Source organism: Scardinius erythrophthalmus (genome assembly GCF_964197995.2).
Source record: "Scardinius erythrophthalmus genome assembly, chromosome: 13".
NCBI classification, from domain to species: domain Eukaryota; kingdom Metazoa; phylum Chordata; class Actinopteri; order Cypriniformes; family Leuciscidae; genus Scardinius; species Scardinius erythrophthalmus.
The window spans coordinates 20256569-20400747 of NC_138233.1; the positions used below are offsets into that span (position 1 = coordinate 20256569).

Sequence of the window (144179 nt, forward strand, 5' to 3'; positions counted from 1 at the left end):
TTTTTTTTCTTAGCGTGGAGAACATTTTAATAATCAAAAGAACATTTTTATATCGTATTTTTATCAAGAACCTTTTGTGCAACGGAAAGGTTCCATCGATGTTAAAGGTTCTTCACGGAACCATCGATGCAAATAAAGAACGTTTCCTTTTAAGAGTGTATGTTGAGCTTCAGTTGCTTAAATGGCACTCTCACAAATGTATGACATAAAAGACACTTAATATTATATGGCTTATTTAGGCTGGCAATCGAGAACAACAACTCGAGTCCAATCCGAACATATAAACAGAAGAAAATTAAAATGTCTTCAGTGTGGAACCCGGCAATTAAACATATGCATACATAACATGTTGAGGCTGCGGCCTCCTGCTGGGAGCAGGCACGACAAAGCCTCTCTAAAAGGAATACCTCTGGGATCGCTAATGATTAATTAGCTTGTGTCATTAAGTGAAGCAAATGTCACCCAAACTTCCTAGGGAAGCTGTCACACCACGTGCGCTCGCTAAAACTCCCCAAGGGGCTGCGAGCAGACGCGCCTCTGCAGTGAGCAAACCCTGACATCCAGTGGCCACATGTAGAACTGCAGCGTAAATAACTTGACTCGTTGTCGATCAAATACCATGATGTTTAATTAATATGACGTTTAGGAGGTCACCAAAAGATTTTTTTTGATTCTCTCTTCGTATTCTGCTAAAGTTTAGAATTTTGTCAGTCAATGCATTAAGTATTGCTTTTAAGGCCTAATTGTAGAGTATCATTGGATCAATGTCTGAAAACTACATGAGGAGCTTAGGTACCAGTTAGGAAGCTACATATATCAACAGTGAAGCAAACAGATAGTTATCCGCTCTTACCCACAGGTTTATCCAGCATACATCCAATCAGGCCGATCGAGGCCTAGGGCCTAAACGGATCCAAACTCCATTAGTGCTTCCTGTAGAATGGTCACTATTCACCGCTTCCTGCTTTCTGTCATGTAGGGCTCTCGTTCTTGCTCTCACACCATTTTTTCCTCCTTCTCTGCTCATTCTCTGACCTGTCTGTGGATCTGAATGGTGACTAGCGCTGCCTGTCTGACTCATTAGAAGAGGTCCAGCCAACTGTGCAAGAGAGGCTTTCTCTTTTCAATCAGTTCCTGAGGGGATGGCGGAAGTAGACAGGAGGAGGAGAGGCAACAAAAAAAAAAAACACTGGTGATAAACACATTACCAGCAGGCACGAGACTCCCCTGCAACGTTCTTAACGCTCACACACCCTTACTCGTACAATGGCACACCTGTCAGAGCATTTCCACTCAGTAAGCACGAGCAAAGCGCCCGGGCCCTCCCTCTGGTGCGCTCTACGTGGTGCTGCGTGTCTTCAAGAAGACTCTATTCAGTCGCCTTGCTTTCTCGGCTACAACCGTGAGATAATGGCGTAATTTCACCTCAATGTGCACACACATGCGTTCTTACTGGCCTCTGAGGCGGTCCCTCCTTTCTCTCACTCTCAAACAGACACTATCACTATTGTCCAAAATAGTGTGCAGTGTTTTCTTTGAGGCCAGGGTGGTCGCGCACACCCTCCAGGAGGTAGAGATGCACACAGCGAATGGGGCTTTGATGGACTTCTGAGTGCTGGCACAAAGCTCTCCATATAGTCTTTATGTGTAACAGGGTGAAGGGTGACCTGCACTAATCCTGCTGATCAACCCTTTGGTGCTCTTCTTCTGGTGCTCTCAACTACAACATCATTATCACCGGTCTTTTTTTTTAAAGTGTATTTATGTAAATAGCTAAATAAATATGTGGTGGATTGATTGGTTTTGATGTTATGTAGCCAGAAATGTCATTATTCCTTTAAATTTGTTCTTCTTTTTCATGTTTTATAACTGCCGAGTCAGTGTAAATCTTCTGTAATGCCGCTCGGTCTCCGTCTGCAGTCTTTGTGCTTGATCTGTCGTATGTTTGGGGCCCAGACAGACAGCAGGTCAGACACCTCCTGCTAGATCGGCCATGTGATGTGTATGTTTCAGGGCTGCCTGTCAGATAGAGAGATTTAATTAAAGTCTACTTTGTTCCTTTATGCCATCTTTCCTTACAACACCACTCCTCTGAAATTAATTAGACCGGTGGTATTTGCTATCCTCAATGGCGGAATCACCTTCCTCTGAAAGGAGGCTTACATCTAAGAAGACACTTTATTTTTACACACTTGAGGTTTGTTGTTTTTTGTGGTCATTACCCTATTCAGTCTTGGCTTTCATGCAGCTGTGGCCTTGGCTAAAAAATAAAGGCCTTTGTACTGGCTTTGTGAATACAAGCAATGGGTCCATGGCAGGTAGCCCTCATAGTAAGTTAATCTCCTGAAAGAGCCCCATACAAGTAGTTTTAATGTCTTCCTTTGGCCCACTGAGGACTGTCATCAATCGAGCACTTCGTTCCTTTGTGCCAGTGGTCCAGTTGCATGAATGGGAAGCACCAGACTGTGACAATGGCTGCCAAGAGTGGCAAAGTAATCACCTTCCAGGGAAAACAGAAGTAATCACGTCTAAACTGTTTGAGCATCCATACAAACAGCATTTTGTGATCTGGGAATGTCAATGGGAGCTTTTATAAAGTGCTAGTGCTTGTAGGGCTTCTGTTTGTTTAGATGTGAGCACCAGAATCATTCTGTCACTGCTCTCTCTGTGCTGGAGAAGTGGTCAGAAAGTGGCCATCACATTTAGTTTAGGAAGGTGGTAAATGCAGAGTTGTATTATAGCATCACACAACTTGAACTTAATCAGTTATGATCACTCTGGATATTAATCTCTGTGATAAAGGTTCTTAATTCTTGACTTCAGATTTGACAAAGTTCTGCATCCTTAGTGAAATTACCATAGTTACTAAACAGATAGGATTCCAAGTTAGGATGTTTCTGATCACCAGAGCCTTATCTAGTAGGCCTACAATGTAGTATAATAAAAAGTAATCTATTATTGTTCACAATGTGGATTCCTACACAAACATTCAGTGTAATAAAATCCTCTTTGCCTTATTCAGAAAATAATCTCTCTGAGAATAGCAAGGTGAAAATGAGAGATGGGATTTAAATTTATTTTATTAGCATATTCAATTTCACATATAAGGACTTTGTACCTCAAAGATGTGTAATCATAGAAATATCGATGATCCAATCTAGACGATGTAAATAGTTTATATTTTAACATGAATTGGCTAAATAAGAAGGATCAGGCTAGTATAATGATGACGTCATAACAGACCATCTACTGAAGTTAACTTCGTTTGCAATTCCACTCTTCATACACTAGATGGTAGTAAACACCATCAGCACATTAATAGCTATCTTGATGTAAACATTACCAGAGCAGTCTACCCTACCCGATCAGTAGCCTACCTCTGGCATTGGAAAACACTAATAATAGCAAATAAAGATTAATAAGTTGTATGTATTAAGTATCATCGTGGACAGTAAATGTAAAATAATTATACGTGTGGCCCTTTAAAACAATGTGTAAAACACATTATCTATCTATCTATCTGTGATATTTGCAATCTGTCTGTTTGTTTGGGCTGCCTGACTAAGTGCAACATAACATTGGCTCAATAAATGGTGTGAGTTTGAATGAAATAGAAGATGAACACATGTTTGATACTTGATATGTTTGATCACTGAAAACAGTCATTAATTTTGCCGCTTAGATTGCACATCTAGGCCTAGTATGTAGTATTCATCCATCTTTAGAACAGTATAAATCTAGAATCCACTGGTATACACTATAACATTTAAGACCCTGAAAGTCCAAATTTATCCATAAATTAAGAAGTATCCTATATCAATGCATATTATATTCTATACTGTACTGTACAGGGGATTTCAAACCTGTCCTGGATTACACCCAGCACTGCATATTTTGCATGGCTGTGTTCGAAAATGGCATATGCCTACTATCACACTACTCTTACTATTTTTGCAGTATCCAGTATGTATACTGTGCATGCAAAGTTCCATATGCATGGAATGACCAGATGACCTTATATATTCCAGCATCTGCTAAATACAACTCAAGAACACTAAAAACACAACTCAACGCGCTCCACGTCATGTTTCATCTTCGTTTAGAGTGTGGCATGAGTGAACTGGAGGCGGACACTGAACTGAAACAGAATTGAACATATATACAGGTGATAAAGATGGTGATTGATGAATGCACAGCTGAACATAATTAGTGTCCGTGACAACAAATGAGTGACAAAACATAAAAAGTCCAAACTAACGTGATTGTGACAGACGTATCTGCTTTATCTAAACATCAAATTATAATTTCAAAGCTGGCTGGACAAAATGATCATGCACGTGATATTTTTAGTCATATAAAATATATTCTCTTGACAAATAAAACCATAGCATTTCAATGACTTTTTTCCCCTGACAAAATATAGTATGTTTACCTAATATGTAGAGCATAATCTACCATACATCTTAAGAGAATTATTTGTGATATCTGGGTACACCCACCTAAAGTTATTTTAATTTAAGGATTGTATTCATTTAAAGTTAAAAGATGTACTGTACTTACAGGCTGCAAATCCACAAATGCTTGTTTTGCCTGGTAAGAAGGCTGAACCATCTTGCTACCCATTTTGTATGGCAATGGAGGAAGGATATCTGGCAGGTTTTTAATGCTCCAAGAATCTCCAAGAGTGTCTTTAAATTAAACAGAATGAACAATATTAATCTCCAAACAAGAAGGGAAAAAAGCAGGTAGCAGTCTTTCATTTGGCTTCTTAGTGTTGTAACAATGGATTGATATTTGTAATGTAACAATTTGATTGATTTCTGTGTTACAAGAGTGGTGTTTGCATCATTACAGACAGGCTGTGAGTCTATGAATTAGCGAAGCATGGTGATTTTTAACTCTTTTTGTTATGCTAGTAGTTGGTGAAAAATTTGTTGGGTAATCTGAGTAGTGTGAATCAATGATTTATTGAATGATGTGTAAGTTGTTAAAGGTGCTCTAAGTAACTTTTTTACCTTAACTGAACAGCTTCGGAGTCATTGGAATGGTTATATTACTTATTTCGGGTTGAATGGTGGTCGAATGGTGGTCGTTTCGCACCCCCCTGGTGCCCGTGAGCGGAAAATTCGCACTTGCAACTTTAAGCCGACGGGCCGCCGGCCGCCGCGTCAGGAAGTCTCGCGTGATATCAGGTCTCGCGATGAAAACAATTGCTTTACGGCCAAAATAAATCTGCTAAAATGCTGTCATTATTGCGCTCCCTCACGCTGTTTGAACCCGAATGAAGAAGACGTTTTAAAGAATGTCCCATCTGCTTTGATGTCGTTGATCTACTAGACTCTGGTATCTGAGAATCGCCAACGAGTTTTTACAACAGTGTTGTCAAATATCTATTCCGAAGCTGTGGGGGGAGCTCTAGAGAGAAACCTGCGAGCAAAAAGCTAGAATACAGCGAAGAAATGCCGAAACTACTGAGCCTAGTGGTGGCGATACTGCAAATTTCGGTATCGATCCGATACCAAGTAAATACAGGGCCAGTATCGCCGATATCGATACCGATACCAATACTTTTTCATTTTAAAAGCATGTACTTGAACTTGTATGCACTTTCCTGTGCTAGAGCAGTGTGACATGATTTATGAGGTGAATGCATCATTAATATGCTAAATCTGAATACGTTTTCATGACTACTAAATATTTTGTGATTTGTGCTCTCAACTCGCCTGTAATTAATCAGTGACTTTTACAAAACTACCCTAATTATAGTACTAGCCTACTAGTATACTAGCCTACTGTTCAAAAGTTTGGGGTCTGTAAGATTTTTAATTCTTTTCTGCATTTATTTGATCAAAAATACAGTAAAAACTGGAATATTACAATTTAACATAGGTTTTCTATGTCATAGTAAACTGTAATTTATTCATGTGATCAAAGCTGATTTTTTCGGCATCATTACTCCAGTCATGATGATATTTCATTTTAATATGCTTGCTACTCAGGAAACATTTCTTATTATTATCAATGTTGAAAACAGTTTCATATTTTTGTGGAAACCATGATACATTTTATGCAGAATTATTTGATGAACAAAGTTGAAAGAACAGCATATGAAGTAGATTTTTTTTTTAACAGTGTAAAACCCTTGACTGTCATTTTTGATCAATTTAATGCATCGATCCTTGTTGAATAAAAATATTAATTTCACTAAAAAAATCTTACTGACGTCAACATTTTGAACCGTTATGTACACTTTTGGTTTGTTTATTGCGAAATAACTCCCGATAGTTTCTCTGTCATCTAAGCAAGGCTTCGTTTCCCAAACGCACTGGTCCTGTGAGCTCAGCGAAGCACCAGCATCGAACGCTCTCTGTGATCGATTGGTTTCGTTTTGTATCCAGATGACTAGGAGAAAAGTTCTATCCTACACAATTATCCGCTAACATTCGCTTATTTTTCAACTTAGAAGCTTATTTTATGCACTGAATTGTGTGATAAATTAATAAAAAATGACTGGTAAAAAAACACACATTTGGATCGATATTTTTATGTGAGGATCGATCCTTTTCGATACCACGTCAGTATCGATATATCGATACTTCAGGATCGATCCGCCCACCTCTAACTGAGCCCCGCTTAATATCACATTCGTAATTGAGCCATTAGACTCTATATCAGCAGGCTGTGATTTGTGTGGCCTTATTTGATTATATCACACTCTATGAGTCTAATGTCAAATGAGTCTAATGTCAAATTTACAAAAGCACTTCTGAAAAGGCATTTATTGTAGGTGTCTTTACCTCATATGCTCAGAGGTGTGTAAATGCATTTACACATCAATCACAACTATTGATACTAGGGCTGAGGTGGGTCTTTACAGTATTCAGCATCCCAGATAGCTTGGAAGAACTCGATATCGCGACAGAAACTTTTAACTCTCTCTTTTCCAGCACTTTAGACACAGTTGTTACGTTGCGTTTAAAGAAGATTAAAGAAAATAGTCCAACACCGTGGTACAACAAGCACACTCAGGCCCTTAAGAGAGCAGCCAGAAAATGGAGCGAAACTGGAAGAAAACAAGAGGTATTTCGCATTTCATGGAAAGAGAGCACGATTGCATACAGAGAGGCCTTAAAAGCTGATAGATCTGCTTATTTGTCAACCCTATTACAAGAAAATAAACAAAACCCTAGGTATTTATTTGAAACAGTGGCTAAACTAACGAAAAATAAAGCTCATGGTCAGAAGTTTCCAAGCAGCACAGCAGTAATGACTTTATGAACTTCTACACTTATAAGATTGATAATATCAGGGAGAATATTATAACTATGCAACCGTCTACTACAGTATCGCATCAGTGCATTGTAGTCTCCCTAAGGAAAAATTTGATTCATTCATTGCTATAGGAGAGGAAGAATTTTTTAACTCGTTAAAGGGGGGGTGAAATGCTATTTCATGCATACTGAGTTTTTTACACTGGTAAAGAGTTGGATTCCCATGCTAAACATGGACAAAGTTTCAAAAACTAAGTTGTACGTTTGAAGGAGTATTTTTGTTCCAAAAATACTCCTTCCGGTTTGTCACAAGTTTCGGAAAGTTTTTGTTCGAGTATGGCTCTGTCTTACGTAAGATAGAGCGGAATTTCCTTATATGGGTCCTAAGGGCACTTCTCCGGTAAGATCGCGGGCGCGCGCGCACTCGTAAACCAGAGCAAGAGAGCAAAAGCAGTTCGCCATCAAAGCGCCCTGCTCGGCTTTTGGGAAGTCAATGTCACCAAAGAAGTGTGTTTTTGGTTGCCAGGGCAAGACAACCCTGCACAGATTCCCAAAGAACCCAGCGTTAAGGAACCCGTGGATGGAGTTTGTTTTCCTGAGCATAAACGGAGTTGTGTAAGACTGTTGTTCCCTGCATTTCGACGATGATTTTTTTATAAACAAAGCCCAGATCGACGGATTTGCAGATCGTCTAATGCTTAAGGATCGAGCAGTCACAATGATAAAGGTTCGCGGTCGTGCGTTGGAACGGTGAGTAAAACTGTTGAACAAATGTCTCTGTGTGTTGTTAGCTAGGCGGGTAAGCACAGCTAAGCTTCGCCCACACGGCACGCCCCCAGCCGCTTGTTTTTTTCCGGAAAGACTCGGTACAGTCTATCTTTAAATTAAAAATATAATAAAACAAAAGACTTTTTGGAGATATGAAGGATGCAATATTACTCTAGGTACTCAAGATTAACAGGAGATTGAGTGAAAATGAGCATTTCACCCCCCCTTTAAATCATCTAAATCGACAACATGTATGTTAGACCCTATACCGACTAAGCTATCAAAGAGATACGTCCAGAGGTCATAGATCCTCTTCTTAATAATATCATTAATTCATCTTTGTCATTAGGATACGTACCAAAAACCTTTAAGCTGGCAATGATTAAATCGCTTGTTAAAAAAAACGCAACTTGATCCTACTGAATTAGTCAATTACAGGCCGATCTCGAATCTACCTTTTCTGTCAAAAAGGCAGTATCCTTTTTAGAAGGGGGTTTAGGGGGTTGTTATTCCAACCCAAAATTTTTGTTGGGTATTTTTATTTAAAGGAATTAATTATTAAAGCGATTTAAGGGAATAAAGAAAAAAAAAGCTTAGTGTATTAGTGAAATAATTGTAACTGTTTGCAAATAATATTTTATTTTTAATTATGCATGCATTCTCTCTAAATGAATAAAAGAAATTATTATCAATTATCAATTCAAAAAGGCTAAATTTAGTAAGTAAATAAAAAAAGTTGAGTAATTCGCGTCACCGGATACTGTAGGTAGATGAACATTTCTATTGTAAAACAGTCAAAAATTAAATGTTTTCCACTTACATTTTGCCAGGCATTCGTTCTCTTCTTTAATCATTCTGACATTGAAGAGCTAGACCGCTGAACTTTTAGTCATCATCCTAACACCAAACAGAGCGGTGCGTAATGGAGCGCATCAGAACAGCATCAAGAATATCAAATACATTGCAGTGAATCTTTTATTTGCATCTTAAGTTTATAGGAAATAATAATGACAGGTTTGCGAAAGTGTAGAACTCGGCGAGCTCGCGCAAAACACATCTTCAGCACAGCGACTCATTTAAACGCCTCTGATTGGCCAATGCATTGAACAGACATGTCAGTGATTGGCTACAATGCTCAACGCTGTCGTACGCCGTGCGTGCGCTACGGTTTAGTCTCTGTCTCGCATGCGTGCTCGCTCTAGATTCCGGGAGATTTTAACTAATTTGCGCGATAAATAGTGGTCCATCCAGTAGTTAAGAGCCTGAATTGTTTATAGTAATTCTGAAATTTAGTGCACACGAGTGAAAAAAAAAAAATAGACCCCTTCAATGTTTGTAAACATCGAACGCCTAGGTTGGGTGCGCGCGCAGCATGGGGTCAGAAAAATGGTGCGGCTAATAGACCGGTATATTGTGTCAAGGGTATGCACTGTCTTTGCCATCACAGGAACGGGAACAGAACCATAATAAACTTGTTTTAGCTAATGGCGATTGTCTGCCTGATTAGAGTCCTGCACGGGTTCGGACGGGTGACCCGCAAATTTTGCTCAAACCTTGTGAAAAATATCCAACTGTGTCGGGTCGGACACGGGGGAAACACGGGTCTAAACAATCGGGTCTAAAACAATCACATGCAAACGTAAAAATATATTCATATTTTTAGGAACACGTCTACAAAAATATGCCTGTATTTCAAGTTGATAAAATAATTTAAAATCCACATCAGTTTATTTGCCCACGCGCCACGCCCTCCCAGGATCTTTCACTTTTCACAAATGCATCATAACCGCGCACGCGCGACCTGCCTGCAGTCGTCGAGATGGATGCTGAGGAGTTGAAGAGAAGAATAGCTAGTGGAGATTGTAAAGTTGTCGACAGTCATCAAAAATCAAGTCCAGTGTGTGGGAGAAATTTGGAGTTATCTGAAGAAAATATTGTGAACGGCTTATTTGCTGCATGCATTTTCGTGTTGGATAGCCGCAAATGTGGAACTTCATCGCCGAGGAAGCACGCAGATAACTGTGGTAACAAACCAAGCCGTTCTGTCGAACAGTACTTTTCAAATGTAACACTGTTAAGTATGTGTATTTTTTATATAATAAACGGGCAGACTGGGACAATGCTACGATGAAAGATGCTCGTGTTTGTAGTGTTATTGTGTTATTGACAGTTAACGTTATTGTGACAACAACGGTAGAGTTAAGCCCTGGTAAGTAAACAAATGTTTTCTGTAAACTGTAGACTGGTTTAATAGTTAGGTGAAGTTCGATATCTGGCATTAATTGTGACCTGTGTCATGCTACTAGCAGATAGCAGTATCTATCTGAACCATAGACTGTAAAAAAAAATAGATCTGAACAGATGTCGTCTATTATTTTTTTTTAAACGGATGAGATCCTGCAGGAATCCTGAAAAACTTGACTCCACAACTGGTGTGATTTTCACAGTCCACGACGCAACAATAAGGCATTTTTTCTTGACGAGAAATTCTCTGGTTAACACACAATTCAATGGGATGGAATGAACTTTCTGACCCCGACATGCGCACTGCGAACTTAGAATGTTCCTGTGACGTCGACCGTGAAGGGGTCTATACAGCACAGAAGAATGTCTAATTTAGCGTGAGATTTCTTTGTTAAAGGAGAACTCCGGTCAATTTTAACATTGAGCTAATTTTTTTGTACATTTGGAGTGCTGTCAATACAGAGAACAACGACAAAAATCGGTATTGCCTACACCGAGTTATTCTATTTTTAAAATTTGCACCCTTCAGTTGGTAACCATGGTGACGTTTTTTGTGGGCGGAGCTTAGGTGGAGGCAGCACGATCCCTCTGGCCGCTTCACCAACGTTAGTGTTAATTATATTTAATTTCATATAAAAGCAACAGAACTTAGGCTAAATTACATCCAGTTTATTAGCAACACTGTGCACTAGCGTGAATCCCGCAATATCCATCTTTGATCTCGCAGGTGTCAGATCCACTGCGAGAAGAGAGAACTGTCCGGCTTGCCTGCACTTTTTTCACTCCTCCTCTCACTGCAGCAGCTTACTCTCGCATACATTTCAGGCGAGGCAAGGTGCATCTCAAACAAGTCTATTCTATAGAGCTGGTAAGTCCCGCCCATCCGTAAAACCCCAAGTGGACCTCTAGGTTGAAAAATCGTCAATGCAAGTGAATGTGAGAAAATAATTATTTTCTGGTCCCGTTTGAATTGTGCCATGAATGTGAACATATGTTGTCTGTGAATTTTTTATATATTTTTTCATGTTACGAGTTTGACAGTATATTGTATGATTCTTTGGCTAGCAGTTGTGGAAAAGCCATAACGAGAAAAAGACTACATGTCGCCTATGTGACGTCACCCCATAACACATTTTCCCTCCACTTGTCAAATCACGGTGCTAATGCTGCTATAATCTATGGAGACAGATCGAGATGCCTGTGTGTTTTGTACCCAAATGTCACCATTCAAACCAAATGGGCTGTTCTTTCTTCAGATTCCCGTCTGAAAACAGCGAAGAGTTGAAGTCCACAAAGTGCTCTCACACAAAGTCTAAACGTATCAAACTTCTACCTGCTAAATTGTAGCATTCTTCACACGAAAAATTATATTAAAAATTTACAGACAACATTCATGGCAAAATTCAAACGGGACCAGAAAATAATTATTTTCTCACATTCACTTGCATTGACGATTTTTCAATCTAGAGGTCCAGTGGGGGTTTTACGGATGGGCGGGACTTACTAGCTCTTCTCAGTGACACAAGCTGTTGCAGCTCCGCCCTCTGTGCAAGGAGCAGCAGCTCATTTGCATTTAAAGGGACACACACAAAAACAGAGTGTTTTTGCTCACCCTCAAAAAGTGACAACTTTAACATGCTATATAAATATATCTGTGGGGTATTTTGTGCTAAAACTTCACACTCTACACTCTAATACACACTCTGGTGACATCAAATACTTATTTTACATCTTGTGAAAAGGGCATTATACCACCCCTTTAAAGGGATTAGTTTACCCAAAAATGTCTTCAAATATATCTTCCTTTATTGTGTTCTTTTAATATTGCTGTGTGAGCATGAAGCATACGGACACAACCGTTGGGTTTCAATTTTAATTTTAATTTAAAAATGTAAACCAACGGTTGGGTTTGTCCATATCTGACCCTAACATGGATTGAAACAACCCAGCATTTTTTAGAGTGTACGTAGCCCATACTTTGTAGTATACTACCATGTAGTGAACACTGCTATAGCTAGCAGGTTGATTGTAGTAGCCTACAACACCCACACACACTGTACTACTACATATAGCATATTTACGTGAGTTAAGTAATGTAGTGTGCACTATATGTTGCGTACTTTATTTTTATAGCCTACCCACTGGATGTGATAAGCACGGTTATTTAATGTGGAAGGTTTGTGCACCCAAGAGCACAACAGCCAGTGTTACAGTCCTAATGAGCAGAACCCTTGTATGATAATGACATGTAACCGCTGTGACACTGCTGTAAACATGCGCCACCGCATGTCCACAAGCAAAGCCTACAAACCTACGGCGGTTTATTAAAACGATATCTGCTCTGACACGACAAGCGAGCGGTTGATTGATTATTCTCCATCTCTGAATGAAGTCCTGCTCACACAGAGCCGAGGCGAGGCGAGAGGACTGCCATTGATGACACTGAGGAGACTAAAATGGGAGAACATCACTGGAGCGCTGTCATTGAAGAGAGAGACACAAAGGCGACTGACAACCAAAAGCCATTCAAAATGCTTTTCAGTGCTCGTTTTACGGCAGATGTTTTCTATTCATTGATTATATTTGCATAAGATTTGCACCGTAGAGAAACCAGCGCCACTTTTACCCCGCGGTTTACAATGGAATTATGACAGCGGTGAATTCCAGCTGTTTTTTATTGTTCGCATGGAAAAGTAGATGCAAATAATTTGGCCCGTGCTTACCAACAGCGACTCAAGACAAGGTAAGATACGATCCACACAGCCTTTAAGCCATGAAAGTGGATTAAAAATATGTTGTCTCTGTACACATTTTCTCTTGAAGTATTTCATTATACACTGCTTAGAATAATAATGTGCGTACTGTTTTGTACATACATGCAACTGTACTGTGTACAGTATGCATTGTGATATAGACAGTAGTATGTATCTTTGTGTATAGGTATATAAAAATGCATGCATAGCATACATTATAGCCTGTAGTGAGCACTGCTATGTAGATAGGATATCCAAGAGGGTCATAGGACTATGTGCTCTTTAAACTACAATATTTATACAAGTATATGTACAGTAGCCTACAGTATACATTTTGGAACCGTGTACTGAGATTATTATTGGGTATTATTTAATAAAGTTGTATAAGAGTGTTAGGGATATTAATACAGTAATTCTGGGCAATACAGTAAGCCAAAGTTGATTTGTTTGCATTATAACAATTTTGCATAAATATTACATATATAAATATGATAAATGTATGTAATATTTAATAGTAACCATATTAATAAGACTATATTTTAAATTAAAAATAACACGAAAATTAAAAATCAGTAGTTTTGAATGCTTACTAGTGTTTTTAAAGATTAACTTTCAGTCAACGACGTGTAGATGACAAAAAAGGTCATCTAAAAAAAATCGAGGAAACAAGCATGCACAATTAATTATCTATTATCACCTGATAGCCTACTAGTAAATTATTTAAATTTTTACGTTATTGTTTGATAACCGATATGGTAGTTAATATATCAGGATATCTGTAGCATGCATCCCCAAAAAGCACCTGCTTTATGTGTATGCAGGACACAATAGTTCATTCAGATGTCTGTTTTATTGTGACTCACATCTCATTACAGAAGTGTGAACATTCATCTAACAAGGATTAGGATGTGCTGAACATTTTTCCTTCTGTTACATCCTCTCTCAAGGCGTGAACATCGATTAAACAGTTATCAGACCATCAGGCTGGTGTTGGGGATATCTGAAAGACTTCTAATGCGTCATTTCCCATATTGTCTCTGTCAACATGTCCACCTTTCCACCTCTGGGCAGTAACTCCAGCACAGTGCCCTGGGACCCTGGCTCGCCCCTATCGCCGTCTCTGGTGAACAGCATGGTAAAGATGGTGCTCATATCGGCGATCGTGTGCACATCGCTTTTTGGAAATGTTGTGGTGCTGCTGGTATTCCAGCGAAAGCCACAGCTGCTCCACGTCGCCAACCGCTTCGTGCTTAACCTGCTCCTGGCTGACCTTCTGCAGACAGTGCTGGTCATGCCCTTCGCCATTGCCGCCACCGTGCCCGAGGTCTGGCCACTGGACGCCCGCCTGTGCCTGGCCCTTGTTGTGCTCATGCACCTGTTCGCATTCGCTGGCGTCAACACCATCATTGTGGTGTCCGTAGATCGCTACCTGGCCATCATCCACCCGCTGTCCTACCCCACCCGAATGACTCCTCACCTGGGTACCAACCTGATCGCTCTCACCTGGCTTCTCAGTGTGCTTCAGAGCACTCCGCCGCTGTATGGATGGGGAACCATCGAATTCGACCGCCGCCATAATGCCTGCACTGTTGTGTGGTCCTCTAGCTACTCGTATTCAGCCCTGGTGTCCGCACTTTCGTTCTGGCTGCCCGTGATCATCATGCTGTGCTGCTACTGGATGGTGTTCAGGGCGGCAAGGCGGCAGAATGCTCTCGTTCACCCCATCCAGTCCAACCCCCCTCCGGATTCCCAAGCGTCCTGTTCCAGCCCCCAAAGGCAGCAGCCTCCATCAGAAGGACCTTTTTCGGCCACTTATCCCATCAGAACCCGCCACAGACGCTTCCACTATCACTGTAAGGCAGCGCGAGTGGTGTTTGTCATCATGGCATCTTACGTGCTCAGCATGGGCCCATACAGCGTCCTGAGCACTATATCTATTTACTCCAGCGCAGCGGTGCCACCCTGGTTGGCCTCGATGGCGCTCATTCTCTTCTTCCTGCAGTGCTGCTTACACCCCTACATCTACGGCTACATGCACCGCAGCGTACGCAAGGAGTTCCTGGCGCTGCTCTGCGGGCCGCTGTGTGGGCAGGGCCGGGTCAGTCAGGGCTCCGCCGTGGACAGCTGCTTCACAGTGACGGACGGGCGTCTGGCGCACACCCACCTATCAAGCCAGACTGCCCGTGTGTACCCTCTCCGCACCTGGGAGGAAGGCACAACGTCTTCTTCCCCGACAGAGAGGAGGTCTAAAGACAGCCGAAAGGAGACCACCTCTATCAGTCTGAGCTCAGAGAAGGAGCTCACTGTGCACAGTAACACTAACAAGCAACCTGAGGAAACACCTTAAGGCAAATTCTCAGCATATTTCTATCAGTATTGAGAGGTATATACAGCTTTTGGTTTTGGTCAAATCAAATACTGTGCCTTTAAACACAAGCTCACTGAATAAATTGTAAACGTGTTAGCTACGCTATGGACCTACTTTGCGGTTACGGTTAATATATACAAAATATTATTAGAGGGGGAGGGATCGCCCGAAGCGCAACTGCGATATATGTCGGCGCTGCCCACGAGGCTATTGGCGCTGACCCACTGTTCTTTAAAAAAAAAAAAAAAAGTATATTCAGCAGTGGATGCATTAAATTGCTTTAAAATAAGGGTTTACACAAAAATATTAAGCAGCACAACTGTTTTAAACATTGATAATGTTTCTTGAGAAGCAAATCAGCAAATTAGAATGATTTCTGAAAGGTCATGTGACACTGAAGACTGGAATAATGGTGCTGAAAATTCAGATTTAACATCACAGGAGTAAATTACTCTTTAAATATAAAATATATTCAAATAGAAAAGAGTTATTTAAATTATAATATTTCACAATATTACTATTTTTACAGTATTTTTGCTCAAATAAATGCATAATTGATGAGCTTAAGAGACTTAAAAACAAAACAAAAGTCCAGCTTTTGAATGGTAGTGTATGTTTACACTATAATGGGAAAGTGGTTTAAAATCTACTTTAATCAGTTACAGAAAAATTATTCAATATGAAAGTTTTGAAATTTCAACACCTTTGTATGTAAAATATACATTTTTAGAGACATGGTATAAAGTGTTCCAGAAAATACAGAATATTGATTCTTTTATAGTGGTTTAAAATATTACTGGAATATTAGGGAGTAAAATGTTGGGAAAATACTTTTTGAGACAGTATAGTGTATAATATGTCTAACAAAATTAATGTTCTTTGTATACATAGATGTCAAATGTATTGCTACTTTACAATTTAAAGAAAAAGTATTCTATATGTTGTTTTGAAATGAATTTAGAATACATATGTAGAGAGATTTTTGTCTATTTTTATAAGCATACATATCAACTAAATCATTGTCACTGGAGCAAAGTTCTCTTAAATGTGAGAGTAATTACAAGCAAACTATATTATGAAATTGAAGAAACTCTTATTTATTTATTGTCCATGCATCAATAAGTGATTAATCTCGTCAACATTAGGGTATGGGTCAGTTATTCACTTTATTTCTGTTGGTATTTAAAAGATGTGTAGGGTTTCAGTATCAGTATTTTGAAGAGCATATATATATATATATATAGCATATATATATATGTGCACATTTTTAGGCCATTACATTGTTCCCACCATCCAACCATTTCTCATTACCGTAATGTAGAATAAAAATGTTAATTTAATTCAGTTTAAATTAAAATATTTATACATCATGGTAGTATTTGTTGAACTGCCTTCAATTTATGAAATGTTTTTATTTCCTTGTGATTTTTGGGTGAAATGTGACCTGAAGAGCAGCTAATGAGCTAAGGATCTCAGGGTATTTATGATGTACCTCTTGACCGGTGTGGAGAGTAAGCGCTCTTAAAGAGTGCCTCCCTAGATAAATTGTACATTGTCTCTGTGCAGTATAAGATGTTTTTATCCCCCGACACTACCAATTATATCATTTAACCACTGACATGATGTGGGATTAAATAAGATGGCTTTGCAACTGATAAAGCACTTTATGTTACTGACCACTGCAGGAAGGCACGGACATTAACCATTATTGAACACTTAGCGTGACCCTGTACGAAAATAGAACAGCTAGTGCTTCATTTCTGGCTGCTGTGTTTGGAAGTCAGCTCAATTTACCATAAATCAAACCTGCAGTTTCTTCTGCTACATCAAGTATTATTTTGAAACCAGTGAGTGCAAAAATACATATCACAGACAATATCCACCATATGTCAGTTTCCACTGATGTCTGCAGCACTTACAAAATTGTAGACAATCACTTTCAACAAATGTAACCACAGAGTCAGCTGAAGCAAGTCATCATTAATGTACTCCAACTGTAACAACAGACTGTTTTATATTTAAAAAAAAGTTGAGTAGACATTTTTGTAATGTACTTTGTGCTTTATTTTTCTTTTGTTATAACATGGTTAAGAATATTTATGTATACCTCATAAGACTTGATCAGTACATTCTGTGGGTTTTAAATTAAAGTTATTGAAAAAAAGATGTGTACGCCTGTAGTTTTTTTAAGTAATTACATTTAAATAATTTACAAAGTACAAAACCACTAAATAGCTCCCATTATTTAGATATTATTACTTGTATAAAAATGTCATCAAGCAAAATATGTGATTCTTAACCTTATCTCATTTCCTTCACTCCATAAAAAACAATTTGTCATCAAGATAAAACTATAAAAACACATGGAACAAAGTAGTTGTATTCTATTAACAACATAGTAACAATTATTACTTATATCCACCAATAGGTGACATTAGAGAGGTTACTGTGGTCTGGTTACTGTGGTTCAGTCACATTAGCGAAATTTGGAAGAGAAACTTTTTTGCCTTTACGCAAAACTCCCGATCGCACAGATTCCTATTGGAATGACTGGGTTTTGCCTGCGAAATTTCAGTGAGCAACAGTAAAATAGTCATTTTTGTGGGCAAACAAGGTCCATTATACATTATCATCAGTGTAGCGGTACATGAAGCACTGCTTACTCATAGGCTCAAACTAAGCAGTGAATTTGAGTGTTCAAAATGAAGAAACTTGAATCTGATGTGAAATTCAATATTGCTTGGTTTTCTATTAACATGACCGCATTAAGCCCACAGAATTTGACCATACAAAGGTAAATATGACCTCACCCTAATCTGTGTCCCATCTGGTCTTTCAAAACAAATTCTATACACAAAAAAATGATGATGAAATAAAGCAAAGCAAGTAAAACATTCAAAATAGAAGCATAAAAAGAACTTAATGCTTAAAGATATGGGCTTCTGCACTCAGCACAGTGGGTTTAGCTGGAATAAAGTCATAGGCAACGTGAGATAAATAAAGCACTGAAAAGGGGTCTTTGGAGTTCACATGCACACCTACTGCAGGTCATTGAATTACAAATTGAGCCACACACCAGCGGTTCAGGAAAGAAGAGTATCGTCTGATTCCTCCCTTCATTTAAATGTCTCTTCAAACTTTCACATGAAAGCTGATCTGTAAAAAGTTGATGTGTTCTCCAAAAGGTCCTTCCCTTAGTCAACTTTCAGCACACTGTAGATTTTATTTACGAACAAGTAGCAGGCGAAGAAGCCTATAGTACCTGGATGGAAGAAGAAATGTGTGAGAATTAACAAAAGAAATAGAGAACAGGACAACAAAAAGAGCTTTTCAGCACATGTACGTCATAAAATGTCCCAGACTAACTGATAGTGTACACATTATGAAACAGCACTTCTATTAAAACCACAATTGGAGTCATTTTACAAGAAAACCATCTATTAATAGTTGGGTTTCAATGCAGCAAATTATCTGACAGTCAAACTGAGCGGAGTGTGATAAAGCACAGGATTAAATCTAATCATCGCTGGGGCGGCAGTGACAGCCAATCAACAATAGGTCTGATTGAAATATTTAGCTCGGAATCTATATTTAGATGCATTTAGATACACACGATTCTCAGTCCTCCTCCTCATCCTCCACACGCTCTCACTCTATCTTCAGTTTGCTTTTGGGATCTAAAAAGTCCTGCTAGAAACAAACCATTTCGGGGAAGCGTTATTTTAAGATGTGGGACTGAGAACGTAATAGCGACTCAGTAAGCATCGTTTTACTCGTGTCTTGCATTTTCACCCCTCAAGTGCGCGTAGAAGTTGCCATAACAGCCATTGCCAGGGATCCTAAAGCATCTAGAAGAATCCATGGCAACAAATAGATTGTGGCTAATATCCACTCAGAAAACCAATGGCGGTGGTTTCCCATCATTCAAAGAAAAGCTGTGAGAATTGCTGCAATTACACTGGATAATCTGGAGTGTTTTTGTAAAGGTTCAGTGGCTTGAATACTCTTACTAATGACCTATGTGAAATGTCAAAGTACTGTCGCAGAGAAGCTTGGGGTATTTTTCAGAGTAAATCGCTTTTCTTCACGCTTGGTGAGGAAAACACATGCTACAAAGCTAGAACCTGCCATTTGGAGAGACTGAGTGGACATAAGTAAGCATATGTAGATGCTATCAACCCACAGGTGTTTATGGATGGCAGACAGCTGGCCATCGCTCGCCACCTCCGCCTCAGCATATCAATGAGGGGAAGCGACAGAGATTTGATTAAGGCCGGAGGGAGCGGCGCTACCTTTCAACAACAATGAAAGATGAGGAATATTTATACGTGTCCCAATTACCCTCTGCCTGAACACAGTATGACCCATCGGGCAGGAACAAAACAACTAGCACTGGTCACCTGCTAAACAAAAGGACCAGCAGGGAGACATACTGCAGCATCAAAACCACCAACATCATGACAATCTCTGAACATTTAAGATTGTAGGTAAAGTAAAAATTATCACACACAAAATGGAATGTCACACTGAGCACAAAAAGTATTGAATTTCAGGAACAGGATAGAAATCCTGAAGCAGATGAATGGTACTTTCCCCAATTCTGTGTGCTTAGTTTTGATGTAGTATCTTACAAGCTACTAAAAATGTTTGCTTTGCACCAATAAATAGTTGACTCATAACTATGTATAAACTATATTTACAGAAGCATCCAACCTGGAGTAACAGGTGGAATAAATATTTGGGGATATTTAATTTAATTAATCAATCAACAATACTATTGATCAGCATTACCAAACGTGGACGTTTTCCACTAGAAACAAACATTGATGTATTATTATAATTTAATACTGTGAAGCTGGTTTGATACAATCTGTATTGTGAAAAGCGCTATACACTGTAAATAAACTTGACTTGACTTGACTTAAAATGACAGACTGACTGAATTGCATCTATAAGCTCTTGTTTTGGCTGACAGACTAAAACCTTATATGATAATGTTGGCAATGGCAATTTGCATATTAAGAGAGAGAACATCATGTGAATAAATTTACTCAGTTCCCATCTTAGCTCTTCAACACCAACCTAAATGTGGCTACGCGGACGCGATAAACGCTATTTTACGCAATTTTATAAATTATTTTTTTTACTAATTAACTAAACTACCAGACAAGAAGTTTAAGGGTTGATTTGTAAAAAAGGACTACACACCTGCCCACATATATATTAAAATGTGCATACCTATGGACTGAACACGTGATGCACGACATCGGTGTTTGCGCAGAGGTTGCGTAGGTTTGCGCAGAGATAACTGATAATCGTTTGCACCTTGGAAGCTATTGCGGGAGTGCAATCTCGAGACACCAGGCACTGTTTTGTGCGGATGGGCGGCCAGAGCGCGTTGAGGGTTTTCTGTTAGAACGGTGTCGTGTTAGCGGCCCCTAAGTTAATAACTAATGATCTTCGCAACGGAAGTAAATCAATCAATCAAAACAAAAACTTTATCCTAGAGCTGTTGTAAAGCCAAAACAATCTCTGTTACTGTAATTTCCTATTATCGCTGTAAAGCTGCTTTGAAACAATTCATATTGTAAAAAGCGCTATATAAATTAAGATGACTTGACTAAATAGTGCGCCTCTGTGTCCATTGTTCCATGTTGTGCATGTCAAATAAAATCAATCATAACAAATGTCATTTCTTGTGCTTTTTTGAATCAGTATAATTTATTGATCCGAATTAATTACAAATACTGTTTCTGAATGTTATTTACATTAAAAAAAACACCTATTATGTTATTGAAGATTAAGTAGTTAAGTATTTCAATGGAATTTTTTTTTTTGTTATTTACGTGAAGCAAAAGTTAAGAATCAAGGATAAACTGAAATTTACAGCATTTAAAACTTCTTCTGCTCATATATTTGAAGGCTGCTGTTGGATCATTGGGAATAGACATCATTTTATGCGAATACACATTATTATATGGAGAGCTTATGACCTACTAGCTAAGTTCTACCTTAGGACCAAATGGTGCTAGTTAGTTACAAACTAGCTAGTAGTTACTAAGCCTCTAATGCAGTATGGACTTTGTGTTCCAATTTGAATAAGAACTTACGAAAAGCTGGTGCAACCCTACCCTGTAGAGTAAATATAGCTATAGCAATTTACTCTAAACTGGGTTAACCTGTTAAACTGATTAACCTGTCAAACTAGTTATTTGATGGAGGAGGAGAATTCAGTGAAAGCTTATTCAGTGTAGGATTGGTAAGACTGATTCACACTATTAAGTTAGCATAGACTGTAAAAAAAGATGGATTACGCATCTTCCTTGCACTATAGGAAAATTAAACCAAACAAAAAAAATAATGTTAACATCTTGCGCCGATCACATAATTTGGAGCCCAAGTCAGTAGTAATACTGAGGTGGAGCCGCACACCACATGCACAGCTGTTAATCATGATGTTACACTGTTTTTATAGCACTAAATAACTAACTAAAACCAAACTTATTGGAAAGACGAACACTTGAACATACATCAGCACGATAAGAACTACCTAAATGACAGAAACCATCTCTGGAAAAAATTATTTGAAGTGTAATTGGATTTTTTAGTTTGGCTCACATCCTTTTTCGATTCCATGAAGAGGGCGAGGTTTATGACCTATACTGCATCGAAAGGTTTTGTCTTCACTTTTCAGGACGCGTGCAGCACATTTGGTTGTGGGTCATTAGCTTGTGAGTCAAAAAACATGTGCAGTATGCTCGTTTTTGATTATAGCCAGTGAAGACAACACAACAGAAAGACTGTAAGCTAAAAGTCAGAAAAATATAATTTATTTTGCCATTTGCTGTAGATTCACTGAAAATCAGAAACACCAGTGATAAAATATAACTTTAACCTAAATAAAAAAAGTTATGACACAAATCAATGCTCTAACCAAGGGATTCCCAAACTGGTGTTCGTAAATTGATTTAATCATAAAAATATAAAATAAAAATCAATATTTTTATCTCTTCACTTTAGTAGGCCTTTATTAATCCCTTGGAGCCGTATGGCTTACTTTTATGATGGATAGATGTGCCAGGATATTTTCTCATGTAACTCTGATTGTGTTTGGCTGAAAGAAGAAAGTCATATACACCTTGAGGGTGAGTAAATTATGGGATAATTTTCATTTGGGTGAACTAACCCTTTAACTGCATGTCATGTGTTGCTAAATGATTAATAATTACTTTCAAATCTCAGGGGGTACTTCAAGTAAATATTATATATATCAAAAGAATTCGGCTTACAAGAAAGTTTGGAAATGTATATTAGGGGTGTAACGGTATGCAAAGGTGACAGGTTTTGAAGTTCGATATGTTTTCGGTACAGCAGAGGAAAACAAAACTTTTTCTTTCTTTTTCTTTCTTAAGCAGCCCTAAACCCTTACTGGACAAACTATGGCTCTGGTTTTTTTTTTTTTTTACTGTCAATACTGATGCAACACACTCTTTCTAATTCATTTTATGCTGTAAAGGGGGACAAAGATTTAAAGTGCTTTCACTTTTTGATGCAAAATATTTTAGCAAAAGTTATATGTTACTGTTACACCCATTGTATAGCAACTTATATTATTAAGGCTAAAGGAAACAGACCATCTCTCACATACCTGTGAAAATGAAGAAAATGAGCACCATGATCGAGGTGTAGCCAAAGTAGAGGATGGTGCTTGCCAACCCTATAATTTGAAGTTTTGAGTAGAAGTAATGCACTGCGTAGACAAACAGATACACTGCCGTGAAACCGCTGGTCAGGAATGATCGCCACCACCAATGATAATCCTGTCAAATAAAAAAAATAGGCTTTAAACAAAAAAGTAAAAATATACATGCATTTATTTATTTTTAAATAGCACTTCAGACGTAACGTTTAAAATGATGTTGTAGACTCTTATGAGACTGATTCATATCAGTGATGAATAAGAACCAGCCAAACATGAACCAAACAAACATTTAAAAGATGCCATGATCAGTGTTCAATCTCACCTCTGCACATAAATGGAAGTAGCAGAGCAGAACAGTGGCCTCAGAGCAGGTAATGAGTAGGATGATGAAGACCAGGAAGAGGAAGCCAAACATGTAATACATCTGATGAGACCTGCAGAGAAACATTTCAATTAGTTAATGTTAGGGACAAAACATAAGTTCTGGCATCAACTCATTTCAGCATGATATGATTTCAAACTATACCAAATGCTATTGAGGATGAAGAAGAGCTGGATGAAGATGCAGCCGAAGGGCAGGATGCCACCCATGATGATGCCTGGCACAGGTTTGGTGAAGAATGACTGCTGAGGAATTTGGCGTGGGATCTGGTTTGTTCTCACAGGAGGCTCGATGCCCTGTTAAAACAGGAAAATAAAAACACCCACAATCATGATATCGTGCATGACAGTGTGCCAGAAGAAAAGCTCACACAGATGGGAACTGCAATAGCAGCTGATTCAAATGTTTAGAAATACATAAATAGGCAAGCATAAGTATCAAAACCTGTGAGCCTATTATTAAATGTAATTTTTTTTGTATCCGCAAGTGTGGAATCAGCACCTGTCAGAATGCCAGGAATTAGAATTGTTCTCTGTTGAAAAGCCCTTACTCCTGTTTAACACGGGATCAGTTTGCAGTACGTATTTTATTACGTATTTCACATAAGATGTGTTTGCAGTGCACTACTGAGCCGTGGCTTTAAACACAATAAATATAAAAAAAACTTAATACTTAATTCATTATTTCTATATAGATTTATATATTAAGATATAAGAAGATATTAAGATATTAAGAAGTCTTACGAGTCATACAATGCTGTATGTTTTTCCCATCTCGATGATTAGATGTCATACATTGTGTAGCCTTCTTGTTCCAAGTGTAGTTCTCAGACAACCAGATATACTTTAAGTACCGTATTGTTACAAATATAAGACAACGTTTTTTCCTTGAAAATACATCTGAAAAAGTGGGGCCATTTCGGGGAAGTTGGCAGGGGGGGAGTGTTGGTGCGTAGCCGAGGGAAGAAATGAAGGGCTGCCCATAACCACAGCTAGCTGAAGGCACTGGATATCACCAAAGAGCTGAACATACACACACGCGAGGCCCGTTATTTCTTGTTTCGGCTACGAAGCCGAAATTTCTACGAAGTGGCCGCTTTGATGCAGCATAAGAATGATGCGGCGTAATGGGTTAGCATTACGCCACAGAACAAATATTGCCCAGCACTTGGCCTCCGACTTTAGTGAGAAACTGCTGTCTTTTCAGCGCTATGTGATCGGCCTAAAGAAAAAAACATTCATATCCCTTGGTTCAGATAGGAAATGTAGATCAAACACTTGTGTTTTTTGACATCCCAAAATCTGTCACTGTATATAAAAAAGGTGAAATATCAGTCATTGTGAAATCTACTGAAATGAGAACTACAGGCAATTTTTATGATACGCTATAGTGTTTATTTTTAAATGTGATTGTTGGTACATTTTACCAGTATTTACCATACTTTCAATCTAAAAATTAACATTAAAATATGGAAAATATGCAATTATAATTTTAATATATTAGGGTCGTCTTATATTCGGAACAATAATTCTAATACTTTAGATATAATTTTGACTGCATTAATTATTTTTGCAACTCCTGGTAAGTGCTTTTCTATGCTTTACCCCAAGCTTAAAGGAATTATATGCATATATGGTAAAAATTACAACATTTTCCTGTCAATCATTGTTCATTTTGACCATGAACAATGCACTATTATGCACTTTAATTCAGCAAAAATTGACTCGTGCAGAAACGTTTGTTGTACTGCTGTACCGCACTGTTCCTGCAACGCACTGTTGACGTGCCAGACTTGAAGTGTGAATGCTCTAACCTCTTAACATGGGCACTGAAAAAAAAATACGCATACGCACTGCAAGCGGGTCATGTGTGAAACAGGCATCAAGAACAATTGGTCTGTTCAAGAAGGCATACTCACTGGTTTTTTAAAGCCGAAGTATGCACCCACAAAAGTGAGAGGAACAGAGATGCCAAACCACAGCGCCAGGATTGCCACGAGTGTACCAAAGGGAACAGCAGCAGAGGAGCCCTCTACCCACAGGATCAGATTCATCAGGAAAAAGTCCACAAACACAATCCTGCAAAAACACAAGCCACGTCTTTGAAACTGTATACTGACATAAATCATATTATTTCTGTTCTCGGGAAATGAAGATGTAAATATTATTCATACCCAGGACACAAAAGGGCTGTGAGAAGGACATTGGTTTTCCATTTTTCACCACCGAAAGCTGATGATACAGAGGGAATTGATTGGAAAAGTAAGCAACCAAGATGAATATTTGGCATTTTTAATGTGGACTCACTAAACTTTCCCCTCACTTAAAATGCAGAAATGAATAGAACCATAAAACAATAGTACGTGTTGGAGCCATTTGTTGTAAAGTTTTTCTTGGCCACTGAGTGGCACTGTGACAGAGTATAATTGTAGCACAGGTGTAACAGGAAGAAGTGTGAGCGTTGGTTATTGAGAAGAACTGTGTCTACAAGGTATGCACTCTGTTTATACGCTTTCTAAAACTTGCTCAAATATCACCTCTTTAGATCTTCATAATGACTTCCAGAAGAAAATGAGATAAAACAAGATTTTCCACTGCAATATTTCCTTACTCTTATACAGTCTGGCAGACACATATCCAGCAGGTGTGCCAAGCAAAACCCACAACACCACCGAACAGGTCATGAGAGCCCCTCTGTTGGCTGGAGACAGGAAGCCCAGACAGGCCAAGACTAAAGGGAAAAACAGAATTGTCACTTTTTTTCATTTAATTCTATTAAAACTAATGTGAAATAACATGCTCCCAAAATGTGTAAAACCAATTGTTCAACAATGTCTATTGAGCATAAATAATCTAATTAAAAATGTGAGAAAACTGAGGAAAGTTCACAATGTTGGTATTTTCATGATGCACTAAAATATTCAACTGTTCTCACGGATCTAGAGAAGCAACCCTTAAAAGTTAATTTGTACAATACAAAAATCTGCAGTACTTTTAATTCTGTTCCAGATGCACTTACAAAGGGTGATGAAGGTCATGATGAAGATCTGAGTGCCCTGTCCGAGGAAGACAGACAGAAGCATGCCCATCTTGGGTGGCCTAAACACATCACCATGAACCTGCTTCCAGCCAGACTCCTCCTGGGCCTCCTCCTGCAGGAGATATGACATCTCAATATGATCTCACATGACTATCATCAGATAAACCATTTTGGCCAGAACACACTCATTTAAATTCTCAACACAACAGATGGTATATGTGACATATGTTTTATCAGTGTCATTATCTATTCACTGCAAAACAGCTTCCTTCAAATTTTTTTTTTTAACCTTGATTGGTGAGTATGGTATTGTACAATTACACTTACACTATGGTTTTACCATACAAAGTAAGTTCCCAGAAGCCAAACAATTACCCAATCATAATCACCAGTGACATAAGCAAACATAAGCTAATACGCTTACATAGGTAAAGTTTGCAGCTGGAGGGATCTTAACCCAGTCTGCCTGTGAATGTCACAACAGAGGATTCATTGACTGGATGTATTCTTTTGGTTATTAATATGAGAAAAATAATAAACACTAAAATTGTCAGTCAATATATGCTTGAAGATTAGGATCTATGACCCATGAAAATGTGACAATTATAACTCAAATAAAATACAATATATAACAGGAAGTTTGATGCGGGAGTGTCAGCTCTGTTGACACAAGAGACTAGTGACGTAACGGAGTCATTCATTTCTTCTGTTATCTAGAAAACAGTTGGAAGGAGAACAAAGTAAATTCAAGCTACCTGGTCCATCTGGTTGTACCGGGCAATATCCTTGTGCAATGTTCTAAGCATGATCATGGCCACCATACCAGACAGGAAGAGCACAATAACCAAAGAGTTCATGATGCTGAAAAAAATTAACATGAAAGCCATTAGTATGTATGGAAATATAGATATAAGAGCTTATTCTTGATATTATGTATTTTCAACCAGCTTGGCTTTCTGTGCTCACCTGAACCACTGGATGTTGCTGTGAGGCATGGAAACCAAAATGTAATCCCATCGAGAAGCCCACTTAATTTCATTATTTTGCTAAAAAAGAAGAAATAAGCTCTATCACACAGAGTTCTTCCCAACCATCTCCATATACTGTCTCCATAAACAAGCTTACCTTAAATTTAACTGAATAGGTGTAGGTCACTTTGATACTACTGCTGGAATCTACTGGAATGTCCATGGGAGCGCCTTCACATGTTGGTTTCTCATCATTAGCATGCTTGATGCTGTTCAACAGACAAATATATATGTAATGATCTAAACTTCTAATCCATGTGCATTTCAGAAAATTTTACTTGGTTTTCTCATTGATGTCACAGATGTTGCTATGCCTAACTTCAAAGCATTTTTTGCTGAAACTGGTCACATGGGCCCACAGAAAGTAGAGAAAGACCTTACATTAGGTTAAGGACGCTACCTAAAGTGAAGTTAGTTACAGAAAGTTAGTCGCTAAATCAGACCTCTTAGGTTCCAGCGTAGCCGCCACAAGTCGAGCACCCATCCCAGTCGTTTCATCTTCACTGTGGTAATATATGGTGATGTCCACATGGTTGAAAACATAATAAGTGTTCTTCCTGTTGAAATCAGCCTAAAGGAGTGGATCAAAATCACAAAGCATCAAAATGGCATCTCTATACTTCTCTTGCTAAATCTTTTAGTGACTTATAAAGTTATTTTGAAATTGTTGATATTTCTTTAACCAGCTTAATATTTCCTCTGTGTCAGTGTTCTATTTCTGGTAACGTATTCTAATGTTATAAAAGATTTAACTTAATTAACGTTTAGACTTAAAATTATACATATAGTATAGTTTTAATTAAATTCAGTGTTGGGGAAAGTTACTTTTAAAACTAATGCATTACAATATTGCATTACACCCTTAAAAAAGTAACTAATTGCATTACCGGTACTTAGTTACTTTGTATGGAAAGTAATGCATTACGTTACTTTTGCTTTACTTTTTTAACGTGGGCTGACCTTTGAGACTGTTTGTTTTTTAATAAACGCTATCTCACAAATCAAGTGGTGATAAACAGTCTCTCTCTCACATTGATAACACAGGCATCCTTTGGGTTTCCGTCTTGGTTTACTAGACATCCAATGGGAAATCCTGGGTTGCAGACTTTCTGATTGTCTTCCACCAAATAACACCATGTTACAGGCATGTTGTCAACAATCCTGTAAAACAAACAAAAAAAAGTTGAAGAATAAACCAAACCACTAATCTGTTATGTCATGTGCAACCATTAGGCCTATAAACTCAGTAAAGGATAAAATGCCAAACCCTACGATGACAGATATGTATTGTGTCTTTTCTAAAAGTTTGAGCATTGCATCTTGCTTATGCTAGTAACTGATAAAGCAAGATGACAACTTCCACAATGCTACCACACCTACTGTTGGCAAGGCATCCATGTAGACTTACCAGTGGTGCTGGTAATTCAGCTCCATTCCTCGCTTTAGAAAGTCCAACTTTAACTTGTCTTCTTCTGTACTTTCATACGATATGGTGCAGACTTTCTCACATGCCTTGTCAGCCTTAAATGAAAACTAAGAGAAACATTTCTAAAATCAATATCTGAAGGATCCATCCATTATCCATCCAGAGAAGCATACAATACTGGAGTTTCAAACAGGAATACACTGTCTAAATACCAACATAATTATATGACGATAATATACAAAAAAAGTCAAACAAAACACAAAGGGTGAAAAGTGTGCGCGTGTCAGTTACAGCCTCATCTAGTAAAACTTGACAAACAAGATGCCAGGTTTCCAAAAGCAGGGTGTATAATCTTTCAAATGTCAGTGCACTGAAGTCAGCATAAAATGTAAGTTGTGATAGTCTTTTATTCCCTGTTGTGTGAAAACGTGAAACAGCTTCTTGAACAAGAAAAAAAAAAAAAAAGAGTAGGGCAGGACTTGATTTTGTCCATCGGCAATTGATTGAATTGTTCTAGTTTGCTATTGCTATAATCACATGTGAGTGTCGAAAAACACTTCTTTAGAGAAGAGATGTCATTGCAAGTGGGAGGGGAAGTGATTTAAATGAAAGATTACAAAGGCAAATTAATTTTTTAAAAATGTGTGGGACAAATCATTTATAATAAAAACTGCAATATTCCACAAAAAAAAATAAGAAGTGTCCATTTTGATTTCATTGTGATATTAAAGACAACTTCAACGAATAAGGTAAATACAATTTTACAAATCTAAAATAAAAAAACAAAACAATATCTTGTAAGGTGATGTCTATACTATACCTTGTAAGGTGATGTCTCTATTCTTTCTCCAAACAACACCTGCCCAAGGTTCTCTGAGGGCCTTCTTTCATCCTTGTCTTTGCAAAAGTTAAACCTAAAGCAAAAAGTATGCCCTCACTGATCAGTGCTTGTAACGAAATGCATGTAGATATAATGAAGCTTATATTAAAGGTCAAGCATACTTACGCATCATATTCGTAAGGCAGGACTGATTCCACAGAGTCCAGTCTATTCACAAAGAGCTGTATCTCAGTCTGTGGGAATGACAGCAGGGGAGAGGGGTCAAGGGGACAGCTGACTATGCTGTCTAAACATTTGTTATGTGCCAACTGTCTGTACATAATCATACGATAACAAATATAGGACAATAAAAGCTCACCTGACATTCCCCCTCATCTCCATTCGAGTTTTTCTCGCAAAAACTGACTGGCGCTAAACCCGGAAGGTAGAATCCAACGCTTGAGCTGACTAGAGTTAAACTCAGCAAAAAAACAAAACTCGGATTTAAAGACTTCATCTTTCAAACCAGCGTCCTGCGAGGTTTCCGGTTTACTCTGCTGGAGAAAACCATAAAACTAACCGGCGATAATTCACACAGAAAATCACCAAGACAACGAGCTCGCAGCTACTACTGCTACTGACTCAAGAAAGATTTGTATTAGAGTGTCACTTCCTTACTGTGCACATAACTCCGCCCCCTCATGACTCCTCCTCCAATCCCTCTACACCATTGATCCATGAAACATCTGGATTAATGACAGCTGTTTTTTTAATTAATATATTTATACGATCAATATTTTGTAATTAATTGAATAGTTTTTAATTGTAATTTTATTAAATTATAAATATGTTATAATATATGTATCTACTTTATTCATTTATTCATGAATTTATTCATTTTGCTTTTAGTGTTTGGCTGGTCATATGATGTCGTGTCTGCCCGTGAGGCGACCCGCTTCATGTACACAACAGTTTTTGTTTAGCTTCAGATATTACTCTTACACCATTTTAAATATATATTTAAAACGCTATTTATTTCTTTGTGTAAAATTCATCAGTGAGAGCAACTTTAATCTATATGACTGGCTTTCGCTATGACCAGAGAATGTCTAATCCGTAGACGGGCTCTGCTATGACTAAAATAAGAACAGTTTGCAAGCATGACAATAGAGGGCGCGAGAGACTTTTAACCCGTTAAGTTCCTCCCTCTTACCGTAGAGTAAGTGGCTGCACTGTGGGCGGGTCGAAACCACACATTAGACACATATAAACCAGTAGACGCTTTTGTTTCTGCCTATTGATCCTGAGGTGAGTAAATGAATCGTTCAAATATAGTCGTAATGCTTATATTTATGGTTTATTGATAGATGGTAATTTTATCGTGCACGTTCAGTTAAATGAGCTTAGCCTGATAGGATAGGTCTATATATTTAGCAGATGTGATGGTAACTGAAAATGGCCTCATGTAGATGGCTGACGGCAAGATGTTTTTTTAAACGCACATTTTGAATCGCCATTTTGAACTTGGAAAAATTAGCGTTATTCTCTCATATATTTTAATCTATAATTAGATTATTAGTGAGTGTTTATTGTGACTATATGATATTCTTCATCAAACATGTGTTGCAAGTTAGCCATATGGCCTGAAGAGGTCTCAGCCTGCTGGAGCTGCCAGTTGCCTTGTAATTTTTAGCGTCCGCCATTTTGTGAAGCATGCTTTAAAAATGTGTATGTAAATGCCATGCAAAATGTTCGACCGAAACGTTTAGTATCTTCTAAAACTTTTTGATAACGGTTCGTAGTGTTTTGCACGTGATCCGAAGCAACTACTGTTAGCAAGGCAGGGCCTATCGGCTAATGGTTGCTGAGTTAACCATCTACGCCAGAGAGAATGATTAAATCAAACGCTATTCTATCGTCAAATAGCTGTTCCAAATCCATTAACCGGTAACGTTATAGCAACACGTAAGTTACTGACATTTTTTCCATTGTTTTCTGCTACTATGCATGTATTACTGTTTAAATAAAAAATAAATCAAATAAAAATTGCTCTCCCACTTGGTCAGGTTGGTCTCTTTGCTGGTTTTATTAGTTACTGATTAGTGAACTGATTAGTTACTAACTAACAAGGCACTTATTGGTTAGCCAGGGAGACCAGCTTATGCCGTTTTTAAGCTTTTTTTTTTTTTTTTTTTTTTATAAACGAGATGTACTGAACTGTTCTCTTGTAATGCAGAAATGTCTCTCCTTTTTAGTGGCAACAGTGGGAAATATGGCAGAGGCAGACCGACCAGGAAAGCTGTTCATTGGTGGCCTGAACACAGAAACTAGCGAGAAGGTCCTTGAAGCATATTTCAGCAAATTTGGCCGAATAGATGAAGGTAATAGTAGTTTTGTATGATCTAAATTACTTAATAGAAACGTAATTTTGCTATGCAAGTTTATTTATTGAAATTTGTATTAATTTGGGTTGCAGTCATGAGCTAAAAATGTTAAAGGGCTAGTTCACACAAAAATGAAAGTTGTCATACTCATCCTCATGTCATTCCAAAGCCATAACTTTCAGACACAATCTGTGGATTAAACCACTGGATTCATATGGGCTTCTTACAATCTCTTAATGAACACTTTGAGCTGTGAGAATGGGATTTTCATGGGTATGGAATGACATGAGTGTGCAATTGATGACAATTTTCATTTTTGTGTTAACTATGCCTTCAATTAAGCGTTTAGTGGCAAGTATGACCATATTTTTCTACCCCTTGTCCTTTGTAGTTCTGTTGATGAAGGATCGCGAAACAAACAAATCTAGAGGTTTCGCGTTTGTAACTTTTGAAAATCCTGGTGACGCTAAAGATGCTGCAAGGGAAATGAATGGAAAGGTGAGTAATGGTGTGAACGTCACATTTGTAAGCTGTGATGATGGTTTGTGGTAGTGATCATCTTGAACTGATGTAGTCCACAATTGTCCTCTAAGAAGTTCTGAGCTTACATAATAGATGTGCACATTTGCTTTTCAATGAGCTTGTATATTTAAAAGCAATAGTTTCCTAAACTTCTGTTACTTGTGTTTCCAAGCCCCTTGACGGAAAACCTATTAAAGTGGAACAGGCCACAAAACCTCAGTTTGAGTCTTCAGGACGCCGTGGTCCACCACCAGTTCATCCACGGAGTCGTGGCTCTGCCAGAGGTCCGCGAGGGTCCAGAGGAGCACCAAGTGGAATGCGGGGACCACCAAGCAGAGGTACCATTCAGAACATTACCTTTTTTTAAAAAAAAATTTTTTCGCAGTGATGACACTCTTTTGATGATCTATTTGAACTGATTGTCTTCTAAGAAGTTCTGAGCCTACACTTAAAACATACTTGCTGCCAAAAATATTACCATAACGTAGGGATTGTAGAACCCTTTTTTAAAGGCATGTCTTCAAGAGGGCCACCACCACTGAAGAGAGGCCCCCCAGTGCGGAACGGAGGACCCCCACCCAAGAGATCTGCACTATCTGGGCCAATGGGCAGACGTGAGTTTGCTCAACACAGTTTTGTGCTCTTTTTATCATTTGAACCATAGTCATTTATTTCTCAATGTATTTAACAGCGCCATTGTCCAGAGACAGGGACCCATATGGCCCCCCTCCTCGCAGAGATTCTCTAATGTCACGGCGGGATGATGGTCCTCCACCTCGTGATGACCACTACAGTAGTAAAGACAGGTGAGATGTAAAAGCATGAATAATTCAGGGCTGCTACAAGTTAGACTCTCTCCCTTTTTTTTTTCTTTTTTTTTGGGACTGGCAATTTATCAAGTCAGTTACAAGTATATTGGTCTAATTTGGATCTGAAAAAATAAGACTTATTATTCATAAGACTGAATATGCGTCTTCAGACAAATAAGACTGATTGCCCCTTGGCAAACTGTTAAGTCAGACTAGATGTGCATCCCAATATGTGGATTTGTGCACTATGCTGTGCTTTCATTGTAGTATAAATAGTGCAAGTAGTGTTCACTGTAAAAATTCTACAATGAAAAAGTGCACTTCAAATAGCTGGATAATGCTCTTAACCAAAAAAAAAATCTAAGTGTGGACACTTTGTGCACTCAACTCTCGCAGCTTTCCTTATGTAGCTGAGTGTGAGGGGCTGGTCTATGTTAAGTGACAGAATTAAAAATCATTTTCATTATTTAAAAGGATTTGAGGAAACTTTATAAAGAAAATTGGCCACTAAATTAAAATATTTATACAATAAAATTTGACTAGGAAAAACAGAGTAAAGTACAAAAAAATAAAATCTAATTCAAAATATTAACTACTACTATAACATTTGTGATGGTCTGTGTTGCCATATACAGTGACACTCAAGCTGTTCGTATTTTGCAGTTATTCCAGCCGTGACTACATGAGTTCAAGGGACAGTCGAGACTACGCTCCGGCACCACGTGATTACCCATACCGGGAGTATTCAAGCCATTCCAGTTCTAGAGATGACTATGGCTCAGGATCCAGAGGTTACAGGTGTGTTGACATCTATTGTCGGATGTATCTGATGGCAGTTTGAGAATCCAGCCTAATGTTTTGTTTCTTAGTGATCGCGATGGCTATGGTGGAGGACGAGAGCCCCGGGGTTACATGGAACGGCCCAGTACAGGCTCCTATAGAGACCCTTACGACGGTTACGGTAAGATTAAACCTTTAGTGTGGTGAAAAGGGTTAAGGGGCTTCACTCAAACCGCCTGTTTTGGGCCTGGAAAGGGCTGCCTCGTGTGATTGCCAAAAAGTGGAAACATCAAACGCGGCATCTTTTCATCGTGAGAGTTCCAACCAAAATCGCACCAACAAGGATTCTCTTGCAAGCTGTTTTTTGCCCCCCAAAAGTTTGAGTCGTTCCAGTAGCTCTGTCCGAACAACCAAGAGAGATGCAGTACTCAAACTACAATCTATCTGGAATTCAATCCAAACCAAGGAAAGTGCATTTACTCAACAATGACGTGTCAAAGGCCTCTGAGTGGTCAATTGTCTACACTTCAGTTGGGTAGTTCAGTTATCTAGGCTTAAGTAGTCCCTCCCAGAATCTGAGATCCAAATTTGTTCTAGCCCCATTTGGAAAGTTTCTAACATTTGAGCTAGACATGATGCAGATTTAGGGAAATGGGCACTTGACAACGCAGTATCATGCAAAAAATGTTTAAGTAAAATTTTGCCAATTACATGACCCATTGACCCTGCAGGTAACTCACGCAGCGCCCCACCCTCAAGGGGTCCCCCTCCATCCTACAGTGGGAGTGGCGGAAGCAGTCGTTACGACGACTATGGCAGCAGTTCCCGGGATGGATATGGCAGTCGTGACAGTTATCCCAGCAGTCGGAGTGACCCGTACTCCACTAATCGTGGTGACCGACCGGGTAGGCAGGAGCGGGGACCGCCCCCTCTTGAAAGAGGCTATCCTCGTGAATACAGCAGCTCGAGCCGTGGGGCACCTCGGGGTGCTGGCCGCGGCGGCGGTCGGGCAGATAGAGGAATGGCCCGGAGCCGATACTGAGAAAAGGGGGGAAGGGAGAAATGGTTTCTCGTTGAGACTTTCAAAAGACTTTAAGATTCAAAGGAGCGCCCTTTTAAACTCTGGACTTCAAGCTTCAGTTTAAAGCTGTACACAAACTTGTGGAGGTTTTTTTTGTCCTTTTTAAATGCAAAGTTTATTTTCCCTTGCCCACATCCCATTTAATGGTACCGTTGCAAATCTAAGTGTGTTCTTTTTGTATACTAGTGATTTGTTAAACCTGCAATGCCCTAGCATATGGCTTTCATTTACCAATAAAGTGTTTTTAATCAAAGATCTTGAGCAACACTATTCAAGAGAATGAGAAACTATGAAGTGTAAATATCTATTCACCTCTTCAGTTTTCCATGGTGAGCACCCCCAAATGCCACTTAATATAGATGCAATGCAGAATATTCATGTAGGCATGATTGTTCACATTGTTGAGGAATGGACAAATGTCACCTTTTTCCAAACTCTATGGGTGTAGTTTTCCTCAGTGCAAATGGATCCTTCATCACAAAGCCTAAACATTGACGTCTTGCATCGACCAATCCAAAGACAACCAAAATGCAAGAAACAATTCAGCACCACAGATAAAACCTGTCAACAGCTGGTAAGCAAAGCAAACCCTTTTGTTCTGGTATAAGTCAAGTCTCTGGTGTTATTTTGCAGCCTGAAGGTTAGTGTAATTTTAGTCAAACATCGTCTTGATTGCCCTGGCTTTTTCAAATGCAATCTGAAACGCTGTTTCCAACATTAACAAAACCTCGTCTCTGCCTTCAAAGGAGTCTGATCCCTCCCCCAACCACTGGATCGCTGAGTTTAGGAGGTCTTAGTCTCAGAAAAATCAGTCAATTCTGTTGCACTAAGGAGAATGTCTGGATTTTTTTTTTTTTTTTTTTTTTTTTTGCCCCTTTCAAATGAGAAATGGCCTTTTTTCTTTTTAAGGATATTAAGATGAATCTTCTCAATGGATCTGTCCCTACAGTCAAATATAAACCACATAGCTGCAAAACCTCTTGAAACTTCCCAGTGGAACGCTTTTGAAATTGTAAATTCACTTAGTGTTAACAAAGCCAGAACCGCTTGCAAGCATGCAGATTCTAACAAAGGAAACCACGTGGAGAAAGACAGCACCCTATCAACAAGCCTGGAAAACCTTTCAGATTGGGTCATTATTTTTAAGAATATTTGTCCCTTATGCTGAGCTACAACAGTTTGCTGATGGTAACTCTCTTGTTGCAGGGTGAATGGAGGAAAGGGAGTTTGATGGTAATGCATACATGATGAATAATCATTGCTGATCAGGACCTGTTGTCATTGTGGATGATCCATAAGCCTTTCTGAAGATGCAGGTATGTTAAAGACCTTAAACCCTACAAATTGATGTTTTACATCTTCGTACATTTAATTACTATTATTATTATTCATTTTATTTTATTTTCTCCACCTAGATCCAGAATATCCAGAAGTGTTCTTTGGAGGCTGCTGATCGTTGAGACTGACGTTTAGATGAGTCGTGGAGTACTACAGATGAATTGCATTAACCCCCCAATAAGCAATCATTTGAGTTGATTTTTTTTTTTTCCCAATAAACAATCTTTGAGTTGAAATGAATGTATTACTTGTCTGTTTCTTAATAAATTCTGACTATAATAGTGGTGTATTGGTATGTCAGTTCACCCATACTACATATAGGCCTACAGGCCAATTTAATCAAGAAACAAAACAAAAATAAGTTGAGCCAAATGGAAAATTCTTGTGACATTTTAAAGTAATAACAGTTCCCTTTGTGTCACTGAAATGTCAAAGAGCCTTTATGTTAGTTATATAGCAGACGTCCACTGGAGAACTAAGTGGCGAGGCTGAATGGTCGTTGTAACATACAGAAAAAGCAGAAGCGCGACGGATGTGGGTAGCATCTCAACACAAATAGTGAGAGCCGGCGCACCAAGGGTGCAGCAAAATCTGAAAGGCCCATTGAGCCTAAACTATGAACCCCGAGGAGCAGACTGTTACGTGGCTAATAACATTAGGCGTGCTTAATTCACCCAAAAAGAATATCGCTGATCCTGAGGAATTTCTGAAAACATCTCTCAGAGATGGGGTCGTCTTGTGTAAGCTTATGGAGCGACTGCTGCCTGGAGCCATCTTAAAGGTAATTTATAATATGCACATGTATGTTTCTTTGATCAAACAGTCGTAAACATTAGTTGATTGTATATAATTTAATGCAACCGCAGCAAATACAGCCATGCGGAACTGTCGGTGCACGATGCCTAATGCCAAGACGCTTAGTGTTACAAGTGACACTTTGAGATGCACTATATTTTTCATAGATACAATACGTTTTTTTGTTTGTTTTTTTAAATAAAAAAAGTACGCGATGAATGTTTATTTAACTGTAGGTTTATTCAGGGCGCACAATTTAAGCGAGATACAATCCGACTTCCTGTTACATGAGAAATTGTTCCGCATTATCGCATTCTCAAAAACGAAGTCCTTGTCAATCTTCACTTTTGTATAAAATGCCAAGGACATTTGTAAAGCAATTTTCTTCTTTGTAAAAGCCGTTTAACTGTGTCAGTAAGATCTCAGATTATTGAATGTCTTTCTGTAGCAGCTATTCCTCTGCTGCTAACAAGTACCAAATTCAACTCCCCCTTTTTACTCATTTCACACAGGATCGTTATTAATTAAATAGCCTACGGTATATATTTTGATTTCTGCTGAATAAAGTTCGTTAAAAATCGTTTTGGTTTAAACTATGAATTCGTGTTTCGATACAGGGACATTATAACGAATGTGCTGATCAATACAACTTGACAGATAAAAGTTTCTCTTTTTTTAATAAAGGGCCCATTATAGGTTTTGTTGGTTCGTGTCTTCATCCCTTCTTTTCTTTTTAGCATATCTATGTGCCATACCGCTTTACTGATTTTACACGACGCTGTCAAACAATATTTTCAGTTTGAATTTCCCAAAAATTCGTAAACGAATTGTTCTTTGGAGTCGGATCTTTTTAATGATTTGGTTAAGCCTGTTCGCGAAACGTGACTGAACGATTCGTTAAAAAAAAACTTTTCAGCTAAGCTTTCACGTAAATTAATTAGTGTAGTGTTCATCCAAATTATTTGAGCTGCCACCACATGAAACTGCAATACAAAATGTTATGGCCTTATTTGTAAATTTCGTGTAGCCCATAATGGTCAATGCGCAAAAGAATTGGATTTGGAGCCGGTTCTTTGAAACGAACTGTTTGAAAGAATCGATTCGATGAAATGAGTCGGATTTACCATCACTAGTAAGCGGTCCAAGTAGAATCTTGCTGAGCAAACATCGTCACTTCCTCCAAAATATATTTTCCTGGTGCGACAGGGCCCAATGAGATCTAGCAGATGTGTGTGTGTGTGTGTGTGTGTGTGTGTGTGTGTGTGTGTGTGTGTGTGTGTGTGTGTGTGTGTGTGTGTGTGTGTGTGTGTGTGTATACTATGGCGAAGCTCACGCAAAGAAATAGTAACAGTATACTGAACGCCAAATAAATTTAGCATGCGATACATGGCAGTAGTAGCTGGGTACAATGTGGCTCATAGGTTAGGCTGACATTCACTTCCAAAACGAAATCTTGTTGTTCTCTCTTTGCTTTGCAGTGTGGTCGAAGCAAAGTTGAGATTATTTACATCCTCATTCTTTCATTGGTTACAGTATTCAACTGAACCCAGATGCGAAGCGGCCTGCATTGCAAACATTCGGGAGTTTCTAAAAGGATGCCAGTCTCTAAAGGTTGAGGTAGGATACTTTTTCTCTACTTTATTGTGTTTTGTATCACCCGAATGCCTTTGAGAAACACAGCTGAGTGTTTATAAAATATGCGACCCCTGGGCTGAGGATCTACTCTTTTAGATCACAAATAAACAAAATCAGTTCTGGAATGTATGTGCATGAAAATACATTTCAGATTAAAGCTTTGCCTATAAGCATTGCTTTTATGAAGGAATGATTTACTTAACAGAGTCTTAATAGTTTATATTTAATAATTTATATTGTTATCTAGAGTACTTCTCTCTTCTGCCCATCTAATTAAGTTTAGCTCTCCCTGAGGACAGACAAATAAATAGCAGGGTTTTGTTTTGGTTTTGCACATGTGATCATAAAATATGCCAGTAAACAAGATTGCTCATGATACTAGCTCTTTTACATGTGCATTTCATTTATTATGGTTATTATGGTCTTGAGCTGCAGCAACATTACAGGCGTCTCTTAGGAAGATGGTCAGGAATTATACCCATCACAGTAAACAATGTCAATCTGCAATGTCTATTATTGACACAAACACATAGCCAGACTTTGATGCCACACCCTCTGCATTGATAGTGTTCCTGTACTAAAACTGTGACCATAATGGGGTTATTGACTGATAAACTTTACATATAAACGAGTAACTTGGCACAAATGAGTCATGTTCACCACATGTGCAATGTTAGTTATGACTTTGTTAAAGTACCCCTGCAGTCAATAATTTTATCCCTTAATCTTTGATAATCAAAATGGCATATTTAAACACTTTTTTCCCTGTGAAAATAATTTGTTCATGCCTTAAAATAGCTTGAATGTACTGTAAAAAAGATTGATAGCGCATCTCCTCTTCATTTAACTGTAGAAAAATATCCCAGTAACAGTCATTGCCGATTACTTCGTTCGGAGCCCGAGTCTGCGCAGTAGTGATCCTGTGGTAGAGCCACGGAATCCAGGTCCCGCCCACACTCGCAATCAGTGTGTCAATCATGATGTTACACCCTGTTTTTTCATTGCATCAAATAACTAACTAAAACCAAATGCTTATTGGGAAAACAAACACTTGAATATACGTCTATGTGATAAGAATGACAGAAATTATCTTTGGAAAAAAATAATTTGAGGTGTAATTGGATTTTTTAGTTTGGCTAACGTCCCATTCGATTACATGAGAGGGTGAGGTTTTTGACCTATACTGCAGCCAGCCACCAGGGGTGATTGAAAGGAAACCCCTCATGAATATGCAAATTAGTCTCCGCCTTCACTCTATCAAATCAGCTCAGACTACCTGATCCACTCGGTCAAATGTAGTAAATGCTACACAATGGCAAGTGGAAATATTTGTTTTCAGCCATATATGACCAAATAGGCCTATAACCGGAAACCGATTCAGAAGAAGAGGAGGAACGAATTATACAGGGTTGTCTACAAGTCGATGTATCAGTAATGCGGTTTATATATCGCATTTTGTAACGTTTTATGTAATGTCTCTGAACTATCCAAAGATTAGTGATAGACTGATGTTTTTTTTTTTTTTTTTTTCAGTAGTCGATACAGATGTGTGATTTGCCCTATTACAGATTAGTGCGAGCAAATAAGATACACGTATTTAAATGTAAACAAACACTTTTTTGCACGAAATTTACGTACAGAAAATGTGGGCTATGCACGGACAATGCTCTCTGCAAATTTTGGGACTGAACACTATTAACCGATGAACGAACAATGGGTCTCATTCATGAAACAGGAGCAGAACGAATTTTTGTGTAAATCGTGTGTAAAGTGGTTCTGACGTAAATTTTCGGATTCATTAAAATGTTCGTATTTTCCAAATGTTAGTTGGTACGAAAGAAATCTACACCTGCTCCATTTCAAGTAGTGCGTTTAACATCCGATCGTTTTGCTCATTAATAAGGCTGCATTTTTAATTTGTTAATGGGTTTATTTGACGGGGTTACATGATGTCGAACCATTTTCTTTTCACTTCTGGGACTTTTCGATTAACAGATGAAACTCTAGATGAAACTCCATTAACTGCATCTGTAATATGCTGCCAAGCTTCCTTTTTTTTAAGGACCTGTTACACTTGAAAATAAAAATGTGGCGTTTTGAATGAACTTCTGATAATAAAACTTCAATTGAGAAATTTCTCTTTTTCATTCGCTTTTTAGAAGACATGTTGAAATCCTTCGTTTGGTGTCATAATATGATGCCCAAATATAGTTGTCAGTCTGATTTAATGGGCGGGATTTATGGTAATTGAGAATGAGCGTGCACGCGCGTCCCATTTACGACTGATTGGAACACACACACACATTTCACTACCACATCTGACGTTTACGAAGTATGTGTGAATCAGGAGAAGAGTTTTCGGGTTTCGAGTTTTCAGTTTTCATCTCTTTACGCGCAAATCTTTCACATATTTACTCGTATATTTACGAATGTTTCATGAATGAGACCCAATATCTATCAAATTCTACTGAAGACAATTAACTCAACTCAACTCTATACTATAATGATGCTATGATCTTTGGCTAAACTAAGTCTCTCTCAGGAGCACAAATGATTGCTTCTCCCTTTGATAATTTGTGGTGATGTGAAGTTGGACAAGGAGGCAGGGTGAGAGTAGCTGGGAATGGGGCGTTTATACAGGTTAAAATGCAAGAAAAGAACAGTAGAAATATTTTAATCTGATTTAATGTGAGTACTTTCTGTCCCAGTTATGATGAGATAAAAAGAATGCGCATGTTTTTCTTATACTGTCTTGTCCTTTCCTCGAGAACTGCACACAAAAACAAAAACTCAATGCCAGTGTAGTCCGATTCATTATCAGATGATGAATCATTTGAACAACTTTTAATGATTCATTTAAATTTTCACTCAGGAACTAACCCTCCTCTAAGTCCCAAGTCACTTTTTACATGTGGTCTGATTTCTCAGATTTTTCATAGGTCTACAGTTACTCTGGAAATGAATGATCACACGGACCATTTATTTTTCGTTACTTATTAATCATGTTTTCATAAAAATGAATGCTGCCAAATTCTAAAAAGTTTGTTCAATGTATGTGTGTATATTTATTTATATATATATATATATATATATATATATATATATTAAATCAACAAACTTTTATTTTAGAATTGATTTGACAGCACTAAAAAAAATTATATTTTGATCATGTGATATATATCGTTATTGGTGAAAATGTGAAGAATATTGTGATATAAAATTGTTGCTTATATCGTCATATCTGTTTTGAAGAAAGCTCCAGTTTCATGCTCTTTTAAAGGCCCAATGTGCAGATAGTTGATGCAAGTCATGTGACTGGACAAACAAGCCAGGCGCATAACTTTCACTTCTGTTTCTAAAGGAGCTGAAAACGAGAAGTATCGTAGCACAAGATTAAGCTTGATACGATGCCATTTTAAACTACTGATGAGAGAGAAATGCAAACTACAAGTAACAAATGTTCTAAAGCAAAAGGTACTGTATAAAGTGCAATCTATAAACTGAACTGACTGCTGAAGTTGCTTAACTATTCATCTTGTTGCAGCCTCTATATCAAAACATTGCTCGGCAAATACAAAGACACGCACTTCTTGCATTGCTGTGTAAATGCTATTATGTTTTATTTAACATGTGAAACCGTACCCTTAACAAGAAAGGGGATAGCTGTCTGTACCCAGCGACCGACAGGGCCTGTAGACCAAACATCTAAAAATGTGGGTCACTACACCAACCATTGAGATTGGTGTAGTGATACATGGATATAGTTTGATGCATCGATCAAATGACTAATGATGTGTTGCAATGTGTAAAAAATTCCATATATATTTAAGATTTATTTTTAAGATTTTCTTTCATTTATTTATTTTTCTATATTATTAAAAAAATCAAACGTATTTTTAATTGTGAATGTCCCCAATGGTATACAGGATTTACAATTTTCTGAGAGTTCAACTAAATGTTCATGTTGTTATATTTCGATTGCGTTTGTTAGTTTATAAAAAAATGTAACTGGCATATACTATATCTTGAGGTATCTGACCTACTTCTGCTGCTTCTACTTCTGGCTCATTGGACAGTTTTTCCTTTCTTTGACGTGTGTCTTTCCCTTAGGGCTTTGATCCAGAGAGCTTATATACTGGGGAAAACTTCAACAAGGTTCTGTCAACACTCTCAGCAATAAACATCGCCACTCAAGGTAATTCATAATGTTATGGACATGCGTTCTTCATTAATATTTGGTGTCTCTTTTTGAGTACTGTCGGCATCAGCTTTGTCTTCTCATTGGTGAGTTTCTTCTTCCACCCCAAGTGATAGTCGTATTAACACTTCTGAGGGTTTTGCTAGGCCGAGCAGACAGACTAAAAGACGGCATTGTGTGCAAGCCTTGTGTTAAAGACATTTTTAGAAAATTAGCTCCTGCTGGTCACTTATAATCTATGAAGAATGTCTCTGTTTAAAAGCGGGATCGCAGGCACTCCATAATCACTCAGTGTTATGTTTCTGGTGGAAATGAGCCACATCTTTCCTGTTGCATGTTCCCATAGGACCTGTTGCAACAACTGTCTTCCTTCATCCCACTAGCATCAGCTGCTTTTGTTTGTTTTTAAAGTAGATATAATGCTTTGATTCTAAAGTGGTTCAGTTTAACATTTTAATTCCATTATCAGTTCAAGTTCATTTTTAGAAGCCTGCAAATGTGATAGATATCCCATCGCATGTCCATGCAAGTTTATCTTGGTGAAATGCACAGTAGGCCATTTAATTCAGTTGAAGAGTGCGGTAAACATGAGATACAAATCAAATTTTTCTCAGGATGAGGATGACTGACCTCTTGTATTTTCTCTGTGAACGTCAAGTCGTGATTTGTCTGGGGTCGTGCCCGCATTTGTGTCTTTCAGCTGCAGCTGCTCTCAACTACTGGAGGCAACAGACAGTTGGTTTTTGTAGGGCTTGTCCGGGCGGCTGACAGTATCTGCTTAAGCATGCGGAATTCATGAGACATGTAGTTATTCTCAGTTTTTGCTTCCTTGTCATGTTTCCCACTGTTCCCTGTGGCTGTTGAGAGTGTGTCCTCCTTATATATATATATATATATTAGGGCTGTCAAATTTAACGCGTTAACGCAAAATCATATTAACGGCACTAATTTTTTTAACGGACGATTAACGCAGCGCGTATTTTCTGTTTGACCCGTGGCCCAAAACCTAGTTGGAGAAATGCAGATACACAGTGTTGGCAACTTAGCCACATTGCAGACCCCTTTAGCGATTTTTTTCCCTTCAACAAAGCGCCCAAACCTTATTTAGTTTCTGAGAATATACCGGTACCGCCGGTACTGCTCTCCCAGCACGCGCGCGCGCCTCTCTCTCTCTCGCTCTCTCTCTCTCTCTCTCTCTCTCTCTCTCTCTCTCTCTCTCTCTCTCTCTCTCTCTGCGTCTCACGCGGAGGAGCAGCGCTTTAATTCAGTTAAACACAGATATTATGTTGCTTCTCTAATTTTACAAATATAGCCGAAATCAGAGCACGGATATTGTCTTTAGCTTATGTGTATTTGATTTCACCAGACGACGGCTCGATTATCAGAATTTTTGTGCAGATTAACGTCTTGGAAGGGAGAGCTGGTTATGTTTATTTGGTCGCGTTTCAGTCACCATTTCAAATTCATTCCGTTGTTTGACAACAGAAACAGTAAAATATACGTTTTATTGAGAATGTATTGAGAATTTAGCTTCATCAAAATGGGCACAGAGAGAGACAAACTACAATGTAATAATAAATGCTAAATGTACATTTAGCATTTTCAGAAGAGCTGCCCTGTCATGCAAAAATCTAAACATGTTTGTGTTAGTAAATTGCTCAGTGCAAAGAAAGAGAAGTAATGGGAACCTGGTATTTCTTTTTTCTTTCTACATGTGTCTAATAGACATGAACAAGTTCTTTGAAAAACATCTATGACCTTTGAAACATGTCTCGTCTTCATGCTATATTGACTATGGTTTCAATAATAAACATACATTTGCATAAAGCATCTATATTTATCAATGCCCACGTTGATTAGAGTATTACAAACTTGAAAAGTATTAATTTAAGGTATATTTAGAACAAATAAAAAATGTGCGATTAAATGCGATTAATCGCGAGTTAACTCATGACAACCATGCGATTAATCGCGATTAAAAATTTTAATCGATTGACAGCCCTAATATATATATATATATATATATATATATATATATATATATATATATATATATATATATATATGAAGAGTTCAGATGCAAAAGCCTCTAAGTGCCATCTGAAATTTTCTTCTAGAATGATCATTTTTAGCAAGCTTGCATATTTAAGTTCAGTAATTTCACTTAATTGGCAATGAAAATTACCTATTAATTGTCATTTAAGTGAAATTACTAAACTTAAATATACAAGCTTAATAAAAATGATCATTCTAGAAGAAAATTTCAGATGGCACTTAGAGGCTTTTGCATCTGAACTCATCATATAGATATATGGAGATTGATTGATTGATTGATTGATTTTTGTGGGTGTGCCCTGTAAGATTATTATTATTTTTTTGTCTCTTTTGCTCACTAAAGCTGCATTTATTTGATCAAAATACAGATGATTTTTTTTTTATGTAATTTATTTCTGTGATGGCAAAGCTGAATTTTCAACAGCCATGCCTTTAGTCTAGAAAAATCTAACAGACTACTTAAATGCTCCATCCACGTCAAATGCCATTAGTTATTGTGTTTGTGGCATGATCTACCCAGCGCACATTCATTTTTTTTTTATGGAGGGGGAAAAAATCAGGATATTCTTCCAAAATTAACTTTTTCTACTATTACACGAAAAGTCATTCATGTTTGGCTCAAATAAATTAAAAAAAAAAATTGAGCAAAAATCCCTTTATTACGCCTGTGTCAACGGCTTGTTTATTATTCATAAAAAACTTTTATTTATTAATAGAATATTAAAACGCAATCCTGTTTACACAGCTTTGCAAACTCTAGGCTTAAGAATGACACACTAATGGGGGCAGATCGATTTGTGTTAAAGATCTCTATGATGAAACAGCGAGGGTTTCACTCTGAAGTGTGCTCAAGGCATAGAGAAGACGTTCCCTGGCCTGGCTTTATCTGAATTCTCTGTTGTGTTTGCTGTGTAAAGCTTGGAGCAGGTTCACACACACTTTTTGTGCGCTGAGGGTGTTCGGAAAGAGCCTGCCGTGAAATCCAGCAGACATGCTGAGCTTTTATTGTGGAGATGGAGCGGGCGAGAACAGCGACGTGTGAGTCAGTGAAGAGCCCCAGAGGCCCCTGCAGCGCTGGAAATCTGTCAGGACCCAAAGTGCAGCAAACAGGGCACCTGACTGTTTGCTTCTGTCACTGCATACTGCATGCCTCATCATCCCTAATCTTCCTCTATTTATGAACAACATATTGCTCATAGCAAATGAATACATGCCAGTCATGCAAATTTGGCGTAAATATGCAATGTTTTTTTATGACTAAATAGTATACCATGTTTCAGGCCTTGCTTTGGGTATACTGGAACACACATTATGTCTGTCGGTTTTAATACTTGTCATCATACACATATGTGTCTGGCTGCTTACAGTAGTTGTATGTTGTGACCCATATGCTAGTGCATTGAGCTGTGGATTATTGGTGGTTTAACTTCACAGAGATGACAGAATTATGAATGGATGAGTGAGTGCTCTGATTGGGATGTTTAACGATGACAGAGTGACCTGGCCTTTGTTCTACATTTAGAGGGTCTGACTGGCCTTTTGACCTGTCCTGGATGTAATGGGGGGAAATGGTTTAAAAAAAAAAAAAAAACATTAATACACTTTCTTTTATATTTTTGTCAAATTATCCGAGCTGGAAAAGTTAGTTGCACTGAATTTTACAAAAAATTTGGTTAATGTAATTTTGGGCTGACCATATTGTTGTTTATAAGTTTAAACATACAAACATATTCTAGCTTTCAAAAGGTACAAAGGCTGCATTTATTTGACCAAAAATACAGGACAAACAGTACTATTTTTTTAAATATTATTACAATTTAAAATAACTCTCCATTACTCTAGTATTCAATGCTACACTATCCTTCAGAAATAATAATAATAAAATAAAATAAAAATGTATCATCATTATCACTGTTGAAATCAGTTGTGCTGCTTAATATTTTTGTGGAAACTGAAACATTTTTGTTCAGGATTATTTGATGAATAAAAAGTTCAAAAGAAAAGCATTTATTTGAAAAAGTCTGTTGTAACATTATAAATGTCTTTACTGACATTTTTGTTTAGTTTAATGCATCCTTGCTGGGTATTTTTTTTTTTTTTTCTTAAATAAAAACCTTAATGACCCCCAAACTTTTAACCATCAGTGTATGTTTATCTTAGCTGTGGTTAAACAAATTTGGACACCTTGTAATATGATGTCATACACCATAATTTGGGGTGACATTAAATCATATGGCTTCAAGTAGTTTGAATGTCACTTCATGAAAAATGAAAGACAGTAACATTTGCCAAAGCTACTTCATATTTTATGCATGTCATTCACTCATGTCCTAAGTGTTATAAGTGTAACATGCCATGCTGAACTGAAATGTAGAGTACACAGGGACAGAATCATTGAACTGTAGACTGTAAGCATGTCTCATCCTTGTTCAGGACTTTCTGTATATCCATATCAGTAGACCTATAATCCAGTGACCACCCACAGATGTACTGCTCTCTTTTCTTCAAGTGAGAAATGCTATCAGACACAGACTGGTGTTGTTCTAAATCTTATTCCCTGTATTTAAAAAAAATATTATTATTTTTTCTTCTTCTTTTTTCTCTCCATGTATCCAGATTGTACCCCTAATAGATCATGTCCACAGTCCAGTGTCTCTCCTACTAGCCTGTCAGCCCCTTCACAAGCTGTTCCCGCCTTGAAGTCCAGCAGGTCCTTACGGAGGCAGTCAAAAGCATTGGCAAGTATTTGAACAGTGCCGTAAATGCTGATTACAGTTGGTCTTTTATAACAACGAAAAGATCTTTTGTTTGGAATTTTAAAAAGCAATTACAAAAAATCAGTTAATGACAAGAACATAACATAGATGACAGATTAATCTTCAAATTCATACCTAGTTTATTAGAAGGCTTTTCAGATATCTGTAGAGAAACTAAAAAAATCTAGATTTGGGTGAGCTTATTATCACTTCTACTATATTGCAAAGAAACACATCAAATTATTAAGGAGCATATGCAAATAACTCCAATAAGATGACCAATTACAGCACACTCTGCATTATATTTAGGCAATCATTTTAATTAGTTCAGATTCACTGCTATATTATAAGAGTATTGTTATAATCTTATAACATGTGAAATAATAATTGAATAATGTAAATAATAAAAAATTTGCCACCCAATATTTATATAGTTTTATTTAGAGCTGTCAATTGCTTTAAAAAAAATAAGTGATTGCACAAATTTCTGTAATTAAAAATAATCACACCCAACATTGAAATTTGTAGTCATAAACTTATTTTCACAGTGTGTATCTTAATTATTCTGAAAACAATCTAAAGATTATTTAAAATAATTGTTTAATAGCAATTATATCCATTCAACATTACAGTATAATTGAAAGCCAGGCCTGAACTGTAAATAATTCTTTTTTTTTATATATATAATTTATTAACAATTACAGAATTACAGAACATTCACAATATTAATAACTTTTTATTTATGTGAGCGTAAAACAATATTCACATAATTCCATTATAATAAATGTGACATTTAGCTGTGCCTCTTAAACCAAGTTCATAGAGCAGCAGAATGCAGTTGCCCGTCCTGTATTTGAGTCCTTAATACGGTTATGTTCACACACAGTTCAGTTATTACCGGGAGTGACAATCGCATTCTATAACCAAACTCACACCTGTAAATGTTCAGGACTCAACCGCATTCTCGGAAAACTAGGGGTGCACTGAAATTTCTGCAGCTGAAAGAGAACATTCATACTGACTATTTTCAAGATGCTACTGTAAGTTGCTTTGTGAACGGGACATTTTGAGACTCACACCTGTGACAGTAGTTTTCAATCCCAAAAACTAAGTATGAACGCTCATAGTGTTTGGTGATGTTTTTGTCTCTGTCATATAGCTGCTGTGTTTCTTCAGATGAATTGGATTGAACCACTCAGTTGATTATTTTTAATGTGCCTCTGTGACCTTTTTGGGAACGTTTTAAGTTTTAGAGATCTCATAAACCGATCTCATGCTGACGACGCATAAAGACGCACCTGCCGTGAGAGGTATGGCATGACATGCAGCGGCAACGTCTTAATCTGTCACATCAGCACATGGCGTCGTCTGCACTATAAGCGAGCTGCACAGTTGACACAGGAAATACCACTTTGACAATCTCGAGGCAGTGTCGTATCATCACTAGAGTTCTATAATTTACATTATATTTACATTTTAAGTCTTGCCAGTGTTTAAACCACTCAGCACTTGCACTCTCTCTTAGGCTGCCTGACAAACAACATAAGGCTGCCTCACAAACAACTCGCAAGTTCCAAATTGCGCATTAATGGTCAAACACACAAATGTATGTACAGAATTACGCCATGACAAGTATGCACGATTCCCAGTCGATTTTGTCTTAAGTGAACAGTTGAGAAAATTGTGTAACAGTATATTGGATCAGTGACAGCAGCCTAATAATCCTGCTGTTGTCTATTATGTTAATCAAACAACAAAAGACTCAAAAAAGAAGTTTGGAAGTTTTGGGAAAGTCATGGTAATTTGTTTCAAAGTATGTATATAATAGAATATGTTTAAGTGATAATATTAGTACCGACTTAACGTTCATTCGATCCATCCGACTGCGGCATTTCCACCAGATTTCATTTTGCAGCGTTGAGCATTATCACCAATCGCACACGTTTCCGTTGAGTTTATGAGTGTGATGGCCAATCAGAGGCGTTCAGATTAGACATCGCTGAAACGAAGAGTTTTGTTCCAGTGCGCGCTCTCTCTGACTGAATTCTGACTTGAAACTCGTGAATTCTACCATCATAAACAACAAAGTGCAGATTCGATGTAAGAGATTCATGTCGCAGACTGTCTAGTCCGTTTACGTGATTTTAAGGGGAGTTTTGTGAGTGCTTAAACTCGCTCTAGACCCTATATGGACAGCCTCACGATAGCTCCTGACACTGCATATCTATAGCACGAGTTCATGCTTTTATTTGACGTGCTCTTTATACGCAAATGTAATATGTGCATCTGGTACGCAAAATTTACTCATTGGGTAGAATTGGCTGGGAATGTATATTTTGTAATATATGTACGTGTGTAAAATGTCATTTATGTGTATAAACAACACGCAAAGCTCAATCGGTCACATTCTCTGCTTAATTTTCGAATGCGTAAAAAGCATTAATATAATGCATAAATGGTTCTTAGGTTGTTTTATCTGTGTAGCCAGAATATGATGTGCAGTTTCGATTCCTTATTAAATTTTGTTAGAATTTCTTACCTCCACTCTACTGTTAGACCTACCTGAAAAAAAACTTAAAGCACAGTCTGTTTTGTTTGTATCTTAATTCTATTTTATTTATTTGTGCTACTTCTTTTAAATTGTTTATATGTTCTTATTTTATTACTGACTGTTTACTTGTCTTTTTTGTGAATTCAATTCAGAGTTTGAAATCAGGCTTGTGCTTTGTGTAAGCTATTGTGCAAGCTATTGTGCAACAATTGCCCCATTGCAAAAACAAAAATGCACTGCATGATCATACATTCAGGTTAGATAATTATATATTTTTTTGAAAAATGTCAACAACAAAAAAGGCCCCTCCCCCCCTCAAATAAGAAAATGCCCCCACAAGAGTCACATTCCCGCCATTTTCAAAAATGAAATTCAGGCCCTAAATTAATTTCTGTAAAGGAGCATCTTACTAATTATTCTACATGATAAGAAGGCTTCAAAAAGACCGGTATCTGTGATCATATCAGCGGTTACTGCTTCCTGTGATCGACGATCTGTGACGAACTGTTCCACTACATATCCTTCACATCACTGATGCATATCGTTGCATTTTTATATATTCGATATATCAATATAACGATATACTGTTATACCCCTATACATATGAGTATATACATAATTTGTTAACCATCAATAAAAAAAAATGTTATTAATGAATACTTGGTGCCCCAGTTGACTGCGTACTGAAATTTTTCAACTGTTGCTGTCCAGGATATGTCGGAGAATGGAGGCGGTGGGCAGCTGATGGTAAAGGCCCGCTTCAATTTCAAGCAGAACAATGAGGACGAGCTGTCCTTCAGCAAGGGCGAGCTGATCCATGTCACACGCCAGGAGGAAGGTGGATGGTGGGAGGGAAACCTTAATGGCAAAACCGGCTGGTTCCCTAGCAACTATGTCCGAGAGGTCAAGCCATGTGGTGAGTGGGCAATCCAAGATATTCTCTTACATCTAGCATTGTTAGAAATAATTTGTCCTAGCAAACATAATTGAATAAAACAGTGACATTCTTATTAAGTTTTCCCTCTATTTTTCCACAGAGAAACCAATATCTCCGAAATCGATAAAAGGATTTGACGTTCCTCAGCTGACAAAAAATTATTACAATGTGGTGAGTTCTTTTAAACGCATGAACAAATGCCAAATGTACATGTAGTAAATTAATTTTAAGTTCTTATTTGAGTGTTTTGTTTGTTTCTTAGGTGGTGCAAGACATCTTGGAGCATGAGAGAGAGTTTGTCAAAGAACTGCAGACGGTACTTGGCTGCTACCTGCGGCCTCTACAGGCCAGCGACAAGTAAGAGCAAAACACAGACGTCACCATGGCATCAGGGACCCTTTGATATCAAAGCCGATTGACATTTTGGGGAGCTGGGTCAGTCAATGAAAACCCATGTGCACAATGACGCTTCTGTCTGCTCTCTGCAGGCTCTCTAGTGCGGACTGCTCCAGTCTGAATGGGAATTTAGAGGACGTCCTCTCTTTCCAACTGGGACTGTGTCTTGCCTTAGAGGAGTGCTCCAAGTAAGAGCTGTTTTTCTGTGTTTATAGAGCATATTGATGACTCAAATGATTCTCTGCTTTCTATAGAAGTCATACTCTTGGATGATACAGCGCCATCTGGTGGTGACTTTATGTGTTGTATTTGTAACGTGTCAACATTTCAAATCCTAGGGTATTTGACATTAAATAAAAGTTAATGTATAACGTATGTAAGAAAGTAATTATCCGGGCTGATCTGTGTATTTTTGCTTTGTAGGATGCCAGAGGGCCAGCAGCGGATTGGTGGCTGTTTCCTGAACCTGATGTGTCAGATCAGAACACTGTACTTGTCCTACTGCTCCAGCCATCCCTCTGCAGTGTGTGTGCTGACTGATCACAGGTCAGTGTCTCATAGTTGTCATCAGTTTTTGTGTGTCAAAACATCAGATGTTAAAGGGGAAGTTTACCCAATGAAAATTCTGTTGGCATTTACTCACCCTCATGTCGTTCCAAACCCCATAAGAATTTCGTTAAGTTACTTCCTTGAAAGTCCATTACACCAAAACTTTAAAGCTTCAAAAAGTGCATAACATTGTAAAATTAATTCAAATGAAGTCTTATGAAGAAAGACAGATTTAAGAGGTCGTGACAAGGATTTATTGTTATCCTTGAGGTTCACTTATAATGTTAATAAAGTATTATATATTTGCAACAATTATTATTTATATTTATATAACCCTCATTCTGACCCGTAAACCATTTTTAAGGTGCAGCTCCTGTCAGTAAACGGCCACTGTTATGATCGGCTAATGTCATTGCATTGAAAAAAGTATCATTCTCTCACTCTTGCATTGTGTTTTGAAAACATTATACATTGGGGATGGGCTTTTTTGTTAATTTTTCGTTTCGAGTACTGATAGATATAAAAACATGTACTCTGGGGCGGGTTATGTCCTTCATGCTGATAATGAAAATATTTTAATGAAAACACTAAATGTTAATATTAACAAATAAAAATATTACAATCCAAAATATGTCTAAAAAATTACACTGGTAGATTATCAATGCATCAATGTTTTTGAAAAAGAAACATCTGAAAGGTATAGGACGGTCTCAAAAAACCCAATCATCATCAATAATGTCGGCATGCTGTTTGAGCTGATGCTGAAGAGTGAATGAACACCGTGTAAACTGAAGTGCTTTGCTAGTGGTTTAATAAACTCAACCAAATGTGTTCTTTATGAGATTAATCATATACTTACAACATAAAAGTCATATTACAACTTTTATCTGCACAAAATGACGCAAATGCGCACGTGAACTTGACCATTCTTGTCTGTCTGAATGTGTAACTCCCGCTGTGGATGCGCTCTTTCCTGTAACATCAACGGTGAAACACGGGCAACAAAAGCACAAAGAATTTACAATATTCTTTTACAATACTGTTCTCATTGTAATGCGCTGTATATGGAAGCTTGGCGCTGCAACTGTATGTTCATGATCAAAGTGATTCCAGGCATCACTGCATGCTTTTAAATCCTTAGTTTCACTGTATTTCACTAGTCTGGACTACATGCTATCCTAACACTAACCAATTAGACCCCACGTACCGCACTAAATGCCACAATAACCAATCAGAAATATATTTTTACGGCGTTAATATATAAGTTACGGCGATCATCGTTTTCTTGATCGATTGTCACTGTCAAGTCTGAGTACCCGGGTACTCGTGCACATCCCTATTATCCATTTAAAACAGCTATTTACAGTCAAAGCATTTTAAAATTGTTTACTTGCGCTTCGCGATGTTGCTGCTGTCAGATCCAATATTAATATTTAATAAAAGTTTATTTTCAAACTTTCCATTACACTGTGCCTTGTTTACAAAACTGCAGCCATTAAACAAAAACCATGCACTTGTTCCTGATACTGGGATCCTTCTGAAGGAAACATGCTGTTTCAATTGGATGCGTCAAAGCAAACGTTCCTTTGCTCTTGCATTTGTCCTGTTGATTTAAGTGCGTGGAGTGTCAGAAATTGAACAGGCATCTGAATACTGTATCCAGTGTAGACGTGTCAGCCATTATAATGGGTTCTATTTGCTTCTGGTGAAGACAGGTGTCAGACGTTAAAGGGATAGTTCACTTTGAAATAAAATTTTGGTATGCTTTAGCTTACCTCAAGGGCATCCAAGATGTAGGTGTCTTTGTTTCTGCAGTAGTTTCAATTTTGATATTTTTAGGTCAAACCGTTCTTGTCTGTCAGTCATATAATGCAGGTCCAAATTAAACAATTCCCCATCGTCGAAATTAAACAATTCCCCATCGTAAGTACACACTGATGGCCTAAGACACGAAACGAACGGTTTGTGTGAGAAAACGAACAGTATTTATATCGTTTTTACCTCTTGTACACAACCACATCCAAGTGATCTGAGGGCGCGCGCGCTTCCTGTGCGCGTTCTGGCTTAGTCTGCGCAAGCGGACTCATGAGTGACGTACACGGACGAGAGATCACTTCCGGCGCTTTCCAGTGCTTGCGCAGACTAAGCCAGAAGGTAAAAACTATATAAATACTGTTCGTTTTCTCACACAAACCGCTCGTTTCGTGTCTTCGGTCATCAATGTGTACTTACGATGGGGGATTGTTTTAATTTGGACTTCTCTGTGCATGCTTTTTGAGACAGTGACCATAGACCTGCATTATATGACTGACAGACAAGAACGGTTTGACCTAAAAATATCAAAATTGAAACTACTGCGGAAACAAAGACACCTACATCTTGGATGCCCTTGAGGTAAGCTAAAACATACCAAAATTTAATTTCAAAGTGAACTATCCCTTTAAGTGACTGAACACCAGGGGGCAGGGCCTATGGGGCCTAATATGTCTTATTCAAATGTATTTGCCCATGTGATGTCACAAATCCCACAATATCCAAATTGGTTTTCGGAGCTTGATTACATAATGCTTTTTTTTAGGAGGAGGAGAATATTTTTAAATATGACGTTTGCAGGATGTTTTAATGATACTGAATTTGATTTGTCATGACCCCTTTAATTAGGCTTTTATTCACGTATAAACATCAATAAATGCACATGCAGGGCACATCAAGTATGGTAATAGGATACTCAAACATGCTTGTTTGACACAAGTTCTAATGTGGTTTGTTCTTGTTATATTTTATGTTCTTTATGTATATGTATTTGTTGATCAACTATGGAGTCATTTCATTTCTAAAAATGCATGTCACAAAATGTGAAGTATTAATGTAAAGTCTGAATTGTAGTACAAAGAGCTGCAAAGAACAATAAATATATCATTATATTCTAAGCACATCTCCACATTATTCATTAGAGGAAACGCCCTCTGGGGGATTTCCATGATTAATGTGGCATTTATAGGTTTACTTCCCAAAAGTTGTAATACTATGATTATGATATTTTTGTTTGAGGCTAGTGGCACAGAAATTACACTTTGCCTTTATGTGTTAATGTACAGTACAATGTTTTCTGAAATATAAAGTTGAACCAGCAGGTGTCACTACAAGGCTTTGATTCTCCCTGTCACATTGTATGTTAATGTTATTGAGCTGAGTGACTAAACAAGCAAATCTCCCTCCTGCCTTTACCTATAACACTGCTGCCCTATTTCCATTTCTAGGTGTGTGTTTTTTATTGGTTTGTACTTGTAAACTTCACAGCTTTTCAGAAATGTCTGAGCCACATTTTACACACTTCCTGTATGATGAACTACAATAAGGTTTCTGTCAGTTTTCTCCTTCCACCTCTGAATGCTCCACGGCAGAAGGAGAGAGTGAAAAGGCATGCCTCATACACACAGGAAACAGCACTAACCCAACAGGATATCTATAGCTGTGGTTATGCTGATGGTGGCAGAAGACAGACTTTTGATTGTTCTCTCACTCGCATATCACTCTGCAGCATTGTTGCAGCATTTTCCATTGTTCAATCATGTACTCAAGGCATGCGTTCAGATGATTCATCTTAAGTCTAAATTTATTTTATCACAATTCTGCATCTAGTGATGATTTCTCTTCACACCCATTCTGTCACCTTCCCCAAAACATTTGCTATTGTTATGTTCATTTGACAATGCGTTGGTGACCTGATTGCAAATTGATTTAACCTCACTTTTTTCATTTATACAAGTGTTATTTTATAAAACAATACATTTTTAAAGGGTTAGTTCACCCAAAAATGAAAATTATGTCATTAATGACTCACCCTCATGTAGTTCCAAGCCCGTAAGACCTCTGTTTATCTTCGGAACACAGTTTAAGATATTTTAGATTTAGTCCAAGAGCTTTCTGTTCCTCCATTGAAAGTCAATGGACTGCATACTGTCCATGTCCAGAAAGGCAATACAGACATCATCAAAGTAGTCCATGTGACAACAGTGGCTCAATCTTAAGTTTATAAAGCGACGAGAATACTTTTTGTGCGCAAAAAGTAAACAAAAATAACGACTTTATTCCACTTTTCATTTCCTTCTCTCTAGGCCTCGAGTGAGTTCACGTAGTGTTTTTGCGCACAAAAAGTATTCTCGTCGCTTTATAAACTTAAGATTGAGCCACTGATGTCACATGGACTACTTTGATGATGTGTTTATTGCCTTTATGGGCATGGACAGTATGCCGTCCATTGACTTTCAATGGAGGAACAGAAAGCTCTCAGACTAAATCTAAAATATCTTAAACTAAAACTGTGTTCCGAAGATGAACGGCGGTCTTACGGGCTTTGAACGACATGAGGGTGAGTCATTAATGACATAATTTTCATTTTTGGGTGAACTAACCCTTTAAAGTTTTCAAATTGAATTTTGATTTAGAATTTTCAGCATTATTACTCCAGTCTCGAGTATCACATGGTCCTTTAGAAATCATTTTAAAATGCTGATTTGCTGCTAAAGAAACATTTATTGTTATCAATGTTGAAAATAGTTTTTTTTTGTAGAATTTTTTTAATGTTTTATGGGTATTTTTGCAGAAACTATGATACATCTTTTCAGGATTCTTTTAATTGGAAGTTTAAAAGTTAGAAATCTTGTATAAATGTCACTTTTTAACAATTTGATGCATCATTGCTAAGTAAAAGTATTAATTACTTTTTAAAAAATATCTTACTGACCCTAAATGTTTTAACTGTAGTGTATCTTTATATGTAATAAGCTGTGATGAGTTTTTAGCAATTCTTAAGTTAGTTGTTCAAATATAGGGGTAGACTGTTTTTGACTTTAAGATATGTCGATCATAATTGTCTAGACAAGTCAAATAAATCAGTTTCAAATAAAAACTGTTTTTCCATGAACAGTGAGGAGCTGGACAAGTTCATGGAGAGTCAGGGTGCCAGTGCTCCTGGTATTCTGACCCTGACCACCAGCCTGAGCAAACCCTTCATGAGGCTCGACAAGTATCCCACCCTCCTGCAGGAACTTGAGCGACATGTGGAGGTAACAGCAAGCTGCTAAGGTCATGGATATAGTGTTTTCATGTTTGTTATAGTATAATATAATAACAGATTCTCTCTTTTTTTCTTATAGGAAGCGCATCCAGATTACAGTGACATTCTCAAAGCAACTGTTGCTTTTAAAAATCTTGTGGTATGTCTCAGTTCTCTGTCAGATTTGCCATTTCATTTTGGTGCTTGTGTGGCAACTAAAGCAATTTTGACACTTCACTTCTCATGGTTTTGACCAATGTGAGATGTTTCCTGTCATGGTGCAAAACATTTGAGTCTTTTCTCTCCAATTCCCTCTTACCCTCATCTCTAAACCACACAGCAGGTTCACTGCACTTTACAGGTTGAATGAGATGTTGCTGTTACATGAAATGTAAAGGTTAAGGTTTATGAGAGTGTCTCTATAAGATAAAAAAGACTTGAGGAAAGATGAGTCATTACTTAGATAATGGCATTTCATGTCAGACGTCTCGGCATAGAAAAGTATAGTAGTAGGTGATTTCTTTACTCGTTGAGTTCTATGGAACGGTTTCATGTGTTTTTTCAGTTTCTTTTTGTGTTTTTTTCTGACAGGTAAGGGAGAGTCCCATGTTCATAGTTTAGGTCTCAGTTGTGGAGGTGTCATGTATATTTAGTCTTCCCCATTTACCTATGTTTTCTCAGTTACCTATATTGGTAATTGCTGATGAGATTTGCGTACATTATTGTAAGTCACTTTGATGATTAAGCATCAGTTAGGAACATGAATAGAATGGAATGGAATGTAACATAGAAGTGACCATTTAAGGTGATATATTTTCCTGTTCCAAGTTATTGTGTTATAAAACGTTCAGTTTTTTATATACCTATACATTTGACATTAAAAATCATTTGGCATTAAACTTACTTTAAAAACATTGTAACCCACTATTTATCAATGTTTATTAAGTTATTAGATGCTTATCAGAGACTATAAACGTCTGAAAAGTCAGCACTAAAAACATGCACAATATTTTATGCATACACCACCGTTCAAAACAATTAATCTTTGTATTCAGCAAGAATGCATTAAACACATTACATTTATAATGTTACAACTGTTTTCAACATTGATAATAGCAAATGTTTCTTGAGCACCAAATGCACCTGAAGGATTGTGTGGCTCTAAAGACTTTATTAAAATTCAAAACAGTTATTTTAAATTTTAATACTTTTTCACAATATTACTCTTTTTCTGTATCGCTGTATGTCGTAGATGCAAAAACAAACAAAAATATCTTACTGATCCCAAACTTTTGAACGATTGTGTGCGTGTGTGTATTCTGGATGTCAAACAATTACGTTATTGAGACATTTATCAGAGAATTATGAACAAAATGTTTTATAGTTTAGTGCTATTTAATCGCAGATGGTAACTCATTTTAGACTGGGTGTCTTAATGTTTGACTATTACACAATGCTTTTTTGAATCAGTTACATTTTCAGTATGTGTTTTCCCTGACATGCAACATATGAAATGTATCCCATTCATTCTTGTTTCACTGAATTGATCTGTTTGTGTTTTTCAGACTCAGTGTCAAGATCTGCGAAAAAGAAAGAACCTAGAGTTGCAGATCTTGTCAGAGCCGGTGCGGGGCTGGGAGGGGGACAGCATGAAGTCACTGGGTCAAGTGGTCTACATGTCACAGGTCCACATGCAGAGCAGTTCAAATGAGGTGAGGAAGAGGGTGAGAACTAGGAAATAACAGTGGGGTATATAAACCCGACCTGTTGCTTTCACAGCAGCGTGGTTATATCACTGTTTATTTTGTGCAAAATGCTTGTTATTGGTTGTGGTCATGTTTGCACAATTTCAAAATAAAGGATGATTTCTTGAAATCTTAAAAGCTATGAAATGGCTGGAGTGATTATTTTGTCAAGATTAATTGAAGTGCTGTGCAAAACAAGGTTAAACATCATGGCCTTTTAGACAAAATGGTCAGAGCCACACCCATTATTTGCTTCATGTGACTTGTTTTAGCTAATGAATGGAAAATATTTAAATGTCAACAGCTTAAATCCTCCTGCAAAGTTTTGCATCTGTGGTCATCTGCATGCATTGTCAACTTGAACCTCAGCCCCCTCTGATTCTGGTTAATGGAAACAGTGGTGTTTGAGGGGTCTGATAGAAGCCCCTAATAACATCAGAAAAGGGCTAAGCTGAAGGAAAAATAGTAGGATGTTGAAAGAATTTACTTACTAAAGTCATTAGAAATGATTTCCCTCCCATTCTTTTCATTGTATTCCCTTTCTCTTTCTCTCTTTTGCTTAGCTGAAATGTATCTTGGTTTGCTAGAAATAAGGTACGATATTTGTTGATCGTGGATAATCAATGTAGCAAAAAATAGAGCCGTTCACCAATCCAAAAGTGTGTGTAACATAGAGACATTTGATGTTTGTGTTTGTTTGCTGTAAAGGTGCCGTAATGCCATACACCTGCATCTGTGCCATGAACAATGTGATTGTTTTAAGTAGTGGTAATAATAAATGTAATTTTTGCAGAAGTTCTGAATGTAATATAATGTACATTTGTTTTTTTTCTAGGAAAAAGAAGAGAAATACTTCATGCTGTTTCCTAATGTGTTGGTCATGCTGTCTGCCAGCCCAAGAATGAGTGGTTTCATTTACCAGGTGAGTTTTTTTTTCTGTTGTGTTCATCCAGGTACATAATCAGCATCTGTTATTTATGAAAAAGTCAAGCGCAGTGCACTCATTTGTCTCACTCTCGTCTCATAGGGTCGTCTGCCACTGACAGGAACCACTGTAACCAAACACATAGAAGATGCAGACGCAGGCCATTATGCCTTTGAGATCACAGGTTTGTTTCAGTCCATGTAAACAGTTTTAGTGAGGTCTCTTTTTTTTAGAGGTCACAGAGCAATATACTCTCAGCTGTGTCATTATAGCTGCTTTTTTCATTGCCGCTTGTCTCTTGACCTGTTTTTATAACAAGGCAGCGATATAGTTTAATCTAACAAGTAATGAGCATGTGCAGGTGACTTCTTATAGGAATAGTTCACCTAAAAATAGTTCACCATTTGCTTTCCAAACATTACAACAAGGATGCATTAAATTAATCAAAAGTAAATGCATATGAGTCACAAGTTTTCAGTCATTTATTTGAGTCCTTAATATGGTTATGTTCTCACACAGTACGGTTATTTACGGTTGTGACAACTGCTTTCTATAACCAAGCTCGCAACGTTACATTTTCAGGACTCAAAACCACATTCTCGGAAAACTTGCGCTGTGTGAACGGAACCGGACTGGACTTGTTGTCTGTCAGTCGTACAGTGCGAGAGAGCCACTCTGTGCTACACAAACGTGCGTCGACCGTGTGTTGTGGGTTTTCATGTGTGGTTTTGGTAATTTCCAGTGCTGGAGATAAGGACTGAGTGTCATCTGAAGGTTTTAGATCCCGTCTGTTCTTGCGGCTCTATTGTACACTTGTCGTGTCAAAAGTGATAAGACTCCCAATGCATGTTTATACAGATAGACATTTCGAAACTCACTTCTGTACGTAAATGCTAATCCCAAAGTCTGACAGTGTGAGCGTAGCCATATAATGTTACAAATGATTTATATTTAAAATACGTAATGTTCTTTTTAACTTTGTTCATAAAAGAATCACAACACAACAGCACAACTGCTTTGAACATTGATGATTATAAATGTGGCTTGAGCAGCAAATCAGTATATTAGAATGATTTCTGAAGGATCATGTGACACTGAAGACTGGAATAATGAAGCTGAATATTTAGCTTTGCTTTACAGAAAAAAAATACATTTTTAAATATTTTAAGATAGTATACTAATGTTTTACTGTATTTTTGATTAAGTGAATTTAGCCAGCATAAGAGACTTCACTAAAAAAAAAACATTAACATTTTACAGAGCCCAGACTTTTGAACAGTAGTGTATATTTGTATTTTTTAATTGGAACTTTCCAAACAAATGCAAAGAAGCACGCGTTTAAACAGTTTATCTTGTTCTCATTGTATCTTCCCTTTGGCTGATGATTTTTTTTGTGTGTGTTTTTTAGGGGGGACAATAGATCGCACCATGGTGTTCTGTAGTAGTTCACAGGAGCAGCTGGAGTGGTTAGAACATCTTCATGCTTACACCAAGGAAGGAAGTCCAGTTGGAACGATGTTGAAGGTAATAAGAACCCATTGTCAATGTTTTCTCTTTTTTTTTTTTTTTTTTTTACATCACTCCCAATGATGCGTTCCTACAGGTGAATCGTTATTTTCTTGTGTTTTACAGAGTGTTGATGGTAAGCCTCCAACTATGTCTGGTACTTCTTCCCACCACTTGCACGGTTTCGGTACCCCTGTGGCTAACCGAGGCCCTCTCGAACCCCCCAAAGTCACCAAGCCCTGGTCCTTAAGCTGCCTGAGACCAGCGCCACCCCTCAAGCCCTCCGCTGCGCTAGGCTATAAAGAGGTACGCTGTCTGGAAAATAGTCATAAGAGATCTTGAGTGGGAGCGTAATTTACCTCTGTGCATTCTTGGTGGTCCTAACAGGAAACCGATGCATTCAAAACTACTATGACTGTAAGTTTGTCAGCCACCGTTATTCTCTTTACCTCAAGTTGCGGTGGAGGTGTTATCTCAGATTTAAGTGGAATGTTTAGCGGTCTTTGAGCTGGATATTAGCTAACACTGCCCAAAGCCCACTCGAACTTCTCTCTAATGTGCACTTCATCTCTATAAGATTGTGCAACGGGTGTTAGCGACTGATGAATGCATGTGAAATCTTCTGTTTCTTTGCAACAATTAATGTTCACCTCTCACTGATCTTTTTCCATCATATTCCTATCAGGCTGTTCTTTTATTCTCATACACATCTTCATTCTCTCTCTCCATTTTCTGCTTCTTTAGAGGATGTCTTATATCCTGAAGGTAAGAGTAGATGTGAATCTGTGTGTTTTTTGTGTGTGTACATGTGTGGTTGTGTCTGTGTGCTTGCCTAGCACTGGTGTTGCACGCTGTATCCATGCTTTTCTGTTTTTTTTTTTTTTCTCTTTCGTTCTGTGGCAAGCCACTCATTTCCGGTGTCTTTTTGCTTGCCTTGTATCTTCTCCTCCCTATGCAATGATCTTTGCTCAAGTTGCATTTATTTATCATGTATGATCTTTGCTATGTTGTATTTAATTATTAGTTGGAAGGAAGTTCAGATACAACGGCAAAATGTTGGCAGGCAGTAAACAATGTGTACTGAAACATATCCTGCCTTTCAACCTTCAAAGCTCATCTTCTTTAATCAATATACCCACAACCTCAAACAAACCTTTTCCTGCATGAATAAATGGCTTATGTTGAGATGTTTCATACGGTATATGGGAAAGTAGGGCTGTCAATTTTTAAAATCACATTTTAATGCATTAATTGCATGAAATGTAATTAATCAAATTAATGAAAAGACACTCACAGAGATTACATTATTATTGCAGACAAGTAAAATACTGAAATGCCTTTAGAAGTAAATATGTTGCTTGTTTTATTTCCATTCCATGCTATTCTTTTTTTTAATTGTTGGTCTATGTAAACATTCACTAGATATATATATATATATATATATATATATATATATATATATATATATATATATATATATATATATATATATATATATATATATATATATGTGTGTGTCTTTGGCCATTGCTCCTTCTGCTTCCTTGCCATTAAAGCCACATTTATAAGTTTCCATGTCAATTTAAAAACCAGTTGTTTCAAAAAGCAAGATTGGTTCTTCAGCAAACAACACTTTACTCATTTCAAGCTGCTTGCTCTCGACAAGTGTGGTAGCAGACTTGCAAAAACATGCTTTCTGTTTGGTGGTACTTGATGCTTCAGTTGAGTCAGAGTCCTCATCATGCAATGTACATGCGACTTATTTTAAGATATGCTTTCAGTTTAAACAGCTCAAACATGCATTTAGTCTGGGACTAGCTTAAGCCTTGTCTGTGAAAACAGGGAATCAATAAATAAAATGACTATATTAAATTACTTTTTTTACCATTTGACTATGGAGATGTTAGGAATGTGGCATGACTTACATTATGAGTATAATGTGAAGATCTTTCCCATTTTAGATTCTAACTAGATTTATTGTTAAAAATTAATTAATTGAAGATTATAGAAATTGGAAATTTGCCCATAGAAAATTTATGTTGATGGTAAGCTTAATTTAGATTTTTAAAAGAAACGGGATCTGCCATTTAGTTGTTCATAGAAATGGCAAAATGACTCATAATTCCTAGTTACGGTGAGGTTTAAGGGCACTGTTCTTGTCAACATAAGAAGGAATATTATTTTCCAATCATGCTGCATGATTTGGTTTTATGTCCCGGTATTCTGAGCAACAAGTACCGCATTGCATAATGGCAATTTGTTGGGTGTAGATGACTTTTCCTAAACCAGGCCTTGCTGCTAGTTGTCATTTAGTTACAAACTAAATATTTTTCTTAATATTTCATCTAGGTTAGGTTTAGCATCCTTCGAAAATCATTCGAGAGACCGAGCACTTCAGTCACCTTTTTCTACATCACAGGGCCGTAATGTATTGTTTATGTATTGTATACCAGTTCGCTAATATTTTCCACTTTCACTTCTGTTGGTATTGATTCATCAGTAATGAACATTACTGTAAACTGTGAACATGTGCATGCTTCTCTTCAGTTATTTCCACCATTTACTTTCACTTTGATGTATGAGTAAAGCATACAAACAGAAAACGCCATTCAGCGTGAAGCATGCCAAGTGTATACTGTGTATGTGCATATTTCTTAATAGAAAAGTCTTTGAGTCAATCAACTTTCAATCTAACTTTTACACTTCTGCTGTTTGACAGCTTCTTGCTAAAGCTGTGACTAAACTGAATGGTTATCAGTGACAAATTAAATTTAAAAAAAAAAACATTCATCAACACGTTCCTAAAATCATATTTATTAAAGCTGTCATCATAACACTGGCAGACAAAAAAAAGTTAGTCTTTAAATGAATTGTTCTTCAGACAATTTAATGAAGTTGGTTAAAATAACTTCATTTAGATGACTCACTCGAGGTGTTAGCATTTGAGAAATAGGTGGCGGCAGCCCAGTGACACTGCTGTAACAAAGTCATCAAATGACAGACTCAAATAATTAGATCACAAACAGACAAGGGTCGTTCTACTGCGAATTGTTTTTATTCATGAGTCCCTGATAATTTGCTCTTAAATTATTCTGAATGGCGTCATAACTTATGTAAGCTACCATTTATTGGTCTAATTTCTTAGCATCCTCGCTCTGGATTTGAAAACAAATTAAGCTCTGCTAGCTGCAGTTTTAGTGGTTTTATTCAGAGCTCAGCAGATGCTGTTACTTCATTAACACCAGACTGTTTCCTCAGGACACTAGTAAAAGCCCCAGACCAATCAAGAAGTTCCTCCCAAAGAGAAAAACGGAGAGAAAACCATCAGATGATGAGTTGCTGATTAGAAAAAGTAGGTATATTAAAATGATAAATAAAAATCATTTAGTTCCCTGTCTAATGTCACAAAAATGGTCCCCGTAGTGATAGAATTAAAGGTTTTGAAATCTCACAAGCAGCTTTGCCAACTTATCTTTTAGCATGTACAAACAAATAGAAATACATAATGTATTGGTGGTTTGTCCCTCTGAAATTGTTGTTTCCGTGACTGACAGGCACAGTAGCTCTAGAGGAGGATGCCCAGATCCTTAAAGTGATTGAGGCCTATTGCACCGGAGCCAGTCTCCACCAATCCACCACAGGTTAGACCTGCCTGTCATATGTACTGTATAATTAAGCTGTTGATGTTTTAATAATGCTAATATAGTTTAATTAAAAGCTTTGATTTATTCACACAGCTGTGCGTAAGGAGTGCATCCCCCAAGTCCTGCTTCCAGAAGAAGAGAAGATCATTGTTGAGGAGATCAAGAGCAATGGCCAGACGATCATAGAGGAGAAGTATGTTCAGTTGTCTGATAACAGAATTACTCAAAGGTGATCTTGTTCTCTAATTAGTATTAAGTCCATTTTAGAAAATACTTAGATTTTGTTTTTTATTTTTGTAGTGTCCTAGAAATAGTGCAGAATTGAGGGTTAAAGGTAGGGTTGGCAATTTTTGAAGAGGCTAGCAATAGCGAGCTAGCTTTGAAAGCATAAGATCCCACCCTCCCTTCAGAGCGTCTCTAAAGCCACACCTCAAAAACACATCCAAATTACGGTAGTTATGGCGTGAACGCAGCATAAGCTCATTGTTTAAGATCAGGAGGAACTGTAAAAGGTGGCTGCTGTTTCGGTGGCTTAACTCTGTAGTGTATAGCATGAAACGCGCGGATGATGTGTGATGTCAGTTCAATTTACACAGTTTGAAAATACATACATTGAGTGGCAGGTAGGACAACTTATTGCATTAGGACCGAATGCAATGATTGGACGAACAATTTATGGTCCTGTGCCTTCCATAGATGATATATGTACACATACCGTAATTTCCGGACTATTGAGCGCACCTGAATATAAGCCGCACCCACTGAATTTTAAAAAAAATATTATTTTGAACATAAATAAGCCGCACATGTCTATAAGCCGCAGGTGCCTGTCGGTACATTGAAACAAATGAACTTATCACAGGCTTTAACGAAACGTGGCTTGTAACGAACATAAATAGGCTTTAACGAAACACAGCTTGTAACAAAAATAAATAGGCTTTAATGAAACATGGCTTGTAACGAAAATAAATAGGCTTTAGCGTAATACAGTTTGTAACAAAAATAAATAGGCTTTAACGAAACACGGCTTGTAATGAAAATAATTAGGCTTTAACGAAAATTTAACGAAATAGCTTGTAACAAAAATAAATAGGCTTTAATGAAACACGGCTTGTAACGAAAATAAATAGGCTTTAACGAAAATTTAACGAAATACAGCTTGTAACGAAAATAAATAGGCTTTAACGAAAATTTTACGAAATATGGCTTAACGAAAATAAATACGCTTTAACGAAACACGGCTAAACAAAAAATAAAGAATTGGCGGTAAACAATGGCCTACCAAGAAAGTCATTGGTCACTATCTTCCTCCTCCTGTGCACTGAAACCACTGAAGTCTTCTCCTTCGGTGTCGGAGTTGAATAGCCTCAGAATTGCTTCATCCGATATTGGATCATTGTCGCTCTCGTCACTTTCATCCAGAGGCAAATTCCCCGCTGAGCTCATGCTACCCTCTTCAACATGCAGCAGTCCAGCCTTTCGAAACCCGTTGATGATTGTGGATTTTTTGACAATGCTCCACGCTGTCAGGACCCACTGGCAGACTTGACCATAAGTTGCTCTTCGCATGCGGCCCGTTTTAGTGAAGGATTTCTCCCCACTTGTCATCCAAGCCTCCCACTGAACACGGAGCGCCACCTTAAATGCACGATTTACACTGATGTCGAGTGGCTGCAAATACTTTGTCGTGCCCCCAGGAATCACAGCTGGAATTGAGTTTGTCCTCTTGATGGCTTCTTTCACCGAATCTGTTATGTGGGCCCTCATGCTGTCCAAAACGAGCAATGCCTTGTTCCTGTGAAAGAATCCTCCCGGTCGCTTGCCGTAACACTCCGAATGCCATTCATGCATTAGGCTTTCCGTCATCCATCCTTTCTTGTTGACTTTCACAACAATTCCTCTCGGGAATTTTTCTTTTGGCATCGTTGTGCGTTTAAAAATCACCATAGGTGGAAGCTTTTCTCCCGATGCTGTGCAGCTCAGAACACAGGTGAAGTGAGTTTTTTCATGCCCAGTTGTTTTCAGCGTGACGGATGATTCGCCTTTCCTGTTGACAGTCCGAGTGAGAGGCAGGTCAAATGTCAGAGGAACCTCATCCATATTTATGATGTCGTGCGGGCCAATGGAATGCTCCGCTATCTTGGCATCAGTGAATTTGTGGAAGTTTGAAACTTTTTCCTCATAGTCGGGAGGGAGCTGCTGACACAGACTCGTCCGTACCCTGATGGACAGGCCTTTACGTCTCATAAATCTGAGACACCACGATGGTCCACCTCTAAAATCCTCAAACTTCATTGCGGTGGCGATTGTTTTGGCTTTCAGTCGGATCTGCACAGTTGAAACACCTCGGCCGTCTGCTCTCTGTGTGTTGACCCAGTCTTCGAGCTCATTTTCTAGTTCGGGCCATCTGCTTTTCTTCCCTCTGAAAGCTTTAGTTGTCTTTTTGCACTGAGTCAATTCCTCACGCTGCTGTTTCCAACGTCTTATCATCGACTCATTAAGACCAAGCTCCCGTGCAGCAGCTCTATTTCCTTTTCCAACAGCCAGATCAATCGCCTTCAACTTGAAAGCTGCATCATATGCATTTCTTCGTGTCTTTGCCATGATGAGGGTGACAAAATGACTACCGTAATCAGAATGATGGGAAGTTTGAGCGCGCTCGATTTAATCTAAACAGTAAACAAAAAAGTTGTTTAACCCGTTCAGCAACTTCATTGGTCTAATGAAAGCTTCATGCCGCCAAAAAACTGAGCACGTCACAGAATGTGTTTTTTTTTTTTTTACTCAGTTTTTGCTGCATGAAGCTTGTGAAAGGGGGAAAAATCCATAAATTAGCCGCGTCGTTGTTTAAGCCGCGAGGTTCAAAGCGTGGGAAAAAAGTTGCGGCTTATAGTCCGGAAATTACGGTAAATACATTTAGACCACTTAACTTAGAGATTACTATCAGAATGTGAAGAGAATTTCAACCAGAATAACAAAAAGAAATTCTTGAACAAATCACCTACCTTGCCTTAAAAGAATAAACTTTTAACCCAATCTTTACTCAGGTCTTGACTTTTGATTCTTACTATAAATGTGCTTTATTTCCACTTTGAAATGTTTTGATTTCCTTGAAATATTTTAAAGAATATTTTTTAACGTATTGTTTTGCAGAAGTCTTGTTGATGCGGTTTATGCTTTGAAAGATGAAGTCCATGAATTAAAAAAGGTAAGATTTGCGGTTATTGTAGTCTTATTACAATAAGATTAAATATGCCGTAATATTCTGATGCTGTGTGTTTGTAAATGTAGGAGAATAAATGGATGAAGCAGTGTCTGGAAGAGGAACAGAAGTCCCGTAAGGAGCTGGAGCGTGTAGTCAAGAAGTTGGCCAAGCAAAAGAATGACTGTTCCTGGGAGGAAGGAGGTCACTAAAGAACACTCTGGACGCTCGCCTGTTTCCCCTTGCCATGCGCATGTATGTGTTTCTGTGTCTGTGTTTGTCCTCACAATTGTGTTTTTATGTGTTTTTCCATCACGTTACACACTGAACATTGCTTTTGGAAAGTCACCACGTTGGGGATTTTTAGCCATTTTTCATCAAAAGGACAAGATCCGATGAGAATATCGACTCTGTTTTTGTCGCCATATGGAAGAATATCACTGGGTGGTTTGCTTCACGCTCCTGTGAAGTGACTTCTGAGAACAAAACTGCAATTGTTCTAGAAAACCAAGTGGACTGCTTATTTAGGAAGTATTAGGTGATTGTTAAACTTCAGATAACTGTCGGATTCCAGTCCTCAACTGTTCCATTTTTTTGCCCTTTCGGTTCATTCAAGCACTCCAAAAAGAAACATCACAGAAAAGATGATGGAATCTCTTGTTTTTGAACTGAACAAATATCTGCCTCACTTTGACTGTTACTGGTCATGGACAAGAGAAATCCAATGACATTCAGCCCATTAAACAGCATTCCAACTCAAGCCGCTATTGCACAAGTGAATATATTCTGTTAATGGTGCTGGAGAAGATATTTGTGGTTGAACATTATAGTACTCCATCGTATCCACAAGTATTGCTCTTTTCAGTCCTATTTCTGCTTTTATAATGTGAAAATGGTTGTTGCTTGAGGTAGCTTCTAGGTTGCTTGAGGTAGTTCTTCAATGAACTAGATTGAAATTTGTGGTTTTACCTGATTGACATGAGATGCCCTACTTGCCATCTTGAAATGAGTTTGGTTTTTCCTTTTAGTTTGATGGTTTTGAACTAAATTCCTGTTATATGTCATTGAACTGTAGGTTTAGATTCAGTGTATTCCCATTCGAACGTGTTTCCCAGACAGTCACTCACATCAGCATGGGTGCACAGTGCTTCTGATAATCATCACTATCAGGGATATAGTTGTCAGAAATAGTCAAGTTTATAATACTATACTATTACAATACATCATATAATGTATGTATATCATATATACTTGCATACAGTATAAATATGTATATAATATAGATACTATGGCAAAAAGAACCATAGCAACTTTTTTAATGATGAAAATACAGTAGGAAATTTGGTTACACTTTACAATAAGGTTTAATTTGTTGACATGGACTAAGAATGAATAATATTTCTACAGCATTTAGTAATCTTAGTTAATGTTAATTTATATTTACTAATACATTAATAAAATCAAAAGTTGAATCGGTTATCATTAGTTAATGCACTGTGAATTGACATGAACAAACAATAAACGGTTGTATTTTTATTAAGGTTAAAAAAAGATTGGAAAATACTGTAACAAATGTATTGCGTATTATTTAATATCAGTGAATACAATAACTAATGAGACCTTATTGTAAAGTGTAACTAGAAATTTCAACCTCCTTTTTCAGAGGCTTAAAACTATTTCATAATATATCTTAAACCAAAAAAAAAAAGTATTTTTGTGGATTTGATACTATGGGCCCTTTTAGGACTTGAAAACCGAGTGTACTTAGAAACATATGGTACTTTAGGCACTGATATTTGTTCCTCGCTTATCATATCTTGGAGGCTCATATTTGAATGAGAAACAAATGTGGTTGGAACCCAGTTTTAATGGATTTTCCCCCCTAGCAAACCTCTCCATGTCAGCAAGTGCACTGGAGGTACAGTGCAATACATTTGTTACTCATTCTTACTCCGTCACGTGTGGCATTCATGGTACAGCTTTTTTTCCTCAACTTTTGCCAGATTAACTGTAACAAGTTGAACATCGAATGAATGAGTTACATGGCCACTTACACAAATGACCCTGTCTGGAGTGCTAAACCTTTCAATGAATCATTGCCGATCATAACCGTGACTAATGCTTTCTATCGCTTTGGATTGGAGGGACGATCTCCGTCTTAAGCAGTGGAGAAGTGCACACAAAATGCTGTAAAGATGAGCAAAACTTGGGTGGGGAGTTTTTTCTTTTTCTTTTTAAACCCACTAGCGGTCACCTCCGGAACTTTGCTGTGGCAGTTCAATGCAATATGCGACTGGTTACAATTGCTGTGCATTCATTCAAGAGCCAGTTTTTCTCTTGGAAGAAGTATTCTGTATAATATATTCTTCCAATTAGGCAATAAGATGTGCTCTAAGGTGCACAAATATAATTATGTTACTGTGGTACTGTGTAAATCTGTTTCATGTTTGTGTGCGTGTTTGTTTTCCAGCAATTAACCTTGCATGCCATGTGTTACACATAGCCTTAAATATTATTTTAAAGTGTTAACCCTGATTGTATTGTTGTTGTTGTTGTTGTTGTTGTTATGGAAACTCCTGAAGTTTTAAAATGTGTCTAAAGTTATGACATCTGCAGTGGTAACTGTGATATTCATGTGTGTATTATGTGGAACAGGTTGAAGTGGTCAGTAGGTTATGTAAATATGCATAGTACCATGTGGAAACTTGCTATTTGCTAGAGGTGGCTACTGATATCAATGAAAGGAACTTCACTTTGTCCTCGCAATGTCATGAATGTGTCAGAAAAAAAAAAAAAAAATGAATAGCACTTTCAGGAGATCATAAATGAGGGTTGAAGAATGTTGTCCACGTCAGTTTCCTCTATTAAAAGTGCCCATGTCTGCAGAACACAAGTTTTATTTTTTTGCGGAGCTGATCTATGCAATATAAGTGCTTATACATCTATATATACAGTATATAATTTTTTTTCTAGTGCTTGTGTTTTTAATGTTGTCATCATTTCAATAAGGAATTGTTTTAATAAAAATAACATCATGTTAATAAGCTATATATTTGATTTTTTGAAACATGAGGAAATTCTGCCTTGTGAAATGTGGACGACTATGTGTGTCGTATGCGTGATGTGGCTTTTTTGCTATAGGGACGGTAAATGTACAAGCTGGAGTGAGTGAAGTAGGCTGACAACTTCCTGTTAGCAGAGGCTTCCGCGTGGCTCTGAAATGAGCACACGTTTGTCACCTAAAACTCACTGTTTCCATGGAGGAGGGTGGAATGCTGTAAAATAGGCGCAGCAGTAGTCAGCCCATGGTTGTCAAATTGAAGGTAAAAACAGAACTAGTAGGCTTCAGTGCACTCCCTTTTCTTCAACCTCTTCCTACACATCAGTTTCCAAAATCTGAGAATAGAGCTTCTCTCAACCTGTAGACATAGATGCCTGCTATAGGAAACACTTGCACAGCTCATGACCTATTGGAAACATTGATGATAATATTCAAAATCTTAGCTGGGGTTACTGGGGGAATTGTGTGGTAGTGGACTTTGTGGCTTTCTTGTTATTCAGAATTACAACATACAATCGGAATGAAACCCATATATATAATGTATGTTCCAAATCCCTTCTTTCTTTCAGAAAATTGGTATAAAATGGTTGACTACAAATATTTTTTAGAATATGTAGTGTCAGCAGGAACAGATAAAAAAAAAAAAAATTGTTGCCTAAATTTAAAATAAATACTTTAGGTAAGAATTTAACATCAAGTATAATTTTGTCAAGCATATACCTAAATAAATATCTTTATTATTAGTTCAATAGTTTATAAAAATAAAGAGCAAATAGTAAAAATGAAACTGTATAAGCAATAAATATTTCATACAAAAACTGCCACTAGTGGTTTGAAAACATTCATGGTATTCTTATCGAATTATATTTGCAATGAACAATATAGCTGTAAGGAAACTCCAGGATTTTCCCATGTTCAGAAAGATTAATGTGATTTCCTTGTTTGTCCTGAATTTGGATTGTGGTTTGACGTCAATGAGAAGAGGTGCACCCTGGAGCTGAGATCTTTCAGATGCCACGTACATCACTGTATAATTATCCATTTAAATATAGTGCATTGATCCAGTCAATTCCCTTACTGTCTCGTATCATCCATCTTCCCCTTGACCGGTTCAGTTCCAGAGTGTTCTTTACCGTAATTTGAATAATCCAAAGCTGCAGGAGTCCCTGTTCACCAAGGATATGTTTGTTACTGTAACATAGAGCTTTTGGTCTTTCTGTAGTTGGAACACCCCCCCCAGGGAGGCTGTGCACATTGCTGTGCTGCTGTCGGTCAAGCTGCAAAAAGCCTTGAGTAGCTCCTTGTCTTCCTCCTTGTCGTCCTTTTTATTGGGTTCTGTGATCCATATGGCTTGCTTTAATGCACTTTTAGATTGTTTGGAGAAGGTGACTTGGGAATAGATGAAATAGATTCCAGGTTTTTGAATGATCAGCTTGTCCCTTTTGCTGCTGAGCTGTACCTCCTGTAACATTGAATGATCTAGATCCCAAAGAAGGTTTTTTGACCTCAACGACTCTGAACTCTTGTCTGTTGGTGTTAAAAGAAGTAAAATTCCATTATCATCACACATTCGCTTGTCTTAAACCCTTAGTTAATGTTTTGGTTTAATAGCAACTAAATGAGTCTTGAATATATTGTATAATAGACTGAAAAGGTAATGTGTGTTCTTATATTCACCTTTATGTTCGCTCAAAAGAACCATGTGTGCAGCCGGTCCATTCGGCCCATTCGGCCCTCCAGTTAATCTAGACACTGCAGAATAATTACACAACAACAGTAAGGTCTCAAGAATTACGTAAAAATAGCATATCAAAATTAGAATGACACACAATTTCTTGCTAAATATTAGAAGCAAACCTTTTTATGTAGTGGAAAATAATTTTGTTTTTTTGGTGCAGGCACCAACATACAGAAAACCATGCTAACCCAAATGGCAACAGAAAAAAAAATCAGTATTTAAAAATCCATTGTGCAGTATTTTATAGATACTGTTTATAATGCTGCTTACCTTTATTATTTCCTTGTGAAACCTTTGGGATGAAGAAAAAGTATATTATTGATACATACAAAGTAATGATACTTAATATTTTCATGTTATTACTTTTATGCTTAATGATTCACAATTATGTACATCTCGGATTATCGAAAGCATGACTTAAACATATGACATAAATGTATACCTTTTCTATGATCAGTTTTCTACATTCTTCCACTGAGTCTTCTCCCGATTTGTCTTTCACACAGTCATTTATCAGCTGGTTCATCATGGCTTCATTATTGAATTCATAATTACTCCCATTGGACTGCAGCTGATTAAGGAAAAAGACAAACCATTTGTTTCTCTTAATGCTTAAATAATTTTTGGTAAATATGAACAGCACCAAAAAAAACGTGTTATAAAGCACATTAAAACCACTGTGTGAATAAGACAATGATTTTCAGGGGGTTGAGAGAATGTTTTTTTAAGGAATTAGACGTCAGGTAAATAGTTACATTGTCTAAATTATCTGCTATCACCCGGATCATTATCAAATGTAATTTTGCACAGCACAAATTATAATATATGCCACAAGCAGTTAAAAAAACATCAATTATTGGTGATTAAAAGCAATATATCTTTACTTTTGTACTTGGAGTTTCTAATCAATTTGATTCTGTTGTTGTTTAATAATTGCTAATGCTTATATGTGGTTATAATCATGTGAATTGTTATTGAGTCACTCCTTTGACATATAACTCATACAATGAGATTGCATAATAGCTTCCTCTCGACACCGAAATGTTGGTTTTTGTTGCAATTGTTTCTTTGATGCACAGCATGCTGCCTTGCTCATCAAACCACACAACCCAGGAAATAGACCATCGAGAACAGGCCTTTTAGTCTTTTCAGTCTGCTTCTGTTTATTCTATTTAATATAGAGAAAATAATCAAGATTTCACCTCCGTGTTTCTCTCATGGTCGTAAATAATAATTAGCACATCATTACAGGCTTTATAATATATTTTTGTAAATCTGTTTAGTACCATTCTGACAATTTTCTTATCCATTTGTCTTGAGTGAATGAGCTAACATTTCAAAATGAATAAATTAGCTTAAAAGTAAATTAGCTTAAATCGCTAAGTTTAACTATATATATATATATATATAACCATTTTTTTTGAAATATTTATTGACAAAAAATATATATATATATTTATATATACATATATATATATATACATATACATAATATAATATATAACCATTTTTTTAGAAATATTTATTGACAAAAAAATATATATATATATTTATATATACATATACATATATATACATATACATTTATTTAAACCCATTTCTTTATAAATAATTAATGACACAAATCTGTTAGGCCAAAGACAGAATGTTGAATCTGCAGAGACAATGACCTTTGAGCAAAAAAATCTGTGGCCTCATGGAATCCATGTATAGATACATATATAATATCACTTGAACATGACCTTACATTCACAAAATTTAATTAGTTTATCCCTATCATTTTGCCTGGGAATAAATACAAGTCACAGAAAGAAGGGCACCTCTTACCATGTTGAGTTTCATGAACAGGTACAGGAAGCCTCCGAAGGTCAGCATCATTAACATCAGTAGCATCAATGACAAAATCTTGACCAAAGGTGTATTTCCCACTGGCAGGGGTTTGCTGTACCTTGCCCGTGGAGGCACAGGTGGGGGGTTGTAGCTGCTGTGAAAGGTGTTTATCATGATGAAGAGAGGACGAGTTGACGAGAAGAGACGTGTACTCCAGTGGCACCCATGCAGTTCTGAAGCGCTGCTCTGAATGCAATTGAGCTCATTTGAATGCGACTTCCTGATAGATGTCACCTTTTCAGATGGGCTGATGTTTGTACGCAATTTTGCGTAAATAAGCAAGACATGGATTCCATGAGGCCATAGATTTTTGTCTTTGCAGATTCAGCATTCTATCTTTGGCCTAACAGATTTTCTAAAGAAATGGTTTTAAAGAAATGTATATTAACTTAAGCCACACAATGTATGAATGCCATTGCAATATATACAAATATAAATCCTGTAGCTTCACCTTTCTGAACCAGGTTGCATTTACTTTTAACTGACTGATTTTAAACAACAGAGGTATTTTTAGTGCATGTATGGAGCCAGTTGTTCTTAAGTGCAGCAGAGTAACTACATAAAAAGGTTTGGCATTGATGGTTCCATGAAGAACCTGTAAAATCCATGGAATCTTTTCATTTGCACAAAAGGTTATTTATACTGGAGAAAGGTCCTTTTAGATTATTTAACAAATCTTTCTTTTAAGAACTGTTCACTGAAAGGTTCTTTGGGAAACTAAAAATGGTTTTTCTATGGTATCTCTGCAACAACAACAACAAAAAAGCTCTGCTCTTTTTGTGTAGGTGTATAGTGCAACACATTAACTATGAACATAAGCCACTAACATTTGAGAGTATCAAATACTTCTCGTCTTTAATGTCAACTGCAATGTTATTTTGGGGACCTAACCTTTTTGTTTGTCCAAACCACAGGAAATAAAGTCACATGTTGTATATATTCAAGACACAACCCCTATTTAAAACATGTCTGACCACAGTGAAGAACAGATGCAGAGTCTGCAAAGCTGTGAACACAAACACAGGAGAGCCATACTGAAACCTGTTATTTGTGAGCCTTCGTTTCGTTCATTGACAATCAAGGTCGATTAAATTCTAGTTTACCACATCTATAAAGTGTGTAAAATACATGAAAGACATGATCTTTGTTTTTGCCTTTAGAAGCGACCAACTTCTGACCTAATTTTAACCACTAAGTGGTGGTCTCTGCTGCATATTCTCGTTTCTGTTTACTTCTGTTTAAATTATAAAGTGCGTTGGCTGTAAATGAGAGAGCATTTATAGATACCGTATCTGTGAGAGTTTCAGTTAAGCATTTTCTTTTTCAATTGTTGGACCTTCAATGCCACAATGTTTCGTGCTTCTCATAAGCCATCCTTTACATCAAAACACAGCTTTTATCATTTAAATTTGTTGTGGTGTGTGTACAACAGAAAGTGCTGATTATTAAGTACTGTTTAACTGCAAAGCAAAAAAACAGGTTTCAAATGAACTGCAGCATCTAACCTCAGTTCCACTCCCACTGACTTTTCTTCAGTCCCTCTGCCAGGGCTCACATTTTCCAAAGTCATCAGTATAATTTTAAACGTGTGTTATAAATTAGGAAATGATCTTCACCCACAAAAGACAAGAATGGATACATTTGGGCCCAGTAATCAGATCTTTGACCTTTATTATCAGAAATATATACAATGTGTTTTCTGCATAGTGTGAATAGATGTGGGTGGAAGTGCATATATCATCCTTTCCACATTTCAGTGCTATGAATATTAAGTTCTCATGAGTAATGTGAGGTCAGATACTATGAATGATATAGGCACTAATCACTTATCACAAAGAAAAGCCACACAAGGCATTATAAAGCTTTTTTCTTTAAAAGCTAGATCTACTTTTAGATGTCCCTTAAAAATCAAGGCTGTATGATACAGTAAATTCAACTCTCTGAGAAATGAGTCGAATTTACAAGTATTGCAAGTAGTGCAACTATAATCATGATGCTGTTGTGTTTTTCACTTTATAGGTCTTGAAAAATGAAAAAATAATAATAATAATAATTTAGGAGCATTTACTATTTGATTTCTGTGAAACTATTTACTATCTAAACTTTTTCATTGAACTTGATTCTATCATGGAAAGTGGTTCCACACAATGGAAACAAGTTTATCTCTACTCAAATACTTTATGTGGAAACTGAGTAAACTCAACTAAACTTAGACATATCCAAATAACTTAATTGAAAATAACTTAATTGAATCAACTTTAGACACTATTCAATATATATATATATATATATATATATATAAACTTTTTTTAACAGCTCAATGATACTGTTTACATCCATAACATTCCACAATTCTTGCTTTTTTATTAAAGCAACTAGAATACATGTTAGCAGGTCTTCAAGCAATGTTGGGAGCTATTTTAAATACCAACATAATAAAATATTAAACATTAACAAGTCCCTCCATTTTCTCATCTTGCTAAAAAAAATGCATAAAATAACAACACTTTATTTCAACATTAACTCTCCCTATCCAGCCCTGTGTAAAGCATGATGGGAAGTAGAAATCCTGTCCCTAGTTTCTAATGCTATGTTTCTAATCATTTAACACAAATAAAATCATTCATGTAATCTCAACTCGAATGGATAAAGTAACCTGGATGAACAATTAATTTGTTAGATTAATCTGTTTTCTTTAAGTAAACTTAACTAAATTAATTTGATTGCAACATGAAATTCAAAATGAAAACATTAAGTTAAGGAGAACCAATTTAACATTAGCCAATCATGTTTGAACAATAAACCTGATACAATGGTGCTAAATCAAAATGAATTGTTTGAATAAAGTGAACAGCATAAACAAAAACAATTTTGGACAGTGTTGCATTGGTATTAATGCATGATACAGTGAACATTAGTGTAGCTACAGTGATATGCAAAAACACATCAAAAGCTCAAAAATCATTCCAGGGAGAAAGAATTCAACACATATATTGCAGACTCTATTCACTTCATCTTTTTCCAGGGATAGGAAGAATGACTCTGTGATGCGCATATATGACTCAGTGGGTGTTCTGTGTGTGTTGATGAAAAGGAGAGAGACTGTGGGCTTATGGAACTTACTATGCAAATGGCACATATTCTGATTGTCACACTTTCTAAAAAATGTGCATATAAGATGTAGGACCGAAGTCTCAAAATACCGCAACGTTCGTTATAACTGCTTTTTAACATGACATGACTCACAATTATATATATTTTATACAGTTTTATGAAACGTAACGAAAGTACATTACTTGATATGATAATGGAGATATCAGTGAAGCAGAGAAAATGTGCAGATACAACACATAGTCTTAAACATATTGTGCTACATACACAGGAACTATCAAGAGATTAAATAACATGCCACAAAGACCAATAATTTCTGTATTAAAGGAAAAAGCAGCACATGGATATCGAATGAACTTTCCACAGTTCTATGTACATAAGCATGAGAGTGTTCATGGGAACAGACTTTGGTATGACATGGGCAGTGGCTCCTACTGTTGGCAACAAGTGTCACTACACTACATACAGCACTGACACTTACACAAGCTGCTGTTGCACTGCACCGTTAGCAATGTGTTGTCTCCATTCAAAAGTTCCTTATGTAATCAGCATGTGTTTACAATCAGCGTATTTCAATGCATGGAGCTCATTACAAAGAACAAGCACTTGAAATAAATGTGATTCTGGTTTGGTCCTACATAGGGATTCTGATTCTGGTCCTATGAAACTAACCTCACAATCATCACACTGTCAGTTTTTCATCCCGGCACACTATAAACGCTGAGCTGTACAGAGCTTGAGAAGTCTGAGAGTGTCAGGGTGTGTAGTGAACCACTAAGGACAGAGTGTGCTGCTCTTTATTCTGGAGGCCCTTGATGTTGCCATGCAATGAGGGCCCATCACAGGGCCTGATAGCATGAGGATCTTCTTTGCTGCTGTGCTGAGGGTTCTGACCGTGAATAGATGGTTCTCCTTGACACTTCAGAAATGCTAAGAAACACCTGTAGAACTGAAAGGGAAATGAATGAGACAGAGTCATTAGTATGCCTTTCATTTCACTAATATGTACCTTTTGGGGGTAGATAAGGTACAAAGTTGTCCTTTTAAGTGTATACTGCCCCCATGACAAGCTGTTGTACCTCTAAAGCTGAAAGTAAAGTTTTGCTCTGGCTCACGGATAGTGTGTGCAACTGTGCAGTGCATGGAGTGGAGCACAGAATATTAAATATACACAGGCCTTAAAGGTTGAAATAAAAAAAATACACTAAAATAAAAAAATATTACTGCTGACACTTAAATTATGATTATTAATTATGTGATGCATTGTAATGCATTATTAAAGGGATAGTTCACCCAAAAAAGAAAATTCTGTCATAATTTACTCGCGCTCAAGTTGTTCCAAACCTGTATGAATTTCTTTCTTCTGCTGAACAAAAAGGAAGATATTTTGAAGAATGTCGGTAACCAAACAGTTGATGGACCCCATTGACTTCCATAGAATTTATTTTCTCCATGGATTGGAAGTCAATGGCGCCCATCAACTGTTTAGTTACCCCTTCTAAGTATCTTCTTTTCCATCTTCTTCCCAAAGATCATACTGTCCTTACTAATAGTGATATTAAAACACATTTTAAGGCTTAAGAAATGTGCATTATGCAATAAAGATGTACTCAAAATATAGTTTAATTATATTTATATCAGTAAGCCTCAAGTTATATGTCAGTAAATATGTTAATGGATTTGTAATACTTAGTATGAAATCCATGTATTTTAAATATTTTTTTTCACTAGGAAAATGAATCCATGTATGTTATTTGAGTTCAATTGAATTCAATTATTAAATTCCTTCTTCTTTGTCAAATCAAGGGGCATAAAAGCATAAGTGTGTCCACTGATATTTTTTGACACCCTACTAAAAATTCAGAAAGCCATCAGAGATGGTATCATTATTGGGAGATACGAGGGTCCGTGGTTCTACCGTTGTAAAAAGCGTAACGGCTAACTTGGATCATGTGTGCCTTGATAACCAATCACATTACAGCCTTGACGTCATTGAATTTCGTTCAGAGTTCTACGACAGTCGATCACTGTTTGTGGATACCATAAAAATTAATGAGAATTGCCGTAAATTGAATCATACCTGTCATGCAATTGTCCATGACTTCTCTTATAAACCCTTTTTTCGGTGTAAACTCTAAAAATAGATCAATCCAAAACTAATGTTTTGCCAAAACTAAGCCAATGTTCTGTCGATTCATTAAATGATAAGCTATTTCCTCACAAAAGTGGTTTATTCAGCAAAGTGAAGCCTCTCCTCCATTGACATCCATTAAAAAAAACAGCCTCTTGTCTCCTTCCCTGCACACCGCAGCGTCGGCCTGCACTTTTTTCGGCTAAGGTTGCAGGCTTACCTTCAATTGGCTTTGATGCAATCCCCCTGTGGACTCACCTGGTTGTTGAAAAGCACATAGATTACCGGGTTGACCACAGTGCTGCTCTTGGCCAGGACTGAGGGCACCACACTGGTTACCGGAGTGATCAGCCCCCTCCTGCCAAACGTAGCTAGCAGGGCTATCACCCCATAAGGCATCCAGCACAGCAGATAGCAGGATACCATGGTGACAACCATTAGAAGAATGTGGTTCTCTCTCCTCTGTGCGGTCAGCAGGTTGATTTTAGTTACCTGAGCCAAAAAAAGAAACACTTAAAGTTATAGAAGTTGCAATACTCTTTTCTTCCCTACTGTGACATATATCAGAGGAATATGTTCACGTATGTGTTCACGAATCAGAGGAAGACTGGCAGATGGCTCCTTCATGTGTAAAGTCAGTGTCGTGACTTCTGTCCTCTGGGGTCTGTTAGCCTTCCCTATCCCTTTCCCCTCATGAAGTAATCTCTCTGTATAAAGATCTCCAGCTGGTCGGGGCACAGAATAGAAACTTCCAATCAGCAGTGGTGGCAAATGAGAGCTGATCAGTGGAGCCGAGCTCCCTTCACCGGTTCATGTCGTCATTCACACCTTTTACATGCTCCATTTGTCCTAAACAAGATGATTGTGATTGTATTGACAGCTCCAGCTTGGCTAAATTGGCTCGAGCTTTTCTCACTTGTGTAATCCCATTGCTTTTGGAAGTGTCCTTCAGCAATTTTGTAGGATCAATATGACAATGACAAAAATATTAATTTGAAGCAACATAAACAAAACGTCTTTTTCACTGCAGTACAATTCTTTCCATTTCCATAATTTAATGACTCTTCTGTCTAGGCATCTTTGTTTCTGCAAGTTACATACAGGAGTCAAAAAATCTTAATTGTATCTGAATGCAGTTTCATTAGATTTTCCATTGAATAGTGTAAGAAAATCTTTTTCATACCGCGTGTCTGGAGTGACTATTTTAGGAATGCAATTACTGTCTCAGACATGTCCTCTGATTTTCAATGTGCTCTCTTCTTGTAATTTCCTCTTTTGAATCCCATCAGAATTCCATGTTTGTGTTTCTATAAAAAGCCCAAGGGCTGTAGTGACTGGCCCACTCATAGGTACAACGGATAAAGATCTCTATTTGTTAGATACACAGTGTGGTGTCTACCGAACAGAGCGAATCCTGGAGGAAATAATTTTTTTGTTACATAACAGCTCGTCACCAATAGTAACAGGCTCTGCGTTCTAAAAATACCTACGATGGTGATTGATTCATAGAATTGATTCAGCGTCTAGAGGCTCTCTTCCTTACTACCTGCTGGAAACGCTCATTACATATTCCTTCACACTGTGATGTGTTTATGAAATCCGCCATATGAGTCAGAAAAACCTAAAGACTGCTTCTCCCTCAACACAGTCTAACCTGATGCCCCAAAGTGCTTGTTCTTATTCTCTAGCTGGACAAAACAATATCAAATGAATAAATAAACAATCCAAGAGCAGGATCCTTCATCTTTTGCTTGTCTGTGTTGAAATGTTAATCGGACACTGACTATGACACATCACTGCGGATTTCTGAGTGCAACTGCTTTTTTTCTCAGAAGGGAAATTAACACGGTGAGACGGGCTTGCATAGACTAGTCGAGTAGTCGATAGATCGACTACTTCAACCACTAGTCGACGCTGTCGGAAACAATCGACTACTCGAGCGTCCATTAACCATAAATGAATTAAAAATGGCGAACGTCACCAACAGACACCACACGTCAGAAGTATTTCATCAAGGATGACAAAAATATTGTAATTGACCAACTCTGTAAGAGGCCGTTCACATATGCGTCTAAACACGTGTGGAAAGCGCGACCTGTCTAAGGGCCTGCTCACATATTGCGTCTTTTGCGCGCGCAAGTTCGTTATTTCAAATGTAGCCGCGCGGTATGCGCGCTCATAATGGAAGCGACGCGGTCTCGGTGCGACGCGCTCGTTTTTTCCAAGCGCGTCCGCGCCGCATCGAGATAAAAACATCTCAACTTTTCAGAATGCCGCAAGCGCACCGCAGGTCACGTGACAAGAATCAAGCTTAGCAACGACAGACGCCTCCGGAGCGCAACCACCCGTGCACTTTGGAAAAAAGAGAACTCGGCGCGCCTAGCGTTTTCGACGCGTTTTTATGCGCGATATGTGAGCGCGGCCTAAAAGCGCTTGCTCTCCCGTGGCGTCTGTCGTTGCTATGCAACCATGAACTGTGCTCTCTATGATGATGACAAAAATGTATCAGCAAAGGATTAATTGATTTCTAGGCTAGCCCTTGCATTAGCTTTACTTCTAGATATAGCCTATTTCTGGGGATGAGAAGGAAAAACCCGCCCTGAACAGCTACGATCAGCTGTTCGGCCGAGCTTTGATGATGTTATGGAAAGGCTGATTGTTTTTTGTCACATGACCTGCGGTGCGCTTGAGGCATTCTGAAAAGTTTAGATGTTTTCATCTTGCCGCGGCATCGGCGCGCCTAGAAAAACTAGCGCACGTTGCTTCCATTATGAGCGCGCTCGCCGCGCGCCCAACGAACTTGAGCGCGAAAAAGACGCGATATGTGAACGGCCCTTAGAAGCAGACGTCTGAAATGAAAGGCAAGAACGTCTATTTATTTGGCTTTAGACTGTTACATGAACATTTAAAAATGAAATGTCATAATTATAATGTTTTGAGAGTTATGTAATTGTTGCATTAGGCTATTAATTAATAAATGTTTATTGATAAGATCTAGCTATTTCATGTCTTCATTTACAGTAGCATGAACCACGAGTAGTCGAGTAACTCGAGTATTGTTTTGATAAGAAATGGACTAGCAGAAATCAGTAGTCGTGCAACCCCGAGGAGATTGTAGTGCATGCTAATTGTCACTAACTGGTGTTATACAAAAGCACTCTGACCTTTCATTGTTTGTATCACTCCGCTCATTCAGGCAGACTCAGTTTGTGGATTAGTGATGGGGATTTTACAGTGACTCTTTCTGCAGGTTCGATGCGCCAGTAGGTGGTGACAATTGAAGAGCCGTTCAATCAATCAATCATTCATTCATTCAATCAATCCGTCTCAAATCATTGATTTATTCAAGAAAAAGAAACAGGTTAAAAAGCAAGACTAGCATACTACTCTTTGGCAGCATCCAAGGATGAGAATGCGTTGGAAAATCATGGCAAAAGTAGTATGTTCAAATTCACATTCATCGTAAAACAGTTGGTGAAAAGTACCCGGATGACCTAATACTTCAATAACTCAATCAATCAACTTTTATTTATATTGTGCAACAGGATAACAGGACCTACTTTCAGCAAGATTTTGAAGTCTGCAACCGACATACACTTTACTAAATCATGAACTCAATCATCACTATTATTTTATTATAATGAAAGCCACAGTTTTATGTTTGTTTTCCAGTACTCAGTAGGTTAGATAATAACATATGTATAATACCATTACACCTATTCAGAGGAGAAAGCGTCAAATTGAGTTTCCTCATAAAGCATCTCTCACTCACCCCTTTGATAATGAACAGGATTTTGCCATAGCAGAAGATCATGAGCATCAGGGGTAAAAGCAGACAGAAGATGAACAGGCACACCACGTATGACATGCTGTTGGTTGAGCGCAGGTGCCACTGCACCGAGCATGTAGTCCCGGGTCCTTCAGGTCCATAGCTACTCCAGCCCAGGAATGGTGGGAGAGTCCATACCAGTGAATAGAGCCAGGATCCGGCCACACAAAGCCAGGCCCTGCGGAAGTCAGACACGTCTGCCTTGGTGGGGCGCAGCAGGGCGGCATAACGCTCGTATGACAGTATAGATAGAGACATCAGAGATACAATTCCTGTTTGAGATAAAGAAAGCCGAAATGGAAAAGAAATAGTGCTAACTTGTGCTGTTTTAAATGTTTTTATTTTATTGAAAACTTGCAGTCACACAAGGGAAAAATGACAAAGCAAGTTACTGTAAACATCAGGGACAGTCCCCAGAGAGAAATTTGAGGTTAAATGCAAATGCACAATTGTCATAGAGTTTATGCACTCAGTGATCTTGCATTCTGTTCCTGGGTCAGTCTAGCAATCAGCAACTCTTGTATAAAAGTAACATTTCAGACTACCAAAATAAACTGCAACTTTTGGGTAGTGTGTTAATGAAACTGCTGTTGTTGTAAACTAAAACTAGAAAAAAATGATTAAAAAAAATGTCATTAACTAATATAATCAATGCAGAGTAAACAAAAGTGGTTCAAAACTAATTGAAATAACATTAAAATAATAAAACAGACAACTTCACCCCAAAAAAACACAGCACTCCCTTCAATGCATACACGCAATGTAAGAGTGTATCTTTTATCATAGCAGAAGCGAAGCAAAATAACACTTTGCGAAAAATAAAGCAAAGATGACAAACAAACAAAAACATGTACAGAAACAAAAACAGAAAAAATGACCATACAGAACACAAAAGTGTACTTAAGCATGAGTTTGTTGTTAGTCCCAGCAGCACACACTCAAAACCATGTTCCTCACGTATGGATAGATTTGGGCAAGTTACTTCCAAAATGTAATTAATTTATTTATTAATTAATTATTATTTGAAATTAATTAGTTGCATTACAATATTACTGTCTCTGAATTGTAATGTGTTACACGTATGCATTACTTTTAAGTTCTTTCACCAAAATAACTCCAGAAGTATGACTAGGCATTCTAAAATGCTCAAATTTAGTTTATTGATGCTCATGTATATATCCAGGAGGGCGACTTATGACTTATAAATGATGGGAAGGCTCATTGTGCAATACAATAAGTAACAATCACTGTCAGAATCACAAAAGTAGACAAACAATCAAAGTCTGGTGAATTATGGTAGAGATACCAAACACAATAGAGCTAAAGCCCAATGCAAGATGTACAACCTCTTTTTCTTTTCCATTCTATTTTTTCTTTTAATTCAGGTTCACAGCACAAACCTGGACACAAATCTCTTCACTTCTCAGGGTTCGAGCAGCATAGCAGCCCGAGAGAAACTTAATTTCGGTTGCTTTGTCTTGCCTCGTCCGCCGCATTCTTTCACTTAGCCGACCCTGCAGCTCTCAGTTAGTGTTAGCGTGGCACTGGTGCATGTGTTTCTTCAAGTTACTCGTGCTATTTCTTGATATAGAGTGTTCCCTCTGTGTTGCACATAGATTTCACTTGACTTCACTGTTACATTCTTGTCCTTTTCTCTGACAAACTGAAAATAATGGAGTATGTCCATCTCACAAATGTAGAATCTGTCTCTGCAGTCTCAACCATTGAATTCCAGCAACAGGAAATAAACATATTTACCCGCAATTTTTTTTCTCTGGTGCTGGAAAGTCTCACGGTGTTGGTAAATTCCTTTCTTTTTCTTTACTAACACCACTGTGGAAAGCAGAACGAGGCAGAGAGCCATGAAAACGGGGCGAGATCATGACGATAATGAGTGTCACCTGCGTGCCGCACCGGTCTCGAGTTTCTCACGGAGGAGCTTCGAAAGCATAAAAGGGGGAGTGACGACAGTGAGGGATGAGAGAGGACCAGGCCTGGACTATTTTATGTTATGTTTTGTTCATGTGTGTGCAGCAGTTGTCCATGAGGGGCTGCCGTTTTTACATTCGTTTTGTTTTTGTTTTATTATTAAAGTTGTGAAACGTTCACCGGTTCCGCCTCCTTCTTCCCTGAATTACTAAGCTCTCTACAACCGCTTAATTACATTGTTGTAATGTGCATTACTGAGATTGTTACGAGTATAATATTAGCAAAATGTATATATGATACTCCCAATACTGGTATGGAGCAGAAACAGCCCAACCTCCTTCCTGTTTAGGTCTCTCCAGCGCTGGAAAGCTCTTCTAATTTTAACGCGGGTCCTAGAGCTGCTGACTTCAGCAACCCGGATGAGCCTGTGTTATCTGTATTCAGCGGTTGTTATCTGGGAATAACATAACGCTGGATGCTGCGATTGACCAATCAAAATCAAGTATTCCACAGAGCTGTGTAATAAATGTAGAATAATGTAATAAAATGTGGCAGCCACAGACTCAAGATTCTCATTAAGGCAATGATCGTGTTGAATAAGTCGAAGGTATAATGACATTATACCCTTATGTATTAACTCACTTGTGTCATCCTGTAAACAGTGAAGGTTGTTAAGTGACACGAGATTATGAAGCTAGAACAACCTGATTAATTATTTTAATTGTCCAGTTTTCAGAAATATTTGGTATAGCCACAGAGAGAAACTGAGCCTTAATGAATATGGTTAATGTCAACAAAGGAACACATTCATTAAAGATGAATGTGAAAATGATGCGAATTATGTATCAAATGTACTCAGACATTCTCCTTCAATGGGTTTGCAGGTCCACAGGTTCTGCACAAAAGTGCTCAGCACTCTTACCGTTCTACACATCACAGAAAGAGAGACAACACTCCCACTACAGTAATTATGGCCTTAAATGAGCTCTCCATTCAAATGTCAGATCACTGGGGGAAGACTGTGACTTCCGAGACAACTCCTGAATAAGATAAAATGACAGTGATTCTGGCTTGTTCCTATTTTGAGCATATGTGGAACATTTCTGACAGACAGAAAACAGCAACATGTCATTTAACATGAAAATATTATAATCAAGAATTATTGTTTATTTGTGGTTGTCATATTACAAATATCCAGTTGATTTGATTTAGGCTAGATTGACCTAACTGTATGAAAAATGATATGCTGTAAATTTAAATCATATGAACCCGCTTTTTTACATATACATCACAGGTCTATATTGTGAATGCTTATATTTATATAAATCAAATGAAAATTCATGTCCCAGTTACACTTACTGTTGTCACATCTTACTGGTTAAATATTAGGCTACATCTAAAAGAGAAACCAAATACAATTCTATTTTGTATTTTTACATTAACTAGCCTATGCAATTAATGTTCTATTCGTTAAAAACAAGTAGGCTATCTCATTCTCATCAAGTTAGTTTTTTTAACTTTTTTACATTTATTCTAAAATAATAACAAAAGGCACAATTTAAACAATATATTGTATTTGTGAACTGATGTGTTAAGCTGTTTTACCATTCATTTCACTAAACTGATTACTCTCTAAAAAAAATCCCTAAAGTCATCATGTGTTCAGTCCATTTCAACTTTGATTTTGACATGACATAAAATCGAAATCGATTTTATCGAAATTACGAAATCGTAATTTTTAATAACTTTCCTATAATTTTCTCTGTCATGTTTAAAAGCCAATAGGCCTAGGTTAATTCTTAAAATTTAAGATAATCTCTTGAAGACGCTATTAATATGATGTGTTAAAACGTATTCATCAGCAAACCTAGACACCATAGGCTATGCACGCGCAACAACACTACAAAGAAAGTTCGTCTGAGTGTTGTAAGTATCCGCACTGCACCACCGCAAACTCTGGGAACCTGTTACACACATATAACTTTCCTGTTGAATGAACTTTAGTAAAACTTACCAAAAAGCGAATTTGCGAAAGCGTACCATTTGCAGCCGGATTGTCCCAACAGCCATTTCCCATAAAGACTGGAAACGAAACTGAAGGGAGTCCCAAATAAACAAACCAGTATGTCACTCAGACTTATGTTGAGCAGAATGAGGTTTATAGGTGTCCGCAGTGAGCGAAACCTCGCAAAGATGAGCAGGACAAAGAGGTTGTTCAAGCATCCAAACGCCAGAATGATTCCGAGGCAGACGGCTGTCACCGTGTGGCCAGTCCGGCTCAGGCCAGGTGGGGTGTCGTCGTGGGGCTCTAGGGGTTCTCCTGAACTGACATTTTCACTTTGATTGAGCGCAGAAATGTCTTTGTTGCTAATGTTCAAACTCCAGATGTGGACGACCATAGCAGCCTCAATGCTCGGGTAAATGGTGTTGACACTATGACTTTCCTTACAGATGGATTCACTGTTCTCATCTCTCCCCTCACTGACGCACAGCCCACCATTAACACCCTATCTCTGCTTCTCTGGGGGGAGGGGGGCTCAAAAGAAAGTAAATTTATACATGCATGTGTGTGTATTTATATATACAAAATAATTATACACAGTACACACATATATTATATAAACAAACTTTCATTTTGGATGCGATTAATCATTGCACAGCCTGCCTGAGGAGGGAACCATAGCAACGCTGCTCACATGCTTCCATATACAGCCAGACAGTATAAATGTTTAACAGTAAACATTCCCACAACTTTCAAGTTTTGCTCATGTTAAATGTTTTATAAATAACATTTATAAAATTTTCCTATAACATTAATAATAGTTTATTTGATATGCGTTCTCATGAAGTTGAGAGAAACGTTCTTTGAACGTTGTTATGTTGTTATTTTTACATGATTAACATTCTTATAACGTTGAGAGAAAAGCGTTCTTGGAACATCCTTATGATGTTAGGCCTACTTAACGTTAACCTTCTTTACCGTCCTTCGGATAAGACGTAAAACCGAGGTCCTGGCTCTCTGTGGTCATTAAAAATCCCATGACACTTCTCGTAAAGAGTAGGGGTGTAACCCCGGTGTCCTGGCCACATTCCACCCATTGGCCCTTACCAATCATGGCCTCCTAATAATCCCCTTTTGAATTGGCTCTATCACTCTCTCTCCTCTCTCCACCTATAGCTGGTGTGTGGTGAGCGCACTGGCGCCGTTGTACTGTGGCTGCCGTTGCATCATCCAAGTGGATGCTGCACACTGGTGGTGGTTGAGGAGAGATCCCCTGATTTGATTGTAAACTGCTTTGGGTGTACAGTAGTACATATTAAAGCAATATATAAATGCCTCATTCAGGGCCGGTTCTAGACATTTGGAGGCCCTAGGCAAAATTCATGTTGGAGGCCCCCCACCCCCAATAAAAAACACTTGAAACAAATATGATTCCTAACCTTTTTATTTATACAACATTTAATTTTAAATTTAGTATATTTTTACTTACACAGTACATAAGTTTGGACAAATTACTATTTTTAATGTTTTTGAAAGAAGTCTCTTATGCTCATCAAGCCTGGATTTATTTGATCAAAAATACAGAAAAATAATATAGTGAAATATTATTACAATTTAAAATAATGGTTTTCTATTTTACTATACTTTAAAATATATTTCTGCGATTCAAAGCTGAATTTAGTGTCACGTGATCCTTTAGAAAACTTTATAATATTCTGATTTATTATCAAATGTTAGAAATGGTGCTTAATTTTTATTTTATAACATGTGATACTTTTTTCAGGATTTTTTGATTATTAAAAAGTTGTTTTAAAAAAGTTTTCACTATCACTTTTATATATTTAACACATCCTCGCTGAATATTCCTGTTTTTTTCTGTATTTTGATCAAATAAATGCAGGCTTGTAGAGCATAATAAGAAACTTCTTTCAAAAACATTAAAGATAGTAATGGGTCCAGACTTTTTACTGGTAGCTACTACATCAAAATTTATCTAAGGTAATCTCTTTTTTGTTTAATGAAGATGTTATTGTTCTTGTTGTTATTTTTAGCTGTTTTATTCAGTTTATTCACAGTTCCAGAATCCCACTTCAGTAGATGAACATGAACCTGCTTTTATAATTGTTTTAGCTGCGTTATGGGCAGTATTTTTCCCTCCCATTTAATCAATATCTGCAGATATTGTCATATTATTAATATCAGTAATATGGTATTATGTATTGCATTGCTACCTTAAATATGCTATACACAAATCAAGTGGAAGAGAAAGATACGATCGCTACTGAGCAGGAAAAAAATTCTAATCTAATATTCGTATAGGCTATGATGTCAGGGTATTATCTAATCATCAGCATCAGAATATAGAAGATAGACCCATAGATATGAGATCCTTTATTTGAAACATTTAAAAATGTTGCAGTGTGTTGGTTTTTTAACTTTGAATACAAACGTCTTGTCTTTTACTTTTGTAGCTTTTTACTAGTCAGCTCCCAACGCGATGTTATTCGTTGTACGCGCAAATTCAAAGCGTCGCGTCTGGGCACGTTAGACGCTCGCGCTCTTTTAAACTCGTAGACTAGACAAACAAAGCGGTGAATGATTTTTCCAGAAATACGCTGATCTACAGTAGCCCACACGTTTATATTTAAAATACATTGCAATCACTCCAAAATCGATGACCTGCATTTCGAGCTGTGCTTCTTTGCGTGCCTATTTAGGCTTTTGCTTCGCACTCGCTGCACCTGATGGATGCGTTCGTTGACCGCCTCTGACGTCCCCTCGGACTTAACTGGCTGGCGCCTCTATATATACAGTCATGGGCTGGCGTTAATGTGACGTAATGTAACAGTCTATGGTTAAGATAAACATCGTCACTATTTTTAGTTAATTAATACATTTTGAAATAAATTGTAGATAGGACATTTGTACATTTTTTTTTTTTTTTTTGTCCCTCTGTCTGGGCCCCATCCCGCCAATCGGGCCCTAGGCACGTGCCTAGTTTGCCTTTGCGTTAATCCGGCTCTGGCCTCATTCATTCATTCATTCTTGTAATATTACAAATAAACGTTCAAAAACTGTTATATTTTGAGTAAAAATAACAAAAATGTTGTAATAACAGTATTGTATAACCTTTTAATAAGAGAGAGAAGATCCACGAAAATTGGACATTTTAACGTTTTAGAAACATTACAAATCATTGTTCCCACAATTTTGTCAGCTTGTTATACGTTATTAATGCATTAGTCTTTTTTTTTTTAGATTTACACATCACAAATATACAAGCGTTGTATTGGTATTTTAGATCATTTATGTTAGTAACACTTTATTTTGATGGTCCACTTAGACATTCTACTAACTTTCCAACACGTCAACCGACTGTCTTAAAATCGGCTAACACTTTATTTTGATGGTTCCCCAACACTAACAGTCAAATACTCTAATGATAGTTAGGTGACATGTATTTGACAAGTTACTTGTAGTATTAGAATGTCTAAAGTGGACCATCAAAATAAAGTATTTGTATAAATATTTGTATTTATATGTATTAAACAAATCTCCTTCATTGTGTTAACTCAAATTTAACCAACATTAATATTTTACTGATTAATCCCATGCACCTGTCTAATTTAGTTCTCTGTGTAACTCCCTGTTCCTAGCGGATAGTTTACATGAAATTCCATCATTTGTGTTGATTGCTAACATACAAATGACAGATTCTCACTAAAAACACATTCATAAAACAGCAGTAGGCTACCTTATTAATGTCATATTTATTTCAGTTAGTTTCATTATCATGGACTTTTAGTTTGTTTTCATGTTTTTCATGTGTTCCTTTGTTCAGTTTTCCTGCTGCTCATTATTAGTTCATATGTGTCAGCTTCTATTAATCATCCTAATTTGTGTTTGCTATATAAGTTGGTCCCTCACATTAATTCTCTGTCCGATCACAGTTACCGTCCATCCGTCCGTTCCTTGGTTTTATTAAACGTTGTGTTGGAACTTGATTCTTTTGTCTTCCTGAACCCAGACGTGACAATTAAACAAGTGCTGTGAGAGACACTGCAGTTACAAGAAAGTTAATAAAACGGTCATATCAGCATTAACATAATGCCAGAATCCGGATACTTGTAGGTCAGTGTTATCAGCTCACAATAGTCAACCGAAGCTATTTAGTCTCTAATGTCAGAACATTGTTTTAGAAATGACAGATTATCGTGGAAATTGGCTAAGCAACACTGACAACATGGTAAGATAATAATAATATCATAGTGGCAGAAATGAAATATGTCCTATTTGAAATATGTCCTGTAGGTCCAACCCGGTATCACGACAAGACGTGAAATAATCACGTTGGTCCCCTTTGGAAAACGTGTAGATGTCACAGTTTAACGCCCTCAAACGTGAATCTTACACGTTTGCCATTGAAGATATCTGTACAATTTCCTTACCATTTTATAGATTATAAATGTAAGATCCCTTCTACTCCCACACCTAAACATACCCATTTTATGGACAATATTAAAATGATAAAACGTATGGACAGATATGTGTATGAAAATGGCATTTTTATGAACAATATGGCATTAAAAGATAGTTTGAGCCACGAATCCTACCCCTAAACCTAACCATAACCATTTATTAAAACTAACGTTACCTAGGCAACAATTATAAAGAAAAACAACAGACAGACGAGTATGATCACAATAATTTATTTATCGTTCCTAATAACCATAATATACTAACCTTACAACACAACATCGATTCACAAAATACATACATTTTATTAGCTTGATGTAATCCAAACCTTCAGAATCCATATATTATTTGCAAGAAAAAGATCCAAACTCAGCCCTTTATCCAGTAATCGTCATCTTGACCGTAAACGTCAAACCCCGCGCTTGTTATGAATTCAAATTCAAAAATTGCGCCCTCAAGGTTACTATGGTTACGGCAATATCAAACGCTCATTGGCTCTCGCCTCGCCTGCTTCGTCACAGATTGCGTCATGCACATTCACATTTGAAATGAAGCGCGGCCTTCCATATCAGAGCGAACCGAACTACCGAACCGAAGACGGATTAACATTTTCATGGATTTGAATTAATAACTTAAATTCTGCTCTGTTACCCTTATACAAAACCACTGCCAGAGAGGACTGCGACACATCGTCACGTGAACAACTTTTGGTACCGATTTTGACATTTTCTCAATAAATAAATTATTGTGATTATACTTGTCTGTCTGTTGTTTTTCTTTATAATTGTAGCCTACGTAACTTAGTTTTAAGAAATGGTTATGATTAGATTGGGGTAGGATTAGCAAACGTCCCGGGATAATGGTACGTGTAAGATTCACGTTTGATGGTACGTGTAAGATTCACGTTTGAGGGAACGTGTAAGATTCACGTTTGAGGGCGTTAAACTGTGACATCTACACGTTTTCCAAAGGGGACCAACGTGATTATTTCACGTCTTGTCGTGATACCGGGTTGGTAGGTCAGCACACTAATTGAGTTGTGCTGTGGATTCATGAGGTATCTCTGCAGACTATATTAGAATTACAGATTAAGTGCGAGAGAGGAGGCTTGACTGGAAAGAGTGTCAATGACAAAGGCAGACCGAAACGCCAGAGTCACCATGAAATACATCCAATTTGCCTTGTGCAGCACAATAATGTTTTTTTTTTTTTTTTACAAATGAGACCATTTCTCATTAAACTGGGAGTATGCAGATCAAACCCCATGAATTTTTTAGCTAAGACAAAATATGAGAACATTTGATAAAAATCTGGTAAGGGGCACAATCGGCCTGACTGTACATTAACCTGCTGATTAAACAGCGACAAATTGATAAACACTGCGGCACAAAATACTAATTTCAGTTGAAAATATTTTATAACTGTATCTGTATAATCTTAAACCTCTGTTAAAAAATATTTGATTGCAATGCAAACACAATCACCCAAGCAACAAAATGAACATTGCAACAATATTAAAGTAATATTAAAACCAGGTTACACTACAAACTATTCTGCTAGTAGACATTCTGCCAACTATAAGTAACTTTGCAACTACATGTCTAACATGCATTCATTTGCAACTTCATGTCAACTGACTCTCATTCGAGACGAGTATTATTAGACTGTTGGGTTCGGTTTAGTAGAATAAGTTGACATGTAGTAGGTCTAATTGCAAAGTTACTAGTAGAATGTCTGTTGGAGGACAATCAAAATAAAGTGCAGACAGTCAACTTATTTGACATGTAGCTGCAAAGTAGTTAATAGAATGTCTAAAGTGAACAACTGAAATAACGTGTAACCTAAAGCAGAATTCGTCTGATGTTTCACCATAATCGATAACTGAGGTGCAAGATGGCGGCAGTTGAGTTTTTATGAACGAGCAGCTGCGTCTGAAATCATGTATAGGGGAGAGGTTGAAACGCGGGACGGATGAAACACTGCGATTTTCTTGAAAACCACTCACGTCATGTACGTCAAATTTCGTCAGCACGTACAGCACGCAATGCCTACCATACCCGCGAAAACATTTCTTCTTTACGTCGTGTCGTTTTGGAGTTAAAGCCGCAAAGCTGTTTTTGAATGCGGTGAGTGAATTCTTTCGTGCGGTACTTTTTTTTTGACTGACAAGTTGGATTGTTTCATGTGCCATTGTAATGATAATACGGCAGGTGTATTAGTACTGCAACACACCCTTAAGTGGGCAATATCAGAGTTTTTTACTTTAAGAGCAAAAGAGGTTTAAATGACAGGATGCGCTGTCGGGACGGTTGAAACAGTGTTTCAACCGTCCCGCCCGCGCGTCCTGCCCGTTAAACCTGGTCATAGCCTATACTGTTCATAGATTCATATACTGTTTCTAGACTTGTGTTTCTTTTAATGCAAATTAATTTTCAATTACGCAACACATGCTATCTCTGTAATAATCATCAATTGTCAAATCTTCAATATTCAATAAATTTCATTTATCGTCGTCTGGTTGACCTCGTTTTCTTCATAATAACAGGCTATTCAACTAGCAAACACTCAATATGACTCAAGGAAGAAATGTAAGAAAATTAATTGTAAACTGATTTGTCTGTCTTCGTCAAAATAGCCCATTAGAAAGATTACAAAATGCGCATAGGCTTATCGCCTATTGTTTATTGGGCGACAGAACACAAATGGTTAATATGAACCTTTAAATGAAAATAAATTACAAAATATGTTTGTAACAATATGTACATAAGTTACTTGTCAGGTGTTGTTCACAAAAATAAGCATTAGATGAATAGTTGCCATTTAAACTGTCATGTTTCATCCGTCCCACCCCTGTGTTTTGAAACAAAGCACAACTCCCGTTCAAAGTCATATTTTACTTAAATCATTCTATATTTGTACCGAATAACACATGATACTAAGAGAACACATATGTGAGTTGTTAATAACAAAAAAATAAAAAATCTATCTGTAACCTTATCTTAGAAAACGACATTTATCTGAAAAGTGTTTCAACTGTCCCGGCTCTCCCCTACTCTCAGTGTAGGTAGGCTACTACTTTGATGAAGAACTTTAAAAAGTACGTCTAAACTTTAGTGGGCCTATATGTATGTGTGTAGGCCTACTAGCGTGAATAAATACTACATCCACGAATCGATGTTGCCACTGTCATGTGACCCATGGAGTCAGTTGCGGTGCTTCCCTTTCATTCACGACTCGTCATGTGGCCTTTTGTGGTAGATATAAAGTGTCCGTTGAATTTCACCTACCGTTTTATAAATATGTGAATTCTCACATATTTCACGTATTGCTTGTGCTGAAAATATAGAGAAGTATTCAGACGAGAAAGTTTGACCCAAATGCAACTGACAAATAAGAATAGTATTGTGTAGGCTAATTATAAAGCATAAATCAGTCACTTTAAAGTTTTCTGTCCAGTAGGAGTCCTTTACTCCCATATTGCAATGAAATGTGAAGTGATCAATCAATGATTGTGTGAATTGTGGGAATGTTTCTAGCCAGAGGTGAGTCTGAGCGCAGAGCTTTCGCCTTGGCTTTGGTCCATTTTTTTTTTTTTTTTTTTTTTTTTTGGAAAGGGACATGTGCCACCGGATGGATTACTGCTAAATATAGTACAAGGACATCAATCCTCAAGCAGGGGTGTGGAGGTGGCTGGTCCTCCATCTGCGTCCATGGCGGGGGAGTTGAGTTTGATAGCTACATCATACCGACTTCGCATCATACAAAACATACAATATAAGTAATGTATTTTTCCAGTGAGATGCAGTGCAATGTTGTTCTCATCCACTAGGGTGCAGTGACGGTGTTTTCAGTAGGCTATGCCTGTCATTTCAATGTCATAAAAACCAAGTCTGTCTGATGTAATTTACAAATAAAATGTATTTCAGTATCACTGACGAAATGTTGTAATGTGCCATTTATTTACTTTAAAGCCAATAAAATTCAAAACCAAAGTGGTTTCAACTGGTGGTTTGTGACATACAACTCTCTTTCTGGCAGCATCACAGCTAGCATAAAAACAATGATAGATGCTAATAATAAAATGTGAATAAATGTATAATTGTGCATGTGTTAAGATAGCAAAATAAATAGACTTTAAAAAATAATTTGAAAGGGAGAAAACTCTTATTTTTGCTGTTGACACCAAAGGCATCCAATCAAACTATAGTATTATCTGCTATTTAAACAGCCAAATTAGACAAATGCCAGCATAGACAAGTTGTGTAACATGCTCTCATCCTTGAAAACAAATATTGAAATAGGAATAAATATATTTTGTACAAATTGAAACATCTGCATTTTACTAAATTACTTTATACTCAAGCCATAAAACCTCTTTAGCTACTTTTAGTTGTGCATTTATACATTTGTGTACGTGATCAATGCATCATGATTGTAATCATTTTTCAAATCAAAGTTATTTACACCCAGAGCAGCCTATCAGACAAATTAAATGCAACAAAAACAACACATATTTGCTATGAAATCGATACAATTTTAAACATTTGCAACAAATGAACTCTTGACACTACAAATGCCAGTAAAAAAAAAATCAGTAAAAACAGATTACTCATTTTGTGTGTTTCCATATAGCCTGAGGCCAATCTCGTGTACAATCTTCTGTGCTGTGGTACACGAAGAGCTTGTTTCTGAACAGGTTGGATGTGCAGAACCCTCCAGGTGAAGCATTGCAAGGTGCATTAATCATGTGTTCAGTTAAACGAAAGAGCGATGAAAGACTTCTTTGTTCTTGCTTTTAAATCTCAAATCTTTTGAGTTAATACCAATAAAGATCTTTTTTCTCAATCACCTGAACACCTAAAAGGCAATCACAAGTGACTTAATTAAAATACTGAGGAATGAAAATGTATATTAGAATGACTACAATGTAAACTTTTAATGTAATGACCTTTAAATATTTATGTAGCCTATACACTACCATTGAATTTCTAGAGAGCAGTGTGTTGTTGTTGTTGTTGTTTTGAAAGAAATTAATACATTTATTCAGTAAGGAACCATTAAATTGGTCAAAAATGACAGTAAAGACACTGAAGTATCGGCTGCTGAAAATTCATTTTTAAAATACATTAAGATAGAATAGTTTAAACATTGTTAAAACATATAGGACAATATTGTTGTTTTAACTGTCTTTTGATCAAATAAATGCAGCTTTGGTAAGTGCTAAAGACATTTAAAAATACTTTGAAGGGTACTGTATGGTTACGTGGGTGTGATTAAAACAGGATGGTAAAAAATAAGGGCATTTACCAGAGTTTAGATTGATATCACAAGCCATCTGGTCGCCAAATCCAGGATACTTTGTCCATCCAGACATGAGTTCTTGTTTGGAGGAGGGTCCCATCACTGTGCTCATGTCAGGGCGATCGTTGTGGAGCAAGTTTAACAGAGAGTACCGTTGTTCGGCTACCATCAAACCATCAGAGGATACAGCCGAGGGGTACATCATGGGGGGCAGAGCGAGACTCATTCCCTGCCTAGAATCCCCTGACCACAGAACGGCGTTGTTTGCAGGGAGATTTGGTGACATAGGATGGTTTGATTGAGACTCGCTGCTTGTTCCTAGCCGGAGATGTTCTGGAGGAAACATGGGCTGAAACCTGCTTTGTGACTGTGCTTCCCATTGACTTGAACCAAGTTCATCTAAAAAAAGAATTTAATGTTTAAACTCATTCAACAAGTCAAATATTTCACATAAAGGAATTTTGAGAGGACTTGTTTACTTGTTTGAGCAGATCTGCGGTTTCTTTTCATTTTGGAGTGTTCTCCCTTTGGTTTAGTTGCTTTACTTAGAGCACGGGAGAAATGTTCATCCACCATGCTGTTGATGTCTCCTTGGAAGTAGGTGAGAAGGACACTACCGGACTCCTCCTTAACCTTAGCCACTGGGCTTCCTTGATCCTCCTCCATCACTGATCTGCAGAAATGGTGAGCAATGCATAATTTATCAATCTATGCAGCGCTGACATTACATCGCTCATGGTGTCATGTTTTCTCATTCTAATGTGAAATTGCAATAAAATCCCATCACTTTATGATGTTCTCTGGATAAGGATGGATATTTCAAAGCCCAACTGTATCTTAATGTTCATACATTTGCAAATTGTATTTTAGCTGAATTTATCAATTATTCAAGTGTTTATGTGTTTTAAGGTGCCAATAAGAGTCTGAGATAGAATAAATATTTATTTATTTTATATTTGTTTGACGGCTTATCTTCATGAGCACTGTTCTGCTTAACAACAAAATCTGACCATTACAGCAGTTTCCATAGAAATGCTTGTTTTTAAAAAGCATCAGAGCCACAAATTCAATGTTTTTGTTATGAGACCTAAAAGGTTAAAGTAGGTTGAATTGAACACGTCATACTTCGTCAATATCTATATGTCATATTTTATATGTTGTTTATTACATGATGATGTTTAAAATGTATAGAATAAAATAAATGTTTTTAAAAACTGTTTAAAAAATCTAATTTTGGTAACGGCTTCAACCCTCAAATATGTCAAATAAAACAGCTCTAATATATATATTATATATATATATATATATATAGTGTTTTTGAAAGAAGTGCTCACCAAGTCTACATTTATTTAATCAAAAACACAGTAAAAACAGTAATATAGCAAAATATTATTACAAATTAAAATAACTCTTTCAATTTGAATACATTTTCAAAAGTAATTTATTTCTGTGATGCAAAGTTGAATTTTCAGCATCATTACTCCAGTCTTCAGTGTCACATAATCCTAATTATTTTATTATTCTATTCACATAAATGTGTTTATAAATATATTATATTATTATACATATATTCCACAATATTACTGTTTTTACTGAATTTTTGATTTAATAAATGCAGCCTTGGTGAGCATAAGAGACTTCTTTCAAAAACATTAATAAATTGGGTAACACACAATAAGGTTCATCAGTTAACATTAGTTAACCATGTTACTAAGTTAACATGAACTAAGACTGAACAATACTTCCACAGCATTAATTAATCTTAGTTAATATTAATTTCAACATTTACTAATACATTATAAAAACCAAAGGTTGTATTTGTTAACATTAGTTAATGCACCGTCAACTAACATGAACAAACAGTGAACAGCTGGATTTTTAACTAACATTAACAAAGACTAATAAATACTGTAACAAATGTACTGCTCATTGTTAGTTCATGTTAGTTAACACATTAACTAATGTTAGCTAATGAACCTTATTGTAAATTGTTACCAAAAATTGTAATGTTTCCAAACTTTTGACAGGTAGCATAGCCTAGGCACACTTTACAATAAGCCTTCATATCCTGCTCTCTTATTATGTCACTACGTTCAATCACGGACAGCCCTTGAAAATCTCCAGATTTACAGTAGGCTATTAAGAAAGTTTTGTAAATTACGTTACGCTTATGTTACAGTTTTTGTAAAAAAAAAATGAAATACTACTGTCATGGAAATAGCCACCAGAGCTTTTACTCACCGTGCAAAAGTCGTGAAATATCGAGTTAATCAGACGCTGCAACACGAACAATTACATTGCTAGAGTAAAGGTGATATCCGTCGTTGCACGAGATTTAAACTGGCTGCAGCTGAATCAGTTCAATCGTTTCACTATGAGGAAAAGCTCGGCTAAGAGAAACTAGGCTACTTAGATGTGCACTTAAATGTGGGGCGTCAATCTGCGAACTTTAAACCAGTATGAGCAGAATGTGACTGAACAAGTCAGACCATTTAACTGTCACCTCCGGAAAAATGACACTGACAGAAATGATGTGTTTTTTTAGAACATGTTGTTTTACTTGGACATTGTGGATCAGATAATACTTTTCAAATAATCGTTTTATTGGTTACACTTTATTTGACAGTACGTGTAGCCTACTTACAGTGTGTAAACATGCCACATAGGTGGGGTAGGCCTATTGAAACGTGTGGTAGGCTGATCTAATCAAAAAAATATACAAAATAAACAAATATTTTCTCAATAAAATACAATTATTAACTTTTTCATATAAAATAATGTAATTTTTTAATAATTAAAAAGAAACTAATCTTTGAGTTTGACAACAAACACACCACAAAACACAGCTATACAACATAGTTCAAAACATAACAATAATTAATAATTTCTCAGTCTTTATTCACCCTATTTCTCATGGTTTCTCAATAGAATTCATAAAATTATAGAATAGAATAACGTAGTTCTAATCGTTGGGGCACATTGTAATGCAGTGTTATAACGTTCCTCATCTGCACAACTGGGATTTAAACCAAGCTAGTGTCTTCTTCTAGTTAGTGAACCATTAAAGAACTATCTCAATTGTTAAATAACAGATTGGGGATTAAAATAATATCAGATTTGTCTAATTTTAAATAAACACAAAAAATAGAGATGAAAAAATAACACAAGTAGAAATTTTACTTTTGCTATGTAAAAAAAAAAATCTGTGATATCTTCCAAAGATTTCAGAATTTTGGTGAATTTTTTTCTCTATATAGTATTGATATGGCAACTAATAAATACACCAATTTTTGTCATGTTTAATGTTTGGAAGTATTACAAGTGTGTTACAACTAGCCCCGCGTTAGGTTGTGCCCCGCTCTCCCCTACTTACCCAAGAAAGTGTAACATGGTAGCCTAACTACATGGGTTATAACCTTATTAGGTTAGGTTTAGGTTTAGGTTCAGGGTCTTATAACCCAGTTACTGAAATTGCTATGCGAAACAGGACTAAAGTGCCACCATTTTATTTCTCATTTCATTATTAATGTCATAATTTATCTTAACAAATATTGTGAATGCAACATAGTTTAGACATATAGTTATGTTTACCAAAACCCAGTTAGTACTGTGAACAAACATTATAAATTATTTCTTACTAAGACGTTTTAGAGTTGGCAGAAAAAAACTGCTAGTATTTTTCTTTTTTAATACTAGTCTGAAGTCAAAATTACTAGTAATTCTGGAAAAAAAAAAGTGCTGTCACTGTACAGATGGCTAATGTATAGATATTATTCCCTGGAATGACACCACTCAAAACAGTTTAAACACATGGCCTCATTAATTCATCTCTCTGGAAGAAATAAAAAAAATATTGAAACAAACCATTTAATTCTATCAATGAAATGATTACAATTAATTGTAAAAGTTTTTTTCATGAATTTCTGCTGGAAATTTCCAAAGTCGTCATTCAACATAAAAAAAGAGAGAAATGGAATACACAGAATTCATCTTCCCTTTCTTTACTGTTTTCTGTCCCGTGTCAGGAAGACACCATCATGACTGGCCCCCGAGTTTGAGGTATCAGAGATCTTCCTTTCACTGGTAGTCTCAGACTTCATGGATGGTGAGGAGACGTGTTGACCACCTTTCGCTTTGGCCTCCGGTATTACAGAACGACTCCAGTCTGGTTAAAATTCAAATAATATTATTCTTTTTCGTTTTTCGAAAAAGGAATTCGAATTGATAATGGTTGTGTTTGTAAATGGTGTATGGTTTCCTTTTTAAGTAGATTTTAATCACTACTTTATTATATTTGGATATTTGATATAGTTTTGTGTAATACAGAATAATTATACAATATAATTATAATTTAGAATAGCCTTCTCTTCGGTATAGTATAGCTTGATGTTAAGTATGAGTTTAACTATTGTTTATGTGAGCCAAACCTGAGTATTCAGTGTGTCTGAATCTTCCACAGCAGAGATGTATCCTCCACTGCTTCCTTACGTTGTCTTTCATCAGACAATAAAACAGGAAGATAAAGAAACCTGTAATACAGCAAAAAACAAAACACTTGTCCTTTGAATGTGAAGATTACAATCCAAAAACAACATATCATCTCTACAATAATGCATTCTTGCTTATCTGCCCAATGGTACTACTGCATCTGTGCACAGTCTCAGGCATACTTTGAATGCATCAGCTTTAACTTTCTCTCCATAGGCATAAGCAGCCCTTGCTGTTACCTTGAAGACTGTTAAGGAGGGAGAACAGGTACAGCAGGGGTGTTTTGGCTGGGCCCCAGGCGACGAAGGCCAGCATCCAGGTAAGTCCCAGCAGGAAGGTGAGGCTGGCCACCACTCGCAGGTCATGCAGGAACCCTTTTCTGTTGCTGGCAGGCTTATTGACCCGCATCTTATGGATCTGTACCAGCACCACGGCAAACACGCAGACATTACAGACCATGGTCAGGATCACAAACGACACCACCGTCACATAAAAGGTCACGTCATTCTTTAGCCAGCAGCTGAAAAGGATGAAGAGAGATAGTATGACCATAAAGTCCTCTTTGCACCAAGATGAAAATAAACATAACCAATGATAAGTAGAGCACACTAACGGATGATAACGTTATATTTAACAAGAGCACCATTCAGTTATGTTCTGTGAATATAATTGTGTGCTTTAGGAAGGCTGTCACACTGGCTTTCAATATTGTTATCGTTCGTTCATAAGCTGGACAAGCATCACAGTGAATGTGATTCCAACAACATTGTTCCTCCAACACAGTCTCATGACAATTCCTAACTATTTTAGGACTTAGCAAATTGGCGAATTTGTACAATCTCATTCATTAGTTTTTGTACAATCAGAAATGTTTCGATTTTTTCTTCTTGTGAGATCAGATTGCTTTATGGTTATTGTTCTTGGCACCAATATAAATGATTGCTTGTTTGGCACCTACAATGCAGTGGAGTCTTCTTGGAAAAGTGCTCTAGAGAGGTCAGCGCCATAAGAATTTATATCAATGGCAAGCACTAAACTTACAACCAGCAGAGGTAAACCTGAAAAAAAGCAGAAGCAGAAACAGTGTTTTTATTTGTTATATTCAATTGCTATATACTCCACAGTATAAGAGGAACAAATTCAAAACTGTCTGTCTTACCCCATCCAAGAGCACAGAATTTGAGCATGTAAGATGGCACATATGAATTAAAAACCTTGACCAAGGCCAGATACATGTTGATTGCACCCAGTCCCATCCAAGTAAAAGTGGCCAGGAAGAAGTAATGTAGAAGGGCAGCTACAGTAATGCAGAGGGCATTGCTGTTAAAAGAGGCAAACCAGGAGTTCACCAGGAACAACATGTTCAACCCTAGCAAGGCCATGGAGAGGTTAATAAGGATCTTTGAAGGGTAGTCTCGCCTCAGTTTCCTGTGGTAAGATAACACATGTAAGACATAGGATGCTGAACACATGATGCAAAAGAGTCTATGAACTCACTCAAAGGTCAAATAGGTCAACAGTGTGACTCCAAGAAAGATGGAGGATATGCCACTGCCCAGGTATGAGATGACAGTCATAATCCTTTCATCTTTCGGGTTTATTGGAGTTTTAGAGATATCCTGGAAGATAAAACGGTTCCAATAATCAAAATCTTTGCATGAATTATGCAAATGTTGTGCACATCTCCATCGTTTGTCATTCATAAATGAACACTGACCTTTAGTTACAAAATGTTTCTATACTGTTAATTATTATGCAACATAAATTGACCGTTTTAATTCACTGATCTTGTGCTGTTGCAAAGGCAAATTTATTTTCGCACAACCAAAAATATAATGTAAAACTTTGTGTACTTTAATTGACTGTCTATGCATTGGGCACACATAACTGAACTCACAAGAAGAACTCCAAAATGTGTGAGGTGATCACAGGAACAGGACGTATGAGTGGCATTAGACTTCACTGTTTCACATCCTGTATCGTTCCATCCACCTTTCTTATCTATGAGACATTCAAACAACCATTGAACTGTCATGGGGACATCGACCAAAATGAAGAGTTCTCTTACTGTAGATAGTCCTAAATGCTTAATGTAAAAAATGTGCATCACAAAGCTCACTGTTTTTGTTGAAGTCCCAGTAGACACACCTGACACTGTCCCAGTCCTATAGAGGAAAAAAAGACAGTGTGGTGAAATATTACTTTAATGATCAGACTATAAATCTGTGCTGTCAGGGGTTATCATATTGGATTAATTACAGCTGCCTTAGAAGCTATATTTATCAAGATATTTGTTGACAAAAGATATCACGCATTAGTGGTACTGGTAGCATATTATTTTAACTGTTTACTAAAGTGTGTTCAAACAGTTGCATAATTGGGTAATGATGTTGAACTGTTGATTTGTGGTTTGTTTTGGTGGTGGCTGGTTGATTGTATCCACGCAGACCTCTGTAGTTTGGAGATGGCGGAGAGTGACCATCACTGGGATGTCAAGGTCGCTCACTGTGGCATTGGTTACACTGGCAGACACCACATAAGAGTTCAGCGTCATGTTGATTGCAAGGTCCTAGATAAAAAAATTGCCATCAGAAGTACTCGTACCATATAAACAAATTATACGATTCTATAGTTATGCTGTTATTTACATTAAACTGACTTCAAGTGGTTTGTTCTTCGTCTGAAAGTGAGGAAAATACATAAAGAGTGTATGTTACCGTAAAGAAATCTTCTTTGGCATAAAACTGGAACTGAACACGAGGCCTGGCTTCATTGTTTGGGAAAAAGCTTTCAATTGCCGGAGGTAAGGAAATGAAAGCTACGGTTCCTGAGTTTGGATGCTCTGTAAAGTTATCATCATAAAATATCTACAAAAAGGATGGGAAGAAAACATTACTACAAGAACAAAAAGCCATCCAGGGTCACACTTTTTATAAATATCGATGGCTGAAAATACCTGCCTTCTTTTTACAGTTACATTGTTATGCCAGTTCTGTAGGTGGCATCGGTCATGATTCCTGTCTTGTGTTACCCTGTCTTAAGGACTTTTAAGTTGCAGTGTTTTCTTTCTCATTGTTTCTGTGTTCATTCCTGTGTCATGTGGCCTTGTTTGTAGTTTTGTAGTTTTCCCTGTTGATTAGTCTTCCCCAGGTGTCTTGTTAACTTGTTAAGCTTGTTTGCCCCTTTGTATTTAAACCTCTGTGTTCTTTGTCAGGTCTTGTCCTACATGGATGTATGTTTGGTGATGCTCATTCTGTTATCTTTTCCCTGTTATCTGTGGTTTTATGTTTATTTTGTTATTAAACTATTTTTGCATTTGGATCCAGCCCTCCCTTTGTTTTTTGAGTTCACCCTGCGTTACAGCAACAAGTGACTGTCTTTATGAATGAGTCATTGAATTATTCACTCAGCCGATTAGTTGAAAATGGTTTGTTTAGTAATAGGGGATATGAGTGGTTGATTCTGCTTTGATTTTGTGACTTTTTTCTTTAAGCAAAAATGGACAAAGTAAGTAATAGTGTAAAGTCTATTTAACATTAACTGCTTGTGCATTTAACTGTTGTGCATCGTGCTGTTGGTAGTCAGCTGATTTTTGAAAAATGGCACTCTTATTGTGCGTTTTATATTTAGTTCTTCCTAAACATTTCTAAAAATGCTGAAACTTTGTCCAGTAAACTCTAAAGACTCCAAAAATGTAAGTAACTACACATCATGTCCGCAGACCACAAGAAAGAGCTGTGATCAGCCCGCTTTGGGATGTTTTGTATCCATTGGGAACGGATGTTATAGAGTCTGATTGCTTGAAGCTTCTAAAGGTTGATAAACCATAAATCAATCAACCCAAAAACTTCCATAATGTATTTGTTTATACACTACAACAACATATTGACAGGGAGATTTAAAAGAGTTTAACTATTTTTTTTATTAACTCTAGTTGCAACAAAACAAGCTCTGTGAGTCAACTTTGGTAAAAAAAAAAAACTTCTGCTTTGATCATGTAGTCAGAGTTTGGTCACAATGACAGTTTTTTTGAGAAATGTATCTATTAATGGCTTATTTATAGTTGTCTCTGCATATTACATTGGGATACGAAAGTATTTTAGCACATTACAAATTTTGTTATTTTAATCCCAATGTAATTCAGCTTTAATACAACAATAGCGGCTGAATATATTTACATCTCACTAGATGTAAAAAGTCATTCAGTGGTCAGGCTTAATATCACACCTGACATGTAAATGGTGCTAAAATAACCACTTGAATCACACGATCCATTAACTCACACAAGGACACAGAAACCTTGTGGTCACAATAGTGTGAAAACACGTTTGCAAAGGTACTGTGATATTTTAATATCACACTTCTATTTTCGCTAAGAGACTAAAGTTTCCATAATGATCTTGGTCTCATGCAGTGTTAGATATACAATCTCTCTTTGTCTCTCACCTCAGGGGTGCTATCATTCTGTAAGGAGGACACCTCAAATGTGAGGCCATGGAACTGAGAGGTGTCAGGGTTGATCAGCTGCAGTGCTAATGAAGGTGCTGTCATGTTATGAGCATCTCCCGCGAACACTGTCCTGTCTCCCATAAGGTCTGTAATATACAGAACTCTACCACACACAAAGACAGAAAGCCACAATGGAGTGAAGACAGCAGGAAAATAAGATACTGGGACATATACATATACATACACACATATATATACAGTATATACATATATATATACATATATAATATATACATAGATATACATATACATACATATATATATATACATATATACATATATATATATATATACATATATACATATATATACAGTGCAATGCATAATACACCCATGCTAAAGTTGACTAAAAAGAGGAATAAAAAATCATATTTTGGAAATTGAACTTAATGCCTTAATTTAAAAAATTAGGAAAAATCCAACCTTTAAGGACACCAATTTTCTTTGTGAATGAATAATGTATCGTAAATAAATAAATGTTCTTCCTTAAAATACATGGTGCATAAGTGAGTACGTACACCCCTATGTTAAATTCCCATAGAGGCAGGCAGATTTTTATTTTTAAGTATTTTTTTTTATTTTTATTTTTAGGATACTATGCATCCTGATAAAGTTCCCTTGGCCTTTGGAATTAAAATAGCCCCACATCATCATATAGCCTTCACCATACCTAGAGATTGGCATGGTTTTATTTCAGTTAGCCTAAAAGCTAGTTTGATTTGCATTGAGAGATGATCTTATGGAAAGTACCCCATGCCAATCTCTAGGTATGGTGAAGGCTATGTGATGATGTGGGGCTATTTTAATTCCAAAGGCCAAGGGAACTTTATCAGGATGCATAGTATCCTAAAAATATATATAAAAAAATACTTAAAAATAAAAATCTGCCTGCCTCTATGGGAATTTAACATAGGGGTGTACTCACTTATGCACCATGTATTTTAAGGAAGAACATTTATTTATTTACAATACATTATTCATTCACAAAGAAAATTGGTGTCCTTAAAGGTTGGATTTTTCCTAATTTTTTAAATCAAGGCATTAAGTTCAATTTCCAAAATATGATTTTTTATTCCTCTTTTTAGTCAACTTTAGCATGGGTGTATTCACTTATGCATTGCACTGTATATAAACATATATATATACACATATATATATACATATATACATATATACATATACTGTATATACATATACATACATACATATACATACATATATATATATACATATATATATATATATATATATATATATATATATATATATATATATATATATATATATATATATATATATATATATATATATATATATATATATATATATATATATATATATATATATACATATCTACACCCCAATAACTATTGGGGTATTAAAACGTTTCACCCAGGCTTTATTTATCACCTAAAGGGGTATTCACACAAAAATAAATATTCTGTCATCATTTACTCATCCTCATGTTGTTTCAAAACCCAAATGAGTTCTTTCTGTGGAACCCAAAATGTGAAGTTTAGCAAAATGTTCATTCTTCTATACAATGAAAGTGGATGGTGACTATAGGCTGTCATGCTCCAAACAGAGAAAAAGGCATTATCGATTCAAAATAGTCCATACAACTCTTTCATTAAATATTCTGGTGTCTTCTAAAGCCATATTATAGCAACTTGGGCATTATATTTTAATTTTAAAATTTTGTATCCACAAATGAAAATGTAGGCCTATACAGGTTTGGAAACACATGAGGGTGTGTAAATAATGACAGATAATTTCAATTTTGAGCTAATTATCCCCAATCAAAACCAACTGTATCATAATACAAGCATGCACAAAATGCCTGCTTGAATACTTACTTGTTAGTGACTTGGGTGGGATTAGTTGTGATATAACAGATATCTGAAACAATGTTAGTAATGCTGCTGGACAGGTCTGTGGTCAAAATTCCAACCTCAGTGACCTTATACATCTTTTCAAGCATAATGTCCATCTGAGCATCATTCAGATCGGTTTGTTCCCTTAACAGATCCTCAATCATGTTCACAATGTCTGCTGAGTTTTCTGGGGACAGATGCCATTAAAGGTCGGTTTAAGTGTGCTTTTGTTTTCTCTGACAAAATAAAACCCAAATAAAAACCCATTTTGATAACTTACCAACTGTAACTGTGATATTTTTCAAATCATCAAAATCTACCGTCCTTAAACACTTGCTCATGTCTGGGGGATCCCAAACTGCTCTGTCAGTTGTCCCGTTTAATTTACTGAAAAAAATGGGAAGAGAGGTCATTCTCATTCAGCCGTTTAAAAATGCATTCTCCTGACTTTACCATGCAAATGAGGGAAATATTATGGTAAGGTTTTAGACCTGAAACGATTGAGTACAGCTTTTTTCTTGTACTCTTATAAACAGAAGTCAGAGACTTTTTCTAAAGCTCTGTAAAAACATAAATTGTATGTAATGGTGACTGAGTTATTGCTATCCTGGTCAGTTTAAGAGTTAATATTTGCATTGTCAGGAGTGAAGCTAATTATTAAATTAAAGGATATTGCTTTCCACAAGAAAAAGATAAGATATATTAATCAGTAAAGCCGCACAGGATTGTGTGTATAGGTTGTTTGCTAAATGACGCAAATATAAACACGTGGCAAATTAGTGTTATCTGAATATTTTTTCAGGGCCATTGAACTGTTTCTAGAAACAAAGCATTTCATTGTAAAGTATATGGAGATTTGATAATGGAAATTATAACTTCCCTGAAACAAACTCGAGATAAAAATTTTTAAATACATCAAATTTATGCTGATATATTAAGATAAGAAAAAATGCATTTCTGAAATAACTAAATCAACCTGTGTTGTTTACATCAGTATCAAACGCTGCAAAATGTGTAGTACTTACCAATACCTTGTAGCACTTTCATTCCCTCGCACACACCCCATGTCATATTGGCTTTGAGCATCTGTGCTGGGCCACACGTATATACCATACACTGTGCGCATGATCTCTTCTGGACAGAGACCAGGATCTGTAACAATAAACAGCTTGCACTGAGAAACAGCACATATATTTGAACTCCATTAGATATTTACAACAGTGTTTTGTATTATTTTTTTTCTTGTAATCAACATTTGTTGCTTGGTCACCAGCAAAAGGCCAAAATCAGACCTATATGATTGACTTTGACCTCTCCAGTTGGGACACTGATACTGATGGTAGCATTGGTGTATCCTTTTGTTAAGAGTTTAAAAATCAGCCTCTCTGTCGCCGTGACATTCACATTTGTCAATGTCTGAACCTGAAAAGTAGTGATGTACCTGACAAAGATTTCATTTGATTAATGATACAGCATCTATTTCATCTGCATTTGAATGTTCCATGTGTTTAGTGTTGGGACACTTACTTAGCTGCTCCTTTTAGCACAAGATTCAAAACTTTCATTTTGCATTTTCCCAGTGTTTCCTGAAGCTGAAGAGAAGTACATCAAATACAAAAGTCTGCTCTAAATGGACTTTTTATAATATGCGTCTTTACTTACCCATTTCTGTATAGTGTGTTTAGGGTTTGTGATACTGCCACTCATTGTTAGGTTGAGATAGACTCTATAAAAAATGTCTCCAAAATCTGGTGAAACATTAGTGAATCAATTCAATGATTACATAGAACAACATACACTGCAAAACATTTTCAACAGTTCGATCACATTTATATATATCCTTTATAATAAACATAAAAGAATGATAATTAATTAAATATATTTGCACCATTTTGTCAATGTTGTTGTGAAGAACAAAGAATGAAAAGTATAAGACACAGCAAATTTGCTCAGAAACCATCTAATCCAGAAAGCCAATAAAAGTGACCACTATGTTAAACATTTGAATAGGGGTTCTGTGAAAGTAATATCCACAATATGCAAAGCATACAAACAATAGGCTGTTCTGTTATTGTTTAACTCACCTCTGTACGAAGTTAATCTTAGAGTGCTTGAGCAGATATTGTCCATGGTCCATGTTTGTAATGATGTGCTAGTTACTGAAGAATATGAACAGAATATTTTACATGTGAGTTCTTGAAAGGGAATGTGATCCTTTTATACCTTTTGATAAAGTTAAGGTGCATTGTGCTTCTGCATTGATAAAAGCATTTACTTCAGTTGAGTTATGAAGCTCTGGATGGCACGAACCTGATGTTGTAATATTTGTACTGCCGGGACTCTTTGTGGTTTGAGACAAGACTGGCGCAGCAGTGGTCACAGCAGGATTTGGTAAGACAGCTGTAAAATTTGACAGAGTTTTGAACGACTGAATTTGATTGATCCCCTCCCCACTCATCACATAACTACATACCTACTGAGAGGATGTTTATAGAATCTGGATTTGTTATCAGGAAGACGTTTTCACTGTAGTTATAGGTGGTTATTAACAACGTCTGTATCTTAGACACTGTTTCACTCACATCAGCTCCAGGTATCACTCTCACAAACACCACACAATCAAACCTAAGACCACAATAGAGTCATGAGATGATTTGGCTTATACACAAAGCATAAACTTCCTATTTTCCTGAATTTTTGTGACACACATCTATTAAGCTATTGCAGGTATATGAGAATTTTTTTTACCATTGTGTCTTGGTTTGTAGCTTTCTACTACCCTGCAAAAAAGCATAACGTAATGTAACATTTATAACACATTTGAGCAAAACACATAACGTTATAACATTAGGATATAAAATATATATGTCCACTTAATAATCAGTTGTACCTGAATTTCCCCCTTATTTTGTCCAGTTAAACCAGCTCCTGATTGAGCGCTAAATTGGAGACAGATAAGAAATATATAGCACCTTTCTTAGACATAAAGTCTATGTAACTGTGCAGTTAAATGAATTGTAATAAAAATTAATTTGCCACTTGAAATAAAAATGACATGGACACCCTATAATATCATATGCTCACTTTAACAAATCTTTAAATTACATTAATCTTACTTTAACAAGTCTTGCAAGTAGAACAAATGTTTTATAATTAGTGAGTTAGTTCAGAGGTCTTCAACCTTTCTCCAAATCAAACACATCTGAACCAGCTAATCAAGCTCTTCTCTGGAAAATCACAAGCTGAAGCAGTTTGGATATAAACTTTGCAGGGCAGTGGGTCAGGCCTGTTGCACAAAGCTGGTTTAATTTTTTAGCCAGGTAAGTTCGCGTTTAGTTTGAGCAAACTGAGTTGAGTTTTCGGGATCAAGAAGGTGGATTGTTTCTGAGTGGGTTTTATACACGGCTAATCTGTTCTGGAGCAGGTTTTATTCTCGGTTTGAGATCCCAAACCAAAACTGGACCAATCAGCTGTGGAAAAATGACATATCTGATGCAATAAAGCCATATATCAAACTTTCGCTGCAGCAGCAGTGTTTCTTTATTGCGGCCTTGTAAATACATATTCATGATATCTTGCGCAGTCTAATAATAAAGTGTTTTTCTGGGTACTCTAAGCGCTTTACATAGAAGGGGGGATCTCCTCAACCACCACCAATGTGTAGCATCCACCTGGATGATGCGACGGCAGCCATATTGCGCCATAACGCCCACCACACACCAGCTTACTGTGGAGAGGAGACAGTGATGAAGTCAATCAGTATATGGGGAAGATTAGGAGGCCATGATGGACAGAGGCCAAGGGGCAAATTTGGCCAGGGTAAAAAATTTCAAAGGACAACCTGTGATTTTTAATGACCACAGAGATAGTCAGGACCTTGGTTTCATCCGAAGGAGAAGGTTGCTGCTCTTTTGTCCTTAGGACCAACACAGACCACAGGGTGAGCACCCCCTGCTGGCCTCACTAACACCTCTTCCAGCAGCAACCTGGTTTTCTCAAGAGGTCCCCCATCCAAGTACTAACCAGGCTCATCTCTGCTTAGCTTCAGTGGCCAACCAGTCTTGGGCTACAGGGTGATATGGTTGTAATCAGTCTAGTCAATCAAACTGAAGCTCTCTGTTTATACATGCTGTTTATCATGCTCTCCATGTCCCATATGATTGGCTGTTCGCTGCACGTCACACTTTCAGGTGCACGTGCTTCAGACAAACTTATGATCAAACCGTGAATTGACACAATGTTTATATCGAGCGTTGTGAGTCAGCTGAACCTGCATCTAAACCAGGTTGGATTTGTGTGGTTTTGTCAACTTTAAACCAACACTGAAACTCTGAGTTTGTTAAACCAGCTTTATGCAACAGGCCACAGGAGCAGGGTTGAAAACCTCTGATTTAGTTTAAAAAGTGAAACAATTACCTTAAGTTTGACAGGAACACAGAATGCACTGATATTTTCGGAGGGAAAATGTGCTTAAGCTGAAATAATAAAAAATATACAAACATCTTAATATAAACACAGCAAAAAATCTATGTAAAATTAAGTGAAATTGTCACGGTTCATGGGTTCACTGACTCATTCTCTCAGAAGTCTACCTTTCTCTTATCGGCATTCTTCAAAAACAAATTATTATATTTCACACTCGCTACTGAATCCTCCTTTGTGTTTGTGACAGAAATGAAAAGAGATCATTAAAGTAAAAGTTTAACCTCAAATTTACACGCATTGGAGATTAATATTTTGTAAATAAACTGGTAAATTATGGGGTTTTTTTTGTGCAAACAAAGACCTTGTGTTGCTTCATAAAATTGAGTTTTAACCACTGGAGTCATGTGGATTATTTTAATGATGTCTTTGCTAACTTTCTTGAAAGTGGTAGTTGCGTATGCTGTCAATGGAGGGACAGATTTCATTAAAAACATATTCATTTGTGTCCCGAAGATAAACGAATTTCTTACGGGGTTGGAACGACATGAGGGTGAGTATTAATGACAGAATTTTTTTTGGGGGGGTGGACTATCCCTCTACATCTAAATAGGTTTTACAGATCTTTATTGGAAAGAGTTTAAACAATGTTTTTCATGCTTTTTCAATGGACCATAAACAATTACTTTTTACTGAAAAACACCAGGAGAAAGATGCCCAGGGTCTGTTCATCAAATGAGCGTCATATACTGACGCTTTTGACATTTCATCGACATCGAACGCACATGGCACCTTTTAGCGTCAATATGAGACGCAGATAGATGGGCCAGAAGGCGCCTCCTAGCGGTCTAACCCTAACCCTGCACCAGACCTAAACCTGCCCATAACCGAACAAAGCTCTGTGCGTCTCATATTGAACATATTGGTGCCATGTGCGTTCATGTATACGAAATGTCAAAATCGTCAGTATATGACGCCCTAGGATGAGAATGCGTTGGAAATTCTTTCAGCTTATCAGTTTAGTTTAAATCATTTTGTTCATACAAATATTTACATATAATTAGAAATGTATGTGTGTGTGTAAATAAATTCAGTAGCCTATATAAATGCTATGCAAGTGAAAATGTGAATTATTATATATATTATAACATTATATATATGCAAAAATAATCTTACCCAGTGTAGAACAATCTCCTGGATTTTATTCTCAGTGTAGCCATTATTGGTGTTTTGCATAATAGATGTGTTCATTTGAATTTTATATTTTGACGATTCTGAAATGTTTTAAAGAGACAGTTCATTAGAGTGCAATTTCAGTAACGCATAACATCATATAACACAAGTTTTTCTTGCAATTTCTCTCACCACACTTCAAGCTGTCATCCTGTATTGGTAGGCACTTTAGATAGTCCCAGTCCTGCGTTCTCCAGGTCATAATGTTCCCATCTACACATTTGCATGCATCCAGCTGCATTGGACTCAACTGCACTCCCCACATTCGGAACAAGGACATCTCTCCAAGGAAGTTTTTCCCGGTCTCAAAATCAATTTCACCTCCAACAAAACTGTGTGACACCCCCAAAGTCAGGGTACCATTTGCGGCAAGGAACCTGGGTGACGTTTCATTCAAATGATTTTTAAATATGGCTTCATTAACGATCATCTGGAAAAGCCTAGTGTGACTCGACCATGTCAGACAAACTGTGTGCCACTTGTCTTTGGGAAGGTCATATGCAACTATCCATTCTTCCCCAAAAAGGTAGGCTTTTAAATTTCCCCCATCTCCAGCCAAGCCAAGCTCCACGTGCTGTTGCCCTGGACCTTTGTAGTCAAAAGCAGTCCATTCAGAAGTAATAATCGTTTTCATGAGGTTGACACAAACACTCAGTTCCTCTAAAGGTGGGATGATAACATTATTATTCAGCTGCCAAACACAGCAGGATCGGGCTGTAAAGTCTATCTTGTTCCCCCATAGGCTCGAGCCTAAAAGATACAATACAGATTAAGTATCTATATCAGTTATAAGTTCTCATAAGAGCTTGAGTAAACTATATCCTACGTTTGTACATTAACAATCAACAAATTATATCCTCTTTAGCAATATAAAAACTTCACAAAAGTAAATTTTTCATCAAGAGAAAAAAATATTTACAGGAAGATTTTTGATAATATGAAATGTCATACCTGAACACATGAGAGAGGAGCCCAAAATCCATATGTAAATAATCACAGGCTGGCATTTCTTAAATGTATGCATGATATCTGTATATCTGTGTACATGATAAGAAAGAGAGAAAAAATATTCATTTCTACAGTGTCCTCACTTAAAAAAAAAAGTAATAAAGTAATAAAACTCGATGTTTAAGAAACGTTAAAGAGTCAAATCATCCATAAAGAGCAAAACTTATCAAGTTATCTTCTTATATAACTTAAAAAGTACACATTTTACTTTTATAACTATCTTCTTTCAATCATGAGTTAGGTACTTACTGTGTTATGACATGTCTCCAGAATGGAAAAACACTTCACTATTACAAAACAAAGTATAAAAGTAAACCAACAAATTCAACCTATGAAACTATATGACTTAATGAGGGTATTTTGTCCTCTAAATATATCCAACGCAGACCTCTCCTCAGGAGACAAAATCCACGCCCAATCTCTTGTTGATAAGTTATTTATTAATCATAAAGGCAGTAATAAACATAAAAGGATCCGTACATGGGTCAATAATGAACAGTTTCCGGAACCAGTTAATCTTATGACGAACCAGTTAGTTTAACCCTTTCGTTTTATAAATCTGTGAATGTTACGCTTTTACATAACTGAGACCCATGCATGCTTATTTTGATTGTATATGTTTGCTTGTTTTGAGACTCTGTTTGCGATTATCACTCATGAATGTGGGAAAAGACACACCTCATTTATAGTTAAAGATTAATAGTGCAAGTTGTGTGATGAAATACTGACTCTTGCTAAATGGGAAGAATGTTTCTGATAGGGTCAGTGGTGGGCGTATAATGCATTTGTGCTGTAATGATGATTAATGTGATTGAAGCTGTGAGGGTTAATCACTGAAATATCCACAACATATTTTTTAACAATCGACTTATGCTGTATTTGGAAGTGAAATAATGATAATGTCATTAAGCGCATGACAGTGCATATAAGGAACTGTTCATGTTTTCATTACACAAACAGTTCTGCATATGTTTGTGTGGGCAGAATGTGTTTACCATCTTAACAGGAAGTTGTTTCAGATCTTAAGCAAACAGATTGGGTAATGTTCCTCCTCAGGTGTTCAGATCAGAATCAGTTCTTCCAGATAGCTCTAACCAAACAAATTTAATTAGATTTTATAGTGGCTGTCTATCTGCAACCCATTCTCTGAGCTCAATTACATTCACTCTAAAAAATGCTGGGTTGTTTCAACCCATGTTTAGGTCAAATGTTGATGAAACCAACCTGTTACGTTTTGGTTGAAGCAGAGGAGGAAGCAGGATCCAAGTGCATTAGTCTTTTATTAAATAAACTCAAAACTTCACATAGACAAACGCAAACTCAGGACTGAGACTCGGGAACAGAACAACCACCATGGTACTGACAAAGACTGAACTAAACACATGGCTTAAATACACAGACAGACAAATAAGATAACAAGGGGGCGTGGCTTATAAGAACCACCTGGGAGACAAATCAACATAACGGGGAACTGCTAAACATGGGACAAGACAGGGGAACACAGACATGAATCATGTCATAACCATTGGTTAAACATTTAATATTATTATTTTATTTTATTTTTAAACCCAATGGTTTGGTTAGTCTATATATTTGATCCAAACATGGGTTGAAACAACCAAACCCAGCATTTTTTTTAGCATTTCCTAGAGTGTATGAAACCACATGGAACATATTTTATAATTAATAGGCCAATCTTTTTTTTAAGAATTATTATCAAACAAAATGGTGATTATATTTGTATATTTTACCTTTGTATTACTTACTAAACAGTTTAGATAGTATTTTTTAACGTTCCTACTGATACCATTGGCAAAAGCAGTGGCTGATTTTATGTAATTACATTCTGTGCTATAGAACATCCGGGTCATTATTCTGAAATACCACATGAGGGCGTTTCTTAGAAGAAAAAATGTCAAACAAATAAATTAGACCTCGTTTCTAATCCAGAGCAATTAGCAAAATAGTTTTTTTTTTAGCAACTGCAAATGATTAATACAGTAGGCTATGTCAAAATATAATTCTTATATCCTAATAGCCTATAATAATATAATATCTAAAAAAGAGGGGGGAAAGTCAAGTTTAAGGTTTGGTTCAATTGGCTTTTTCCTTCCTTATTTTATGAAAATTCAATTCAATTCAATTCAATTCCAGACGCTGCAGAGTATAGGGACAACACTGTGAAACATTAAGAGGATTTTTTGAATATTGTTTCTGTACAAAATATATTTTATTATTTTCTTAAGTTCTGTATATATATATATATATATATATATACAGAACTTAAGAAAATACATATATACAGAACTTAAGAAAATACAGTTCAATATATATACTTATATATATATTGAACTGGACATGTAAAAAATAAATTAAATCTAGAAAAAAATGTAAGGACATTCTCTAATTATTTTCAAAGTGGAAATGCTGTTATTTTTAAACAGTAATGGCAGGTAAAGTTGTGGGACGAGTTTATTCCATGTTTCAAGAATCAGTGAAGAGAAATACAGAGCTATTTTGCAAAATTACAGAATTAGAAAGATAAGAAATCTAAATCACTGACTGCTCTAATTTCTTTAGTTCCAATGATTCAAACTGTGTGATGTTCCCAAAAAGAAGGAATGTTACTATTGTGTTTTCAATGAAAGCATTAATCATCTTCTGGTTTTACGTCTGTATGAGAGATCATTTTAACAGAAGGGGAAAGGAAGGTTTCAGCCTCCACCTCACCATTTCCTCTAAATTTCTCATTCAGGGTATTACTGCAAGAAGCTTGAAAGAATTTACCACAAGACTGTGAAAAATTACAGAGTGTTCCCTTGTATGAGGTTTCACGCATACTTTTAGGCCTACACCTCTTTCTTCCACATTTGAAACCAATATTATGACCAGGACAGTAACAAAGTACATTTACTTGAGTACTAGTACACTTTTTGAGTATCTGTATACTTTACTTGAGTATTATTTTGGAGACTTTTTTAACTTCACGACATTTGAAAGACAATACCATACTTTTTACTCCACTACATTTCTGTCAAGGTCCTTGAGTAGAGAATAACGTCAGTCAGGGGATGATTTTGGTTGGAAATGAAAGTCGGGTTGACGTCAGAACCGATTGGTGAATTGTTGTCATTGTTTCGGAGCACACTAGTAGATAACAGTAAAGCTATAACATTTTCCTAAAAGCCAAAAAACTTTTCATAGAGACTTTAAATAAGGCACTATTTGAGGGACCAGCCATGTCCAAAACCATTGTGGACTTTATTGAGCATTTATTCAATAGTAGCTGTTGTTATAAGACCCTGAGATTCTGTTATCTTTCTTGTCTCTCAAAGTGATGTATATGGGCTAATGCTTCATATAGTCTGTTCTCCATATCTGAACACATGACATTCCCTCACAGGCACACCCATTATCGGCTGCGTAAGTGTTAAATAACACAAGTGCTGGTGCATTATTTAATACGTGTAACTGATACAAAGCTCAGCCTTCTATTAAAAATGAATGAGAGGCATGCAAGCTATATGGCTAAAACGAAAGCCGAGGTGCTTGGAAAGGGAATATAGTGTTTTCTTAAAGGGAGGGGTTGACCACAGCTTTGCTGATCCTGCCAGTTTCTCATTCAACATACTGGCAAACGTATACAGTAGTGGGAAAAATATACAAAGCCTCTACACCAAACCCTTTGTTTAATGTGTTTGATTTGAAATGCTTGAAACAAATATTCATTAATTTCTCAAAATCTTTAATTAAACAATCATTTTACCTGAACACTGCTTATCTCAACAAATGTGGGAGTCGGACACCTAATGTTTCAAAACTTGTAGGGCCTGAACAATTATATTTTAACACATCAATTCAACACAAACATATTAAATACAGTCCTTATTAATCATAAGAACACAGTTCAATGTCATGCATAGGTTTTTACGGTTAGTCAACGTTTTGAAGTGGATCAAAACCTTTCATCAAAGGTATACATGAATTTTGAACAATACCCGTTCTTGTCTTAGGACAACTTTGATTAACTTTTTTCATCCACTTCAAATGTTGACTACTGGTGTCCCATGCAAGCGATTAACAAAAAAGTGGCCCAATTTGCCTGATATCACCCTAAATGCAAATTATTTACATTTTATAACAATATATCTAATAAAGGGGTGATGACAGTGGGTTTTTGGTATGGATTTTTATTATTATTATTATTACTTTTAATACCCACAATATAAACACTCAAAAATTATAATCATTTTGCAAACCCTGTAAAAAAAGTGGATGCCTTAAAATTTTAAGTACAATCAACTTGGATGTTTAAGTCATTACAACTTAAATTACATTAATCTGACTTAAAAAAAATTGTTGAATCTTGAATTTGAATTTGAGTTTTTTTGGGGGAAAATTGCTTAAATTATTTTGACGAGTTAACGCAATGTAAAAAGATGTTGTCATAACCTCATCATATAGGCCTATTTTTTTTTTTACATTATAGGACTTCCTACCTAAAATATAACGACAGTTATATATTTTCATGCGTAATATTTTTTAAATTGTGTGAGAAGTGTGATATTGTCAAGTCAAAGCAACGTATTAACATATATATGTGGAAAATGTTTAGTTTGCATTAAGATTGACTACTTTAGAACTTTTACTTACTATTAGAGTAATGTAACTTTGTCAGCCCTAAAATACATTTAAAATATTTTTTTTCTTTCACAAGTTTTCCACGGACTCCTTGGCTCCCTCTTGTGGTCACGGACACCAGTTTGAAAATGACCGACTCCGAGTCCGACCACTCATGCTGCGTCTTGCAGTGTGTGCGGTCTAACGCTAGATGTCGCTGTCACCGTCTGGAGCGCTTGGCGGGTTGAGCAGAGCGTCCTCGCGCGCCTCTAATGTGTCAGCGCCAAACAGCAGGAAAAAAAAAACTTCGGCAAAAATGGCGGAGGGTGCAACGTCTCTCAAAGGGTTGCGGGCTCAAATGGGTACGAATTTTTTTATTTACAAGCTCTTTTGACAAGTTCTCGTTGGTTAAATCAGTCCTATGACATATATGTAGTACTGTGGCTTTGTTTGGAGGTTGTTTGGACGACTGAGGACTTAAATCCATTACTTTCATTGAGGCGGTTTTGAGAGGGGAGAGTTAGCGGGCTCAGATGGACGGATAACGGCCAGCTAACTGCTAAACTTACTCCAGCACCAGGCAACAAGTTTGTGTTTGTTCACTAGTATGTTCTTGTGGAGTTTAATGTTTAGATAAGGATGCATTACGAAGTCCTACGCGTTTTTAACGCTGTGTTCGCCGGATCTGTTGGGAGGTTTGAGAAGTGATGTCTTGTTTGACAGGGATACATCATCACATCTTTGAATGGCGCTCTCATCTGTACGAACCTACCTAACCTTTGTGACAGATGTTTATTATTTTAAACTCAATGTAATTTTAGCATCACACAATATAGTCTCTAAACAAGGTGCTTTTAAATGTGTATAAACCCCCTGCAGTCTCCTAAGTTGACTTCTGTATGCGCTTCCTATCTGACTAGCAGAGAGAGACACTGAAATTGATGTCGAAATAGTTGACGTATAAACTCCAGAATCAATTGGAGAACTGCATGTTTGATAACGTTGACTATTTTGTATTGAGTTGAGCTATATAAGTGAAACCATCAATGTGTAGTTTATTATTGCATGTGGAATTGAACATGCAGGCAGCACCAAACTAGTGTTAACTGACCGTTGAATGTTTAGCAGTATCTGTCGCTTTATCTTAATATGTTGAGTGTGTGAGTTTCTGTCTTGCAGATGCTGTTGCCATCTTGGTCAGTAATAGCTAAACAGGATGTCACGTATGAATCTAATTACACTTGAATGTGGACCCTTAACTAGATCGTTTACCATATGATGGTTCAGGATTAACATAAGCTGTCATTTTCTCACTATCAACATCATTGCAGTTGCATTTTTCTATTTGCTTGTTTTACTAGTGCCTCTAAAACATGTATGGGTTGCTTGTTTTGCATGCTCTTCTGCCTTGCTAATGAGGAATGATTTGCACTTTTGATGTATTGTTTGGCCTATGGCACTAATAGACTAGAAGGTTTAGCTTTCACTGTAGCCTGTGGAGTTGTAAAAGTTCTTAGGGCTTGTTGTGTAAGGTACATAACAGTCCTGAAAGGCTTCTGCTTTTGTATGTCATTTTAGCTTCTTTTACATTTGTAGAGCTTGAATTCAATTCATTCAATTGTTAGAAGCGGGTCACAGTGTGGTTAGAAACCTCAAAGTGAGTTCACATCAAGATCTGCATCCTGCCAGTGTTAACCCTGGTCTGACTGCAAGCATAATGAAGGTGGAGTCCAGTGGTATAAAAATGCACATATTTGGTTTGGTTCTTTATTAATTTGTCCCTTTGCATTTTTAAAGCTATTATTGAAGAGCATGAAAAGTAACATGTCCAGTTAGAGCCATGTGATCTTGAGCTGTTTTGATATCATTATCCACCGGGGCTGGTTATAAGTCAATATTAAACGGGTAGCACCTTTGTTTATCAAGCGTACTCTTCAATCTTGGCTGTCAGAATGAGGACTGTAATTTTCATTGTTAAACAGTCAGCGCCTCTCCTCTCTGAGTTGTTATTTTGAAGTCAGTTGCTTTTAGTGAAACCATATGGAACATGTTTGGAGCAGAATGGCTTATATTTGTGCTTTAGTCCTACAGGTGCTGTACATTGCCCTGCTGAGTTTTTTTGTCTTTTCTAGTAGAGACATTTGTTTAAGTGCTGCAACATTCAAATGTGCAACCCAGTCTCATTGGAACCCATCCTGCCTGTGGCAACACTTCTGCAAAATTATGTTTATGTTGCTTTTAAGTAAATAAATGTCATTCAGTTTTAACCAAAATAGATGAATGTTAAGGGTCCTCCGATGGATCGATAATATTGGCCAATAATAGCCTTAAATAATTTGATCTGTTATCTCTATAAAGGCCGATCAGTGACAGTAGCTCTTAAAGTGACCGCAGCTCTTAAAGTGACCGCAGCCTAATTAAACTACTGCTGTCTTTGTCCTCAACGTCAATCTAACAACAAAAGACAGAAAATCACTCACTGCTTTTGAATGGTTGAGCCCTGCTTTAGCAACTCTAAATATTCACTGTGCTATTAAATTAAAAGTAAAATATGATAGAGCAATAATATGAACAGTGAAAGTAACAATAGTTCCTACGATACGTTTTAACTGGCAAAATTAGGCCTGTTGGAAATTTGCTAAGCCATCTAGTTTGATTAATATTCTATTGGTTCTTCTGCCCAATATAAAAAAGAAAAGAAAAAAATGCAATGAAAATACAGGTATCGGTACTCTGTATTGGCAAGTAGGCCTACTAAAAATAAAAGTAAAAGTATCGGGCTCGTTCTGGAAAGAGTGGTATTGGTGCATCCCTTTTTACTGCTTCACAAAATCCATACATATGGAGCGGGTTATGTGATGTAAACATAACAATGGATTAGTTTACAAATCATGCACAATGGTAAAAGCATTTTGAGGTAAGTAAGATTTAGGAGTTTTGCAAAAATGTAGGGAGAGGCACGTGTTTCCAAAAGCCCATGTTGCACATGTGGGTGCACACGCACAGCACACTTGTTTAAAGATCCATAGCTGATGATAACGTTATCATTAGCCTCCCGGAAGCAAGCATGACCTACTGCCCACACGTCGTCATCGCTCTACCTCTTGAAATAGCCCAAGCTTACCTAGCCCAGGTGTCCCCACTAATCCTGGACAAGAACTACATTGTGGATGGGGTTGGGTCAAGTAATTAGTCAATAGGTCAACTAGTTCATCTAGACTTCTTTTTTTTTTTTACTTTTTGATATTTTTAGCAGCAGTGCTTTTGCTTTAATTAGAGTGCTATGATTTAGCTGTGACAATTTGTTTTGAAAAACCTGCTTGTAAAAGTTGTATCTTTTAAATTTATCGCCTTTAAGCACCATTGCAACAGTCATACATGTTCACATGGATATCTTTAGATCTGGGGCTCTTGACTCGGCACCTTGATGTCCACTTTCCTGCTGAGTTTAGCTCTAAACCTTCATTAAACTCACCTACCTGTAACTTCCCTCACTAACTTCCCTCTGTCTCATTCTCTCAGATGTATGTCATTGCTTACGTTGCATGAGTCTCCACTTCTAGCAGAACCCTTGCAATGGGTTTAAGTGGAATGCCCTAAGCCCTTGATCACTTGGAGGTAAAGTAAGTGCACGGCTGCACGCACTGCGAGTTGCTGTTGTGACGTCACAATTGTGTTGCATTGTGGTCTATGGACCAGCCTGAAGTGTACAAATGAGTAGACTAAATCCCTCAAAATCGAGGGGGTCAAGACTCAAGGGTCTGTCCAAATACCTACTTGACGAAGTTGAACACACTTCCAAATTGCGGCGAGGATTCCCCTGCTGGGAAGTGCTTAGGGAAGTTCGAGAGTATATGGACGTTTCTCAATATGCGTTCTTAAAGGTATAGTTAACCCAAAAATATATATTTTTTCATCACTTATTCACCTCAAGTTGTTCCAAACCTGTATGAGTTTTTCTTCTGTTGAACACACAAAAGAATTTTTTTAAAGAATGTTGGTAATCTGACAGTGACTGTTCACATTAACTTCCATAATAGGAATAAAAATACTATGGAAGGGCTACCATCAACTGTCTGGTTACCAACAATTCTTTAAAATATCATCTTTTGTGTTTAACAGAAAAATAAACTTGTTTGGAACAACATGAGAGTGAGTAAATGATGACCGAGTTTTAGTGCTGTCAGTCGTTTGAAAACAAATTAACTAGGCCTAATTAATCGCACATTTTTCTTTAATAAATCACGATTAATCACACCTAACATTTAAAGTTTTAATATATTTTTATATTGTTATAATTTCACATCGAATCTTCAAATGAATGTAGAAACAACATAAAGACAGTATATTTTATTATTTGTTTAATGGCATCTTTTTATGAAAGAAGGCCAGTATCACCAATACCAAAACTGCTACTGATGATGTCTCTATGAATTTTTTTTTTTTCAGTTTTAGCCATTAATTATAGGCATTCAGCATTACAGTGTGAAAAGCTATCAATGTTAACATTTATTAGGCTTTAAAAAATATAACAACTTTTAATTTAAGTGAACTTAAAACAATCTTCACATAAACCCATTGTAATAAACCTCACATCTACCTGTGCTCTTCAATATATCAGGGCTCAATTTTTTTCTGTTGGCCCAGTAAGACCAGTTCAGATTTTTACTTGCCGTGAGAGACTCGAGGCCGGTGTGCCACGCAGGTGACGCTCATTAGCACGCAAGGCCATTCTCCACAAGAGCACTAGTCCAGTTTTTGCGCTCTTTGAATTGAGAAACAGCCTATGTCTAAGGGGTCGTTTAAAATAAATAAAATCATCATAAAATGTCATAAAATGTTTTTATGCGTTTTGGCCATTCATTTGCACAACAACAGTATTTTGGGGGCCTGAAATACAAACTTTTGAAAACGATACGATGTGATTCAATGTGCAATATTTTAAAAACGATACCTTTATCGTCTCTGTGTAAACTGCAAAACTACGAATTTGTGAAACCAGTGATGTCATGCGTATTATGTGTTCATTCTATAGCCGCAGTTTTTCTTTACAAAGTGACATTGCCAACTACTGGCCTGGCATGCATAATACAGAGTTTTTGATAGTTTTCGCGGATCCATATGGACGGGGATCGTTTTGACAACATTGTTGTCATTACGTGAAAAACGTTAGTTAAATGCAGCCTACTAGGCCTGAAGACCGTGATTAGCTTGTTCAGAGGTGTGTTTGATTGTTCAATAGGTTTGGAGATAAACTCTGCTGGAAAGTGGACCTTGAGGGCCAGAGTTAAGAACCCCCTTTATATATTAAACCACTTGCGCTGCTTTTTAAACATTCCGCCGTGAGCTTTGTCCTTAAAAAAAAAAAAAAAAAAGTTTTACGACCCCTGCATTTTGTTTTATTTGTTATGCTTCATTGTTCTGTTTTTCACCAGAACGTGTTAAATATGTCATTATAAACCAGCCTATAACAAACGACTTGCTTAAGATCAATTAGTTAACTAGTCTTTCAGGCAACTCACCAACTAGTTAATTTTGATATGTATTTTTGCACAATGCTGGTATGTGTTTGTTTAAATATGTGTATGTAAAATCACAACTGTGCCCTCTGTTCAGGCCTGAATAATTGAAAATTGCATGCACGTTCCTCCCCAGGCATCTGCCCTAGAGCACTTCCTGTTGTCCCAATAACAAGCTGCTACTGCAGCAAAAAGGAAAAAGAGTGAGGCAAACAGCGAGCGGTAACAGGACCCCACTGACCCACTGAGCGCTGACTCTCCCTGACTGCTGGATCTCCTTGGATGTGCATGGCAGGACATAGAGAGCATAGTGTTGCTATTTGTATAACCGTTCTTTGTGTTCTGTCAGACGGAGTGAAGGAAGGTTTGTTGAACAGCCCATCTAGTCATCTGACTGTTTAAACGGGGCAGCTGTTGTCAGAAGGGATGATGCAACCCATGTCTGTTTTTAGTTTGTCTTCGCTCAAAATATAATTTAAAGCTCAATGTTCAGCAATCACAGTTGTTTAAATATTGAGAACAAAGCCGATTTGCTTTTGATTGTGTCTGTGGCGGCGATAAGGCAATAGTGCAGGATCTGAGCGTTGATGTGACAACTGCTTTGACACTAGATAATTGAGTATCTTAATCACATCAATGCATTGTGGTTCGTTCTGGTACAGATTAAGACCAAATGCTTGTTGTATTTGCATGCTTAAATAACACACTTTACTTATGTATAGTATTTGAGACTGTCTGCTCAAAAAAATCCTTTTTGGCCATGCTGTGTGTTTTCAGGATATGCAAACAAATTTAAACATGTACTCAGCCACCAAAGCAACTGTTTGCTATGTGCTCTATGATACCTGTCTAATTTCCTCTGTAAGGTAAAAATAAAGTCTTAGCAGCAGCTGTTAGCAATCCACATATGTACGTTTGTCTAATGTTTTTAAGCATTAGCCTATTGTTTAGTGGGCCATAAAGAACATGCAGACTAATTGGAGTTGCTCTAAGGAACAGTTTGAGGTCAGGTTGGGCTTGCCTTCATTGTCTTTACATCATGAATGTACATGCAAGACCTAGATACTGTTCTCCATTGTGTTTGTCCATTGTTGGGCCGGTGTTCATTTGCATGCCGCGTGTCGCAAAGCCCACAGTGTGAGGTTCAGAGTATGACTCAGATGGCGTTTGCATATTCAATGAGTCTGACGGACTATGGCCTGAGTGCTCTACAGATACATTCCTCCTCTTGTAGGTCGTCCTGAGCTTCAGATGAGACATTAAGACAGTGAAAAGAGCAGAGCAGCTTGCTTAAAATGTAAGCATGTACTTTAATAAAGCATTTAGTGCAGGTGTCTCATGGTACTTTCACTTCAGCGGGAATTACCCAGCCTGCTCTTTCTGCTGTTATTTTGGATGGCACTATATGCAGTATTAAAGCTCAATCTATTTCAATCTAGGGATGTGCAAAACTGCACTTTTTCATATTGGCTTGTTGGTCGGCTGTCTGAACAACTAGCCAATTGTGTCATAATAGTAATAATGGAAAAAACTGTTTTCAATTGATTTTTATTATAATATTGATGAAGATGATTTTTATTATAATATTGTTAACACATTTGTCCAAAATATTAAAGCTAAAGTAAACAGTAAAAAAAGAACGTCAATCTTACTAATCCATCTACCAGAGTCATCATTAAATATAATATAAAAAAAATATTATTATATATAACATAATTTTGCATGTCAGTTATTGGGCAAAAGCACAATTGCTACACGAGTCATTTTCTCTTATTGCCTGTGCAAATGTAGCTAATTGATTCTCAGATTGTTGTGTTGTAGCAATACGGCCGGGAGATCCAGGTTTTGTCCTGCATCTGATGATTGCACCGTCTGTTCCCAACTTAGCGTGAGTGTCACTCGGCAACAGTTGCTATGTGATTCATGCCGAGGAGGATTCAAACAGTCGGAGACAGGCACTTACATTTAGGGCAGTGGCGGTAAAGGAATTTATTTACAATATTAGTGTAATTTTTATTATTATTATTATTATTAATGTTATTTTGCTATATAAATAAGCTTGGTGGGCTATTATCATAACCCAGGGATCGACAGAGTGAGTGTTTCACTCATATTTGTGACTAAAAATAGATAAAACTAGAGCTCGACCGATACCGATTTTTATAACCGATACCGATTACAATTATTTGTATGTTTATGGGCTGGATAACCAATATATAGAACCAATATTTATTTATTGTTTTATTTCTGTTTTTGACAATTATAACAACAGCACTGAACTGAACAAATGGTTTTATTTAGCCTAACACTTTTTAAATACTGTAATTTCTGTAATATCACTCCCTACTTGCATACAAAACAAAACTCACTTCTACATTAATAAATAGTCAGAGAGAGAGAGTGCAAAAAAACAAAAAATTAACGAATATAGCATGTAAAAATGACAGGGAGTTTATCAACTCCCCATAAATATAATTATTATAATAATTCTATAATTATTCAGATACTTTATAGTTAGTCAGAATCCGTCAGAGTCAGAAAAGTAATTAAAAAAAATATATAAAAAAAACGCTTGGTCAACTGCTTTTAATGCACAGCGGACATCATGATCAACAACAAATCAAAACACATTCCTAATAATAAGCATGAACCGGTGAGCTTAAGCAGAATTTATAAGTAAAGAGATGGCTCATTCTCAGTCAGTGAAATGTGCGCAATGGTGCCCTTACAGTCTTATCGACAGCATCTTGATTTTCACCATACAGACATCACATGCTCCTTCACTGCCAGCTTAACAAACACCCTCTTTTTCTCTCTCTCTCTGATACTCTCTGTGAAGGGAGAAAACTGTTACAAAGGCACACAGACTTGATCATTTATCCATATCCTCGCTATCCTATCCTCCCCTTATCTTATCATATCCTTCCTCCTCTCCTGCCTGCTGCAAGACTGCTGAAGAGCATTTAAAAGGTGTTTTGTGTTGAGCGGAGATATTAGTATTTTCTGTTACTTTGACTCAAACACTGTATACGTATGCCTGAATGTACAATATGCCTGATTGTACAATAACATAACATCTCAAGCCATCTCAAAACATCACCTAACCCACAGAATCAAAAATTCCTTTGGCAAGTTTATTTAAAATGAAACCACATTGCCATAGACTTTGGGCTGAGGGAGCCATCTTCACATACTTGTAATGAGAAGCTCTTATCAACAAAAGAGAACCTTTAAGGGCTCCCTAAGTTTGATGGCTCATGATTTGATAAAGAAGAAATTTAGACTATATATTATTATTATTATTATTATTATTATTGTAATTTTACAGTTGTATTGAAAAAATGAAATTATTGTAATATTTTTTGGAAATATTCTATTTTATTATTTTAAGGTTAAGTATTACAATAGTAATATTCCTTATTATTATATAGCCATATTGTTATATAACCATATAACATTTTGGGCAAATTGTGCAGCTCCACAAACAAGCACAGCAAACCTGGATTCTTTTTTTAATTACATTTCATACCACAATCCCAATTTTTATCAAATGTTTTTGTTTCGTTTTCCCAAATCGTGCAGCCCTAGTAGTGCTATCTAGTAGATTTAAAATGCATTTTGTCTCATTGCATTTCCAGCTGCAGCTGCGCAGGCACAGGCAGAGGAACGGCGCAGCCAGGCAGGGAACAGCCCAACACCAGCAGCTCCAGCCGTCACAACGAAGAGCCAGACCAAGCCAGGTAACAAACATGATCTCGGATCTCTGGCTGTCACTGCAGGGATCCACAAGGGTTTGTTTTCTGCAGACCCGGAATATCACCTGTCCTGATTACACTGAAAGTCTTAAGTATTACTTAGTATTTACTTAGTAAAATAAAGTATTTTTATTCACTTAAATTTATAGCGTATAGCATATTATTTTTCTGTCTTCCTTGCACAAGTTTTGTAGCAAAAAAACACAATAGGTTTCCACTGAAACAATCTTTATTCATGTAAGAGCTTTTTTTTTTTTTTTTCTCTCTTGCTTTGTGACTTCAATGTGTTGTCACATGACTCTACACTTATTAAGGCCATTACACTACTGTAGCATGTCCTCACACACGCCCATGTCTCTGTGTCAATACTATATCAGGTGTGGTGAGCTCATAGCTGAATCTGTAACCTGAGCCTCATGTCAGACCATGCCAGTGGATTATCTGCGCATCGGATACTAGTGCAATCTGCCAAGAGCTTTTCGTGGCCCAGGAAGTGTTCAGATTTCACTTGATACACTAGTTGTGTGACGTTGTGTTCTGTTATGTTTTTTCAGTCATTGATGGGGCAGCTCTGAGGATAGATGACAAACTTCGAGTGGCCAAAGAGAGGAGAGAAGAGCAGGAAAAGCAACATGGTGACAAAGCAAAATATTTCACACAACAGGTGTTGGCAACCTAAGACGTGCATGCCACCATTGGCACACATAACACAAAGACAATACGAAGCACTGTGTTTACAAACAGTGAGGTGGTCATTTGCATAATTTATTAATGGTGAGGTGGAAGCATCCAAAGAAAAACACAGTATATGCTACATTTATTTTGCATGGTGATGCACAGTGATTAAAAATAAAAAAGGCCCTCCATATCAACAAGATTGCCAAACCCTGCACATAGTTAGACATAATTAACTCTCTTACATTTTAACAAATCGCGTTAACACACCCTGTTTGGCCTGTTCAGCGGCCCGTGAGACTCAGCTCCTGGAGCGAGAACGCAAGACCCGGCTGCAGGTGGAGCGTCAGATGGAGGAGAGACAAAAGAAGCTTGAAGAGCAGCGCAGGAAGGAGGAACAAAGGAGAGCTGCAGTGGAGGAGAAAAGAAAACAGAAATTAGAGGAAGAAAAGGTAAACTGTCTGTTTGGTACCTATGTTTTGTGTTTTTTGGAAGAATTGAATCATTTTATTCAGTAGGGGTGGGCGATATACCGGTAGACACGATAAACTGGTAGACGTTTGTCAACCAGTAGAGATTTTGGACTATCGTCTCTCGCAGTAAGCATTGCAGTTTAAAAACAAATGATTTTAAACCATAGAAGCTAAATAAGTAAGGAAAGACAACTCATTTTTGGTAAATGTGCACACTGTCTGAGAGAGTGTTTCTGAGCACTGTCTAAGATATGCACGCGCATGAAACTGCTGCTCACAAAGCGTGTGAGTACTGAACTGAGATCTTTTGGCCGCAATTTTGAGCTTGAACGGTCAAATACACACACACACACTTATGTGTCAAAATGCCCGTCTTTGTGAGTATCTTCATAAAAACATTGTCATTTATGTCATAAGTAAACTTAAACTGTTAAATTATCACACATTTTTTTTTCCATATCAGTCAGTATCAATATTTATTAAGTAAGAGTAAGCTACGTTTTAATTTAGGGCCCCTTGAAATAAATTAAAATTTTCCCTAAATTCTGTGTTTTCATTTTGTTTTTTCTGGATTCCATCATGTTTTATGATTTAATCGTCAAAAATGATGTGTAGTTAAATTAATTAATAAAATTTTAACAATATAAATATAATAAATCTTTTAATATGTAATCAAATGAAAATATAACAATTAATTTACAACAAATTTTTTTTATCAAATAAGATGCTGCACAACAGAACTATGAATTAAAACATGGGTGAAAAATATCTTGGTTGTATAATATTTAAAAAATAATGATATTACTATCAATAGTTAAATAATTACATATTAGTGTACAATAGTAATATATTTCATAATTTCTTCTAGTTAAACCAGATTTATATTTTGACGTATTGTTGTGAAAATCTTTCAGTTTCAGTGTGTATTTGACAGTAGTTTTTCTCAAATGAAAATGTAAAAAGTTTGTGAATTCACTCTTAGAAGCAGTTCTGGACATGAAGTTCATGTGTTCATGCCTTCATATATTGGGACTCAGATACTGAAAACACAGTGAGCGCCACGCTTATTCGAGTTTGTGTAGAAGACGACTTGCAGACTTATTAGCCACATGCACTGACTGGCTGATGTCGCATTGTGTGATAGGCTGTTTGATTAATCCATGTCCTTTTTTTAATTAATAATCCTCATCGCCAGAAGGTGCGACACTAATTTTTGCATTTGTGTTCTGATGTCACATGGCGATGGCGCAACCAAACCCCACAGCAATGCAACTTGTTAAATTATTGGCTGTTGTTTACTTGTAGCGCTACGAGTGACAAGGCGTTTGATAGGCTATTTATGATCCAGGGATGCGTATGCTTGAGGGTTGTTCATGCATCCAAACTTGCTATGTGATTTCATAATCACAACAGATGCGAAAGAAATCATAAGAAATTAAAATAACTATAGAATTCAGAAGGATCATGTGACTCTGAAAACTGGAGTAATGATTCTGAAAATTCAGCTTTGCCATCACAGAAATAAATTTAATTTGAAAATATATTCAAATAGTTGCTGCCTTAGTGAGCGTAAGAGACTTCTTTCAAAAACATGGAAAATCCAAACTTTTGAATGGTAGTATACATGAACTTCCTATTGCAATATTAAAATGTCAAAGATGCTTTTCCCAAAGGCTGTATAATCCTATACACAGAGTGTAATATTTTAAAGCCATGCTAAATGCCAAGTCTGAACCCAAACCAGCCTAATTATACAGGACACCCTTAAGATTGGCTATATCAATGATTTTAATGCCCTGCTTTGTTATTTGTGGGCGTGATGGCATCATTAACACTCTTAAATGGATGAAATGAAACTGGTGATTTTGTTAATCTTGCAGTCATACAGCAGGAGCCGTGTGCACTATTCAGTACCTGACATGCAAAAGAGCCTGGAATCATGGACTTTGTTTTAGCATTGACACCCACACCTTTGCCATGGTCTACTGCTGCACAGCTCAGAGGATGTATCATGGCTCCATTTGTCTAACAAAGTATGTGTGTCTCTGTGTGTGTGTAGGAACACTATGAGGCTGTGATGAGACGTACCCTGGAGCGCAGCCAGCGAGTTGAACAGAGACAGAAGAGATGGTCCTGGGGTGGACTTTCAGACTCTGACAACAAAAATGGTACGAGTGCTTTTCCTAAATGCCCAAACATCAGGAGCACCTGATAATACATTCAACAGCCTTTGTTCACTGATTGTCCCACAGTCTACCCAAGTGGGTTCTGACTTATAAATCTATGAAGAATCATCTTTTGACAATCTTTATTGCTCTTAATTGATGTTAAAGGTAAAGTGTGGAATTTTTGCATCACTAGCTACATCAAATTTGCAAATGTCATTGGTCAAATTACACACTTCACCTTTTACAAGTCATGTTTGTTTGTTGATCTGTGATTTTGCGCAACACAACTTGGGGATGGAAATCTCATGCTGTCAGCTGCGTTTTTCCACTTCTTTCACTCTCTCCATGGAGAGAGAGTCCGTTTCCAATAGCGACCTGTCTGTCCCTGCCCCTCCCACAGGACAGAGTGACAGTGGCTCCAGCTCCTCCCAGATTGCTATAGTAATCTCCCCTGCTTCTCCAGCCTCCAAGCCACCCAGGAATCAGACGTCACAAGGTGGTTTATACTGTTTGTCTGCCCATGGCGTGACTTGACACAAAAAAACTTGCCCACTCATCCTCTTTGCTTATACGTGCACTAATCTGACTGGGGCTGTTCTTGCTGTTTTTTCATTCACTCATTCAGTTTTAAAATATTGTATTCACTTGCCAGGGATTGTAACAAAGAGTGTTCTCTCCAAAGCACCTACCTTGGTTCCAGGGATGCATGTCGCTTCAAGTTTTATCTGATTTTCCCCCTTTTTATCCAGATGTAATGACTGTTTGAATGTTTACTAACATTGTGTTATGCTTGCTTTTTAAGGTTCGCTGCAGTTAGAAATTTTGCACAATACTTACAATTTATCCCATTATTAATGATATATATATGTATGTGCATGTTACAGACATGTAAGGCACCATGTGACTTCAGGTTTAGCTGTTCTTAAATTAGCATACCCTAATTTTGTCTGTCCAGATGTTACCCCATCCTTAAAATGTAGATGAACCAGCTTGTATTAGAGTAATTAACAATAGCTTATCACGTGCAAACCCCTGTAACTCTAATTCCACTTCCTGTCTGTCTCTGTGTGCGTAATTACCCTCCCCTGTAGATAAGCGCTCTTCCTCTACTACGAACCTGAAACAGACTGACTCAGTCATCAGCAAGCGTCTCTCCTCATCCTCTGCCACCCTCATTAATTCTCCTGATAAAAGTAAGTGTCCTCCCTGCCCTCTCCTGCCTTTTCCTTATCCTTTTAATAAATGAGCATGAGTACATACTCGTTAATGCTGGTCATGTGTACTAAGCAGATTTAATGACAAGTCATGTCTCACACAGGTGCCTCTCCCTGTGGTTCACTTGATGATTTTCATTTTATAATGTTATTTAAATGCAAATACAGCATTGTGTTTGTTTGAATGGGCCATAAGTGTCTGCCATCTCGGCAGCTTATGATTCTTGCAGACATGCTGTTTCTCCCCACAGTTTCCTTTTCCTCTAACAGGAGCAGCCAGCCATGACTCAGGTGGTTTCACAACAGACACTGTTTGTGTTGGAGTCACCTCTTCATTTCCTTCTGTGCTGGCATATTAGTGTGGTGCCAAAAAAAGTTTAAAGTTTTTGATCACTTTTGTGTTGATTTTAGATTTGTGTGTATGTGTCTGTTTTATCTTTGAAGTCTGTCTTCAGTCCCTCCTGAGTGAAACCCATGTTCTCGATTCTGGAGATGAGCTCTCTTTTGTCCCTCAGGTGCGAAGCGGAGAAGTTCATCTTTGAACCGGTTGCCTAGCAATGGTCCTCAGGCCTGTAAAGAAGCTCATAAACAGCCTCAGGTGGACAAGACAGGTGCCAAACTACCAATGCTGTTCCTCTTTTAAAGGATTAGACAGAAATTAAAATTGAATTTATTTACTCACCCTCATGTCGTGCTCAACCTTAATTATTTTCTTCTGTGAAATACAAAAGAAAGAATTTACCATTTTTTTGCCGCATTCAGTTATATGAATGTGGGCTGGAACTTTCAAGCTTCAAGAAAGGAACATTAGCACCATGAAAGTATCAGTAATTTCTTTTAATTTCTTCTTCTGTTTTCCAAAGAAAGAAAATCAAATGGGTTTGAAACGGTGATTAATATGATGATAATATGATGGGTGAACTATCCCTTTAACATATTTCTGCACACAGCCAAGAGAACAATGAACAATCTCAGGATCTCCTACATAATTTTTTTATGAAATAAAGGGTGTTCGCCATTATTTGCTTACTTTAGCTCAGCCGTTTTCACATTGTCATTCTGAAAATCTAGTTTCTATGCAAATATGCATTTAAGCAGGCATAGACAAGGAGCTTGCACAGACATTCTTAAGCATGCACCTCTTAAACATTTACAGTCACTATTCTCTAAATCCACTGAAACCTACTGTAAATAGAACCACAATTATAAAGCAGATTCTAGCTGCATTGTCCTCATCAAATACGCATTTCCTCATTCGCCGCAAATGACACTTGAAAGCTGAGACAGAAGAGGCCCTGCTTCCTGATTGATTCTAACGCTTCCCTGTCCACTCTGTCTGTAGGCCCAATCCCGAAGAAGCGAAGCTCCTCCCTCTCTCGAGTGGGGGCTAAAACGCAGCCCGCCACCAAACCAGAGATATCCACAGCAGACGAATCAGGTGCTTAAGTCCCAACTGGGACATTTCACGTGTGCCTGTTCGCCGTTTACTAATAAATGAGCGCAAATCTTTTTCGCTTCTATGGTCCATCTTGCTCTTGTTTTAAGGATTGGTTTGTGGTTATATACGTGCTGCGTCTCTCTCCCTACGTTTTTTGCTTGATTCGCCCTTCTACTCGTGCATCAAATCATCATGCATCCAGAAACATAATCTGCAAATGTTGATGCTCTTTTGTCCATAAATCGGTTTGTGCTTACTGCTGCCTTGAGCTTAACCTTTCCTTGTTGCTTCGTTCTTTCAGGGAGTTCTTGCTAACTGACCTACTCACCAGGAATGAGCTCTTTGTGTATGTTAATACAATGTGTTTTTGTTCATGTGAGCATTGTGTTGTTTTTCTCCCCATATGACATTAACCAATGAGTTTGGCCCCTGGTGCCATGTCTGTTTTCAGTGTGTGTGTGTGAGTGTGTCTGTTGCAGAGTGTTGACTGGTTTTACAGAAAGGCTTTTTCTTGTGCTGTAATTATTTCTAGATATCATGTTTGCAGGACTCCTGGTTATATAGTCACTCTTGAAAACTAAATGACCTACTGAATTGTGTTGTGATGGACCATTTAGAGTTTGCCCATCAGTGTTTAGGTAGACGCCAGCTTTCTCTATTCTGAAAGCACTTCCTCATTCCTGAGCTCACTTAGCCACATCATCAAAAGCTTCACAGCCTCAACTTCTCTCCATAACTTAGAGTGAATCAATACAGTACCGCGGGGAAAAGGAAATTAATGGATCATTTAAAAGAGACAAAAGCCCACGGTTTCACAATCAAGGCTTAAGCTAGTCCCAGACTTAAATGCATGTTTGAGCTGATTTAACTGAAAGCAACTTGCTCTGAAATATCTAAAAAAAAAAGTCACGCCCATTGTTTTGTCTCAAGATGCACGTCTGTAATGTGTTTTTTTTTTCTAGGGCATGTTTATAAAATCTACTTAAATGTCCTAATTGGAGTAAGGCCTAATCCTGGCTTAATTTAAACCCTGTCTGTGAAACCAGGCCTAAGTTTTTAGAATCAGAATGAGCTTTTTGCCAGGTATGTTTACACATACAAAGAATTTGGAAGCTTCTACAGCACATACAGAATGACAGCGACAAGACATATATAGAATATATAAAACTACACAATATACAAAATAGATAATAGACAATTATCTGTTACAGTCTGTAACAAACATACTGTACATTAACATATTGTCTATTTTGTATATTACTCCTTCATATTTCTGTTTTTCCCAACTGAATTTGTAACTCGGGTTACAAACACATTTCATGACAACAAGAGCTTTTTGAGCCTTTTAGCATGTTCTGCCACAGTTTTGCATTGTGCAAACTGTATCAGATCAGTAAAATATTTGTTTTCCCTACATTCTGTAAAACTGCAGTTGAGACCAGACTGAAATCAAATGCTGACATTTTCTTAATACTAAATTTGATGTATACCTCAAATTTAAAAAGCCTGACTACAAGCATTTGACTCGTCTGATGGATCTCAAAAAGCTCTTCAAGTTACTCTTTAGTCCTGGCTTTATGTTTCCCTTTTTTGTTTTCACCTCCACTTCCACAGCCCTGGTCCTGCTCCCAATCACCTCTCCCATATCCCACTAATATTCTTTTTGTCTCTCCAGCATTGAGAGTCTCACCTTGATTGCATCAGCCGTCCACTGTTTACGTTTGAACCACAATCACTTTTCTCTTTGGTTTTTGTGTTAATTCTTGCATTTTAAATCACATTGGTGTCATTCCTCTCTCCTTCCTTCTTTGTGTTTATTCCTCAACCTCTTTTTTCTTTTCCCGTTTGTCTGCTCTGTTTTTCGTGTCTGTTTGGGCACACCGTGTATAGCTCGCCGCTCGTTGGCCGCCCCCGTGGACAGCGGTGTCCTCACTCGGCTGCTCACACCCACCCAAGCCTCGCTAGCTAGAAGCAAGAGTGCTGTGGCCCTGTCTGCCGAAGGAGGCGATGCCCAAGGTAACACTAGAGAGAAAGGGAGACCCAGCTCGTACCAGAACCCTCCACTTTTGTGTAGATTTAAGACGCTCTGCAGGGGTGCTTGGTTGGCTTGTTATATTGGGCATGCTGCAGTTTTTTAATGTGGCTTGAATCACATGCATCAAGTTTTACACACACATTAACAAATTTGGCCATGTTAAATTTACAAGGCTTAGCAGTCTTTTCTAGAGATGCACAGAAATGTTTTATCATTGCACTTTTTTACCAGAATGCCATTTAATTGTTTTATGTCCGTCGAAACATGGTACTGGAACATGTAACAGAAACTGTTATGTTAACCAAAGCAGTGTGCACGAGAATTGAATTTAGATACCATCTGATGATATTATCGGAAATAAGATAGCATTTAAAGTTGACGAGGCACGTGCACCTTCTTTGCGTGATTCAGACAGATAAGCGTGACTGCACAACAATGCCAGCGTCAATGTAATGCCATAATTTATACAGATGTACAAAATACTCTTATTATATATTAGTTCAAGCATTCGTTGTCTGAAGTCACTCGAAAGTTTTCATTTCGGTGCATCACTAGTCTTTACCCTTGTCTTAATCTCTAAAAGACACATACATACACACGTCGACATTTTCAAGGTGTTCCAGGGCTATTGCTGAGGGATCTTTTGTAAGCTGATTAGCCGAGCGGTTCTGTGTGTGAGAGGAATGAGTGGAGTGAATCTGCGCCCTGCTGTTGCTACTTCAATCCCCAGCTGATCCACACACGGTCCCTGCAGACCAGCAGCATCAACCTAAACATCATCTTTAGTTTCCAACGCTACCAAACTCACTTTAAATTCCCAGCAACCTGTAAAGGCTGAAGTTCATATGTGTAACTTGTTTGACAGGGTTTGATGTTGACAAGATGCAATCAGCATTGCTGAGTCTGATAGTATCTGAATTGCATTATTGGTTTCTTAATATAGACCAAGAGATGATTATGAATCCGCAGCTTATGGATCAGTTAACTTTATAGGCTTTCCATGATGCTAACAGTCAGAGTTAATTACAACGGGTGGAGATTATCCCAGAAATCTCACTGTCACAGCAGACCCAGGTCAGCCCTTACTGCTCACCTCACTTCACCTCGGCTTCACCAACAGATACTTGGCATCCCATGATCAGTTACCATCTCTATAGAGCACAACAAGGGCCAACCGCATTTTCATGTCTTTGATTTCAAACGTATTTTTCCCATTTGTTTTCTTTCTAGGGATTTTTTTTTTATTCTAAGCCATTAACTAAATCAAACAGCTTAAAGATGAAGCACAACATTACAAACTTGGATTTGAAGGAAAAAAGTATTCAAAAACTGAAGGTACAAGCAATCATGTGCCAGAATGATGGTTTAATATGAAACCATTTACTTATTATCAGTAATTTATAACTATAATGCTTTGGTGTTTTTGGTGCAATTTACATTTCCATAGTAACAATGACTTCTCTGGTTATCTGTTTAGGATTCATGAGTAGTGTTGTTGTTCGTTGAGAATTTAGCTATTAAAGTTTTTTTTTTATATATTCAAAATCACTCTGACTTCTTTTCTGCAGAAACATGCTATTGCTTGGCAACCTCAAAGCTCATCATAGATCTGTGTTGAGAGATATGTTATTGACAATTTCTCTATGGAGAAATGAATGGGATTTTTACTTTGGGAACCGACTGTGGGATGTGCTCCTAGGACTGTCGCTAGGGGGGTGAATTTCAACAGTTGTATGTGAATGTTGTAGATGGTGAAAAGGCGTTTTAACATTAGATTTGGAATTATGTGGATGTTATGCTGTGTGTTGTCCTATATGGGGCTATAAGGGGAGAATGAGTGAGTGAATGTTGTTCAATTTACGATATTGTTGAGCTGACTAAAACTGCAGCCTAAAGCGCTTGCTTGGTGTAGACAGAGGTGTGCTTAAGCGTATTGGTGACCAGTGTTTTGCCTGTCCAAGAGACTGTCTGTCTCCTGCCATGTTTCTCTCTGTCTCACACCCACCAATCCACCAGTCTTCCTGAGGCCATCAGTGCTTATCAGTTCCCTATCAACCAGTATGACTGATCTAACATACACCAATGTTTTGTGCTTTTATCATCCCTCTCCCCTTCTCTCTTTCTCTTTTATATCTCCCTCTTTCTGTCCCTACCTCTACCTTTGCTTTGCTCACCCACTCGGCTGCTTGTGACGTCCCTTCCCTCCTGTCCTTGGCTGTGCACCACTGACTGTGTCCTTTACCAGAGTTTCACCTGTGTCCTCGTTCAGCATCTGCCAGCCCCATGCAGCCCCTGGCCCGCGGAGCCCTACGCAGTCGCAGCAGCGACCGAAAGAAAGTGTCTACTTCTGTGTCTGCGGATGCCATCTCCAGTATGACACAGGTGAGCAGATGATTCAAACTTCTACATTGAAATGGATTAAATTGTTCTTTTTGTTTCTTTTTTTTTTTATCTCAGTTAGAAATGTGTTTGTAGTGTTAGTCCTACCAACTCTACAAATAGTAAGAAATAGTTACATTTTCATTTAAAAAAAGTTTTTTGAAAGGATTCTCTTATGCTCACCAAGGCTGCATTTATTTAATAAAAAAATTACAGTAAAAACAGTGATACTGTGAAATATTATTACAATTTAAAATAAAAGAACCGTTATTAAAATGTAATTTTGCGTTTTACTTTGTAAATGTCTTGCTGACACTTTTGATCAATTTAATGCATCCTCACTGAATAATAGGATTCATTTATTTAAAAAAAATATATATAAAATCTTGCTGACCCCAAACTTTTGAACGGTAGTGTATTTTGCAATGAAAATTTTTATTAAATTAGAAAAATACTAAATTGATGCATTGTGTATCAGATATTCAGACCACATGTAGACTTATAGAAGAGCTGCATGGTGTATGTATATAATTTGATCTCAAGAGTTTCCTCAATAATCTCATTACCAGGATAAGCTTAACGGAACTAAAGTACCTGCGTTATCTGTGTCTTCATTAGTTGTGTTGGTCTAAAACAATATGTACTCATTCAGACATTTATATATCCGTATATTATGGTTTGCTTTGCAAAACAGCTTGGATTTATCACTGACGTTAATCAGTGAGCTGTTCATTCTGAATAACACTTATCTGATCCCGGCTTAAGACCGCTCCAGCAGCAGCGTGTACTGGAGAGATAGGGAACTGGGTTACATCAGTTACTTTCTGACTAAGTGCTAAGCCCTCCTCACATAGTAAAACATCCAAGGTACATTTTTTTTTTTTACATGACGTGAAGGCCAACTATGGTAACCCATACTCTGAATTTGTCATCTGCATTTAACCCAGTTAGTGCACACACATATTAGGTGCAGTGAGTAGTGAACACACTGCAAACCATATTCTGTGAAAGTGTGCAGATGCTTGGCCAAGGCATTGGTAGTCCTGTTGTACATATTTAATCTATTATTGCATTGTGGCTGTAACAAATCTCAGTACACTAAGGGGCAAAAGAGTAACCTTCTAAAGTTTTTGCCATTGTGTTATAAATTTGTCAAACATTTAAGTAACTTACTCAACCTCATCAGGGTTGTCTTCAAACTGCTGGTTCATTATGACCGAAGTTAACACTACACTGTACCGGTGACCCTCCGATGTGATCCATGGTCTTCCGAGACTGGCGGATACCTTACAATCAGATATGAACTACATGTGACAGTCTGATCCCTCATATAGAGGTTTAGAAATGCCCACATCAGTGATTCATTCAGACTCAGTTTAATTATAGCGCTGCCCTGCATATAATGAACGCTAAGCGAGCTTGAGTGTGTGTGTCCCAGAGAGAAAGGAGGGCTTGCATTGGCATATTCACTGGAGAAATGTAAATTGAAACTGACATGTTTCCCTCTGATGGTCATACTGTGCTGTAGCTTCTCCAATGGCTTGGCCTTATAGCTCACTAAATCTGATCTGCTTGATATTCATTTGGAGAGTTTGAAACATGGTGAATTGAGAGACATTTTGAAACATGGTTAACTCACTTCTAGCTGCTTCACGTTGTTCATGTGTGGAGGTTTTCCAGTAAAATACATCTTCACATATATGAGCCTGTCCCACATTTAGTGCATTTGTCACATTGACACCCTGAGCACGTGGACAGTAGATTAAAAATAGATTGAAAGGACATGTTTACTCCGGTATTGTTCAGATTGATGATAGCAGTAAAATCCCAGCTGCAATTGAGTGATATATACACCTTGCTTTGATTTAGCCTGAACAGCAATTGATGATCACTACATAGTGAGCAAAGTGCCTTTCAGATGTGGGGATCTTCTTGTTTAGTCCAATAGTCTCATACCACAAATTTCTATTTTAAAATTAGTTTTAGGGTTTTGCTCATTTTGTCATGTTTTTGCATTTGTAAAATCAGAAAGGTGAGAAGGAGAAGCGTTTCACGTCACCAGTAGGAAAACGCCCAGCCTCGCCCTCTAGTCGTCACCGATCCCCGTCTCCTGCTCCCGCTGCTAACACCACCTCAAGAGCGCCCTCACCTGGAGCAGCCAAGTAAGACCCCTGAGATCAGTTTTAGCCTTCATTGGTTTCACTCTAAACTGATCATTTGATTTCAGACCTTTTCAGTCTGCTGCTCAAATTGCATCTCCCACTGTCTATAGTACAAGCCCATATTTTAAATTTCTCTTTTAATTTGTCTCCTTCAGGCAGAGTCCACGCTTCCGCCCTCCTTCCCCCAGTGGCTTGAAACAGCGTCCTCCATCCCCTCAGCCCTCTGCCACATCCAAACCTCCACCCATCCAGAAACCTGCTCTAACTCCCACCGGCCCGCCCACCCTTCGCAGGAGGGATTCCAAGCCAAAAGATATGTCTCCCATTATGCCTGTCGCCCCACAGTCTCCAGAAACCAGCACAACACCCACACCAACACCCAAGACCAAAGAGGGTGAGTGATCTCAAAAACCCAAGTATAGAGAAACAGAGAGATGAAAATGTAAGGGGAATTTCAATAAAATGTTAAATTGAAAATTGAAAAAAAAAATTAATTTAAAATTGAAACGTTAAAGTAAATCTAATAACTTGGTTGTGGGCTGGCACTACAGAGTTATTTTAGTATGACTTTCTTGTTTCAACTCTCTGATTGGTTGATATGTCTTTGCAGAATCATGGGTAATGCTAGCCTAGAAATCTAGACGCACCCTAGCGGCAGCAAAATGTATTTCGCAGCCAGGGTAGTCTAGCAACTCTCAATAAACCTTCTCGCTGCAAAAACCCAGATTGGGTCAGGCCAATCACGTCGTGTATAGAGTAGGCGGGGGTGGGCTTAACATACACGACAGAGTTGCGACGGTTACCTGGCTGCTGCTACTTGAAAACAAAGAATGACGGCTGCTGATGGAGAACAACGGTCTTTCGAATCGGCTTTGGCCGCGACTCTGGAGGACTTGGAGTTAAGTTTTTCTTTGAGAAAAGAGCAAAGAACGGCACTTAAGTCATTCTTAAAAAAAGGAAGATGTGTTCGTCGTTTTGCCGGCCAGATATGGCAAAAGTTGAATCTATCAACTAAGCTCCGCTGTTGGGAAAACGCTCTGGTTGGTTGAAGCGCTGTCCTATTGCGTGCAGAGGGAATTTGAAAGATAGCCGTTTATACCGCCCCTCGGATTGAGCCGTGACTATGGAGAGTTTCCAGACCTAACATCTTGATGTAGGTCTGGCTTGCCAGGCTAGGGTAATGCCTTTTTTCATGAATTTTGCTGTTAAACAGTTTTTATTTTTTTAAGAAGCTGAAATAATAAAGATTGATGGATTTAATAAAAGCATGTACCATTGATTAACAACCACATAGCTCACAGTATGTCTTTATCAGCTTAAGTTATCATTAAAAATAAAAATAGTTGCACTATTTAAATGCCTTCTCTGGCAGTTACATTTTAAATTCTATTTTGTGGAATTTAATTGACATTTCTTTCAGGACCAGTGGGAGATTTTCAAACTTTTATGATACAATTAAAATTTGTAAAGTTTATCAACAATGTGTAACATGTAAGGCTAAAATATCTGCTAAACAAAGTTTGAATTAAGCATTTAGAGTTTAATTAATTGTAAAAAATAATTGTCGAATATGGAGTGTGAAGGATTTCGGTACAGTGCTGCTTTCCAAGCTCTGTAATTAATGTTCCTTTCAATACATATAAGATCCTCTGACAAGCGTTTTAGTAATGACTTTTAAGGAGATTTATTTAATCATCTACTGTTCAAAATGAACTAAGCTTTAAAAAGGTTTCAGTTTAACCACTTCCTGTCTTTCCAAATGTCTGGCTAAATCAAAGCCTTTGAGTTATTACAGCAGCAAACCAGCACAGTTTGTGTGATGAACTGTCTTCTTAGATACGTACTATCAAGGTCAAGAACTGCTGGGGTTACTGAGTTTGTATACAGTGCCGAGCTTGTTTATCCTTGAGACACAGTGCCCTCTGCTGGAAACACTTATCATGTCTTTAAGGGTCACTTTACCTCTTTTTCAGTTCATTTTATAGTGTATTACTTTAACAAATGAGGTAATGTCGAATTTAGATGTTAATATGCATAATATATGTGTGTGTTTTCAGAATCCAGTTCCAAA

The 144179-nt window shown here is 37.2% G+C and overlaps 8 protein-coding genes across 27 annotated transcripts in view; 4 read left to right on the forward strand and 4 right to left on the reverse strand.

The window, feature by feature from the left end:
* Positions 1-14081: 14081 nt before the first annotated feature.
* gpr101 (G protein-coupled receptor 101) lies at positions 14082-15383 on the forward strand (the record flags this gene model as incomplete). The annotated part of the gene is made up of 1 exon (XM_081382099.1): positions 14082-15383. One exon carries the CDS (start codon positions 14082-14084, stop codon positions 15381-15383), a length of 1302 nt encoding a protein of 433 aa, XP_081238225.1.
* Positions 15384-17222: 1839 nt separating this feature from the next.
* Positions 17223-30477, reverse strand: tm9sf5 (transmembrane 9 superfamily protein member 5). The gene is made up of 17 exons (XM_081382585.1): positions 30181-30477; positions 29988-30055; positions 29802-29895; positions 28964-29088; positions 28587-28716; positions 27999-28126; positions 27653-27764; positions 27494-27573; positions 27283-27388; positions 26507-26639; positions 26099-26218; positions 25662-25719; positions 25407-25566; positions 23633-23784; positions 23429-23540; positions 23053-23224; positions 17223-18666 (listed from the first exon to the last, which is right to left on the reverse strand). Exons 1-17 carry the CDS (start codon positions 30316-30318, stop codon positions 18599-18601), a joined length of 1956 nt encoding a protein of 651 aa, XP_081238711.1. The 5' UTR covers positions 30319-30477; the 3' UTR covers positions 17223-18598.
* Positions 30478-30708: 231 nt separating this feature from the next.
* Positions 30709-36951, forward strand: rbmx (RNA binding motif protein X-linked). 6 transcript variants are annotated; one of them, XM_081383362.1, is made up of 11 exons: positions 30709-31109; positions 32057-32182; positions 32577-32683; positions 32880-33045; positions 33205-33321; positions 33399-33513; positions 34180-34314; positions 34386-34477; positions 35028-35951; positions 36584-36693; positions 36793-36951. In XM_081383362.1, exons 2-9 carry the CDS (start codon positions 32074-32076, stop codon positions 35336-35338), a joined length of 1152 nt encoding a protein of 383 aa, XP_081239488.1. In that variant the 5' UTR covers positions 30709-31109; positions 32057-32073; the 3' UTR covers positions 35339-35951; positions 36584-36693; positions 36793-36951. The 6 variants fall into 6 exon arrangements, with proteins under 6 accessions (XP_081239488.1, XP_081239486.1, XP_081239489.1 ...); XM_081383359.1 differs by having other exon boundaries at positions 31013-31109; positions 33196-33321; XM_081383360.1 differs by having other exon boundaries at positions 35028-36693.
* A 215-nt stretch (positions 36952-37166) lies between these two features.
* On the forward strand, positions 37167-71716 carry arhgef6 (Rac/Cdc42 guanine nucleotide exchange factor (GEF) 6). Of its 8 annotated transcripts, XR_014031414.1 has the most exons (23): positions 37167-37496; positions 39044-39127; positions 43256-43340; positions 48015-48136; positions 51417-51621; positions 51743-51813; positions 51905-51999; positions 52131-52226; positions 52462-52584; positions 57518-57656; positions 57747-57806; positions 59212-59358; positions 60227-60313; positions 60419-60500; positions 61725-61840; positions 61949-62128; positions 62567-62587; positions 65081-65174; positions 65377-65463; positions 65560-65659; positions 68620-68674; positions 68758-70000; positions 70301-70365. XR_014031414.1 is itself a non-coding variant. In XM_081383365.1 (22 exons), exons 1-22 carry the CDS (start codon positions 37332-37334, stop codon positions 68878-68880), a joined length of 2373 nt encoding a protein of 790 aa, XP_081239491.1. In that variant the 5' UTR covers positions 37167-37331; the 3' UTR covers positions 68881-71716. The 8 variants fall into 8 exon arrangements, 6 of the variants coding, with proteins under 6 accessions (XP_081239491.1, XP_081239492.1, XP_081239493.1 ...); XR_014031413.1 differs by having other exon boundaries at positions 64172-65174; positions 68758-70365; XM_081383365.1 differs by having other exon boundaries at positions 65560-65695; positions 68758-71716.
* Positions 71534-75543, reverse strand: cd40lg (CD40 ligand). Its single transcript, XM_081383371.1, has 5 exons — positions 75295-75543; positions 73910-74038; positions 73738-73759; positions 73407-73481; positions 71534-73256 (listed from the first exon to the last, which is right to left on the reverse strand). Exons 1-5 carry the CDS (start codon positions 75469-75471, stop codon positions 72859-72861), a joined length of 801 nt encoding a protein of 266 aa, XP_081239497.1. The 5' UTR covers positions 75472-75543; the 3' UTR covers positions 71534-72858.
* Positions 75544-78618: 3075 nt separating this feature from the next.
* On the reverse strand, positions 78619-88756 carry tmtops3a (teleost multiple tissue opsin 3a; the record flags this gene model as incomplete). The annotated part of the gene is made up of 4 exons (XM_081382161.1): positions 78619-79417; positions 80858-81091; positions 84372-84700; positions 88372-88756. 4 exons carry the CDS (start codon positions 88754-88756, stop codon positions 79223-79225), a joined length of 1143 nt encoding a protein of 380 aa, XP_081238287.1. The 3' UTR covers positions 78619-79222.
* An 8594-nt stretch (positions 88757-97350) lies between these two features.
* On the reverse strand, positions 97351-100597 carry vgll1 (vestigial like family member 1). The gene is made up of 4 exons (XM_081382841.1): positions 100378-100597; positions 98616-98809; positions 98143-98535; positions 97351-97692 (listed from the first exon to the last, which is right to left on the reverse strand). Exons 2-4 carry the CDS (start codon positions 98800-98802, stop codon positions 97652-97654), a joined length of 621 nt encoding a protein of 206 aa, XP_081238967.1. The 5' UTR covers positions 98803-98809; positions 100378-100597; the 3' UTR covers positions 97351-97651.
* Positions 100598-120534: 19937 nt separating this feature from the next.
* map7d3 (MAP7 domain containing 3) overlaps positions 120535-144179 on the forward strand; it is a 28416-nt gene continuing 4771 nt past the window's right edge. For 2 of the 8 annotated variants that reach the window (XM_081382257.1, XM_081382258.1), the window contains exons 1-14: positions 120535-120652; positions 129448-129549; positions 130119-130199; positions 130528-130691; positions 132772-132880; positions 133281-133376; positions 133972-134073; positions 134610-134705; positions 135437-135532; positions 137423-137548; positions 139813-139949; positions 141975-142108; positions 142264-142502; positions 144166-144179. The exon at positions 144166-144179 is cut by the window's right edge and continues 122 nt beyond it. In XM_081382257.1, coding sequence (XP_081238383.1) covers positions 120607-120652; positions 129448-129549; positions 130119-130199; positions 130528-130691; positions 132772-132880; positions 133281-133376; positions 133972-134073; positions 134610-134705; positions 135437-135532; positions 137423-137548; positions 139813-139949; positions 141975-142108; positions 142264-142502; positions 144166-144179 — 1542 coding nt within the window. In that variant the 5' untranslated portion in view covers positions 120535-120606. The remainder of the gene's footprint in view (positions 120653-129447; positions 129550-130118; positions 130200-130527; positions 130692-132771; positions 132881-133280; positions 133377-133971; positions 134074-134609; positions 134706-135436; positions 135533-137422; positions 137549-139812; positions 139950-141974; positions 142109-142263; positions 142503-144165) is intronic. The other 6 variants (XM_081382259.1, XM_081382261.1, XM_081382262.1 and 3 more) reach the window with 6 other exon arrangements.

Coding starts and splice junctions, on each gene's coding strand:
- tm9sf5 (XM_081382585.1), bottom strand. CDS start 30,318: ATGAAGTCTTTAAATCCGAGTTTTGTTTTTTTGCTGAGTTTAACTCTA. Junction 30,056..30,180: donor GAGATGAGGGGGAATGTCAG/GTGAGCTTTTAT, acceptor TCATTCCCACAG/ACTGAGATACAGCTCTTTGT. Junction 27,765..27,998: donor GCTACGCTGGAACCTAAGAG/GTCTGATTTAGC, acceptor TCTGTTGAACAG/CATCAAGCATGCTAATGATG.
- rbmx (XM_081383359.1), top strand. CDS start 32,074: ATGGCAGAGGCAGACCGACCAGGAAAGCTGTTCATTGGTGGCCTGAAC. Junction 32,183..32,576: donor ATTTGGCCGAATAGATGAAG/GTAATAGTAGTT, acceptor TGTCCTTTGTAG/TTCTGTTGATGAAGGATCGC. Junction 34,315..34,385: donor TCAGGATCCAGAGGTTACAG/GTGTGTTGACAT, acceptor TTTGTTTCTTAG/TGATCGCGATGGCTATGGTG.
- arhgef6 (XM_081383365.1), top strand. CDS start 37,332: ATGAACCCCGAGGAGCAGACTGTTACGTGGCTAATAACATTAGGCGTG. Junction 52,227..52,461: donor GCCTTAGAGGAGTGCTCCAA/GTAAGAGCTGTT, acceptor TTTGCTTTGTAG/GATGCCAGAGGGCCAGCAGC. Junction 57,807..59,211: donor TTGCTTTTAAAAATCTTGTG/GTATGTCTCAGT, acceptor TGTGTTTTTCAG/ACTCAGTGTCAAGATCTGCG.
- cd40lg (XM_081383371.1), bottom strand. CDS start 75,471: ATGATAAACACCTTTCACAGCAGCTACAACCCCCCACCTGTGCCTCCA. Junction 73,760..73,909: donor GAAAACTGATCATAGAAAAG/GTATACATTTAT, acceptor TTCATCCCAAAG/GTTTCACAAGGAAATAATAA. Junction 73,257..73,406: donor TCTTTTGAGCGAACATAAAG/GTGAATATAAGA, acceptor TAACACCAACAG/ACAAGAGTTCAGAGTCGTTG.
- vgll1 (XM_081382841.1), bottom strand. CDS start 98,802: ATGGAGGAGGATCAAGGAAGCCCAGTGGCTAAGGTTAAGGAGGAGTCC. Junction 98,536..98,615: donor CCGCAGATCTGCTCAAACAA/GTAAACAAGTCC, acceptor TTCTTTTTTTAG/ATGAACTTGGTTCAAGTCAA. Junction 97,693..98,142: donor TGATATCAATCTAAACTCTG/GTAAATGCCCTT, acceptor ATTGCCTTTTAG/GTGTTCAGGTGATTGAGAAA.